Raw genomic sequence first — 144,179 nt, 5'->3', positions numbered from 1 at the left:
ACACAATTTCACATTCCGTTAACAGAACATCGTGTCTTGTCACAAACAATTTAAAATTTTGTCTTGTTAAAGATGACATCATGAATATCCTATCATTGTTTTCTCACATAAGGGTACGTTTGTCTTTCAACCCCGCCTTAGTGTAGCCACCTTATTTCTCTCATTTTGCCCGATTAATCATCATCTGCAGCCATAACCATAATACTTGTTCTTGAACATCATCTCCTACCACTCACACTTTTACGCTTTATCTTATTGAACATGGCATCATATAAACATGAGCATCATTTTTCATTTTGGGGTAGTTTTGTATTTTTACCCTATCGGTGTGTAGACTTGCTATTTATCACTTTTTGCATACTAGCCATCAATAAAAGTACTCGTAAAAAATGATTGCATCAAAAATAAAGTATAGTGAATACCCACATGGGTTATATTGCTAAAGTTTCAAGTAATAGGTAACTGAACATCGTACCTTGTCAATGACACTTCTATATTTCATCTTGTTTTACATGGGATTATGAATGCCTTTCCTATTGTTTTGTCATACAGGGATAGGTTTGTCTTTTTACCCTACCACCGAGTACTTTTCCAATTTCTCTCATTCCATCTGATCAATTTATTACAATATTCATCACCAATGTACGTGTTGCTCAACATCATATCGTGTCATCCACATTTGAAAACTTGTTCTTGTTGATCACAATGCCTTGTATACATCGAAATAGATATCTACTTGAGGGGGAGCTTTGTCTTTTTACCCTCACTATTGTGAAGTCCTTGTTGGAGACGATAGACCCGCTTAGTTCGCTAATGATACTTAAAATTTGGTGAAAACCTACAAACAATGTTTGGTTAGAGTTAGAAGGATAATAAGTAATTGAACATCGTATCTTGTCACACATTTTCATATTCCATCTGGTTGAAGATGGAACTATGAATGACTTGTTCTTTTTTCAAGTGATGATAGGTTTGTCTTTTACGCCACCACGATAAGGGTAGGATTGTCTTTCTACACCACCAATGTTCTTGTTGGTTAATATTAAATTGTGTCATCGACATTTTCAAACTTGATCTTGTCATCACGAAAATACTTGTTCTCGAACATCATCTCCTATCATTCACACTTTTACGCTTTATCTTGTTAAACATGGCGTCATGTAAACATCAACATCGTTTTTCAGTTCGGGGGTAGTTTTGTATTTTTACCCCACCGGTGTATAGACTTGCTCTTTATCACTTTTGCATATTTTTTTCGCATACTAGTCATCAATAAGAGTACTCGTTAGAAACGATCGCATCAAAATTAAGGTATGGTGAATACCCACATGCGTTATATTGTAAAAGTTTCAGGTTATAAGTAACTTAACATGGTATCTTGTCAATGACACTTCCATATTTCATCTTGTGGTACATGGCATTATAAATGCCTTATTCTTTTGTCATACAAGGATAGGCTTGTGTTTTTACCCTGCCACCGTGTACCTTTCTAATTTCCCTCAATTCATTTGGTCAATCTCTAACAATATCCATCACAAACGTAAGTGTTGGTTAACATCATATCGTGCAATCCACATTTTCAAACTTGTTCTCGTTGACCACAACGCCAAGTATAACTCGACATAGATATCTACTTCAAGGGTAGTTTTCTCGTTTTACCCCCACCATCGTGAAGTCCTTGTTGGAGACAATAGACTTGCTTAGTTCGCTAATGATAATCAAAGTTTGGTGAAAACCCACAAACATCGTATAGCAAGAGTTACAACAATAATAAGTAACTGAATATCGTATTTTGTCACTCACACTTTCATATTCCACCTGGTTGAAGATGGCACTATGAATGGCTTTATGTTGATTTCTCATATAAGGATAGATTCATCCTTTTACACTACCACCATATGGTTGGGTTTGTCAATGTCTTGTTGCTTAAAATTATATTGTGTAATCAACATTTTCACAATTGTTTTGTTGACGACAATTTCGGTCCTGGAGAAATTGACATCATGAATACCTTATCATTGTTTTCTCACACAGGGGTACGTTTGCCTTTCTACCCCGCCTCCGTGTAGCCAACTTATTTCTCTTATTTCACCTAGTCAATCACTAATTAGAGCAATCACCAAAAGATTTGTTCTCGAACATCATCCCCTATCATGTAGGTTTCCGATTTCTTGTACTGAACATTGTCACTCACAGTTTCATATTTCATCTTGTTGAAGATGGCATTATGAATGTCTTGTTGTTTTCTCACATAAGGGTAGGTTTGTCATTCTACCCTTCCATCGTTTAGCTCACCTTTTTTTTTCATAAGGTCAAGCTCTTATTGTAGCCATGACCAGAGTACTAGCCGTTGAACATCTTATCTTGTCATTCACACTTCCATTGAACATTTTATCTTGTGATTCACACTTCTACACGATCTTGCTGAACACGAAAACATGTACGCATCAACAGGTATATCTATTTCAGGGGTAGTTTTGTCTTCGTATACCTCCACTCTGTAGTCGTGGTATTTATATCCTTTCGCAGACCCTTTTCTCTTGCAACTTATTAAAAAAGTACTTGTTGGAGTCGAAAGTCACACTCAATTCGCATTACCAAATTAAAGTATGCTCAAAACCCACATGGTTTATGTTATTAGAGTTTCATTGATTAAAACTAACAGAACATTGTGTCTTGTCACAAAATTTCAGATTTCGTCAACAGAATATCGTGTCTTGTCACACAAATTCACATTCCCTCTTGTTGAAGATGACATCATGAATACCCTATTATTGTTTTCTCACACAGGGGTACCTTTGTTTTTCTATCACGCCTTCGAGTAGCCACCTTATTTCTCTTGTTTCACATGATCAATCACTAACAGCAGCCATCACCATAATAATTGTTTTCGAGCAGCATCTCCTATCATTCACACTTTTACGCTTTATCTTGTTGAAAATGACGACACCCAATATCTGTTGCCTTGTTATTGTGTTGTCACATCGGGATATGTTTGTCTTCTTACCGAGCCAACATGTAGCTTTCCAATTTCTCTAATTTCATCGGGTCAATCTCTAACAATATCCAACAACCACGTAATTGTTGTTTAACATTATATCATGTCATCAACATTTTCAAACTGGTTCTTACTGACCACAACACCATGTATACATCGAAATAGAAATCTACTTTTGGGGTAGTTTTAACTTTTTACGCAGATCATCGTGTAGCCCTTGTTGGAGACGAGAGACCCTAGAGGTTCGCAAATGATAATTAAAATTCGGTGAAAACCCACAAACATTATATAGTTAATGTGTTTAGCATAATAATTAATTGAACATCCTATCTTGACACTCACAACTTCATATTCCATCATGTTGAAGATAGAATTATGAAAGTTAGATTGTTGTTTTCTCACGTAAGGGTAGGTTTGTCTTTATACCCCGCCATCGTGTCGATCTTTTATTTTTCTTATTTTATATGGTCATCCTCTTATTGTAGTCATCACCAGAGTACTAGACGTTGAACATCATACCTTGTGATTCATACTTCGATATGATCTTGTTGAATACGACACCATGTATACATCGGCATAGATATCTATTTTAAAGGTAGTTTTGTCTTCCTACCCCTCCACTTTGTAGTCGTGGTATTTATATCTTTCTGCAGACCCTTTTCCCATGCAACGTATTACAAAAGTATTTGTTGAAGTCGAAAGTCCCACTCAATTCACACTACCAGATTAAAGTATGCTCAAAACCATTATGGGTTATGTTGATAGAGTTTTATTGATTATAACAAAGAGAACATTGTTTCTTGTTACACACAATTTCACATTCCGTTAACAGAACATCGTGTCTTGTCACAAACAATTTAAAATTTTGTCTTGTTAAAGATGACATCATGAATATCCTATCATTGTTTTCTCACATAAGGGTACGTTTGTCTTTCAACCCCGCCTTAGTGTAGCCACCTTATTTCTCTCATTTTGCCCGATTAATCATCATCTGCAGCCATAACCATAATACTTGTTCTTGAACATCATCTCCTACCACTCACACTTTTACGCTTTATCTTATTGAACATGGCATCATATAAACATGAGCATCATTTTTCATTTTGGGGTAGTTTTGTATTTTTACCCTATCGGTGTGTAGACTTGCTATTTATCACTTTTTGCATACTAGCCATCAATAAAAGTACTCGTAAAAAATGATTGCATCAAAAATAAAGTATAGTGAATACCCACATGGGTTATATTGCTAAAGTTTCAAGTAATAGGTAACTGAACATCGTACCTTGTCAATGACACTTCTATATTTCATCTTGTTTTACATGGGATTATGAATGCCTTTCCTATTGTTTTGTCATACAGGGATAGGTTTGTCTTTTTACCCTACCACCGAGTACTTTTCCAATTTCTCTCATTCCATCTGATCAATTTATTACAATATTCATCACCAATGTACGTGTTGCTCAACATCATATCGTGTCATCCACATTTGAAAACTTGTTCTTGTTGATCACAATGCCTTGTATACATCGAAATAGATATCTACTTGAGGGGGAGCTTTGTCTTTTTACCCTCACTATTGTGAAGTCCTTGTTGGAGACGATAGACCCGCTTAGTTCGCTAATGATACTTAAAATTTGGTGAAAACCTACAAACAATGTTTGGTTAGAGTTAGAAGGATAATAAGTAATTGAACATCGTATCTTGTCACACATTTTCATATTCCATCTGGTTGAAGATGGAACTATGAATGACTTGTTCTTTTTTCAAGTGATGATAGGTTTGTCTTTTACGCCACCACGATAAGGGTAGGATTGTCTTTCTACACCACCAATGTTCTTGTTGGTTAATATTAAATTGTGTCATCGACATTTTCAAACTTGATCTTGTCATCACGAAAATACTTGTTCTCGAACATCATCTCCTATCATTCACACTTTTACGCTTTATCTTGTTAAACATGGCGTCATGTAAACATCAACATCGTTTTTCAGTTCGGGGGTAGTTTTGTATTTTTACCCCACCGGTGTATAGACTTGCTCTTTATCACTTTTGCATATTTTTTTCGCATACTAGTCATCAATAAGAGTACTCGTTAGAAACGATCGCATCAAAATTAAGGTATGGTGAATACCCACATGCGTTATATTGTAAAAGTTTCAGGTTATAAGTAACTTAACATGGTATCTTGTCAATGACACTTCCATATTTCATCTTGTGGTACATGGCATTATAAATGCCTTATTCTTTTGTCATACAAGGATAGGCTTGTGTTTTTACCCTGCCACCGTGTACCTTTCTAATTTCCCTCAATTCATTTGGTCAATCTCTAACAATATCCATCACAAACGTAAGTGTTGGTTAACATCATATCGTGCAATCCACATTTTCAAACTTGTTCTCGTTGACCACAACGCCAAGTATAACTCGACATAGATATCTACTTCAAGGGTAGTTTTCTCGTTTTACCCCCACCATCGTGAAGTCCTTGTTGGAGACAATAGACTTGCTTAGTTCGCTAATGATAATCAAAGTTTGGTGAAAACCCACAAACATCGTATAGCAAGAGTTACAACAATAATAAGTAACTGAATATCGTATTTTGTCACTCACACTTTCATATTCCACCTGGTTGAAGATGGCACTATGAATGGCTTTATGTTGATTTCTCATATAAGGATAGATTCATCCTTTTACACTACCACCATATGGTTGGGTTTGTCAATGTCTTGTTGCTTAAAATTATATTGTGTAATCAACATTTTCACAATTGTTTTGTTGACGACAATTTCGGTCCTGGAGAAATTGACATCATGAATACCTTATCATTGTTTTCTCACACAGGGGTACGTTTGCCTTTCTACCCCGCCTCCGTGTAGCCAACTTATTTCTCTTATTTCACCTAGTCAATCACTAATTAGAGCAATCACCAAAAGATTTGTTCTCGAACATCATCCCCTATCATGTAGGTTTCCGATTTCTTGTACTGAACATTGTCACTCACAGTTTCATATTTCATCTTGTTGAAGATGGCATTATGAATGTCTTGTTGTTTTCTCACATAAGGGTAGGTTTGTCATTCTACCCTTCCATCGTTTAGCTCACCTTTTTTTTTCATAAGGTCAAGCTCTTATTGTAGCCATGACCAGAGTACTAGCCGTTGAACATCTTATCTTGTCATTCACACTTCCATTGAACATTTTATCTTGTGATTCACACTTCTACACGATCTTGCTGAACACGAAAACATGTACGCATCAACAGGTATATCTATTTCAGGGGTAGTTTTGTCTTCGTATACCTCCACTCTGTAGTCGTGGTATTTATATCCTTTCGCAGACCCTTTTCTCTTGCAACTTATTAAAAAAGTACTTGTTGGAGTCGAAAGTCACACTCAATTCGCATTACCAAATTAAAGTATGCTCAAAACCCACATGGTTTATGTTATTAGAGTTTCATTGATTAAAACTAACAGAACATTGTGTCTTGTCACAAAATTTCAGATTTCGTCAACAGAATATCGTGTCTTGTCACACAAATTCACATTCCCTCTTGTTGAAGATGACATCATGAATACCCTATTATTGTTTTCTCACACAGGGGTACCTTTGTTTTTCTATCACGCCTTCGAGTAGCCACCTTATTTCTCTTGTTTCACATGATCAATCACTAACAGCAGCCATCACCATAATAATTGTTTTCGAGCAGCATCTCCTATCATTCACACTTTTACGCTTTATCTTGTTGAAAATGACGACACCCAATATCTGTTGCCTTGTTATTGTGTTGTCACATCGGGATATGTTTGTCTTCTTACCGAGCCAACATGTAGCTTTCCAATTTCTCTAATTTCATCGGGTCAATCTCTAACAATATCCAACAACCACGTAATTGTTGTTTAACATTATATCATGTCATCAACATTTTCAAACTGGTTCTTACTGACCACAACACCATGTATACATCGAAATAGAAATCTACTTTTGGGGTAGTTTTAACTTTTTACGCAGATCATCGTGTAGCCCTTGTTGGAGACGAGAGACCCTAGAGGTTCGCTAATGATAATTAAAATTCGGTGAAAACCCACAAACATTATATAGTTAATGTGTTTAGCATAATAATTAATTGAACATCCTATCTTGACACTCACAACTTCATATTCCATCATGTTGAAGATAGAATTATGAAAGTTAGATTGTTGTTTTCTCACGTAAGGGTAGGTTTGTCTTTATACCCCGCCATCGTGTCGATCTTTTATTTTTCTTATTTTATATGGTCATCCTCTTATTGTAGTCATCACCTGAGTACTAGACGTTGAACATCATACCTTGTGATTCATACTTCGATATGATCTTGTTGAATACGACACCATGTATACATCAGCATAGATATCTATTTTAAAGGTAGTTTTGTCTTCCTACCCCTCCACTTTGTAGTCGTGGTATTTATATCTTTCTGCAGACCCTTTTCCCATGCAACGTATTACAAAAGTATTTGTTGAAGTCGAAAGTCCTACTCAATTCACACTACCAGATTAAAGTATGCTCAAAACCCATATGGGTTATGTTGATAGAGTTTTATTGATTATAACAAAGGGAACATTGTTTCTTGTTACACACAATTTCACATTCCGTTAACAGAACATCGTGTCTTGTCACAAACAATTTAAAATTTTGTCTTGTTAAAGATGACATCATGAATATCCTATCATTGTTTTCTCACATAAGGGTACGTTTGTCTTTCAACCCCGCCTTCGTGTAGCCACCTTATTTCTCTCATTTCGCCCGATTAATCACCATCTGCAGCCATCACCATAATACTTGTTCTTGAACATCATCTCCTACCACTCACACTTTTACGCTTTATCTTATTGAACATGGCATCATATAAACATGAGCATCATTTTTCATTTTGGGGTAGTTTTGTATTTTTACCCTATCGGTGTGTAGACTTGCTATTTATCACTTTTTGCATACTAGCCATCAATAAAAGTACTCGTAAAAAATGATTGCATCAAAAATAAAGTATAGTGAATACCCACATGGGTTATATTGCTAAAGTTTCAAGTAATAGGTAACTGAACATCGTACCTTGTCAATGACACTTCTATATTTCATCTTGTTTTACATGGGATTATGAATGCCTTTCCTATTGTTTTGTCATACAGGGATAGGTTTGTCTTTTTACCCTACCACCGGGTACTTTTCCAATTTCTCTCATTCCATCTGATCAATTTATTACAATATTCATCACCAATGTACGTGTTGCTCAACATCATATCGTGTCATCCACATTTTAAAACTTGTTCTTGTTGATCACAATGCCTTGTATACATCGAAATAGATATCTACTTGAGGGGGAGCTTTGTCTTTTTACCCTCACTATTGTGAAGTCCTTGTTGGAGACGATAGACCCGCTTAGTTCGCTAATGATAATTAAAATTTGGTGAAAACCCACAAACAATGTTTGGTTAGAGTTAGAAGGATAATAAGTAATTGAACATCGTATCTTGTCACACATTTTCATATTCCATCTGGTTGAAGATGGAACTATGAATGACTTGTTCTTTTTTCAAGTGATGATAGGTTTGTCTTTTACGCCACCACGATAAGGGTAGGATTGTCTTTCTACACCACCAATGTTCTTGTTGGTTAATATTAAATTGTGTCATCGACATTTTCAAACTTGATCTTGTCATCACGAAAATACTTGTTCTCGAACATCATCTCCTATCATTCACACTTTTACGCTTTAACTTGTTAAACATGGCGTCATGTAAACATCAACATCGTTTTTCAGTTCGGGGGTAGTTTTGTATTTTTACCCCACCGGTTTATACACTTGCTCTTTATCACTTTTTGCATATTTTTTTCGCATACTAGTCATCAATAAGAGTACTCGTTAGAAACGATCGCATCAAAATTAAGGTATGGTGAATACCCACATGCGTTATATTGTAAAAGTTTCAGGTTATAAGTAACTTAACATGGTATCTTGTCAATGACACTTCCATATTTCATCTTGTGGTACATGGCATTATAAATGCCTTATTGTTTTGTCATACAAGGATAGGCTTGTGTTTTTACCCTGCCACCGTGTACCTTTCTAATTTCCCTCAATTCATTTGGTCAATCTCTAACAATATCCATCACAAACGTAAGTGTTGGTTAACATCATATCGTGCAATCCACATTTTCAAACTTGTTCTCGTTGACCACAACGCCAAGTATAACTCGACATAGATATCTACTTCAAGGGTAGTTTTCTCGTTTTACCCCCACCATCGTGAAGTCCTTGTTGGAGACAATAGACCTGCTTAGTTCGCTAATGATAATCAAAGTTTGGTGAAAACCCACAAACATCGTATAGCAAGAGTTACAACAATAATAAGTAACTGAATATCGTATTTTGTCACTCACACTTTCATATTCCACCTGGTTGAAGATGGCACTATGAATGGCTTTATGTTGATTTCTCATATAAGGATAGATTCATCCTTTTACACTACCACCATATGGTTGGGTTTGTCAATGTCTTGTTGCTTAAAATTATATTGTGTAATCAACATTTTCACAATTGTTTTGTTGACGACAATTTCGGTCCTCGTGAAATTGACATCATGAATACCTTATCATTGTTTTCTCACACAGGGGTACGTTTGCCTTTCTACCCCGCCTCCGTGTAGCCAACTTATTTCTCTTATTTCTCTTATTTCACCTAGTCAATCACTAATTAGAGCAATCACCAAAAGATTTGTTCTCGAACATCATCCCCTATCATGTAGGTTTCCGATTTCTTGTACTGAACATTGTCACTCACAGTTTCATATTTCATCTTGTTGAAGATGGCATTATGAATGTCTTGTTGTTTTCTCACATAAGGGTAGGTTTGTCATTCTACCCTTCCATCGTTTAGCTCACCTTTTTTTTTCATAAGGTCAAGCTCTTATTGTAGCCATGACCAGAGTACTAGCCGTTGAACATCTTATCTTGTCATTCACACTTCCATTGAACATTTTATCTTGTGATTCACACTTCTACACGATCTTGCTGAACACGAAAACATGTACGCATCAACAGGTATATCTATTTCAGGGGTAGTTTTGTCTTCGTATACCTCCACTCTGTAGTCGTGGTATTTATATCCTTTCGCAGACCCTTTTCTCTTGCAACTTATTAAAAAAGTACTTGTTGGAGTCGAAAGTCACACTCAAGTCGCATTACCAAATTAAAGTATGCTCAAAACCCACATGGTTTATGTTATTAGAGTTTCATTGATTAAAACTAACAGAACATTGTGTCTTGTCACAAAATTTCAGATTTCGTCAACAGAATATCGTGTCTTGTCACACAAATTCACATTCCCTCTTGTTGAATATGACATCATGAATACCCTATTATTGTTTTCTCACACAGGGGTACCTTTGTTTTTCTATCACGCCTTCGAGTAGCCACCTTATTTCTCTTGTTTCACATGATCAATCACTAACAGCAGCCATCACCATAATAATTGTTTTCGAGCAGAATCTCCTATCATTCACACTTTTACGCTTTATCTTTTTGAAAATGACGACACCCAATATCTGTTGCCTTGTTATTGTGTTGTCACATCGGGATATGTTTGTCTTCTTACCGAGCCAACATGTAGCTTTCCAATTTCTCTAATTTCATCGGGTCAATCTCTAACAATATCCAACAACCACGTAATTGTTGTTTAACATTATATCATGTCATCAACATTTTCAAACTGGTTCTTACTGACCACAACACCATGTATACATCGAAATAGAAATCTACTTTTGGGGTAGTTTTAACTTTTTACGCAGATCATCGTGTAGCCCTTGTTGGAGACGAGAGACCCTAGAGGTTCGCTAATGATAATTAAAATTCGGTGAAAACCCACAAACATTATATAGTTAATGTGTTTAGCATAATAATTAATTGAACATCCTATCTTGACACTCACAACTTCATATTCCATCATGTTGAAGATAGAATTATGAAAGTTTGATTGTTGTTTTCTCACGTAAGGGTAGGTTTGTCTTTAAACCCCGCCATCGTGTCGATCTTTTATTTTTCTTATTTTATATGGTCATCCTCTTATTGTAGTCATCACCTGAGTACTAGACGTTGAACATCATACCTTGTGATTCATACTTCGATATGATCTTGTTGAATACGACACCATGTATACATCAGCATAGATATCTATTTTAAAGGTAGTTTTGTCTTCCTACCCCTCCACTTTGTAGTCGTGGTATTTATATCTTTCTGCAGACCCTTTTCCCATGCAACGTATTACAAAAGTATTTGTTGAAGTCGAAAGTCCTACTCAATTCACACTACCAGATTAAAGTATGCTCAAAACCCATATGGGTTATGTTGATAGAGTTTTATTGATTATAACAAAGAGAACATTGTTTCTTGTTACACACAATTTCACATTCCGTTAACAGAACATCGTGTCTTGTCACAAACAATTTAAAATTTTGTCTTGTTAAAGATGACATCATGAATATCCTATCATTGTTTTCTCACATAAGGGTACGTTTGTCTTTCAACCCCGCCTTCGTGTAGCCACCTTATTTCTCTCATTTCGCCCGATTAATCACCATCTGCAGCCATCACCATAATACTTGTTCTTGAACATCATCTCCTACCACTCACACTTTTACGCTTTATCTTATTGAACATGGCATCATATAAACATGAGCATCATTTTTCATTTTGGGGTAGTTTTGTATTTTTACCCTATCGGTGTGTAGACTTGCTATTTATCACTTTTTGCATACTAGCCATCAATAAAAGTACTCGTAAAAAATGATTGCATCAAAAATAAAGTATAGTGAATACCCACATGGGTTATATTGCTAAAGTTTCAAGTAATAGGTAACTGAACATCGTACCTTGTCAATGACACTTCTATATTTCATCTTGTTTTACATGGGATTATGAATGCCTTTCCTATTGTTTTGTCATACAGGGATAGGTTTGTCTTTTTACCCTACCACCGGGTACTTTTCCAATTTCTCTCATTCCATCTGATCAATTTATTACAATATTCATCACCAATGTACGTGTTGCTCAACATCATATCGTGTCATCCACATTTTAAAACTTGTTCTTGTTGATCACAATGCCTTGTATACATCGAAATAGATATCTACTTGAGGGGGAGCTTTGTCTTTTTACCCTCACTATTGTGAAGTCCTTGTTGGAGACGATAGACCCGCTTAGTTCGCTAATGATAATTAAAATTTGGTGAAAACCCACAAACAATGTTTGGTTAGAGTTAGAAGGATAATAAGTAATTGAACATCGTATCTTGTCACACATTTTCATATTCCATCTGGTTGAAGATGGAACTATGAATGACTTGTTCTTTTTTCAAGTGATGATAGGTTTGTCTTTTACGCCACCACGATAAGGGTAGGATTGTCTTTCTACACCACCAATGTTCTTGTTGGTTAATATTAAATTGTGTCATCGACATTTTCAAACTTGATCTTGTTGACCACAACATCATGTATACATCGACATAGAAATCAAATTCAGGAGTAGTGTTGTCTTTTTACCCAGACCATCGTATAGTCCTTGTCGGAGACGAGAGATCGACTAGGTTCGCTAATGATAATTAAAGTTTAGTTAAAACTTATTTACATTATATAATTAAAGTTTCAAGGACAATAACTAAATCAACATCGTATCTTATCACTCACAGTTTCATAATCCATCTTGTTGAAGATGGCATTATGAATGTCTTGTTGTTTTCTCACGTAAGGGTTAAGCTTGTCTTTCTTTCTACCCCGCCATCGTGTAGCCACCGTATTTCTCTCATTTCGCCCGATCAATCACCATCAACAGCCATCACCAAAATACTTATTCTCGAACATCATCTCCTACCATTCACACTTTTAAGATTTACCTTGTTGAACATGGCGTCATGTAAACCAGCATCAATTTTCAGTTTTGGAGTAGTTTTTTGTTTTAATCACACTGATGTGTAGACTTGCTATTTATTACTTTTCGCAGGTTTTTCACATGCTAGACATTAATAAAAGTACTCTTTGGAAACGATCGCATCAAAATCAAAGTATGGTGAATACCCACATGGGTTATGTTGTTAGCATTTCATTGATTATAACAAAAAGAATATTGTGTCTTGTCACACACATATTCACATTCAGTCAACAGAACATCGTGTCTTGTCACAGACTCACATATTCCGTCTTGCTGAAGATGACATCAAGAATACCCTATAATTGTTTTCTCACATAGGGGTACGTTTGTCATTACAACTGGTCAATCACCAACAACAACAATCACCAAAATACTTGTTCTCGAACATCATCTCCTATCATTCACACTTTTACGCTTTATATTGTTGAACATGGTGTCATGTAAACATCAATATCCCTTATAAGTTCGGGGGTGGTTTTGTATTTTTACCTCACCAATGTGTAGACTTGTTATTTATTACTTTTTGCATGTTTTTTCGCATACTAGCCATCAATAAAAGCGCTCGTTAGAAACGATTGTATCAAAATTAAAGTATGGTGAATACCCTCATGCATTATATTGTTAGAGTTTCAAGTTATAGGTAACTGAACATCGTACCTTGTCAATGACACTTCCACATTTCACCTTGTTGTACATGGAATTATGAATAACTTTCTTATTGTTATGTTATGCAGGGAGAGGTTTGTCTTTTTACCCTACCACCGTATACTTTTCCAATTTCTCTCATTTCATCTGATCAATCTTTAACAATATTCATCACCAACATACGTCTTGCTTAACATCACATTGTGTCATCCACATTTTCAAACTTGTTCTTGTTGACCATAATGCGTTGTATACATCGAAATAGATATCTACTTGAGGGGTACTTTTGTCTTTTTACCTTCACTATCGTGAAGTCCTTGTTGGAGACAATAGACCCGCTTAGTTCGCTAATGATAATCGAAATTTGGTGAAAACCCACAAACACCGTTCTGTTGGAGTCACAAGGATAATAAGTAATTGAACATCGTATCTTGCCACACATTTTCATATTTCATCACGTTAAAGATGGCACTAAGAAGGACTTGTTATTTTTTCATGTAACGATGGGTTAGTCTTTTTACACCACGACCATAAGGGTATGTTTGTCTTTCTACACCACCAATGTTCTTGTCGGTTAATATCATATTGTGTCATCCATATTTTCAAACTTGTTCTTGTTGACCACAACACCATGTATACATCGACATAGAAATCAAATTTAGGGATAGTGTTGTCTTTTTACCCCGACCATCGTATAGTCCTTGTTGGAGATGAGAGACCCACTAGGTTCACTAATAATAATTAAAGTTTAGTGAAAATCCACAAATATTATATAGTTAAAGTTTTTAGGACAATAACTAAATGAACATCGTAGCTAGTCACTCATTTTCATATTTTATCTTGTTGAAGATGGCATTATGAATGTCTTGTTGATTTCTCACGAAAGGGTATGTTTGTCTTTCTACCCAGCCATCGTGTAGTTATCTTATTTTTTCATTTCATGTGTACAAGCTCTTATTGTAGCTATCACGAGAGTACTAGTTGTTGAACATCTTATCTTGTGATTCACACTTCCACACCATCTCGTTGAATACGACACCATCTATACATCAAAATACATATTTATTTCACTGGTAGTTTTGTCTTCCTACCCCCAAAACTATGTAGTCATTGTATTTATATTTTTTCGCAGACCCTTTTCTCATGCAACTTATAATAAAAGTACTTGTTGGAGTCTAAAATCCCAACTCAATTTGCATTAACAAATTAAAATATGCTCAAAACCCACGTATTATGTTGTTAGAGTTTCATTGATTATAACTACTAGAACATTGTGTTGTCATACACAATTTCACATTCCGTCAACAGAACATTGTGTCTTGTCACACAATTTCACATTTTGTCTTGTTGAAGATGACATCATGAATACCCTATCATTGTTTTCTGACACAGGGCAACGTTTGTCTTACTACCCTGCCTTCATGTAGATACCTTATTTCTCTCGTTTCGCCCAATCAATCACGAACAACAGCCATCACCAAAATATTTGTTCTCGAACATCAATTCCGATCATTCACACTTTTGCACTTTATCTTATTGAACATAGCGTCACCCAATAATTGTTGCCTTGTTAAAAGTACTAGTCATACCGAGATAGGTTTGTCTTCTTACCCTACCAACGTGTAGCTTTTCAATTTCTCTCATTTCATCATGTCGATCTCTAACAATATTCATCAACCACGGAATTGTAGCTTAACATTATATCATGTCATCCACATTTCAAACTTGTTCTTATTGACCACAACACCATGTATACATCAACATATAAATCAAATTCAGGAGGAGTTTTGTCTTTTTACTGCAACCATCGTATAGTCCTTGTTGGAGAGAAGAGACCCGCTAAGTTGCTAATGATAATTAAAGTTCAGTGAAAACCCACAAACATTATATAGATAAAGTGTTAAGGACAATAACTAATTGAGCATCAAATAAACATCAGCATCATTTTTCAGTTCGGGGGTAGTTTTGTGTTTTTACCCCACTAATGTGTAGACTTGCTATTTATTACTTTTGGCATGTTTTTTCGCATACTAGCCATCAATAAAAGTACTCGTTGAAAACGATCGCATCAAAATCAAGGTATGGTTAATACCCACATGGGTTATTTTTCTCATTTTGTACGATAAATCTTTAAAAATGGCTATCACCAACATAGTTGTTGTTGAACATCATATTGTGTTGTTCACACTTTCGCGCATGTTCTAATTGAACACAACACAGTGTACACACCGACATAGTTTTGAATCTCATGGGTAGTTTTCTTTTTTAACCCCATAATTGTATAGTTGTACTACTTATAAAAGTACTTGTTGGATGAGGGGCAAAGAAAACACAATTAGTATTCTTAGAAATACTAAACATCAGCCAAAATCAAATTGCAGCCCTGTTAGATTCAGTGTAATAAAGTGTATTGCTAACATTTCCAATAATCTTCTTTAGAAAACTAAGAATTGCAGTTTAACCATCCGCCTTGCCTCCATCACTTGAGTTCTGACCCATAACAATCATTAACCGTAATGATATGATATTTTTATACTCCAAATTGTCTTTATATCGGGCTAGAAAATATTTGATCAATAGATACCTATCGTTAAAAACAACTACATAATATTCTTCTACTCCAAGTAGTCCTTATATGGGGCTTGAAAATATCCAATCTACACAAATCCCTGCCTCTGACAAACAAAAACTTCCAACATCATGCACAGGCTTTACTATAATTGTGATTGGGGTACTGTGCAGATAGTCAAGGGCAACTAAAGATGACCTGCATGACCCTGGAGCATGAGAGCATGAGTTGTAGCTGGCGTACGTGCATGGTATGTGGTGTTATGTATGTTTTGCTCTGTGCATAAGATCAACTTGCATTATATTTGAAATTTGATACTTTGGCAGCAACCAATCCTTGATAAAATGCACAACATATAAATCAGGCTTGCCAAATGGACATGCACCAGACACTATTATAACAGATAATACCATGAGAATGGTAAAGACTAACATGATTTATTTGTGATGTTGGGTGCAAATCACAAGTGTACCACTTTTTTAATGGAACATTTGATAAAGGCACTCATAATAGTGTAATAAAATGAAGTTAGACAATGATGTGTTAAACCCTAGGTAGAGAATTTGATCTCCAATGACCAAAATTTTCAGAAAAAAACCTGATAAGCTTTCCTGTTTAAGAAAATCAAGCTTAAGAGGCAAGGGTAAACTATAAACAACCCAATAAAATCATGTTAAACATAGATTGAATCAAATGCTTCCAATAGCATGCATGTGAATAAGCAATTCTGCAGAACCCAGAAAATTCTAATTCAAAAAGGAAACTAATTTGGAGTTTCACTGACATACCAACTAGTGCTAAGAAGGAATAGTGTGAAACTTACGACCATTTCGGCATGCATTTCACAACCTAGTTGTCATATTGTATGACTGCATAAAGATCGCTTGTTCCTGGAAATTTTGTATCAGTAAGTGGCATTATTTTCAAAATGGAACATTACTGGAACTGCCAATGAGTGTAAAAAATGCATTTGTTAGAAACTATTTTCACATGATAGCATTTTCTTGAGAAAAATATTATATAGCCCAGAGCCACCCAGAACTTCCATATAAATTGGTCAAAAAGACTGTGACCAAAAAGCCTCACCCAAACAGTGTTAATGGCTTATTTTTCTCTAATGATCAAGAGATGAACCAGAATTTACAAACCCATATTTCTATCTCAGATGGCTAAAATGCCTAGGGTTAGCTAACCACACCAAACAAGGATTCAGACAAAAAATACAAAAAAGATAATAAAGATAATGGCACATACATACATACGTGGATACATACATGCATACATACACATATATACATATATATACAAACTCGACATGAGGCCATGATAAAAAGAAACGAGCATCTCATCTTCATGACCATGCAAAGGTGTCTGAGTGCCTTACTGAAGTTACCCTAGATGGCAAAGATTCCTTTTTATCTTCTATCACTCCATCCAAAGTGATTTTCTATGTCCAAAGACCGAGTAGGTGTTAATGTGCATTGTGGTAGATAATTCTATTTGTTTAGGATATCAAAATGCAGATGTTGAGCCAGGTTAACTAGAAGGGCTCACTGTCTAGTTTGTCAGGATCATCGGGTTTCACAACAGTTTTAACACTTCTCATCCAATATTCACTCAAATTACTAACGCAATCATATTGGTCAACTCAAAATCAGTTTCAACATAAAAGAAAGATGGAAAACGATTTAGACCAGTCTACATTCTCCAAATCCATTAGGCAGCAAACTCAGATTCAACAAAATGAATCAATAAAGATAAAGGAGAAATGGAACCGACCTAAGGATCCATGGCAGGCAAATCCACACCCTTCTTCAAATTGATAAATAGCTGCCCATCATAAACCTCACGAAGGAACTGCCTGGTCAGATAAATATTTTGAAGGGTTAGAATCGACAAACAAGAAAGCATCCAAGACTATCTTAACAACCAAATGAATTTACAAAAGCGTGTCAACTTCACAGACAACACATACATCACTTAACCCAGAACTTCTTTGAAGAGAACATGCAAAATCTAAAACACAAAGAATCCTACAATTCACCAAAGGAAACAACCTCGCTTGAGTACAAATCATTCCAAAAGAAGATCGACACAATAGATCATGAATTTCCTACACGAGTTTGACTACAATCAAGAAAGGCGTTTGGCGGTGCGTATGCTAAAAACAAATGGATCGGGAAAAAAGAAAATAGCAAACGATCAAACCGTCTTACTCGGAGAGATACACCGTCTGGCACTAAGCTACGGCACACCGCTGCACCAAACTCACGCGTCCCCGCGTTCTCCTGCCTCAACTTGGCACCAATCTCATGCGTCCCCGTGTCCTCCTGCCTCAACGAGCAAGAAACCACGCTGAGATCAAAACCATCGCACACTAGATCCACAAAAACCAAAACCGGAGCAAGAAAAAATGAAAATCGAAAGAAAAAGGCAGGCAAACGCAGCTAAACTCATAAGCGGGCTCGTGTACGCTCAGAAGGCGAACCCAGAGAGAACGACGAAGATGTTGAGATCAAACGGGACGCGATCGTCCTCCCTCTCTGCACATTCCCAGGAATCCTCCGTCCGGTCGGGTTCCTTTCGCAAGAAGAAACACACCACGCAGCTCCGCAGCCTAGAACTCGCGTACAACGAAGGAGATCTCGAGACGAATCGCCTCGATTCGACGATCATCTCCGAGCTCTGAGCGTGGAGAGGGGATCGGAAGGGAAGCAGAAGCCTCGCAGGAGCGGCGACGAGAGTCGGCAGACGACGAAGGACGCTGACGGCGAGATTAGGGCTTCGAATGGACCGAGAATATCAGATCGTCTCTGGTTCTCGAGGGGAAAGGGGGAGGACGACGATGCGCTTAGCGGGAGCTTCCAGAGACGTCGATGTTCTGGTTCTTGTTCTTGGATTAGAGAGTGAAAGAGGTAACGTAACGAGTTTTAAATCTGGCTTGCGGATGGCGGTTGGCGGTTGGCACTTGGCGGGAGTACTTGCTTAATAAAGGTTTTTAATTGGGCGGAATTTATAATTTTGTCATTATCAAGAAAACCCGTAGGCGGTGCGTAATTGCGTATCGAGTACGCTTTAGGTGTAAACTCTGGTGCGGGTATGGATCGAATGAAATCGGTACTAATGTCGGTTGAAGAAAGCCTTTTTTAGGCCTGTCTCAGACGGATCCAATCAGATTTGGATCAGGATAAGAAATAATGGTGCTGAGCATAGTGACTAAACGCTTTTTTGGGTAAATATCGACAGCCACTTTCTCGTGATAAAAAATCAACTTTTCTTCCTGACATTTTTTGAAAAAAATGGTAATTTTTTTACTTGAAAATTAAAAGCGAGCTTTTTTTTATTGCAAAGAATACCATATATGACAATTTTAGTTTATGGAGTTTTGATCATAAAATATTAGTCAGCCTCACAATTTTTTTATTGCATAATTAGCAATTTAGTTTTTTCATGTCATTTTGTATTGTACAATTCTTTGGTTGTGCGATCATTTATCTGCGGCATTGTCGAGAAGAACTAAAAAAATCCGAAATGACACATGTTAAAGCTATTAAAATAATATTAAAAAATAAATTTAAGTATTCTTTTTATATTTATTAAAAATAGCCAATTCAGGCGTCAAGCATACCCATTTTATGCCGATAAGAGTACGCACTAGTACTGAACTCTTAACCCGTCCTGACCAATTGCTATTGAGCAACTATAATAAAATATTTTAGCGTTGGAATAACAAAAAAAACATCATGCTGAGTTCACTGGAGACTACACCCACATGTGTTACATTAGCCATCAATAAAAGTACTCGTTGAAAATCATCGCATCAAAATTAAAGTACGGTGAATACCCACATGTGTTATATTGTTAAAGTTACAAGTTGTAGGTATACCTTGTCAATGAAACTTTCACATTTCATCTTGTTGTACATGAGATTATGAATACCTTTCTTATTCCTTCGTCGTACACGGATAGGTTTATCTTTTTACTCTGCCACTGTGTACTTTTCAACTTCTCTCATTTCATCTAATCAATCTCAAACAATATTCATCACCAACGTATGTATTACTTAACATCATATTGTATCATCCACATTTTCAAACTTGTTCTTGTTCACCACAATGCCTTGTATACATCAAAATACATATCTATGTGAGGGGTAGTTTTGCCTTTTTACACTGACTTTCGTGAAGTCTTTGTTGGAGATGATAGACCCGCTTAGTTTGCTAATGATAATTCAAATTTGGTGAAAACCCACAAACATCATTTATTTAGAATTACAAGGATAATAAGTAATTGGACATCGTATCTTGTCACACATTTTCATATTCCATCTGGTTGAAGATGGCACTCTGAATGACTTGTTATTTCTGTAAGTAATGATAGGTTTGTCTTTTACACCACCACCATAGGGGTAGGATTATCTTTTTACACCACCAATGTTCTTGTTGGTTAATATTATATTGTGTCATCCACATTTTCAAACTTGTTCTTGTTGACCACAACACCATTTATACATCGACTTAGAAATCATATTCAAGGATCGTCTGGTCTTTTTACCCCGACCATCGTATAGTTCTTGTTGGAGATGAGAGACCCGCTAAGTTTGCTAATGATAATTAAAGCTTAGTTAAAACCCACAAACATTATATAGTTAACATTTTAAGGACAATAACTAAATGAACATTGTATCTTGTCACTCACAGTTTCATATTCCATCTTGTTGAAGATGACATTATGAATGTCTTGTGGTTTTTTTACGTAAGGGTAGGTTTGTCTTTCTACGCCAACATCGTGCAACCTTCAATTTTTCTTCTTTTATATAGACAAACTGTTATTGTAGCCATCGCGAGAGTACTAGCTGTTGAACATCTTATCTTTTCATTCACACTTCCACACCATCTTGTTGAACACGACACCATCTATGCATCAACATACATATTTATTTCACGGGTAGTTTTGTCTTCCTACCCTAAAAATCTGTAGTCGTGCTATTTATATCTTTTTACATAACCATTTATCATGCAACTTATAATAAAAATACTTGTTAGAGTCGAACGTCACACTCAATTAGCATTACCAAATTAAATGTGCTCAAATCCCACATGGGTTATGTTGTTAGAGTTTCATTAATTATAACTAACAGAACATTGTGTCTTGTCACACACAATTTCACATTCCGTCAACAGAACATCATATCGTGTCACACACAATTTCAAATTTCGTCTTGTTCAAGATCACATCATGAATACCTTATCATTGTTTTCTCACATAGGGTTATGTTAGTCTTTCTATCCCGCCTTCGTGTAGCCACCTCATTTCTCTCATTTCGCCCGGTCAATCGCCAACCGCAACCATCATCAAAATACATGTTCTCAAACATCATCTCCGATCATTCACACTTTCACGCTTTATCTTTTTGAACATAGCATCACGTAACATCAACATCCTTTTTCAGTTCGGGGCTGGTTTTGTGTTTTTACCTCAGTGATGTGTACACTTGTTATTTATCACTTTTTGCATGTATTTTCACATACTTGCCATCAATAAAAGTACTCATTGTAAACGATCGAATCAAAAATAAAGTATGGTGAATACACACATGCATTATATTGTGGGAGTTTTAAGTTATATGTAGCTGAACATCATACCTTGTTAATGACACTTCCACAATTCATCTTGTTGTACATGGGATTATGAATGTCTTTCCTAATGTTTTGTTATACAAGGATATGTTTGCCTTTTTACACTGCCATCGTATACTTTTCCAATTTCTCTCATTTAATCTAAGCAATCTCTAACAATATTCATCACCAATGTATGTGTTGCTTAACATCACATCGTGTCATCCATATTTTCAAACTTGTTCTTGTTGACCATAATACCTTATATACATTGAAATAGATATCTACTTGAGTGGTAGTTTTGTCTTTTTACCCTCACCATCGTAAAGTCCATGTTGGAGACGATAGACCCGCTTAGTTTGCTAATGACAATTAAAATTTGGTGAAAACCCACAAACATTGTTTTGGTTAGAGTTACAAGGATAATAAGTAATTGAACACTATAAGAAAAACTCCAAATAACGACGGATTTTGGCGACGGATTTTTTCCGTCGCCCATTAGCGACGGCTTAGCGAGAGCAAAATATTCGTCGCTACCATTCGTATTATTTATGGAATTAGCGACGGAAATTAGTCAGCGCTAATCCGTCGCTACCCAACGATGGATTAGCGACGTACCAATTCTGTCGCTACTCCATCTTACAGTTGCGACGGAATAGGCGACGACATTTTGTCGTCGCTAATCTGTCGCTAAATTTCCCGTAAATCCCTAATTCGAGCCACTTTTCCCTTTATTTTCTCTGCTGCCGGCCGTCGAGCTCTCGTTGCCTGCCCTCCCATCGACCTACCATCGGCTGCCCACCGCCCTACGACCTCCCATCGGTCGCTTGCCGCCCCACGACCTCCCGTCGACCACCCGCTGCCCCACGTCCTCCTGTCGCCCACCCGCCGGTCGTCGTCCTCTCGTCTGACAATGGGAGGTGACCCCGCACCCCTCATCTTCACCTTCCTCTTGGTCCTGCCCCTCTCACTCTCTTTCGGGTTACCGGAGGGCCGGCAACCCAAAATAGTGCCCTCCCCTCTATTGGTTTCGTTGCCAGGAGGTCGGTGGCCCCCTGCCGCGTCTCTCGCCCCCCTCACTCTTTTTCGGGTTGCCGGAGGGCCGACAACCCCTGTCGTACCCTCCCCTTTCTCTGTTTCGGGTTGTCGGAGGGCCGATTATCCGAAACAGTTCCCTCCCCTCTCTCTGTTTCATTACTGAGAGGTCGGCAAGAGGTCGGTAGCCCCATACCGCGTCTCTCACCCCCTCACTCTCTTTCGGGTTGCCAGAGGGCCGGCAACCCCTGTCGTGCCCTCCCCTCTCTCTGTTTCGTTGCTGGGAGGCCGGCAGAAGGCCGATGCCCCCCTGCTGCGTCTCTTGCCCCCCCTCACTCTCTTTCGGGTTGCCGAAAAGCCGGCAACCCCTGTCGTGCCTTCCCCTCTCTCTATTTTGTTGTCGGGGGGCCGGCAGGAGGTCGGTGGCTTCCTGCCGTGTCTCTCGCCCCCTCACTTTGTTCCGGGTTGTCGGAGGGCCGTCAACCCCTGTCGTGCCCTCCCCTTTCTCTATTTCGTTATCGGGAGGCCGACAGGAGGTTGGTGGCCCCCTACCGCGTCTCTCGCGCCCCTCACTCTCTTTTGGGTTGTCGGAGGGCTGGTAACCCCTGTTGTGCCCTCACCTCTCTCTGTTTCGGGTTGCCGGAGGGCCGACAATCCGAAACAATTCTCTCCCCTCTCTTTGTTTCATTGTCGGGAGGTCGACAGGAGGTCGGTGACCCCCTGCCGTGACTCTCGCCCCCCTCTCTCTCTTTCGGGTTCTGGGTGGCCGATAGGAGGCAGGAGGCCACTCGGCCCCCTCTTTTTTTTTTGCAAGGGAGGAGTTGAGCCCCCTCCCTGTTAAATTTTTTTTTTGCCAGGGAGGGGTCAAACCTCCTCCCTGTATTGTTTTGTATATATGTTCTTTGCAGGTATGTTGCTGAGCAAATTGCGCGATGCTTATTGCCAAGCATCACATGCTGTAAAAAATGCAATGCAAAAAGAAATAAGAAAAATATTGAAAGGCAAAAGCAATTCAAATCGGGTAAATACTCATGGTGAGTAAGTGATGTAAGCGCATCACATGTTATTTAATTTTTTGGATGCAACACTTTTCTGTTCACACACTCACTTAGTTGTTAATATATAGGATTCTTTTGATGGAGCTTGGAGATCAAGCTGAGCATGATTTTAATGTATGTGAATAGAAGTGTTTTTATTTTTGTAGTACGAATTCCATGCTAGGCATGATAATATTTAGCGGGATATTGGAGTGTGTTTGCTGTAGGTACTTGTTTGACTTTTTTTTATATGAATGATTTGGATGTATTGCAATGTTTGATGTTATTGTATCCATGCTTTCATGTAGTTACTTTTAATCTGATTATAACTTTCATATGAAATTGTATAATGAAAGCATGTTTCAAATGAATATATCGTGTTATGAATAGTTTACAAATGAAAATATTAAGTTATCAATGCATGCATCATAGTTCTTGTGATTGTATGACATTATATATATTTATATTATATATATATGTGTGTGTGAGAGAGAGATATACATCAAATATATAACATGCATTATATATTGCATGATAAATTTGATATTTTCTTCATCATAGCATTTTGATGCTTCTTTTTTAATTGGTTAGGATACTATTCGTAACATCATATGATAAAATGACTGCAAACCGTGAATGGATGTACCGTAGGATAGTTGACAATGAGGTATCGCATGAATATATGGATGGTGTTGAAATTTTTATTAAATTTGCAATGGCAAGTGTTAGTACAGTGAATCCCACAGGTCGGATTCGGTGTCCCTGCAATATTTGTAAGAACAATCGATTTGTAGAACCTCATGACATTAGACATCACCTATACATGAAGGGTTTTGTGAGTGATTATCAGAATTGGACCTTTCATGGTGAAGAATTTCAGAACGATTTTGATGCACGGGTGGATATGGTGCATGATAATCCATATATGGATTTGATATTTGATGCTGCAGGAACAGAACTGGGTTCTGCTATGGGTCCTAGTGATGTAATAATTAGGATAGAGGAAGAAGCACTGAACGATGCAGCTAATAGATTTTATGATTTACTTAGAGATGCTGATGAGCCACTTTGGAACGGTTGCGAGAGTCACACTATCTTGTATGCAGTTCTTCAACTAATGAATTTGAAGTCCGAGTATAATTTGAGTCAATCATGTTTTGATCGTGTGTGCATGATAGTGAAGAGTATGTTGCCCAAAGATGATAAATTGCCACAAAATTTTTATCGTGCGAAGGTTATGGTTAATGCTTTAAGTATGGGGTATCAAAAGATAAATGCTTGTCCAAATCACTGTATGTTGTATTTCAAGGATCTGGAAAACAGCATATCATGCCCGTCATGTGGGCATCGTCGGTTCAAGCTAAAGACAAGAGACAATGGTAGCACGAGATCAAAAGAAGTTCCATACAAGTCGCTCTGCTACTTTCATATCACCCCTAGATTGCAACGATTGTATATGTCTTTAAGGACAGCTAAACACATGAGATGACATGCAAATAAAGTTCGACATGATGAAGACAAGATTACGCATCTTGTTGACGCGGAAGCTTGGAAGCACTTTGATCGTACTCATCAGAACTTCGCAATGGAAGTGAGAAAGGTTAGACACGGTTTATGTACAGATGGATTTAATCCATTTGGGGGTAGATCAACTTCATACTCATGTTTGCCAGTATTTGTAACTCCATACAACCTTTCACCAAGCTTGTGTATGAAGCGTCAGAATCTTTTATTGTCTCTATTGATCATTAGTCCGACCTCACCTGGCCAAAATCTTGATGTATATTTAAGGCCATTGATTGATAAACTAAAAGTACTGTGGGATGACGGTGTTATCACGTACGATGCCCACAAAAAATAAATTTTCAATATGAAGGTCATTGTCCTATGGACAATAAGTGACTTCCCTACATATGATAAGTTATCTGTTTGGAGGACACATGGGAGGTTGGCATGTCCGTTCTGCATGGAGGAAACAAAATCATTCAGATTGACGCATGAAAGGAAGTTGTGTTGGTTTGAGTGTCATCGTTGATTTCTATCCAGCGACCATCCATTCCGAAGATAAAAGAATGTGTTTCGAGCAGGCACAACTGAAATGGAAGGTCCACCGACAAGATTTTCTGGCATAGAGATTTTATGAAGATTGCGATACTTTCTAGATGTATTAACAGATGCCCGTAGTCTGACGCTCTTCCTTGGATTTGGGAAGGATCACAATTGGACAAAGAAATCTATTTTTTGGGAACTATCATATTGGCCGACCCTATTGATACGACATAATTTGGTTGTGATGCAAGTGGAGAAAAATGTGTTTGATAATGTGTTCAATACAGTAATGAATGTTAAAAGAAAAACGAAGGATAACCCGAAGGCCCATATGGATTTAAAAGTAATATGTAAAAGACCAGAATTAAACTCAAAGAGTATAATGGCAAAGTACTGAAACCAAAGCCAAGATACGTGCTTCGACCTGATCAAATAAAGCAGGCATGTCAATGGTTGAGATAATTGAGATTTGCAGATGGATACGTCTCTAACATTGCTCGGGCTGTGAAGATCGACGATGGATAGTTATATGGGTTGAAGAACCATGATTGTCATATCTTTATGCAACGATTGATACTCCTAGCATTCCATGATATATTAGACAAACCCATGTGGAGGGTATTATCTGAGTTGAGTAGATTTTTTAGAACATTGTGCGCATCGAAAGTTGTAGTATCTGAGGTAAAGAATCTTGAGGATTCTGTCATCACTACTATTTGTCAGCTAGAGAAAATATTTCCGCCAGCATTTTTCGATATTATGGAACATTTGATCATACATTTGCCATATGAACTAAGGGTTGGTGGTCCTGTGTAATATCGATGGATGTACCTATTTAAAAGGTATATTTTTTCTTATATTTTTCTCTTCAATGACAGATATTTCAAATTTGAGATATATATTTTTGACAGATACATGTTTGACCTAAAAAAAAAGGTTCGGAATAAAGCAAGAGTAGAAGACTCTATTTGTGAGGCGTACACTTTAGAAGAGATTTCAAATTTCTCATCTATGTACACATTACACATGCCGACCGACCCATACATTTCAATCACTGTAGCTGACAAACTGTCGATATTTCAATCACTTGGGCATGCATTTGGTAGTTGCTGATCGAGACCCTTGGCAGATCGAGAGCAAGACGCAGTATAAATCAATATTCTTTTTAATTGCTCAGCGATCGACCCATACATCGAGTAAGTACATGTAGACGCAACACAAATCTAAATCCTTTTATGTTCTATATGTGTGTACATGGTTCGGTAATATAAGTATTTGTTAAGTGCAAACGATTTGATCTGGAGTTGCGAAGAAAAGTTTCACATCTCACTGATGCAAAAGTGCAAAAAGAACGTGAAACTAAGTTTACAGAGTGGTTGAAAGATTTAGTAAGGATGATGACATAAATTGTCTACGTGTAAACAACACTAAGTTACTTAATTGGTTGTGATCATTAATTGTCTTCTTCATTATTTATGTTTGTAGGTTCGTCGTGGTGATGTTAAAGATCAAGGAATATATGATTTACAAAATGGCCCGACCAAAGTTGTGCAATATTACAACGGGTACATCGTAAATGGTTATTGATTCCATATAAAAGACTACGGTATAAACAAATCAATGATGAATAGTGACGTGCGTGTCAAGGGTAGCAGTTACGGTGAAAATGAACATGATTACTATGGTGTTATAGAGGAAATAATGGAGTTGACTTACATAGGCATAAATTATAGGGTAATTTTATTCAAGTGTCATTGGTTTGATCCAACTGCAACAAGAGTTGACAAAGCCTCAGGCATTGTGGAGGTGAATCATAAATCAAGGTTTGGAACATATGAACCATTCATATTAGCCTCGCAAGCTCAATAAGTTTATTATACTTCATATCTGAGTACAAAGAAGTCAGATAGAAATGAATGGTGAGCAGTTTGCAAGGTGAAGTCCAAACTATACCCTGAGTATGATCAGTTACAGGAAGACAAGTTAACTGAGGAGAGTGATTACTATCAATTAGATGATATCTATGACTTCTCTTATGGTCACGATGTCGCGCATGATATGTATGTCATAACTCCATTGGTCGATACTTCATTCATGGAAGAATGTGATCCAAATGATATACCAAGTGGATGAGCAAACAATGAAGAAGAAGAAGAAGATGAAGAAGAAGAGGAAGAAGAAGAATATGAAAGTCAAACAAGTGATGAGGAAGAATTCTTGAGCTAGTGAGCAAAATCTTGTAATACAAACCTCTATTGAATGTATTGTAACGTATTTGAATGATTTGAATGTATTGCAATACTTGATGTGAATGATTTGAATGATTTGAATTATTTGAATGTATTGAAATATATTACAATGATGTGAATGATTTGAAGGTATTCCAATGTTTGAATGTTATACAAAATTATTTTTTATTCTTTGATTATGTATCTTCGATTCGTATCGAGTTATGATTTGAATGTATTGTAACGTGTTTGAATGATTTTAATGTATTGTAATACTTGATGTGAATGATTTCAAATTATTTGAATGTATTACACAACATTTTTGATTTGTTAAAATATGGTTCGTGGAAGTTACAGTGGTCGTTCATCCAGTGTTAGTCAGTCTCAACCTTCATCTTTACGGGCTGCTTTGATAGGTATATCATTTAACTAATTATATACTTGATTAGTTTAAATGAGTATTCTGAGAATTCCTAACACATTTTTCTATAGATGATGTTTCGCCTATACATAACCCACCTACACCAGTTGTTTATTCAAGTCATGAGTCAATGCAGGATGCAGGGTCTTCTCAGTCTGACACAAGAAGACTCGTTCAAATAGTGTATATCGATAATCGACTGTAAGTATTTCATTTTCACTTATTACTTATCTTATAAATATTGTATATTGATAGTTAATGTGTACTAATTCATATGCAGCGCGAGGTTTGAGCCATAAGAAGTAATACGAGATATTAGAAATTCACTACTTCAACATCTACTAGGACTAGTCGCTCAATGGAAAGAGTACCCAAATGAGGTGTTGGATAGATTGTGGTCCTCATTCACGGTATACAATTATTTCTTATAGTTAATGTGTTTAATATTTAATTTTTTATTATAGTCATGTCTACTAACTTTCAAAAAATATTTGTAGGCTTCGAATCGCTTCGCGACTACGATGGAGAAACAAGATGCAAGAAAGGTGTGGCAGAAGGTGGTTGCTAATCGATTTGCAGACATGCTGCACAATATGAAGACTGCAACAAGAAAAACATCTGGCGGGATAAATGATCAACTGCAATGAAAGGGCCATGGACCTCCTACTATAAGGTCAGATGTTTGGGATGCAATGTGCGACAAGTGGGCGGAGCATGAATTTCGAAACCGCTCAGCGAAGGCTGCACAAAACTGAGCGAAAATGCCTGATGCCCATCTACACACAGGTGGATCTAAGACTTTTGGGAGCAACCTGAAGAAAATGGTAACTCATCAATATATATATATATATATATTGTCAATTTTATAAGTATTGTTGCAAACCTGTTAAATAATTCTTTTATCATTTAACTTTGCAGGAAGCTGAAAAAGGAGGCATTGTGCCATACAAGGATGTGTTTGTTGAAACACATAAACGTAAGACCACGGGAGAGTTCGTATCAGAGAAGGCGAGAACGACAACGGTATGTATTTATTGTATTAATAATCATTGTAATATACAAGTTATCATAAATATTGTATGTAAAACCCGCAAAATTTCGACAATTATCAAAATTAATAAAGGTTATAATTCTTGGAAATGGATACGAAAAAAGGATGAAGAGTCGATCCAATTGGATCAAACAGATCCAGTAATTGGATTCAAATACAAAATATGGATTCGGATCTTGGATGGAGGCAAAACCCACTTAAAATCAAATTTCAAATTTTCAATTATAGCTAAATTCGCAAAGCACATCTCTAAAGTTTCATCTCTTGCGAATATCGCCCTCGTTAATACCATATCCTACTGATATACGCTTTCTAGAAATTCACATGAAATAACGAGGTTTTTTCCTTGTTTGGGTCCCAAACTCGAGGATTTTTTAGTCATATGTATTTTGACTTTGATTTATGATTCTCAGGACTTGATTCCTCATAAACAGTGCTCACGCCACTTTGTACGTCTTACTTACGCGATTTTGAACATCGCTCATCATTGAAGTAGTTTTAGTCGCAAAGAAGTGCAACCAAGTAAGAGTTGGCACACTGGTATGGTTGGTTGCCATAGCAGGAAGAGAACGTGAGTCGAATCCCCGTGTACGCCAGAGATTTTGTTAAAAGTCGTTATTTTGTAAATTGCATCAAAAGAGGATAAAAGGATTATGATTGCAAGAGTTTGCAACGAAACAAACAGTGGCGCACTGGTGGGGCTCGTTACCCCTTAGAGAAGAGAACCCATGTTCAAATCCCCCTGTGCGCCGTTATCTTTTTATTAAAGACAGTTTTTGTAAAAAAGATTTAAATTGTGTAATAACTCCTCCATTAAGAAGACCTTAATGAGGGAGATATCAAAACAAAGAAAATAATGAGCCACCCAAATTTTGAAATTTGGGTGGGGAGTTTCAATACCTCAATTAAGGAGGTCGGTTACTAAGAGAAAAAGAAATAAATACCTAAGATGTCATTTTTGGAAAAAAACCACCAGACGTCTATAAGTGGTTAAATAAAATTTCTTTGCAAAGATATGCAACGAAATTTTGTATGGCACACTGGTGGGGCTCGTAACCCCTTACAGAAGAGGTCCTTAGTTCAAATCCCCCTATGTTTTTTTTAGGATGTTTAACTTACTATAATAAATAATTTTTTTGAAGTGGGGAGGGGAAAGACGTTTCAACTTCCCCAATAAAGACGGGTTGGGGGAGGCGTACATGGAAGGTAGGCTGGACGTTTTCCCAAATGGGAAGCCCAACCAAAGCCCATTAATGAAAGGAAAATGGCAAAATGAAGTTGGAGGTGGGGGTTACAAGAAAAAAAAAACTGAAAACAGAGAGAGGTTTACAAAAATCGAGCTTCATGAAGACTCTTTCCCTTTCTCTCTCATTGTTCCCCTCTCAACCGTGTGATCTTCTTCCTTCCTCCCTCTTTCACGTCTTCCCCATTCCAGCCATTGCCATCACCATCTTTCTATTTCCGCTTCTTAGCGACGCTAAACCAAACGACGAAAGGAGACGTGTGGAGCAAGAGGAAGCCCTCTCGCAAAACTCCGGATTCGATCTTCAACGAAGTAAGGGCAAAATCTCTGTGTGTTTGTGCATTTTGTTATGAAGCACATGTATGTGCTGGAATATATATTGGTTCATGTGAGTAGGTTTGAGACCATGATTATGAGTTGTGATCCTCCATGTGAGCATCAAAGAATTTCTACATAGTTTGTGTTGCACGGCTACAGCAATAACAACTCAAGTTGCTGATTTGATCAATATGGCACGCTGCAGTAATGTCTGGGTAGTATAAACCAACGTTGTGGTCATTGGTAACACAGAAAAGTATAGTCTCTTAGCTCAAAGTCTGTCAATATCTCCCTTGTTCTGGTTGCGTATATTCCCTCCTACTTTGAAGTTGATTCCCTGTGCATGTGGGACGATAATGAACTGTCATGAATGTGAAAGCCCACTATTGATGCAATTTGTTGTTTATCAATTGTTCGATAGGTTAAATCTGAAATTTTCAATTAGCTTTATTTGGAGGATTATCTAGATGTAATTGTTGATTAGAACATGTGATTTACGAGTTTTTTTCATGTGATGTAACACCACCCAAAGTGCAGTTTCTAGCAAGCTGAGGGACGCCTACCAAGTGTCTGGTGGAACATCCCAACGGCCTCGTGAATCACACTTGGTTCCAAACTTTTGGTCCTTTGATATCTCTTTCTTCTATTGCTATTGTTGATAACCATGTCAATTGCTTAAGCTTATATGTGCTAGAGATCTGATTATTTATCGCCCATTGGATATGGATTTCACGTGTTAAAATGTCACATATTTTTGTATTATGTGCAAAGACGTTTTGTATTTCTTAAACTAGGTCTAAATCTGGTTTGACGCCAAATAAAATCTGTCTACATACTGATTTTTGTGCTTGATCAAAACTGTTGAATTTGAGTAGAACATAATCTAGTTCTTGTGATACTGTGTTCTATCTGAAGCTATGAAAATTCTGTTTGGACAACAAGTTATTTGGGCATCAAATGGGTTCCATTTCATTTGATTTTAACATGAATTCTGAAATATATATGAATCTAAATAATTCTCGAGTTAAACAGTCAGATATATATTGCTGTTTGGGAAAGAATGTTGTTTCACAAATTTGCGTGTTGTGCCCAGACAACCCACATAATGTTCGTGCGTTGTTTGGGGAGCGCTCACCAACTGTTCGGTTAAATGCTCTAATGATATCAATATATCGTTTGTAACTTGATTTGATAGGGTATTTGATTTCTGATTTGTTGTTTTCAAATATTGATTTGAACGGAGTTAAATAGCCCTTGATTACCTCTTGGGTAGCACCTCAATTGCGTAATGTGCGGTTAGCGTAAACCCTGGACTCAACATATATGGGTCGTGTTCGTACTTGAATGCATTGCTAGGTCATTTTCTAACATCTTCGTAATATAGGCACCATTATTTGTTTACAGTACTACAATAATCTACTGCTTACAACAACTTAAAGGTGGTGCTACGCTTGCCATATACAACTCAGTTACTCTTGAAATTTTGTAAATTTCATTCGTAAATGTCATACTCCAACATATAGAAATCTATTGGAGGCATAACGCAGTCATCGCATTAACAGGTGCCATACATCAACAAATCCAAACCTGTTATGAATATAGATTGTCACTCCACTTGTGATTGTGCTACACCCGTGTATCTAAATCTCCTACGGTAGTTATATCTGAAAAAGAAAGAAGGAAGGAAATTCACTTTGTACATACATTTGTATTGCATAATTCACTATAGTATACATGCCACGAGTTGGTCAAAACTCCTCATGGTCCACCTACATTAGTCATGGCAAAATCACCATAGTGTTCATGATTAAATAGTATGATTAATTGCCTTATTATCTGTTTATGAATAAAATGGTATGTATTGGTAAATGAGCCAAATGAATGGGAGGTTAATGACATAGTCTTGTTGCATATTGTTTTGGGGTGTGGTTGACATAGGAATGTTGGAACCCAGGTTAAATGTAGGATTCACCTATGGTTAAATATATGATTTTGTTATAAAATAAATATATATAGGGGCATGATGGTCCAAGGTTGAAACTAAGCACGCACAACTCTTGTGGTGTCGTATGGGCATTCATGATGCTAATCAATTTGCATATAAATTGATTTATGATTTTGTACGTAAGTGTTACGACATGTTTTGTGTGAGGTGATCTATGTTTGTTTTAAAAAAAATTGCAAAGTAAAGGACATCTTCATGCCATGATCATGTGAAAGCTTAAAATCGAGCTTGCAGCTTCGCAGAAAGCTGATAGTCCATACGTGCACTTATGATTTGGTAAAGATGGGTTATGCCATGTTGCGGCATAACCAGTAGGGTACGATATGTATACCCTAGCACCAAAATCAAAAGTTAAATTAATACATGATGACATAAATGAAAATTCTAGATTCTGGGTATACCTGAAAGACGGTATATGTTACCAGTTTCTATTAGATTCTGGGTATACCTGAAAGAGGGTATATGTTACTAGATTTTTCTCAGGGTTCTAGGTACACTTGAAAGACAGTGTATGTTACTGGACCCCAAACTAACAAGATGAAAATATACACACCTAAAATAACTAAGGGGGATTATGGGTATACCTGAAAGACGATATATGTTACTGGTTTCCCGGGATACTAGGTATACCTGACAACGGTATATGTTACTGGTTTCCCAGGGCTCTGGGTACACCTGAAAGACGGTGTATGTTACCGGACTCATGGTCTACTTTGGAGAGGGTAGGTGGTACAAGCTTCGTGGACATTCTTGTTTTCGTGAGAGCTAGGTGTCTCACCCGGTCTCCAGTCCACGGAGTTAGGGGCCAGGACTACCAATGCGTCCTAGGTGGTAGATCCAAGTCTTCTGCAGAAATACAAGGTGCATCCTAATTCTAGTTCTAGCCATTGGAGAGTACTCTCTCAGTCGTGAACCGTCCCCTTTGGATATCCGTACGGCTAGTCATATGGGTTATAAAATAATAAACCCCCATGTGGTCTCGGTCCGCTACGATGTCGAATGCCTGTGCCTACCCCCAGGGTAATTAACAAGATGAAACATAAACAAAAATCTTCAAGTAGTTGCATATGGCTTGATGTTGCAATTATTGAGTAAGCTGTGATTGCTACGGTGCATGCCTCAGATCGATTTTCATTTTCAAGAAAGATGTGACAACTGAAAAATGATGTGTTGCACATTGGTTTGTGCTTTATGCGAACTTTACGTGGAATGCTTTACTTAAGTCAGGTGTACATCCACATAAGTTCCAAAGTTGTTATTACTTATATAAATATGGTTTATGGATCGTGCTTTGATGTTGATGGAATATATCATGAAATACTTGACTTTAGTGACCTGTACATGTATCAATTGTAAAATGGTTATTAGTTCTATCTAAACATGTTGCACATATACTTGTACACATGACACAATGCACATTCATATGGATATTATGCTTCTTATTCAGACGTGGTAGTCTGACTCCTTCTGAATTAATATTTTTCAGTAAACTGAATAACGAGCAATTGTGGTCGTCGCTGCGGACAGAGCCATGTGACCATATCTTCTTCGGTTGTCCTGAGGATTTCTGACTTGTAATAAATCTTCAAGTTGTAAATGATAACTTATAGTATTTCAATGCAAGAATTTATTTTACTTAAATGCCTTGAGTCTGTGCTATTACTTGTAACCCGCCCAAATAATTTGACTAAGGATTTAATAAAGCTTTTCCGCTGTTGTTTAGAAAAAAAAAATTATTCCAAAATTTTAAAGCTAAAAAAATTTGGGGCGTTACATTATAATTCTTAATTATTAGTTCATACTGTAATCATTACTTTGTAAGAGTCATATGAGAAACATATGATAGTGCGATATGGCGATGACTCCACTCAACATCCACCTTTTGATCCTGTAGCATGGATGACTGCAATAGGTGAACCCAAAAAGGGTCATGTGTTCAGGTTTGGGAGTAATATGAACACCTCACCAGTCGTTGCTTCTTCCAGTCACGGCTCACAGAGTTCTCCCGTCAGCATCAGCTCCAAGCATTCGACTGACCCGGCTAATTCTTGGGATGGTGTACGCCAGCTCGTTAAAGACACAATGCGTGACTACTTACATGAAGCAATTTCCGACGTTGTCCATAATGAGTTGAACAATTTTTTTCAGAACAGGAGAACTTCGTCTGCAGGTGAATCTCAGGTATGGAAGTTTCATGTTATGTATTCTATGTCGTTAGATTTCATGTTTCTTTGATTGCCTTAACTTAGGTGTATTGCATATAATTTATTTCAGTATATTTTGTTTATCAATACTAACCTTTCTTTTGTCTTATAGGTTGTTGGCGCTAATCAACGTAGTTGAGCTGAAGGCGTAGATCGAGACAATGAAGAAGATGACGCATAGAATCTTGGCGATGATTAGATTCATGTGTTGTATTTGTTGCACCTTCTTTTTGTTTAAAAAATGTAAATGTTCAATTATAAATAATTAGAACTTACGAATTTTATAGTGGATTGATTAATTGTTTTAGTTTTCTTTTATATGTGTTTTGATATGTATTTTGAATTTTATTCACAGGAAATATAAATTGTATTACGAGAAATTTTTTCTCGATATTTATGTTTTAAACATTTTTTTATTTTTTCCCTTTTTTTGCGATGGATTAGCTATGGAAATATCCGTCGCTATTTGGTACTGCCATGAGAGTTAGCGATGGATTAGGGACAAATTTAATTCGTTGCTATTTACTAGCTGGTCAATGTTTTTACGATGGATCTTAGTTCGTCGCTGAGTTCATCGCTATATTAGCGACGGTATTAGCGACGGATATTAATCTGTCGCAAAACAAAAAACTTTGTATAGTAACGACAGCTTTGCAACGAAACTTGTTGTTCGCTAAGTCATCGCAAATTAGCGACAGAACGGGCGACAGATAGTTTCCGTCGCTACTTAGCGACTATAATTTTGCGATGAAAGCTATCTGTCGTTAATCTGACGCTAATCCATCGCTAAACACTTTAGCGACGGAGTAGGGTCGTCACTAATTCACAGTTTTCTTGTAGTGGAACATCGTATCTTGTTCTACATTTTCAAATTTCATATGGTTGATGAAAGTGCTGTAGGATCGAGGCAACGAGTACTAGAGGGGGGGGGGTAAATAGTGCTTTAAATAACGTCTTTGGAATTTTGAAGGATTTTGAGATTCGCAAAGCAATCACACAAAGAACACAAGAATTTATCCTGGTTCGGTCTTCTAGACCTACATCAAGTCTCCAAGCAAAACCCACTTGAGATTTCCACTATCAGCCTTGTGTAATCATAAGAACATACAAACCAAATCCGGTCTCACTTTTAGTAACAACCCTACTGAAAGCAAACAACTCCTTTAAACCAAGGAGTCCTTTTTTTTTATAGAAAAATATAAGTAAACTTACAATCAACCTACGAGCCTTTCTTAAAAATGCAGATAAAATGCAATTGGCTTCTGAGGTTGTTGAAATACTCAACTCACGAATTCACTATCTCTCAAAAGAATTTGAGTGAAAAAATGGAGTGAAAATATCAAATGAGTGAGAAAACGAATACTTGAATGAATAGTAGTGAAAAGCAAAGAATTTGATCTTTGTAATTCAATGTAATTCAATATGATTCGATATTTTTTAGAGTAGAATACACTCATATTTATAGTTGAAAGATTCCATACATTGAGGGTATGAAGAGGTGTCAAAACAGTCACTTTTGAACAGTCAATTCGTTTGAAAAATGAAAAGACACGCCTTTTAAAAGTTTCAGAAAAAATGGCAAAATTAGTCGACTGGAACAATAGTTAGTCGACTGAAATAAAAAATTAATAGACTGACAGTTATCGTCAGTCGACTAATGTGTTTAACAGAGCCATTTGAAAATTTGAAGTTTGAAACTTAGTCGACTAAAGAAAAAGTTAGTCGACTGATAATATCATCAGTAGACTGAAAAACCTTTCAGTCGGCTGTTGCTAAATTTTTTTTCTGAAAACAAACATTCTATCTGGTCGACTGATAAAACCTTCAGTCGACTGCTGCTAAATTTTCTAGAAAACAGACATTCTGTCCTGCCGACTAAGAGTCGATTAGTCGACTAATTCAGAAAGTTGACATTTTAGCTTAGAAAAATTTGGCGTAAAAAAGTTGGTCGACTGGTGAGTCTGTTGGTCGACTAATAAACATAAAAAATTAAGTAAAGAGTTTTCTAAAACGATTTTCATGAAGGGTTCTTTTAGAAAAGTTTTTCTAAAGACTTTTTATGTGAAATGCAATCCAAATATGCACTCTAAGTAAGTCTCTTACAAGATTCTAAGACATTTAATGAATTTTATATTTGCACACTAGTCTTCAAAGATTCTTCATTGAATTCTTCAATTCTTGTCATCTTTCTTCATTGCCTTAGCTGAAATAGAGTTGATTCACTTGTTTGTTATCAAAACCTTGTACTTGAAGTATAGTCCTTGACACTGGAGTCCAACTACAGCAGATCTGAAATTCACACTGGAGTCATGGCCATACATTCTCGTGGCTGATCCAACAAATACTACTGCACACTATGTTGTAAGCCCTCTCTTCCTCATGCTTTAATATTCCAATAAATGAATTCCCAACAACCCCAAGTAGATCTTAGACATGTTGGGATCAAAATCATAACCATCACACATATGACTGCCGAGATAGCGTGTTTACCAGTCATTACAAAAAGTGATTTTGCATGAGTTCTTCGGCTAAAAGAATAAAACAAGATGAATACTTAGTTTCATTCCTACCAATAAGGATGCACTACCGTGGGAAGGGCATCTCATCAGTGATGGCATGAAACATTAGGGGTTTGGGAGGAATACGGACTCGAAAGATGATTCAGAGATAGTTTAAGTCAACACAGAGTTGATATTGCATTTTTGTTGGAGGTGAAGCTCTGCAGAGTATGGTTTCGATCTTGAAAAGAGTATTCCCAATGGGGAACTCTGAAGCTGCAAAAAGGAGTTGAATTGTATGTATGTGAAATTCAAAGGAGGTGAATGTAGAAGTGGTGTTGGCCACAGAGCAACTCATGACAATTCTGGCAAATGTTGAGGAAGTTGTTATGATAATATGGGCATATGCTTAGAATTTTGCTCACCAACGGAAAACCTTATGGCAAACTCTGGTTCAACATCGCCCGAAGAGGAGTTGGCATAGTGGGGTGAGGCCTTGTATGCTAGACGGGCAATCAAGGTTTGATTTTCATGGGTGTTGCTCCTCCGTGCAAGCCACCACGTTGTGGATGCTGCAAGTTCTTATCTAGCAAACTACTTCTGAGAACTGTGTCTGATCACAACGGACTATTGGTAGATTGCTCCCCAGATTTGAAGGTCATGAACCCTTTCAAAATTTCTATATTATGTTTCTTAAAAAAATGATGGAAAGAGGTGGTAAAGTTCAGCTGAGAGATCACAGTTCAAGGGTGTTCAATGTTTAAGCTCAAGTTGGTGTTAGTCAAAAAGAACCTCACTATATATGGTCACAATCAACCATAGGGGACATCCCAGCGCCCATTCGAACTGCCACAGAAGAACTAGAATGCCAAAAAAGAGCAGACGAAGGGAATGAAGAGGATCTAGCAAAAACAATCCAAATTAGAGGTGTACTACTTGAATGCTAGAAGAGGCCAAAGCCTGACCCGTGGCCCCTCAATTGACAAGCCCAGCCAACAGCCCGGTTCGAACCCATCTGTTGGAAAAACCTTGGCCCATGACCTGTTTGTTAGGCACGTGGAACATATATTTATGTATGAGAGATGCTACGACCTACTCCCACGTGCAAGAAATCATGGTTGCAGGTTGTATCTTCTCAATTAAACTTTAAATAGATGTACTCATCATAGTTTATTTGATAGGAATCATGCTTTTTAACATAAAAGTAAGATTTTTTTAAATCATAAAATTTTGAGCCATTGATTTTTAAAGGTCTTAAAAAACACACATATATGTTATAATCACATGATCTAAAACTTGTTTTCTACTAAATAATGCTTATAGATCATATTTATAGGGTCTGATAAGAAATTTAACAATATAAAAGCTTTAATTAGGTGGGAGTAGAAAATTGGGCAGCATCATTACTATTTATATATAGTATACATAGGTCAGGTTGGGCAGGACAGATGCCCACCCCTACTTGCAGCTAGGTTTGCAAACGAATGGGATCTCAAAATACATTGGTAAGCGAGATCGGTTCGGATCTAGGATAACCAAAATTTGGCTTCATGAATCCTACTCGTGGAATATTGGGGCAGCTAGGTTTTGAACCTCTGACATCTGGTGGCATTCGCTCCTACAAGATAAGCATAACTTTTGTAGGCAAAGTTGCTGAAACTTAATGGCTCGATGTTGAGTGTAACACCCCAAAATCTTAGACTTGTAATTTTTAGGAAAAATTTGAAAAGCCTTATAATCCTTTCTTTTTAAGAGTTTTAAAATAGCAGTTCGGTGGAAAATGATATTTGAAATAACAAGCTGATAGACCTTGGGCCCATTACGATGAACCTTCCTTTACACAACAGACTTGCATCTTCATACAAACATTGAAACTATATGGATTAAAAAAATGAGGTTTTTGATCATTTAGTGTTCATACAAAAGCAAAATTTTTTGAGAAAACCCTTATACAAAATTTACAAAATGGACATGTTTTAGGAACAAAATGCCAGAAAAATAGTGAGATCTTGATGTCATCTTATCATCGCGTCATCGCCTGTCGTTCTAACCTAATCATCACCTGTACCCATGAAATAGGTCAGATTGATGAAAATCTAGTAGGTGTATAGATATAATAATTTAGAACAAAACTAACACATGTGTTGTTTTATTCGTGATATGCAATTTAACAAAAGTAAAATGAACATGATAACTTTGTTTCAATACTGTCCTGAGAGTACGTACAGGAGAAATATAGAAACAACTGAGACGGACCGGGGGTTTGTTATTCTCTGTATTTTGATACCCCGGATAGCTAGCTCAGTTCGTTCCAAAAGGGATGACTAGTGACCGAGAGAGAATTTTTCAAAAGCATTCATGACAAGGGATGCATCCAACTTCTGTAGAAGTCTATGAAAACTACCACCTAGAATAATTTTTGGTAGCCTCATCCCCTAACTCCGATGATCGGGGACACCGAGTCATTTGCTACTCGAGGAGTGTATTTGTTAACAACCTGTCTATCAAAGTTTTTGTATCATCTCATCCTCTCTCTTGATGAAACCAAAGACACAAATGAGTATGCTAGATTTTATTTTAACTGACGACCCATTCTACATGCTTGTTATCCATGCAAAATTTTCTCTTGATTGGGATCCTTTCGCATTTCAAACATTTTTGAGTAAAAAATCCTTTTAGAAAATAACTCGCCTTCATTTTTGAAAAAAATGAGAAATAGGGACTCGCTCGTCGGTACGAGGTTCGATCGTTCCTGGCGCCTTTACCAGGGGTAATCGAACCAAGAATCAAATCAATGCCTTATGCTTTGCCTAAATTTGACTAAGAAATTATTTTAAATTCCTAAATGCACATTGAATCATGCTTGTAATATGAACTTTGAAAATGAAGGTTCAAAATATGATGCATGCTTTAAAATCATTTTGATTTGAAAATATTTAGAAAATATTTCAAAATTATGATTTCAAATGAATTTCAAAATTGAATTGAAAATACATTTTGAAAAATGTTTATAAATGTTTTGAAGTGACTTTGGAAAACTATTTGAAGTAAAATTCAAAATGGAAATTGAAATTTGAAATTTGAAATGAAAAATCAAAATAAAAATTGAATTAAAAATTGAGTTTGAATTTAAAGAATTGATATTGAAATTGAGATTTGAAATTGAATTTAAAACTTCAAAATTGAAATTTAAGTTTAAATTTTGAAATTAAAATTTAACTTTGAAATTAGAAACGAATTTGGAAATTGAAATTTGGAATTTAAATAAGAATTTAAAAATGAATTTAGAAATTGAAATTTTGGAATTTAAAAGTAAACTTTGAAATTGGATTTCGAAATTGAAATTAGAATTTGAAATTAAACTTAGAATTTGAAATTGAAATTTGAAATTGAAATTTAGGATTCTGAAATTGAAAATAAATTTCGAAATTGAAAATAATTGAAATCAACTTGGAAAATATTTTGAATTTAAGAATACTTTGAATTTTGAATTTGAAATTTGGCTTTGAAAATACTTTGAAATGGGAATTGTTTTTTGAAAATAAATTAAAATTTATTTTGAAAACGAATTTCGAAAATCACTTGGAATATTTTGACATTTAAAATAATTTAAAAATAAAAATGATGAAATGATGTAATTTTATGATGAATGCATTTAATAAAAGAAATTCAAAGGATTTTATTTTAAAAGGTGATTTTTGTATGTTTACATAATTTAAAGCAAAATTAATTTTTAATACATTCATGACTATGGCCACAAATGCATCTCAAATTAATTTATTTTAAATTCTGATAAAAGAAAAAGAAAACTAATTTTTTTAAAAATATTGATGTTTTTCAGAAAGGACCCAAAGTGTAGGTCAAATTTTATTCCATAAAAGATAAAAATCCTAAGTATTGTTCGTATTCTAACTATGACCATAAATGTGAATCGTCTACTTAGGGTTATTTACCTCTTATTAGAATGGTGTGCGTGCTATTCATGTTACACCACAGTGCCCTTTGAAAAATAAAATAAAAATGAAATGCCACAATCAATTACGAGAATTTAAAATGCAACTACATGCTCATACATTCTAATCTAAATAGAAAAATAGAAATTTTCATTAAATAAATTATTATAATCCTAAATTGAAATTGAATATTGAAATTTCCTAATCTAGAAGAGAAACTAGGGTCTGTCATAATACAAAGCATTAAAAATACGAAATATGAAAAACAACAAATAATACAGATCATATGCAATCACATTGTTCACAATTAGTTTGAAGTTTGGACTTTCAAAGGCGTTGGTGTTACTGTACAGCAGAGTGAGAGAGAGAGAGACTGTCATAATACATGTCGAGACAAGGCAGTGATAACACAAATTTACAACGTGATGAGTTTGACTTGTAAGTTGGAAAATTTACAACAGGGCAGTGATAACACAAATTTTTTTTAATTTTCAATTATTAAAAAATTTTTTTTTTTTACATTCTTATTGTAAAAATGTATCGGCATTAAAATAATGAGATCAGTTTTTATCCAGCGCCGCTGCATGTTTGGCATGCAGCCTTCATCGCTGATGGCTGTGCATAACATTTCTCGAGATGGACACCACGGCCATCTTGAGAAATGCGTGGATGTCAAGCAGGTCGCTGCATGCCCACCATGCAGCAATGTGGCATATAATGCCCACCACTAAAATAGTATCTTTATGTGACAGACTAACGTGACTGCTCATGTCACCAAGGACACACCCAAAATGGAGAGAGAGAGAGAGAGAGAGAGGTAAGGTTTCACCCAACACATAATTCGGCTTTCAATGAATGTATTCCAATTTGAATCCAGATCCAACTCAGAACACATAGTAGAAGTCTGGATCTGGATATTATCTAACATCTTTAGATAGTAGACCCCACAGGAAATAGGTCAATTATGTTGGTTTTCATATAAAATAGATGAAACAGGTAAGTCAGTTCCAGTTCCAAACCTACTTATTTTTTCACTTCCAAACTAGACCTGATTAAACCTGACATTTTTTTATCTGAATCTGACCCGAGATCGGATATGAATTAACTGGCCTCTGCTACTATAAGTTAGATCCAATTCAAAACTGTGTCAAAGCTCCAACCCGTTTGCACCTGTAAACACAAGACCTAAGCATATGTGGGCTCTTAGCAGCCTCACACTACAGGACCTTATCATATGTGCAGTTCGCTAAGATTTGGCTAACTCAGCTGGTTCGGTTTTTTTTGTTACGAGGGCAGAAAAATCACCTCCTTTATCGATTGGTCATACTGGTCTTAGCCTGCAATGCATTTTTTTTTTAAAGGCAAGCTGGGGTTAGGCAGACCCCCACCAACGAATTATTGGGGTTTTGAACCTGCAACGTCCCACTACAGGGAGACGTGCACTAACAGTTTCTACCAACCACGTCGAGCCACCCATTGGTCTTAGCCTCTGTTTCAATGACATAAAACCGTGGTGTACTCCTCTTGACTCTTATAATGAGCCACCATGTTTCGGCTTTGGGAAAGGAAGGGCTTCTCTATCCCTAAGCTTGAGGCCAAGTGGGCCAGCTCCTTGGGATCTACTCGGTTGGTTCACCTTGATTCAATGCTTTATTTGGGACCAAAACTCCTCCAAGCAAAGTCTCCTGCAGCCAATTTGGCTACTCAAGCAAGACAATTGGATCATGCCTACAAGGGCTCCATTCATTTGGTAGGGGTGCTACTTGTGAATGTCATCAAGTTGACAGGACGTCACAAGTTTGAAACCTATGAGTGTCATCCCTTGAAGCAAGGTAGAAGCTGGATGTACTCCTCCATGATCAGGGGGAACCTCAAGGGTTTTACCAACCGCAAGCTAGCCAATGTGCCGTCTATGATTAGGGTTTTTTTTCCCCTTAATTATCAAAAAAGAAAAGAAAAAGAGGAATACGTGCTTTGAGTGTCTGGAAGACTGGAAGGGATATTTTCCAAAGCATAGTCCACAAGATATCGGCCATACAATTTCATGAAATATTCAAAAATAATAAAATATCAATGAAATTGAGATAGACACACAATGGATACCCAATAAAAGGCTAACTGGAGTGTATCCCCTAGGATCAGGAAGGACCTTGAGGGCTTTACCTATGTTCCCAGGAGGGTTCACGATCAGGCTTTTTCTTGGCTAAGCCCAATAAAAAAAAGTTGTGATGTCCCAACCACAGCAACTAGGCCGGGGTAATGTTTGCAATTCTCGTAGATAAGAACTCCTAGTGAAAAACTATAATTAATTTTTTTATTTTTATTTTTACATTTGACGCCTAATGTGAACTGCATGTTTAGTTTAATAGAAATCGACCCTTCGATCATGTTTAACAACGTACATATCAGATTTTATGGGTTTGAAACTTTTCAAAGGCAAGCTGGGGTTAGGCAGACCCCTATCAGTTATACAACTGTATCATTGGGTTTTGAACCTGCACACAAGGTGACGTGCACTAACTGCTCATACCAGACAAGCTGAGCCCCCATTGGTGGATTGAAAATTTACTGGCCTACAGTATACCAAAATTTCAACTCTCAAAACATATTTTCACACTGAAAAAATATGATCCAAGAGTCAAATCCTACTATTTTGATCAGGCTGAAAGAATCGTAAAATCAGATTTTGGTTAAAACAATCTCAACTTATGAGTTCCAACTTCCAACTAGGGTTCCTTACCGGAGGCTAAGGAATACCATCTCTCTCTCTCTCTCTCTCTCTCTCTCTCTCTCTCTCTCTCTCTCTCTCTCTCTCTCTCTCTCTCTCCTAATTCAAATGACACAAAAGGAACTCATTTGCCTTAGACAATTTTTCATAATGTATTTTTAATCTTCAATGCATAGAATTTTTTATGGCCATTTATTTCATTTATCATCTAAATACAAATTTTATTGCCAATCCTATTCATCAACCAATTGTTTTACTACGGCCTAGTCATATTGATAGGCGGATGTACAGATAGCTCCTGCTTAAAGCGGATGACTTTTCAGAATTGGAGATCACTAAAACAATCCTCCATTCAATAATGAACAAAACCTGATAGGAGCAATAATTATTATATGATACAGCTCCAGAATTTTCCATGATAGCCATTCTTCATGTTACCTCCCACTTATCATCTGCTAGTCATTTGATGCATGGCCTGCTCTCTTTTCCATCCACTTTGGTCATCACTGATGCCATCCTTCACAACAATCTCCACAAGATCATTCACCAATAATCTCCACAAGATCATTCACCAATAATCTCCACATGAGCATGACCCTTTACTGAAATGGTGGAACCTATTGCGATCCCTGATGATGATTTCTCGCTCGAACATCTCCGAGACATGCTTCATTACAGAGTGGCAGTCGCCGCAGATGCGAAGGTTCTTCACAACTCTTATGGTCGTGCCTTCGTGCATCGCGAGCAATCCAAAGGCCACAGCCAGTTTCTCGCTGTGATATACAAGAATTTGCTCCTTTTCTTCCTCTTCAATATCAAACAGAACATTTGATGTGTTTGGCGAATACCCTAATGCTTTCAGGCGTTCGCTAATCAATGAAAGCATTTCACTGATCTCCTCATACTGAGGATGGCTTTCATCTCCAGCGATGAATTCATGGACAAAGGATCCAATCTCAATCAGGCTGCAGCCAGGCTCCTTCCCGATTCCCCTCTGCTTCATCAAACTGCGCAAGCCGGCCTTCTCACTCCATCGCCCCATTCCACCATATATATTTGATAGCAGTACATAGTCACCGTCATGGTGTGGATCTAGCCGCCGAATTCTGTGGCTCACAACTTCTCCAAGTGAAACGTTCCCATGGTTTGCACATGCTCCAAGCAAAGTCCTCCATATGATTGTGTTGGGCTCAATCGGCAATTGCTCGATAAATCTATATGCTTCATGAACACGCCCTGCCCGACCGAGAAGATCAACCATACAACCATAATGCTCAACTGTTGGTTCCGTGATGCTATTCAATAACTCCCATCCTTGCTGAACAAGGCCTCCATGACTGCATGCAGACAGCACTCCAACATAAGTTACCTCATCCGGCTGGACACCGGCTTCCTTCATTCTTGAAAAAGCATCTAGAGCTTCACGGCTATGACCATGAATAGCCAACCCCATAATCAAAGCCGTCCAGGTGAGAACATTTCTCTGGGACATTTCATCGAACACTTGGACGGACCCTTCAACAAACCCACATCTCGAGTACATATCCATCAAAGCCGTTCCCAACGACACATTCACCTCGAACCCATTTCTCACCAGCATACAATGAACCCACTTGCCCAACTCCAACGCCCCCAAGCTCGCGCATGCAGCGATCACGCTCAGCATTGTCACCTCATCGGGCATCACGCCCTGCATCTGCATGCTCTGAAACAACCCAAGCGCTTCATCCGCGAGATCATTGTTCACGAAACACCCGATCACAGCCGACCACGAAACCCAATCTCTGTGAGGCATTTCGTCGAACACTTTGCGTGCACATTCCACGCTGCCACAACACCCATACAAATGAACGAGGGTGTTCTGCACAAAGACATCCGAACCAAACCCAAGCTTCAAACTCAACCCGTGAACCTCCTGACCCTTCTGGAGAAGGAGAAGGCGAGCGCACGCCTTGAGAATGAAGGGGAAGGTGTAGTGGTCTAAAGAAACACACTGCCGCATGGAGGCGAATAGAGAGAGGGCATCAGATGGGGAGTCGCTACTCGCATAGCCACGAATCATGGTGTTCCAGGCGAACACATCGGGGCTGCGGATTTGATCGAAGACGGATTGCGCGTAGCTCAGGCTTCCGAGGCAGGAGAAGAGAAGGATCCCTCTCACTGCGAGTGGATCGTGCTGCATCCCCCGTTTGATGACTTGGGCGTGCGTCTGATGGACGTGACTCATGGAGGTGCATTTTTGGAAGACGTTGGATCTGCTGAAGATGCCTAAGATTTGATGCTGTGAGGTACTGGATGGTGGGGATGCACTGGCTACTAAGCTTGTTGATGCAGCAGCAGCAGCTGTGTTTGAATCTGCAGACAGAGAATGGCATCCAAATGCGGGAAGGAATATTGGGACTCTTAACACTCTTGGCCTTTGGTGATAGCAAGCGCTCATAGAAAAGGTCTTGTGGCGTGTTGGTGTGGTTTTCTCAACCCCTGAGCATACATGAAAAGATTGGCGTGCTCACATTTTTCCTTCTTTTTTTTTTTAAACAATGATGGAGATAACTCCAGCTTTTATTGGAAATATCATTGCTAAAAAGTAAGTTAAGCTAAGTTTCCAATTTTTAAGCAACAACTGACATGATGCTTCATTTTTCAAGGCGACAACTGACATGGTGCTTGTTTTTACAGACAACAATTACATACCAAGGCGTGATGAAAGGGTAAAATTGTCAACAAATAATTAAGTAACCATGTTCGATGTATTTTGAGTAGTAAATTAGACATGTTTGTCAAAAGGATACTAGAAGTGATGCGTGAAGAATGACTATAGTTCGGATTTAGTTAAACTGAATCTGTTGATTGAGTTTCAGATCTAGATCCACTCTTATTCTAAGGCGGATCATTTAAGTTTTCAACTATAAACATGACGGGATCCTGGATATGGTACGATCAATCCAAACCTTGTTCGTAATAGGTTTGGTAAGGGTATAGGATGAAAATGACTTGGGTTTTAACTAAACCCAACTGAATTCAATTTGTTTTGGATCTACTATATGTATACGAGATTCGATTTGAGTTTGGATTCAAACTCATATCTGACTCGTATTGAAAAAATTGAGGTCTTCACCATCTCGATTATTGCCCTGCTTCATATACATGTTCATATCTGCTTATATATATATATACATGAATGCTTTATTATTTTTATATATTTTTATTTTTTTTCTAAAATATGGTTGACCCGGTCTAGACCGAGTTGGTCTCTCAAACGCAACTCGGTTTGGATCGAGTCGATCTATCCAAAAGTTGGCCCGACTTGGTTTGGACTGAGCTAGTCCACCGAAAACATATTTGACTCTATCTGTCCAGACCTAATCGGTCTGCCAAAAAAACAGATCTGGTATCGGTCTGTCCAGACCCAGTGGGTTTGCCGAACAATGGACTCGGCTCGGTCTATCATTTTTTTTTTCTTGACTCAATCTGGACCATTGCCAAACTGAGTCAACTGGTCTATCTATTCTGACTCGGTCTAGGCACACCCAGACCGAGTCAGTCTAGTTTGTTGCTGGCCTGACTCAGTCTGCCACTCGGTGCAAACCGAGTCTGCTCCGTCCACTCGGGGTCAAGACAGAGAGTCGGAACTCTTTGTCCCCCCTCTTCTCTACTATAATTGCCTCTGGCAACCTCACTGTTGTTGGCGGCTGATGCAAGGCCCTGCCTTCCATTATGACCGCGGCAACTGTCCGCCTCGACGTCCCCTTTTTTTTCGCAATCACACGTCATCGACAACATAGCTGCCGACAGTGAGGGCAGAGGGAACGATCCCCTCTACATCTCCCTCACTGAAAGTGGCAGGCAGCAAGGTTCAACCCTCGCTCCTGCCAATTTTTTTTCCTGAACCATGTGAGCAACCCTTGCGGTTTCCGGTTTTTTTTTTTTTTTGCCAATAGTAACTTGCGGGTTGCCGACTGTGAGAACAAAGGGAACCCCTCTATGCCTCGTCAATTTTGGCGGCAGGGACAGGGTCACCTACCTATCCCTATACCTCTGCAGTCACCAGCAACCACACGATTGCTGATTTTTTTTTTAAGAGGACAGGGAAAGTCGACTTACTTGGTCGGAGTGAGCCTCATCGTCCCCTTCCTCTTCTCCTCTCCTCCTCCTCCTCTCTCTCTCTCTCTCTCTCTCTCTCACACACACACACACACACCTCTCTTGGTCAAAATTGATAGGAAGAGAGAGGGAACCCATGGCTTTTATAGCCATGGCCCCTCACCCCCCTCTCTTGCCTCTTTAATAGGCGTTTCTCCTCTCTCTCCCCACTTTCCATACATGAGAGAGAGGGGGGTAACTGTCTGCATTTGGATGAGGCAGGGCCCTTTCTTCTCTCCCATTACCCATTTAATGAGAGAAAGAGAGGGGGTCATACCCTCTCCTCGTCATAATCGAACAAGGTGGGGGGTTACAACCCCCCACCTGGTAAGCGTTACATTAAGGTATCGCTACATATGATCTATGGAGGGCAGATTAGGTGCAGTGGCACACTCAAAGTGTACAATGTGATTGCACCTACTATGCCGTCAAACCCAATCCTTTTGCACCCCTAGTTACTGTCATATTGTATATGACATTATATTCCATCACCACCTTACATCTCAATTGGTGGAGGTTTATGTGTGTTCCCAAGTGAGATATGTCTTGGGGAATGAACATAAAATACAAGGGAATGGGAGAATAAACGTGATCCTGTTGTTAGAAACAAATTCAAAAAATATGGATATGAGTTTCTAATATACATTGGTACGGTTTCTAAAAGAATTGGTACGAGTTTCTCAGAAGTTGATTTGAAGTATATATTTTGTAAAAGCTACTTATAAATAAAAATAGTTAAACATAATATGTAAATCAATGGTTATTGTATAATAATTTTTTATAAATTATAATATTTAAAACTCTTAGCAAAAAATGTCTTTATAAAATCAAATTGTTGTTTGTATGTAAAAATGTCAATAGAAATTAACTTGATACTAATTTATAATATAATAAAAATGTGTTTCTATATAAGATGGCACAAGTTTATCAATTAATTGAGATGAGTTTTTTAAACATTTGATACTTCTGTTTATGGAGAGTCAAATTTTATACCAGTTTCTGGTACCGGTACATGATATGCTAAGATGTATCGAGTACCAATGCAACTATGATCCATTCACACTTTCCCCTAGGAACCATAGCATGCTACATATGATCTATGGAGGGCAGATTAGGTGCAGTGGCACACTCAAAGTGTACAATGTGATTGCACCTACTATGCCGTCAAACCCAATCCTTTTGCACCCCTAGTTACTGTCATATTGTATATGACATTATATTCCATCACCACCTTACATCTCAATTGGTGGAGGTTTATGTGTGTTCCCAAGTGAGATATGTCTTGGGGAATGAACATAAAATACAAGGGAATGGGAGAATAAACGTGATCCTGTTGTTAGAAACAAATTCAAAAAATATGGATATGAGTTTCTAATATACATTGGTACGGTTTCTAAAAGAATTGGTACGAGTTTCTCAGAAGTTGATTTGAAGTATATATTTTGTAAAAGCTACTTATAAATAAAAATAGTTAAACATAATATGTAAATCAATGGTTATTGTATAATAATTTTTTATAAATTATAATATTTAAAACTCTTAGCAAAAAATGTCTTTATAAAATCAAATTGTTGTTTGTATGTAAAAATGTCAATAGAAATTAACTTGATACTAATTTATAATATAATAAAAATGTGTTTCTATATAAGATGGCACAAGTTTATCAATTAATTGAGATGAGTTTTTTAAACATTTGATACTTCTGTTTATGGAGAGTCAAATTTTATACCAGTTTCTGGTACCGGTACATGATATGCTAAGATGTATCGAGTACCAATGCAACTATGATCCATTCACACTTTCCCCTAGGAACCATAGCATGAGTTTTCAGGAACTCATGCACTTTTAAGGTAAAGACTATTACCTTCCATGGGAGTGAAACAAACAGGTTCTAAGAGGCATAATGCATGAAGATGTCATGAAAGATCATCGTCATCATCAAGCCTTTTAACTACATGGTCAGCTTTACGAGTCATGTTTCTACATTTTTGTTTATCTAAAGCTAAAACTTTAGTAACTTTACAATCTTTCATGTCACCTCTAACTGCCTTCGTCCAAGTTTTCATGTCACCATATCAACCTTTCTCACAAGCATAGTAAGAGGTCGTTGTATATTTATGTCATGCAAGATCATCTTGTATATTTATGCCTGCATGCCGGAAGAAAATGAATAGGACATGGTGCAATAGCAAATCAAATGAATTCCAATCACATCTTAAATGAACAAACACATAAAGAAGAAAAACTTTCCAATTCATAGATGTCTTTTTTTTAAGAGAAGATATTCCATTAAGAGCAGATAACAGCAAAAGAACCGGGTGACGAGGAGAGGTCACCATTGTTCAATTACAGAAAATAGAAAAGTAAAAAAAAAAAAAACTAGCCAGCAAATGAGAAAAGAGAAACCATAAAAACAGGAATACACAATAGAGTGCAGATCAACTGGAGTTTTGAGAAGGTCGGCCAGGTCGTCCAATGCGATTTTCCTCAATCCAAAGATAGTATGAATCGGGCCACTTGACTTGCACACGCTCCAGCAGCATAAGCACCAACAAGTCAGGAAAGGAAACATGCTTGCTCCTAAAAAATTTGTTGTTTCTCTCCAACCACACACACACCTCCACATGATAAAAATGCAACATCTACCCACAAACATCCATTTTGACCCCAACCCCTAATTTCCTGTGCGGCATATTAGATTCCAAATGTATGTCCTTGTCACCCCATGCATTTCTAACAAGCCATTGAACCAAGGGATAACCCAAAAATAAATGAAAAGTGTCTTCCTCATGCACCAAACAGATCGTGAACAGCGACTTGAAAGTTAAAAGCCCATCTTCAAATTTGCATCCATTAGAATGTTATCAAGAATCTACGTGAATGATGCTCTGATTGGAAAGGTCACCATCCCATAAAGCATGATTCAGGAGTCATTGCACCATTGGGTCTGAAATAAAATCATATGCAGGTGCCAAAGAAAGATATTTGAGGGTCGGAGACGTTTTCCACCTAAGCTTATCGGGCTCCCCATTGAGCATCATGGGAGCTAGCGAGGAGCTCCATGAGCTGAATTCACTCTTGGGCCACTTGTGGAGAGGAGTTAGCCCGAAGAGTAACATCCCATCCAACATTGGGTGACCAACCGAGCAACCTTTATGTCAAGCTGCCCAGTAAAGAAAAGCATAAACTTTCAAAAGTGGTGAACCCAAAAGCCTCGAAAGAGTGTGTTTATCCCATTTCCAATTTTAACTATTGACCCTTTTATAATGAACTCAATTCTCTTGCTCTATGCCTTCGAAATTTAGGAGCCCCAAGTTTCATTTGTAGTTGGGGAGCCAATGCCAAGGCCAGCCCATTAGCCCGTGTTTTGCCCTCATTACAATGGCCCATTTCTTATTCTCTATACAAAGACCAAAATCATTTAACCTAAAAAGTCCAAGCCACCATGATTAATAGGTTTGGCCATGATCAGACAAGATGGGGAGCTCTTTTGCCACCCACTTCCCCAAATAAAATTCTAAATTACCCTTTTTTATTTTCTTTACTACGTTGAGCGGCATTTTAAGATCGTCACCAAAACTAACGTCCCCAGCGTCGCCAATGTCCAAACAAAAAATCCCTATGGTTAAGTTAGTTGGCATCTTTTTTGGGTGTGCCATGAATTTGACATGTTAAACTGTTTATTCCTATATAATGGCTGCTTGGCCGGAGTTCCTCACATCCCATATTGTGATCTTGTTGCCAAATTAGTGTGACCTTATTCCCCTTTCTTTCTGCTGTCCTTGTTGGTCATCTTGAGCTGCCGTGCCTGGCCTCGTGACTCGAGTCTGTGCGGACAAATGCTATGTGCAATAACGACATGGATACGTGCTTCAGTGCTTGTGAGAAGGCACTGTGCGAAGGAAACGGAGCATAAAATAATGTTTTTTTATTTAGGAGTAGTAGGCTAAAGGAATACTGATAGTATGCCACCATGATTTCTGCCACCATTATTTATGTAACTTATTTACAATAATAAGAGTGAAACTGCCCTAAACAGTGGATACCGTTCATCCATTTGATGAAGGACAGCCAGAACACCATAGCTGTTCTTTTTTGGGCCGCTCAAAAAATTGTGGGACCCATTTATGAAACAACCCATCAATCCATGGTCTTCTGGCTGCCATCCATCAAATAGATGAACGGCATCCAAGGCAGTTCTGATAGTGTACCTTCAGAGTTGCCTCTGAACTGATGTGACCTCAAACGACCATTATGCTTCAAAAGCATATTGTATGGACAACTTGCAGAACAGTAACTGTTACGGGTGCACATCATCTTCGGGAAAAAAAGAAAGAAAAAAAAAAAAAACTCAGCGGGTGCACACACACAGCTCAAATCGCAACTGGATCATGGCCAATTGAAATCCAAATCCAAATTCTAAGCAATAGTTCAAACTGGGAATGGGATCGAAATATGACCCAATCACATCAACCTGAAGACGGATACAATCCAATTAAACATTTATATCGTATTAAAAGGTCCATATATGTAAATAAAGAGTTGGGTTGTGATCAAGGGTCCGACCACACCCAATCCTTTTGCACCTCCAGTTACTGTCATATTGTATATGACATTATATTCCATCACCACCTTATTGTGTCGGGCCGACCAGCATATGTAACGGTTCCCAAGTGAGATATGTGCTGGGGAATGAATACAATGAATATGATATAGATCATTGACACTTTTGAGATGGATGGCACTCTTGCAAGTTACAATTGTAGGTGTGTGGGTGGTGCATGGGGGAATAGACATGGTCATATTTTATGAACCAAGTTATTGTTTATACTCCATCATCATCGCACATCTGTGGGCGTGGGCCCCAATCTGACATATCCCAAGTGAGATGCACGGCTCTCAAGTTAGACGTGCAGTAGAGATCGAATATGACTGACGAGCGGTTATATAAAATATGACCTAATTAGCTGCTCTCAGGCAATTAAACTTTTGCACTATGGAATAGTATACCTACTTTTTCTAAATTATATCCTCTCTTTTATATATATATATATATATATATATATATATATATATATATATATATATATATATATATATATATATATATATATATATGTGTGTGTGTGTGTGAAAACTGGAATATGTTTATCAACCAAATATGTTAGATAGTATGAATCAAGATTTTCATAAGTTTTTTTTTTTTGCAAATCTAACCCTGCATATGCATTCAGTGTGGTCCATTTGCTAGGAATAGATTGTTGAATCATCATAATCGGATCAAGAAATGTGATTTTTTATGGTTGAATATTTATAAAAATTTGAAGCCATTGATTTTCAATCCTTAAAAGATCATTCTTGTACATCTTAACTGTTTCTATAAAACCAAGTGTCTAGATCACATCTGTAAGGTGAAATTTTTGAAAAAAAGTAAAAAAAAAACTATGAAAATCTTGGTTTATACCAGAAAACATATTTGGTTGGTTAACATATTTCAGTTACCCTATATATATATATATATATATATATATATATATATATATATATATATATATATATGTGTGTGTGTGTGTGTGTGAAGAATTGGTTTGACAGTCTTGATGTTCAATGTATTTTTTTTCTCTCGACAGAGAAAGCTGATGTTAGGCAGATCCCAACAAGGTGACCTGCACTATTTTCAATGTTCTAAGTTTTACAAATCAAACTTCGAACAAGTTTAACATATTTTATTTGCTAGGAATCAAATATTGGAACATGATTTTTTATAAAAGGATATGATTTCATGAGTTTTAAAATGTTTATAAAATTGGAATCATTGATTTTTGAAACCTTATAAAAACCTGCTCATATCATATTGGAATATTGGAATGACCAAAGGCCAATTCATACTGTACAAACTATCTAGATCACATCCGTAAGGTCAAATTAGTAAAAAAAAAAAAATCAAAACAAAACAATTGAGAAATCAAAACCGTCCATTCTCTCCTACCCGGGTAGGAGAAACCTATCGCTCATCCGAATAATCAATTGTTACGTGCAGTGGATGACAGCCTTAATCATCTCATACATTTACCATGAGCCAAGCATAGGCTGGTCTATATAAATTCTCGCTATACCTTCACCACTTAGCATCACCATCAAGATCAACCTTGTCGTCATCAACACAACCACCACCACCATCATCATAATCATCCTCATGGAGAGACATGCAATTGGAAGGTGGCCAGTCTCCTGCTTGGTGGTGGCGGAGCTGCTGCTGCTGCTGCTGCCCTCTAGCGCACCCATGACAGAGGCTGCCAGATTGGGGTTCGAGTACGCCGACTGCCTCAGCCTGTGCGGCCAAAACCTGATCACATGCCTGGTACCCTGCCCTTGGCAAGGAATTAAGGTCCTTTCTTGCTGGAACAGCTGCGGAAATGGGAAGCTCAAGTGCCTCACTGCCTGCGCCAACGGGCCCTAGCTTCCCTCCTCCCCAACATGGCAAAGCCTCACAAATGCCTCTGTTCCCAAAATAAGCTTGTAGTTAGCTCAGACTTTGCTGTGTTTCAGGGGAAAAAAGAAGAAGAAAAATCACAGTAATAAAGCTGGTCACTTTCACTAAGGTTTTATAATTGTCATATGAATGTGTGATTACAGATTTTTCTCAGTTCCAAAGACATTAGAATTTTGTGGGTCGGGGAATGTCGCACGGGTAGTGTATACCAATCACTCTCGGCGAAAGACGGATTAAATGAATAACCAAGTACATATGAGTGGGATTATGGGAAATGACACGAAAAAAGAGGCTGGATACGCTCTTGATTTACAGCGATCCAATATCCAAAATGCAAACCTAACCTTTGGATAATGAGTAGCATGGTTTATTTATTATTTTGCATATTTTTTTTTTTCATATCATATATACTTTATACTTTTGTATAACCAATATATTTTTATGTGACTTTCCAGAAAAAAATAGATTTTTTCAAAATATTAAAGGATTTTGCCTCACCAACATTTTCCAGAGAGGGAGATGCATGAGTATGGTTTAAGGCAGGTCTAATCGAAGCTCGGGCTGCGGAAACATTCCTGTCAAAACTGGAAATCAAGCGGAAGGGGATGTACAGTGACACCGTTGTGCAAGGAGTAAGCCCACGGAGTTTAACGTTGTTGACTAGGTCTTTGATCTTGGGGGCGGTTTCTCCATGTAAATATCAAAAAAAAAAAATGGAAGGAATGTAAATGGTTCTGTTTAGGATCATATATGGCAAGCTCGATACTTCTCATTTCTGAAAACTTGACGAGAACACTTATGCTTCATCTATTCTTCTTACATGTTCTCTTACTCAATTTTTCATGTGTTTTCTTTCACTCTTCTCACTAACTTCCATGTGCTTTCTCTAAATTGGTAGTCAGCATTTTTAGATTTTGTTAAAAATTTAATTCTTACTTTAAAAAATCATGAAATTTAATATTAATCACTTTTGTTTTAGTTTTTATTTGTATTTCATTTTGATTCTCATTCAATTGTTATATTTTTTTATTCCTCGCTTTCCACTTCTTATACATTTTTAAATGCATCACTTCTCACATTTGCTTCTCTAATCGTTTTCAGCTTCCGCTTCCTAGTTGGGCAACCTTTGGGTAATACTGAATCCAATGAAATACAAATTGTAATTGGATTCAGTTAAGATATCCTTAACCAAAGCTGAATCTGATTCACGGAATTGTCACTAATCGGAGTCAAGTTCAGGCCAGATGTTGGATAACAACCAATCCATTAACCAAGGGGTTGCCCATCAGTTGGAACATACTAGCAGGTGTGATTTGGAGCACCTGCTTAAAGAACCAGTATGACCTATTTGATGTTCCCAACATTCATAATCAGGGTTGCTAATGGGTCGGATATCCATCCATTATTAAGCTGTTCCCGACATTCTAAATCAGGGTTGCTAATCGGTCGGGTATCCATGCATTTTGGCTCAAAGATGCATATGAAATATCCGGGAAGGGTTGGATCACAGTGAATATCTGACAAGCAGGAGAGTTTGTGGTCAGATACATCCCTTCTATCATTTGGGTCAGTACTGACCCATATGTTATTCTGGTTGAGCCAAACCTGACCCAAATGATAGAAGGGTTGGATCACAATGGATCTATGGCGAGTATCTGAATATGAATTTCTTGGATATGGACATAATAGTACTGACCCATATGGTATTCTGGTTGAGCCAAACCTGACCCAAATGATAGAAGGGTTGGATCATTTGGGTCAGGTTTGGCTCAACCAGAATAACATATGGGTCAGTACTATTATGTCCATATCCAAGAAATTCATATTCAGATCGTGTTGGATACTCGCCATAGATCCAATGCACTGAACAACTTAATCATAATTCAAACAGCAGTTAATATACCATTTAACATATGCAAATGAATTCATCAAGACAACAATTTTATGGCCTATACACAAGGATGTATCCGTATACCTGGAGCTGACCACAAAATAAAAGTTCCACTATTATTTCAGGATATGGATCTGTATTGGAAATGCACCGGAATCTAAAGAATCCAACTTATATATATGCCACTAAGGGGGTGTTTGATTCAGGGGACAAGTCTCGCTTGGGGACAAAGAGGTCTAGCATGATGTTTGATAGGCTGGGACCGCTTCGTCTTCGTCCAGTTTTTTCAAAAGGGCACGTGGAACGTGCTAGTTGAACCCCTAGGGGTGTGACTGGAGCGTTAGGGACAAATGCCGTGTGTTCTGTCCGTGCGGTTTGTCCCATGAATCAAATGCGTCCTAAGAGTATGATAACGCTGTGAATTCTAAGAGTGCGGATCAGGTCAGGGTACCCCTGATGGAGTCTTAGTTTAACTTAAGTCCTGGATCCCAATACCACTTGACTGCCTGTGGTGGAAAGGGATGCTGACTACAGCCTGTGTTGGAAAGGGATGACTAAAGCCTGTGGAGATTTTCTCAGCAAGGGAAGATCTCTCAATAAATTAAAGATTTATTTCAAAGATATAGGGCATCCCTTGCCACAAGGTCAATAAATTAAAGATTTTATTTCAAGGGTTTTACCAAGGCTAGCCAATGTGAAGCCGGTCTCCCTTGGATTATTAAAAGAAAAAGAAAGTCTAAAATATTAAAAAAAATGGTGAAGGTATTGCATTAGTCAAATTTGATGAAACATTAAACTTACCACTTTTCATGGTATCTTATCAGCTTCTTAAAATAGTGCAACATTTTGAAAATGTGGCTGATGTTTGTGACCATCACTAAGACTACTACATGTCTTTATAAGAAAATATTTTGGATCAGCTCCTAGCTCGTAAAACCCGATCTTTTTGGATGAATTGGTTTGGGCCTGGGTCCCAATTCTTCTAATTGGACCCTGGCTGGCCTCAAGCAACATAAGGCCCAGTCTAGGTTCTGGCAAATAGTGATGTAAACAAGTCGAGCGGGCTGCATACAATTTGGTGCAATATAATTGAATTCGGAGACGGATTCAGGCCCTCTCTACCAAATCTGATTTGATCAGGGTATATACCCTAGTTGGATCTACATTCACGTATAATTGTGTCGGAACTTGATGCACCTCGCACCGGACTTGGATTCTGGTTCAGACTTAGATGTGAGAATGCTAATCTAAATCCAAGTCTGATTAGCATTAGGGTAGGTTTTTCCTTACCAAATCTGACCAAACGAACTCGGATGTGGTTGGATATCCAACCGAAACATCCTTACAGGCAATAGAAACAATAACCAGAGCATTTCCCAGGCATGATGGTTCCCATGGGTGTAATATAGACAGGTCCAACCTGAACCTGTCCCAACACCATGATATGCCCACACCCTACTTATGCATAACCACATCCATACTTGGCACCTCCTAAAAATTTTCAACCCTTGCATACTTTTAGCATGAGCCATGAGCTGCAAAAACCATCATATATACCAACATTCATGTAAACCAAATTCTCACATCATTTCATCAATGTCACTTAAAAACCATAGCAACATTATTATTTTTTTATGATGAGGAATCCTTGCCGAGAACCGGGTCATTTAATGTGTCTGCCTCGTGTGAGGTAAACCCATATATCTAGCAGTTCCCAATAACAACTATCATCATCGTTACCACCACCACCGTCATCATCATTACCACCACCATTGTCGCCGTCATCATCATTAGCATGGCTATGACTGGATATGGAAGATTGGTGGTGTGGGTCATCAGGGTGCTTGAACTCAGGCTTAGGCAGACCCGGAGACTGCTACACACGTGGTTTAGGGATGGCTGTGTGCGTGATGCCGTGCATAACCAAAGGCATGGGCGCCACCCCTAATTGCCTCCTCGAGTGCGTGCGTGTCTGATATGTCCCTAAGCAAGGTGCACAGAATAGAACAGATTCGACTGTGAAGGGGCTTTGAGCAGCCATGACGGTTCAAAACAGCTGGACTTGAACATTAGTTCAAGGAGAAACCATGGTCATGGTTCGAACTTCGGACAACCTGGATACGAGTCAAGAGGTGCCACATTGACTATCGCGGTGTAAAACTCCTGGGGTAACCCCTCCCTGTCCAACAGGAAAGTCAAACAGCCACAGTATCCTTCAGCAACGCCTTAAACCGTCTCACCTAGCAGATCATGTAATAGTTGCATAGGACTGATATTTGTGCATAACGATGGGAAACAAGCTGGCGCTGCTCATGGCACACAGCTCATGTTCAGTTCGTAAAGAGCTCGTTTGAACTTGTAAAATAGGCGTGCATGCCGAACATGCAAAATAGGCATTCGGCTTATCGTAGCTCATATACGCTTGTTAAGCAATATGAATATCGTTAGTACAACAAATGATTGAATTATTTGGTTTTGCAAGCTATAGGCTTAGATATAAAAATTTACAGATTCCAGCTCTGAAACAGTAATTTTTTATAATCCCATTACTTTCAGCTCCCAAGCAGATTTTCTTTTTCTTTTCTTTTCTTTTCTTTGTAAAAAAAAACATCTCAAGCTCAGCTTGTTTAGCTCAATATCATTATGTGCTCAAACTCGGCTCAGTTTGCCACAGGAATGAGCCAAGCTTGACCACTTCAAGCTTGCTCCTTTACCAGCCCTATTTGTGGCGAGGCATACAATTTGTAGCTAATCACACATGCATGCATGGGAGCATGTGTGTCTGTATGTGACCTCCCAATAAAACAAAGGTAGCCAAGGTAGACTTAAGAGGGCTGCATGCCAAACACAGAGGCACCAAAAGACCTAAAATGATGAAATGACCAAAGTGGATTAAGTTTTAGAAGTTTTTTGAACCAGTAACCTAAGAATACAGGGCAGACATTCGGTTCAGCAAAACAATTTTCTGGATCAAAATATCACCACCACCAATGAGATAGCATAGAGACCAAGGTGCCCAAGAAGAACCAAAACGAGATAGCATGGAGATCAAGGTGCCTAGGGAGAACCAAATGGAGCCCGGGCAAAGTGGAACAGAACCGATGAACAGCAGATCAACAATCAGCTAGAGCAGTAGAACTCAGCTTATCAATAGAAAGGAATTTTTTTATGATGTTCAATAGCCGACTAGCACTAGAATTTCAAAATTTCCAATCAGTTTTAAATTGTTTGCTCCATTTTACAATGAGATATCATGGCTTTTGAGAAGGCTGCTTTTGGACTTCCACAAATCTAATAGCCATGGAATTGGATTAAAAAGTAGTTGATGGCTCAATCAACAGAGCAGTTGTAAATGAACTCGGTTATTACATTACAGCATCATCACCTAAGGATCTTCAACTAAAATCATGTACTTGTTAATTGCGGAAAGGAAAATAAAATCTATTTAAATGAGTTAATAAAGGTGACATTTTATCATCTATTAGCATGAAGCCACATACTGAGTCAATACTGAACATAAGCTTTGTTCTTAACCACAAAGCCTGAATGCTATTATTAAAGCATGAAAATTGATTCCTGTTCAAAACCCATTCTTCCACCACATTAGACTAGAAAAAAGGAGTCACACAAGGCCTTGAGCAAGACAAATCAATGCCGGCAGCAAGTGATATTGCTCAACTTGACTGCTGACTCTTCTCAGTACCTGGCTCAATACTTGGATCACTCTTTTTCTCAATAGTTGGGGTGACAGTATTGATAGAAGCTGCTGCTTCTAGTGCCTTGTAAAACTCTTCTGGAAGTGGAACAGGACGATGATGTGGTACATGGCTGGGAATAGGTCTATCATCCTCAACAATTTTGCACTCATAATCTTCAGGGACACCCCAGGGATCCCATTCTGCAACCAAACCATGAAGAAGTGGTGAGCACCGAATCCTCAAGAAGTCCACAAAGCTCTCAGATCAAAAAAAATTCTCCTAGATCATGAATTTGAATTGCTTCCAAGCTTGCCTATCCAATAATAAAGAGTGTGTGTGTGTGTGTGTGTGTGTGAGAGAGAGAGAGAGAGAGAGAGAGAGAGAGAGAGAGACAATCATGTAAGCAGAACAATTCAGATTAAGAACTCTATTTTTTGCAGACATGAACATATGCATAGCATCCAAACAAGGTAAGAGGACTCAAATACAGAATTCCAATCAATTTATTCCTTGGAACATAATTCATCTCCAGCATGGTGTGATCGAAGCAAGCGATTGATCTTTCAAATGATTTTGAATGAGATAAAGAGGAAAGCAAAGGGAAAATTAGCTTGTTTGCAGGAAATGAATATCTCCTAAACTAATGAAACATGGACCGAAAACTGGTTAAATACAAAGGAGGGAGTGGAGAGTCTTGAGGACTGGGCGTCAATTAAAAATTAAAGTTATGCCCAACCAAGTACGAAAGCTTATGGAGTCACTCGTGCATAAGTTCCCAACCAGCTAAGGACGTTCAGATGTTCCACAACATTTGGACCTGTCAAAGCCATAATCCCCTCACTGCATACAAATGGCATTCCAAACTGGTGGATGAATCTTGTCACGTAGCCATTTATCTCATAATGAACCGGCATACCAGAACGCAAACCCCCCACCCTCCATGTCTGATATGTCCAACGAGAGTAGAGCCACAATCATTCATGAGTTTTTGGATGTCATTCAATATAGTTTACAACAATGATGACAATAACGGCACTCACCAATATTCAGGTTTTTCATGGAGAAGCACAATGCTCAAAGTATGCTGCTTTCTTAAGAGAATGATTTGTGATTAACTTTGCCTGATCTCATGATTGACACCCAAAGACAAAACTGTATTGTCCATTCAACATCTGAGAATTTCCAAATTTTCACAAGTACTTGGCCGTTTTTTTTTTCCGTGGCTTCAATTTACCCTGCTATTTTTATTTTTACAACAATTCTTGCAAATGTTTCTATATATTTCTCACAAATTATTTCTTTGAGGATGTTTCAGAGAACCAGGGGGGACGTGCTTCCTATAGAATTTCATGTTGAACTTAGAAATAATATGATAAAAAAAAAGAAAAATATGAATCACAAAGTACATCTAAGTAAATGACATGTAGCAAAAGCCTCAGAAAATGCATAGCCAACAACAATATTGATGTCAGAGGAAGAAAATAGGCTGCTATAGGACAGAAAAGAGTAAATCATTAGATCATGACCAACAAACTATGCTTGTTGAAGATCACATATTGCCTTTTGTTACTTTTCATTTATTTATTTTATACATCCAATTAGAATAAACTACATCTAGTGAATGAGATTAAGATACTCCTGCCCAAAATACAAAAATTAGAAATTTCAAAAGGAGATTAAACCACAAAAAGTACATCTGGTAAAAAAAAAGATATAAGACACTGACGGCCTCCTTTCCACCCATGACCAATAGCGTACGTTAAGGGAACTAGAATTAAATGAAGGGAAGACCAATGCACATTGCATAAAAGGGAATAATAACCCCATAAGGAACTACACCTAGACGGACAATCTATGTATATAAATCATTATGCATCATATAGGCACTATTACTGATAATCCAAGAGGCATTTTTGTTCTCGTAGCTAGGGGTGGGCAACAAGCCCGGCAGCCCGACGGACCAAGCCGACCCGGCCCGCCAAGGGGCTGGGTTTGGGCCATGATTTTAGGCCTGAGCCCGTTAGGTACCAGGCCGAAACCCGGCCCGTTATATACGTGAGCCGGACTCGGGCCGGTCCGCAGGCTACCAGGCTCGGCCCAATGGGCCTGAGTTATTTATTAATTTTTAATAATATAAATTTTTTAAAAGTTAACTATTACATAGTAACTTGGATAACTATTATTATTTACCTAATTAGTTGCATGGAACTTGCTATTTGTTAATTATTACTATTTACTTAATTAATTGCACTAATTAGGAATTAGTTGCATGGGAACTTGCTATTCTCTCATTAACCCATAATTTCAGTCAAGCATTTATGCATTTTAAGATTGGGCCAGGCTGGGCCGGGCCTGACCCGGCCCGCTTCACATTGGCCCATTGGGCCAATGGGCCAGGCCATGGGCTTCTCTTCAAATCCAAGCCAGTTAAGAACCGGGCCAAAACCCTGGCTGTTAGTAAACGGGCCGGGCCGTTGAACCGGGCCAGTCCATTAGTGGGTCGGGCCGATGTGAAATGAAATGGGGATCTTCGAAACACGAGCTTTGATTAACAAGAGCAAGTGTCAAGAATGACACTAAAGCATAACCCTTAAAAAGGGTATAACTGGAAACAAAATAAAAATAAAAATGTATTCTTTATTGATATGAAAAACCAATTGCTTAAGAAGTATTGGAGTGAAATACAAGAGGGGCTGCACCCCTTTATATACACAGCTGAAAGAGGACTCAATAGAGCTGTTGGGCACAGTCCAACAGCTCTATTTAGAGCTGTTGGAATGTGTCAGTCCAACAGCTCTATTAAGAGCTGTTGGACTGTGTCAGTCCAACAGCTCTATTGCTAGTCAAGTCTGGACAGGACTTGACTAGCAACAGTCATTCTAGTTCAAACTGAACTAGATGACATAAAGACAAAAAATAAAAATAAAGGAAAAAAAATACAGAAAAGAAAGAAATTAAAAATGTATTTATATATATAATAATATAATATTATTATATATACATATATGTACAGTTTTACATTTTAACACTCCCCCTCAAACTTACGGTACAATGAGCGAAAGTTTGTCTAAGAGAAAGTGAAATCGGGGAGCAGCGAGAGGCTTTGTAAAGAGGTCTGCTAACTGATATTCTGAAGTGACATATGGCAGATCAATTATCCCGTGTAGATATTCCTCTCTGACGTAGTGACAATCCATTTCGATGTGTTTGGTGCGTTCGTGGAATGTTCTGTTACTGGCAATGTAGATCGCACTTTTGTTGTCACAACACATTTGTGAAGCCTTTGTTGCTTCAACTCCCATGTCAGCAAGCAGTCGTCGGAGCCAAACTACTTTCATGGTCGTGGTTGCCATGGCTCTGTATTCAGCTTCGGTGGATGAGAGAGATACCTTCTGCTGCTTTTTACACCTCCACGAGATTAATGATTCCCCTAAAAAGACACAAAAGCCAGTGGTTGAGTGTTTGTTATTGGGATCACCTCCCCAATCAGCATCAGTATATGCAATTAAATCAAGAGAAGAGGAGGAAGATAAGAAAAGTCCTCGTGAAAGAGAGGACTTGATGTATCTGATAATACGCATGACTGCTCCCATATGAACAGAAGTAGGAGCATGTTGAAATTGACTTGCTGTATGAACAGCATGTGCTATATCTGGTCTGGTAATGGATAGATAGGAAAGTGCCCCGACAAGCTGTCTGTAAGGAGTAGGGTCTGCAAGAAGTTCTCCATCATCAATCTTCATTTTAACATTAACAACTTCTGGAGTGTCAACTTTCTTATCATCAGTAATACCAGACCTGAAAACAATATCAAAAGCAAATTTAGTCTGAGATAATAAATATCCTCTAGGAGAATAAGCAACTTCAATGCCTAAAAAATATCTCAACAAGCCCAAATCAGTCATTTCAAAATAAGATTTAAGAAGTGTTTTGATTGTTTCAACTCCCTGTTTATCGCTTCCGGTGATGATCATATCATCCACATAGAGAAGAAGCACAATGATCCCTGCATCAGAATTCTTAATAAACAAAGCAGTGTCAGTTAAACAGAATTGAAAACCAATATCAATCATAACACGACTAAACCTATCATACCAAGCTTTTGGTGCTTGTTTAAGTCCATAAAGAGCTTTTTCTAAGCGAAGGACTTTACCCTTAGGAATACTTAGACCAGGAGGGGGTTCCATATATACTTCTTCAACTAGCTTTCCATTTAAAAAAGCATTTTTGACATCCATTTGAAAAATAGACCATTTTTTGATAGAAGCTAAGGCAATTAAGGTTCGGACAGTAGTCATACGAGCCACCGGAGCAAAGGTTTCTTCATAATCAATCCCATATTCTTGGGCATAACCTTTGGCTACTAAACGGGCTTTATATCTTTCAAGAGTACCATCACTCTTGGTTTTAATTTTATAAACCCATCGACATCCTATAGTTTTCTTCCCTGGAGGAAGATCTTGAATATTCCATGTAGAAGCCTTTTCAAGTGCATCTAATTCAACTTTCATGACTTCTATCCATTTGATATCATTTTTTGCTTGAAAATATGTGGATGGTTCTTCATATGAGTGAATTAATGCAATAACTGCCCTATATGTGGGTGAGAAAGACTCGTATGATACAAACTTTTCTGGAGGCCTCGAGATTCGGGATGATTGTCTAGTTGGAATGTTAGAATATTTCTCAAGTGCACATGGAGTATTAGACTCTTGTCGCCTGGAATATTGAATACTAGTATCTCTATGAACTTCTTCATTTTCAACATTAAGATCAATAATTCTTGGATCATCATCAAAGTTACAATCAAGGTCATATTCATCAGATGTTGATGTTAGATCTAGCAAAAAGGAGTACTCAGTGACGTCTTTTAATTTTCTAAAATCAAAGAAGCTCTCCTTTTCAAGAAAGGAAACATTTCTAGACACATATAGTTTATTATTTTTGAAGTCAAAACATCTATAACCTTTCTGGTTTTCAGCATATCCTAAAAAGGCACAGGGAATCGCACGAGGGGAAAGTTTATCATTTTTGTCAGTAAATATGAAACATTTGCACCCAAATATTCTTAATCTAGAGTAGTCTGGAGAAATGTTTATAAGTTTTTCAATGGGAGTGATATTTTGTAACGAAGAAGATGGCATCCTATTAATGAGATAGGTGGCAGTTAAGGCAGCTTCTGCCCAAAAGTCTTTAGGGACTTGATTTGCTATTAATAAAGTTCTAGTGGTTTCTATAATATGGCGATGTTTTCGTTCTGCCAGTCCATTTTGTTGAGGTGTATAAGGACAAGATCTTTGATGTGTGATGCCATGCAATTTAAGATAATTTTGAAAATCTGTGGATAAAAACTCTCCCCCTGAATCTGTGCGAAAAATAGTAATATCATTTTGAAATTTGTTTTTAACCATATTATGAAAAGTTTGAAAGTATGAAAATACTTCAGACTTATGTTTGAGAAAGTACATCCACGTATGTCGGGAGAAATCATCGACAAAAATAACATAGTAAACAAATCCTCCTTTAGAAATTACTGGTGCAGGACCCCAAACATCCGAGTGTATTAATTCAAGTGGTCTTGAAGAGAAAAAGGTTCTGTTCTGAAATGGTAATCTTTTCATTTTGCCGAGAATACAATCTTTACAATCAAATGATTCAGAGTTACAAAATTTCCCTAGATTTGGAAAATGTTGGATTTTGGCTATATGTGGGTGACCAAGTCTCTTATGCCACAGTTCCAACTCTATTTTTTGAATATTATAACAAAAAGCTTTCTTCGGCATTTCCAAAAAATCCATGTAATAGAGTCCTCCTTCTCTATGGCCTTCCCCAATCAGCTTGCCTGACTGGCGATCCTGTACACAACAACCATGAGAAGAAAAAGAAATATTACACCCATAATCAGAAATTTGAGATACAGATAAAAGATTTAAATTTAATTTTGGAACATGTCTAATTTCTGGAATAAAAAAATTTTTTGTTTTATAAATTTTTTCAAAATCTCATATTCCTTCTATTTCAAGAGAAGTCCCATCAGCAGTAAAGACCTTTGACACACTTGTTTTATTTTTAACACATTTGGATAGACTTTGATTATTTGGGGTCATATGAAAAGATGCACCAGAGTCAAGAAGCCAAGAAATTTTACCTAAATCAGAAAAAGATGAGGCTGCTGCGCCGGTGGAAGCTTCAGATGAGGAAGAGGCACCTTTGATGAGAGGCTGAAGGATTTCCATTAGTTGGGCCAGGGAAACTGGTGCATCCTGATCTTTAGGCTCCGATCCAGCAATTGCAGCTCTTTTTTCTCTCAACTCCTTAAGTTTGGGACATTGTGGCCTGTAGTGTCCCGGTTCATGACAGTGATGACAAATAACTTTCTTCTTATCATAGTCACCATTTTGTCGGTTAAAGTGAGGAGGCCTATATGATCGAACATGATTCCCTGGTCTAGACACGGCTAAAACGGAATCATCTTCAATTTTTAAAGAACCTTTCCGGAGACGATTTTCTTCCATTGTTAACTCTTCAATAGTTTCAACAATAGAAGGAATTTTTCCCCGGTGAAGTAGGGCCGATTTAGTGGCTTCAAATTCCGGCCTTAATCCAGTGATAAACTGGTAAAAATGTTCAACATCGAGTTGTTTCTGACGAAGCTCGATGTCTTCGGCACAATGCCACTTTGGTTCTAAAAGGGAAAGTTCTTCCCAAAGTTCGGACAACCCATTGTAATATTCACGAATAGTTTTGTCTCCTTGTGTCATCATTCGAACTTTTTCTTGGAGGTTGCACACGTGTGCAATATCTTTAAGGGAATACATATTCTTAAGGTATTCCCATGCCTTATCGGCATGATCAAATTTGGCAAGACTTGAGCATTTTTTAATGTCAACGCTATTGATAAGCCATGACATTATCTTCGCATGAGATATTCTTCATTCTTTCCATTTCTTCTCGTATGAGGCAATAGCCTTGATTTTCTCTTCTTCCGATAGAGGGACGTCTTTATCTCCCTCCTTTTTAGTAAGAGATAGCTTAGGTTCCGAATCGGAACCATCCACAATCCCCCATAAGCCTTTTCCCCATATATGGTGCTTCATGATTGAAGCCCATGTTACATAGTTCGTATCGCTTAGTTTCATAGGCATGATGGTGACTTTATCATTGTCATCCATCGATTACAAGGAGAGAAAGAATAGGGATAGAAGAGAAACAAGAAGGAAAATGAGAAAGAAAGAAAAAAAAAACAATACAACAAGATGTGAAATCTTCTCCAATGAAGTGATAAAACACTTCTCTTCAAGTGGCGAACACTTTTGCAAACGGGCACGGAAACCGAGGCAGCTTTTCCTCAAGATTTAGTACTTCCGCGGCTCTGATACCATGAAATGAAATGGGGATCTTCGAAACACGAGCTTTGATTAACAAGAGCAAGTGTCAAGAATGACACTAAAGCATAACCCTTAAAAAGGGTATAACTGGAAACAAAATAAAAATAAAAATGTATTCTTTATTGATATGAAAAACCAATTGCTTAAGAAGCATTGGAGTGAAATACAAGAGGGGCTGCACCCCTTTATATACACAGCTGAAAGAGGACTCAATAGAGCTGTTGGGCACAGTCCAACAGCTCTATTTAGAGCTGTTGGAATGTGTCAGTCCAACAGCTCTATTAAGAGCTGTTGGACTGTGTCAGTCCAACAGCTCTATTGCTAGTCAAGTCTGGACAGGACTTGACTAGCAACAGTCATTCTAGTTCAAACTGAACTAGATGACATAAAGACAAAAAATAAAAATAAAGGAAAAAAAATACAGAAAAGAAAGAAATTAAAAATGTATTTATATATATATATAATAATATAATATTATTATATATACATATATGTACAGTTTTACATTTTAACACGATGCTCATCCCTACTCGTAGCAAAAGCAAAGCACAAACAGGAAGTACACCATCCCCAATAAAAAAGGAAAATCAAACATTGGAAGACCATTGCAATTCATAAGCAACCCCTCTTATATTTTATTCTAATACCGGAAAAAATACTTAATATAATAAGTGACACATGACCAATGTGAACCACCAATACCAGGATGACTCTCAACCACCTCATCTATCAAATGACAATCAGCAAGGCCAAAAAAACAACAGAATGAGAATACAAGACATAATCATACAACATACTAAACACAGTGAAGAAAAAATGTCACTGTCTCGAGATTGGTTCGACTGTTGCGCTGCAAAGCAAAGTAGATATGCTTTTGCAAAAGCTAGATCAACTTCTCGCGGGCCCACCCCCCATTCATCAAGTGTGTGCTCTCTATGTCAGTCTGGCAACTTCTATTACTGAGTGCCCTTCGGCAGCTCAGTACCCTGAATTTGTTCACAAACAAGTTCAAGCTACTCAAGGGTTCGCCAATCCCTCGAATGACCCATTTTCATACAATCCGGGTTGACGAAACCACCCTAATTTTTTATGGACTGAGATATCTTCATGCCAATGTAAGGCTCCGTTTGGAAACTGGCAGTCCGAGGCAGTTTATGCATTTGAAAAGGTGGCAGCTGCCAAATCCACTCATTAGTACAATACAAAGAGAGGACCTCACTTCCCATCTCAAATGCAACTCGCATCCCATCTACCAGTTTCCAAACATCGACCACAAAGGCAGTTTGACCAAGTTTTTACCAAATACATTAACTCCCATCCCAGCTACCAGTTTCCAAACAAAGCCTAAAATTCCTGAATAAATCCAATTTGGTCATCACTAAGAAAGCCAGTGCACCAAATCTGCTCGTTGACAGGCTAAGCATCAAAAACATACAACTAGTAAAAACAATTTTGCCATCAATGAAATAGGAGGAACGATTAAACCCATAGAAAACCCAGATGAAGCCTTTCATATTGAGGCAATCACGTGAATGTTGCTTAAATGTGCAAACACAGAATAGGAATCTCCAATGATTGTCGGATCATCAACGACAATAAAAACCATGGTAGAATATGAGTTAACAGAAGGCAATAGAAGCATAAAATGTTGGTATTATGAAGAGAAAAGAATCACTTTTGTAGAACCAGATCACTAAAACTTCAGGCCAACAACACAATGTTCTATTGTATTTACCTCATGTACAGAAAGAACAATGTTGGGAGGGACTGAGTATCCTACAAGATGTTCCATTAGAGCCTTTTCATCAGGATCAACTATAAGAGAGACAAAGTTCACATCCATCTGTTATGGCGGAAAACACTGGTTTGTTGCCATACACAGCCAAGCATGTGTAGTAGTCATTTTTGAGCAACTAATAGTATAATACTAAAGTCACATATAGTTAGCCAAGTAACTTTATGGCAGATCCCTTAGAATGCCAGTTCCTTCTATGTCCTATAGATCCACTAAATTTGGTTGATATTTTATTGACTCAACACAAAATATTTTATTTCCTCAAAAAAGAGGGATTTTCACATATTTCCTTCAATCTAAAATCATGTTATCACTGCTGAGTTTTATAGAGGATGGACAGATTAATGAACTGACAGGAAGCTCATGTCAGAGTTGGTGTTATAGCTTAAATCCAGGGTACTTTTCCACAGTAAAGAATATACCCAAGTCAGTACTAATAGAGAAGCTTCTTTGATTAAGTTAAATACTGTCACACAGACACTCCTTGCCCTCTGTACCCGTGTCGACACGCGCCGACATCTGGACATGCCATTTTACCCTCCGTACATACAAGTTTGTATTCAATTTATAATTTATAATTATATTTTCAGTTTATAACTTTATATGTTCAGTATATAATATATATTTTAGATATAGCATATATACTTAGATTATATTCAGTTTACTTTGAATCTATTTTGTATTTATGTGATTATATATATATATAACCGTGTCCCCGTACCCACATTTTTAGACATTTCTGTGTCGTAACCGTACCCATGTGACATAGGTTAAATATGTGATATCTAACCCTTGTTTATCTGGACTTGAAGTATGCATCAACTCAGAACTAGTGTCACTGAGATCACCGATATTTTGAAATTATCGTGATATTATTGGAAATTTCAGGTCAGCCAATAATATAGGCAAAATATCACAATGTTTTCAAAATATCACAATATTTTTTGAAAAAAAAATTATTATTTTTATATATTTTATGCCCAAATTTTTTATTTTTTTGTATTTAAAGACTTTACAAACTTATTTCCTTATATTTTCCAAGAAAAATGATACAAACACATTATTTTCTTATTTTTACAGTTCACTTTTTTTAAAAACCAAGAGATTTTTTCAAGATTCATTGGAGAAAAAACACTTATTGAAAATCTCTTCAAGAAAACCCTCGGCAAGAAATCACCTTCAACGATACAGATGACTATGCTCAGGAGTACAAACATATACTCACAAAATAAACACGCTTGATATGACATGGCAGTTTTGCAAAACTGGGACACAAGGATATAGTCTAAAGGCTACATAAGTCATTCCATTTAATAAGAATTATCTCTTCTTAGTCTCTTTTGAGAATTGGCCCTAGAGATAGGGATTTGCAAGCAATGTTGTACGTATCGTACGATGAGTATCGTTACTATTTAGAATATCAATACGATATGCACTCGTATCGCGATAGAGTGTGTATCGTACAATGCATGCCTGTATCGTACGATACACAGGGTCAGCACCCGCTTGAAAATGACCAAATCGTAATTTTTCAGTTTTGGGTTTTAAAAACCTCTTGATGGACAACTTCATTTGTGTAGAAGCCATCAGACAAATATTCATGTACCTAGGGCTTGTAAGAGCGACTTGGGGGCCGATCCATGCACAAGAAAGAGGGATTTTGTGGTTTGCTAAAGTAAAAAGTGCATTTTCACCATTTTTCACTCAAGGAAGTGGTTTAAGGTAAAAAATCTTTATTATAAGTAAAATTACAAAAGCTACCCCAAAAAAATTTGGCTCGGAGGGCATTGCCGCCCTACACCTCCCCCCTTCCCCACCAATTTACCACAAAGTTGGATCTGCAAAAATTAGAGATTTATATCAAGGTAGAAATCAAGCTCCACACTCCTCCAACAAAGATGGCATTAAATGATCCGGCATAACAATGAAGCACTTAAGTAATGAGTGAAAAACGATTGAAAATTGAGTGCAACTATTGTCATAATATTTTTGTTTATGTAATATGAAGGTATGAGTCATGTGGCATATTCTTAATTGCAAGCTATTTAATATTTTGCATTGTTCTTGTGAGATATGCATGCAATATTATCTATAATTCTATATTAGTTGATGTTTGATGATGTTTTATGCAGCTCATAGAGACATAAATGCTTCATATGTAATTTTATTGTTGTATTTTGTGCAATTCATCATTTTTTATGAGATATGATTTTTTTATAATTTTTGCTAATTTTTTCTGATTTTTCTTGATTTTTTAGAATTTTTTTATTAAAATTTTATGATATTTTACGATAGGATACGATACAGCCTTAATTTGGGCCCAACCGATACGAGTAATGATATGATACTTACAACCTTGTTTGCAAGCCCTTTTCCTCCTTGAATTGGGAGAAGATCGGTACGTGTGCGGAGTGGCACCCAAACTCATATCAAGTGCAAAGCCTAGGCATAAAAAAAAATTCCATTTTTATGTTGTAAGATCTTCCATCTAAACTAGTAGCATCTTCCTCCAACCTTCTCCCTAAACTTACACTCCATATATCCTATTTTTATTCTACAAAATTCTTAAATCTTTTTTTCCTAAATATTCCTCCAAAGTTCTAGTTTCTTCTATACATATTTTCTATCTTGGCTAACAAGTATTGCATCATGGACATCATCTTGAATAAAAAATGCTATTGCATTTAGTGACTAATGCAAATAAATATGGATTTAAAGCTAATCCTTGATGTATCCCATCCTTTCTTGCAGACATACTTGTCTCTCCATATGTAGCCTTTGCAACTGTTTTAGGCACACTACACTTATTTGAATTTGTTGAAGAAGTGTAATATGATTGTATAGCATGCATTACTATCTTTGGTGCTACCCTATCTCAAGTGTATATAAGATTATTTATAAAGGGCACTTTTGTATTTTTTCAGTAGGTTAGAGGTAAACTAATTTTGTCCTCTAGTGTAACAAAGGGGATCATCCCCTATATGATGTATCTCTTTTGCCTTTCCATTCTAATGAAAGTTTTTTCATCTCTCTTGAGACTCCACCCTTTGTGCCTTCTCCTTGGTTGAATATGGTATCAGAATCATATTCAAGCTCTTAGAGGATTGTGAGAATGGAGATTGGAGGTAGAAGACTTCATTCTGGTCATCGATAGCCTGCCTCGAAGAGTGTGCTGTTGACATCAGCTTTGGTTGCACGAGAGGCAGATTCATCCCCATCTGAGGTAATATTTAAATTGATCTTGATTTTAGGAGTTGAACCAATCAGGAATCGTGTTATTTGACTGAGAATTGAAATTTCTATGATTTTTTCAAGATTTTCTGAGATCACAAGTAATATGGTTCAGATTTGGAGATTTTGCTCATTTTGATCAAATCGATGGTTTTGAATCTCTCCAAAAGGGTGTAATCAAGTCGTTTTTTGTGCTAGTAAGCTTTCAAAAGTGGTTTTTTGGTCTGATGTGGTGATTTGGAGGAAATTTATCGTGTTTTTGGCATCCCTATTATGGCGGTAACAGTGTTTTTACTGTTACATCTTGGTTTGTCTATCATAGTTGGGCTATTATTGTAGCAGATTGGTGTTAGAGGTGTTTGGTTGCCATATCGTGCAGTCTTAGTTGGGTTTTGGACTGATTGAAGTGCTTTTGGTATGTTTTTGGTACTAATGCTTGCCTAGAGATATTGTGCAAGGCTCTTGTGAATATAACTAATTGTGTGTTGAAATTTGTGTCTGTACTGCTGTACACACTATTTTGGATATTGGTTTGCTGTTATGGTTTTCTTATGCAGCAACATATTTTGTAGTGGGGGGTTGGTGTTAATAAGAAGGATTTGATAAAGATTGTTTCTATCAAGTTTGACGGAACAATTTTTGCCTATTGGGCTAAGTTTATGCAAATCGTTGTTAGAGGCTTTGGTTACATTGGGTACCTTGATGGTACTGAACTCAAACCTAAAAAGGCTGATGCTAATTATGCCATGGTGATTTGGGAATGGAGAGAGAGAGAGAGAGAGAGTGTCAAAGTGAAGTCGTGGTTATTGGGCTCAGTTGAGCTGAACATTATGAAATTTGAGGCAGCTAAAGATGCATGGACATATCTTAAGCAAGTGTATCAGCAATCCAACTGGGCAAGATATCAACCTGAACAGAAATTGAAGAGCTTAAGACAAGACAATAAGTCAGTTCAGGCTTTCTATGCTCGGTTTTGAGGAGCTATCAGATGCCCTTGCAAAGGGTTACTTTGTCCACAACTGAGGCAAAATATCGTGCTATGTCCCAAGTCACAGCAGAGATCACATGGTTGAGATGGCTATTGCAAAACATGGGTGTTGCTATTGAGGGTGCTATTTGTTAGTTTTGGATCATGGATCCGACCCGCACCACATTCCAAGGATCCATCTCGAGATGCGTGTGCACCTCAAGAGGGCGGTGGCATATTGTAATTTATTTTTATTACTTGTGTAATGTTATACTTTGTACAATACATATAAATAGTAAGACAAAAGGGAAAACCCTATTGCCGCCGACTCCTCTCTTCTCTCTTTACCTCATTTTTGTCTCTTGCAGGTTGAACTTTCAGACATGGTATCAGAGCACAGGCGCGGAAATCAATCATCTAGAAGACCTATAAGGCCCAACACGTGCTTCTAAAGGACGTAGGATTTATTTTTGTCTCTTTTCCTTAATCAGATTTATTTCTTTCTCTTTTCCTTTATCCCTTTTCACGTCATTCTAGTTTCCCTTTCGGTTCTTTTCATTTTCAATAATTTTCTGGTTCGCACGTCTTAATATTTTGTTCCAGTCTGCCGAATCTTTGATTTTCTCCCCAAAATATTTCTATTCAATATTTTTCTGGTTCGCACGTCACAATTTCTTTCTCACGACACTACTCCTCTGTGTGACGAAGGCACTGATATTATTTTCAGCACACAGCATTGCTGTTTTTCTCTCAATACACTGTCAGTATAGTCGGCACTCTATTTTGGTATCATCACATTCCTATTTCCTACCTGTTATTTCATCTCATTCTTCGTATAAACCATGGATTCCAAGTTGAACCCTAGTTTTCTTACTCACCCCATGACCCACAAGTTATCCCATGATAATTACTTACTTTAGAAGCGTCAGATTGTGCCTTTTATTCGCAGTCATGGTCTTTATGGGCATCTAGATGGGCGATCACCCGCCCCACCTACACATATCGTGCAAGAGATAACAGGTGAAGATGGGAAGGTGAGTCAACTTCGAACCACCAATCTTGCTTATGATATATGGGTACAACGGGATCAGACATTAGTTGCTTACATCACTTCCACACTTTCTGATCGTGTTTTACAAACTATTTCTGATGATCAATCTGCTGCCGAGTTGTGGAATGGACTAGCTCATTCTTTTTCTCAGGTTTCCGAATCTCGGGCTTTGCAACTCAAGTGGCAATTCCAATCTATGCGAAAAGGAAACAAATCTATTACAGAGTTCATGGGGGATGTCAGGGTGATTACAGATCAGTTAGCTGCCATTGGAAGTTCTGTATCAGATAAGGATATGGTACAACAGGTATTAGGTAGCCTTGGACCTGAATATCGCATGTTTTGCACGGCACTCCAGGTTGTCTCAGTTCTTCCATGTTTTGATGATCTTCAATCTAAGCTTTTGCAATATGAGGTCAATTTAAATCAGGAACACGCGTCAGATGATGCTCATCCTGTGATGATGGCACATACGCCTATTCAAACAGGAGTCTTATTTACTCCTCCTCGTCCCAATGGAACACCTATAAACAAAGGAGGATTACTACCTACACCAGGTGGAGGAGGTAGTGGCTCAGTCAGTGTACCACGAGGGGGACGTGTTCCTACTTGTTTTCTATGCAATAAGCGGGGACATGTTAAAGCAAATTGCTGGTACAATCCTCAGAACCGGAACAAAACAGGAAGGCCAGATAGTAGACCAGGGCAGAAGGCAATTCAGACATTTGCACGCACTCCTCAGGGACAGGTTCTTCCACAGGACGTACAAAATATCCTTATGACTACTTTCAATCAGATGAACTTGCGCCAAAATGATGAAGGTATATGGTATATTGATTCAGGGGCAGCAGCACATGTTACTTCTGATGCAGGTAAATTTTCTCACTTGACTCCTTACACTGGAAATGGCACTATAGTCATAGGAGATGGATCTCACCACCCCATCTCTCACACTGAAAATGTCTCCCTTTCTTTGCCTGAATCTCAATTACCCTTGTCAAATGTCTTACTCACACCTGCTATTCAAAAGAATATTCTATCTATGTCAAAGTTAGTTGATGAAAATAATTCTTCCGTTGAATTTACTCCTTCTGTTTATCTTAAGGACCTTCAAACCAAGAAGACGCTCGCTAAAGGTGAACGACGCGGAAACATGTACGTCTTTGAAGAATCTCATGTGCCTTTGAAGACGTCGTCTTCCGTAGCCGTGGCTTCTTCAGCATCTTCCTTTCCAACATTTTTGAGTCGATCTACAGATCATAGTTCTTCTTCTAGAGTTTTGAAACTTAATAAGCCAGACTTATGGCATCTTCGTTTGGGTCATTGTAGTCAAGTTTTTCTTGACAAGTTGTCTACTAAAGGTTTAATACCCGCAGTCAGTTTAGAGTCAAAATGTCCAAGTTGTCACTTATGCAAAAGTCATGTACTTCCTTTTCATAGTATCAATAAAAGAGCAACAAGGCCTTTTGAGATTATATGCTCAGATGTTTGGGGTCCTGCGCCCACTCCCTCTTTTTCTGGATCTCGATACTATGTACTCTTTCTTGACTCTTACACTAGATTTAGTTGGATTTACTTCATGAAAAACAAACATGAAGTTTTCAAGTTGTTCAAACAGTTTCATGCACTAGTTCAAAATCAATTCAATACCAATGTTGTATATTTCCAGTGTGATGGGGGGGAGAATACATATCACATGATTTTAGTGAATATTTGAAGGAGCATGGCATTACACGCAACAAAATGAAGTAGTTGAGAGAAAACACAGGCATATTGTTGAGACAGCCTTAAGCATGATGCACACTGTGGGTATTCCTTTCTCTCTTTGGACAGAGGCTTTCCATATAGCTGTTTACGTTATCAACAGGTTGCCCATGACCATCCTTGAAGATAATTCTCCGTATTTTGTTCTTTATAATTGTCATCCATCATATGAAGAACTACATCCTTTTGGTTGCGTATGTTATGTTCATATTGATCATTCATTGAGAAATAAGTTTCAAGACAGAGTTGTGCAGTGCAAGTTCCTTGGGTATGCAGATGACTATAAGGGATAGAGGTGTTATGATCCTCATACAGGCAAAATTCGGGTAGCTAGAAATGTTGTTTTTTATGATGAAAATTTTGACACTCTGGGTTCATCTTCCACAGATACACAGGACAGTTATGATCCTTGGCTCAGTGACTCACTTTTATATGATTTGTTGCCTTATGAGGATTCATCTTTATTGACAGACAATGAACCTTATACTTTCGATGTGGAACCGCATATGGAAGACATTCCTCCTACAACAACATCCTCACGTTTTTCTGGTCTTGTTTATTCTCGTAGAGCTCATCCAGTCAATGATGAGACTCTTCTACGACGTTCCACTCGGATTAGACATCCTATAGATCGCTGGGTAAGTTATAACAATTTCTCTTTGGATTTTCAAACATTTCTAACTAGAGTGTCCAAAGAAACAAAACCTTCCTCCTTTCATGAGGTTGTACATTCCCATGCTTGGGTAGAGGCGATGAATGAGGAAATGGAAGCATTGCATGAATGCAATACATGGGAGATTGTACCAAGGCCAGATAACAAGAATGTTGTAGGATCCAAATGGGTATACAAGATCAAGCACAAACCGGATGGCAGTGTTGAGCGCTATAAGGCTCATCTGGTTGCACGAGGCTTCACACAACAGTATGGGCAGGACTACGATGAAACGTTCAGCCTAGTAGTAAAATTGGGCACCGTCAGGATTATCATTGCATTGGCGTTACAACATGTATGGTCACTCAGTCAACTTGATGTTAAAAATGCATTTCTGCATGGTGAACTAAAGGAAGAAGTTTACATGGAGCAGCCACCTGGTTATAGCATGCATGATTCATCCAATTGGGTATGTAAACTTCGACGCTCTCTTTATGGCTTGAAACAAGCTTCTAGATCTTGGTTTGAAAGTGATTCAGCTATTGTTTGGGTGCTTATATATGTTGATGACATCATTATCACCGGGAGTGATGAGGTTCACATATCTTGGGTTAAGTCTATGTTGATGGCTAAATTCAAGATAAAAGACTTGGGTCCCTTGCGATATTTTTTGGGTGTGGAAGTTGATAGTCGACATGAGACTATTACATTGAGCCAACATAAGTACACTATTGATATTTTACTTGCTACAGGGATGGAGAATTGTAAACCAATTAGCACACCTTGCCTTCTAAATCATAAGCTAAGTGCTAAAGAAGGCACTACTTATCATGATCCTAGTTTGTATCGTCGAGTTGTCGGGGTATTGCATTCTTATCAGCAATAACATTGTAACATGGAGTAGTAAGAAGCAAAAGGCAGTGGCGCGATCTAGTACTGAACAGAGTATCGTGCAATGGCAGCAGGAACAGCCGATGTTACATGGGTGAGACATCTACTGCAAGAATTACAAGAACCGATCTCGTCCTCTATGCTTCTTTGCGATAATCAGAGTGCTATTAATATTGCCTTCAATCTCATCCTTCATTGTCGCACGAAGCATATCGAGATCGATCAACACTTTGTTAGACAAAAGGTGGAAGAAAAAGAAATTGAACCTGCATATGTTTGGTCAGATATGCAAGTTGCTGACATCTTTACCAAGGGATTATCCACTCATCAGTTTTGGGCACTCAAAGACAAGTTGAGCATGATCAAAGACCATACTCAACTTGAGGGAGGCTGTTAGTTTTTTATCATGGATCTGACCCGCACCACATTCCAAGGATCCATCTCGAGATGCATGTGCGCCTCAAGAGGGCGGTGGCATATTGTAATTTATTTTTATTACTTGTGTAATGTTATACTTTGTACAATACATATAAATAGTAAGACAAAAGGGAAAACCCTATTGCCGCCGACTCCTCTCTTCTCTCTTTACCTCATTTTTGTCTCTTGCAGGTTGAACTTTCTGACACTATTGTCTTGCATTGTGACAATCAGAGAGGACTAAGCACACGTAGATAGATTGTCACTTCACCCGGCGAGCCTGCTTAGATGGAATCATTTCATTGGCATATGTTGAACTGAAAATCAAATAGCGGATTGTTTCACTAAGAGCTTTCCTTAGAAAACATTCTAACCATTCCTCTTCAAACTTGGAATTATCATGTTTTCATCATCTCAAGTTTGAGGGGGAGTGTTGAGGAATGTAATTTACATATCACCATAGTCGTGGGTTACCCTCTTGCTTGGATATATGTCTATCTTGGAGGGGTAATATTGTAACATAGCATTAGTATATAGTCAATACTTTTTTGTCGTTTTTTGTATCCTATATGTATTATTCATTCATTCTTTAAAGGTTTAACGAAGCTTTTTTGTTGCCTCCTCTTTTGTGCATCGTATTCTTCTTCTTCTTCTTGACTTCTTTCATGGCTACCTGATACTCAATATTGGCAACACCACTACTCCCAAACAACAGAAGTGTTGGGGAAACCACAATGCACTGCTCCCGAATGGCAGAGGGTGTTGGGGGAACAGCAAATCACCTCCAATTCAAGACTCCCAACGGAGCCTAAACCACCAAAAGAACTACTACACTCACATTCCAGCAACCAACGGTATCTCATTCTAAACCCACCCCTCAAAAAGAACGGACGAAAAGTACTAAATTAGCAAATTGAAAGATCATCAAAAACATAAACCACCAATTCCTAAACGTTAATCCCATCAAGCTTAGATTATCTAAATCATCAATTAAAGAAAAACCTCAAATGCACTCACGATTTACAGTTCTCATTCAAAGCCAACACATCTCAACGAATCAACCAAAAGGACCAAATCAACAAACAGGGCATCAGGAGATCACATGACCACCACCAATTGCCAAACGTTAAATCAGGCAAAAATCGAGTCAAAATCACGCAAAACATCAATCCAAAAACCTCAAACTAACAATTTCACGATAATGATAATCCACAAACATTCAAATTTGGCGAATTAGGCCCCCCAAATCGAGCCCGTTAGAACGAAAACAACAAAAGAGAAGATAGATAGGAGCCAAAACGAAAGAGGAACGAGAGAAAGAGGAAGAGGGGTGGAACCGATCATCTTGGAGATGAGGGTGAGCTCGTCCTTGGCCTCCTCGATGAGCTCCTCGACCTGGCCGCAGCCGATGCGGCGCTCGATGGCCTCCCAGTCCTCCTCCTCCTGGCACACCTTGAGGCGGTGGGAAGTGAAGCTCTCGACAGCCTTCCTGTAGCCCTCGTTCTCGGGGACGGCCTGGATCTCTTTGAGGGTCTTGTTGTAGAGGGAGACGAGCACCTCCCTCGCGTTCGGCACCACGTCCAGCCCCACGATCCCCGTCGTCTCCTTCACCTTCACCATCAATGGCCGCGCGAACCTCCGCAGGAACATGACTTCTTCCCTCTCTCTCTCTCTCTCTCTCTCTCTCTCTCTGCAAAGAGTGCTGGAGAAGAGGCGTTTGCACTTTTGCCGTTTATGCTATGCACATCTCAGTAAGGCCCTATGTCTGAGGGACACGCCATTTTGGCTGCGTATCGGATGATACGATACGAATCTCCATGTCCTTACTAACCTACTGACACGAATGAATATTGTTTTAATAATACATTTATAAAAAATATTGGCTGCACTAGACTATCTCTAACCGAATCTAATGAGCTTTATTTCGCTAATTTGACCGGCCAAACGCGTTGGACATGGTCCATTTATAAAGAAGAGTAACGATAGGGTGCTCCCGGAACACCTACTCCTACCTAATAGAAGATTTAAATTTTTAGAATTTTTGGGTTGATCAGATCTTATAGATAAAATTTCAATCAGGTGGGTTTTACTTAAAAATATGATTTTTTAAATAAAAATTTTTTATGTGTTCTACATCATTGAATTTTATAGCCCTTCGAAAGTCAGTTTATATGACACAATCAAACGATGTAGAACATATTTTTCACTGAACAAACCATCTCGCTCATATCCGTGGAACGGATTGGGCGGTTTCTACTACAGAGTATGGTATCCAATAGTTTTCATTTATTTAATGCCTTGCAATAATAATTCAATAAAAATATATTGTAAACATAAAAATATCAAAAAGGAATTTCATTGATTAAAATTTAAAAAAAAAACATGTTCTCCTCTCTTATTTTGCAAAAAAAAGAAAATGAACTCCAGTTGTATTCTTATCTTGGTGACAATTAAATAACAAAAAAAATTCTGCAAAAGTTACGATCTTTAGATGGAAGATGAATTAAGAAACAACGATAATGTAAACATAAATGCCGATGAATATGCTGAATTTTTATTATCTACAACAAATTATTGGTTCACTCAATTCTTCAACCGTGTCCCTTATGTTATACTCTCAAGGCTATGTCATTCCATAAAAGATGCAATATTTTAACTCAAGAATATATATGCTCATAATGCCTAAAAAAACAGTCCAATGTTACACGATATAAAAATATACGATATTCCTTTTCCTCCAACTTTTGCTAATGTATAATTTTATCAATGTGTATTTATTGGATGATAATATTTACATGCTGAACAATATTTACTTCATGTAAAACATGCTAGGTCTATATTAGGAAATCATACGTGTTTTGTCATTGTGGTTGTCTTTTTTATTTTTCTGAGCGAGGGAGAGCAAAAAGAAAAATTGTATTCAAGAAAAAAATAAGGTATGATAGTACAGGAAGATGACGAGGAATCATCTTAGTCCATCAAGTGCACCTTAAGAAACATACAAACTAAAATGTAGAAGGTAAGACCCAGCCCAGAGAGGGCCTTATTGGATTCTGGGTTAGAGAATCATATTTCTTGATTCCTACATTTGTTCATGTTAAATCATTAAAAAGATCAGAAATAAACAAATAAAACATAAAGCGGAAGCGTACCCAAATTCATCATAGCACTGATAGATCTTAATGGATTAAATCTTTCAAAACCTCTATAAGTGGCATTTCCTTCTTCTGTAAATCTAATGAGAGATCGACAATTTTCTTTTTTGATGGAGAGGCAAAAGTGAACAACTACTATATATGGTTTTGAGGATCATAAAATAGAAAATTGACAAATGAGGGTGCACATGAGGTCTCTACACATAATATAACCATACTCTATGAGATATCATATAGCTCAACCGTAAAAGATCACTTTATATGGGCATTAACCTTAAACAGTTTATAATGTGTGATAAATTACATATATAGGCCCACACGAAATTTTTAACAATCTCCCACTTAGGCTACATATGTTACCATACAATCATGCATTATACAATATCCTTATGATATCAAAAAAATTTGTCTTACTAGATGACATCTCCAACAATCTAGTTCATTGATCATGTCAACATAGAACCAAAGCGATCTTCATTATAATCATCGTAATTAGACCCATCAATGATCACATATATTGACATAACCAACGATATAGATCAAGTGCGGATGTGAAGCATGAAAATTACATGTAATATGATTTAAACATGCCTATTTTCAATTGGTCTTGCCTTATTCTTTAGTGAGATCATCATAAATGAGTACAGAATGAAACTGAAACCTGGACTTTATACTGAAGTAGTAAAATGAAACTTTGTTATATCATAAAACGTCTAAATATAAACTCTCACTAAACCAGCATATCATTAAATGATATAACACCCTTTCGAGTAGTATGCTTATGAAAGACCTTGGGTGGTAAACCTTTGGTAAGCAGATTTGCAATCATGGAATTTGTGCCAATATGTTTTATAGATATCTAACCATTCTGCACTCTTTCTTTAACAAAAAAGAACTTGATGTCAATATATTGTGACTTCGATAAGCTCATGTTGTTGTTAGAATATAGCATTGTTGAATTATTGTCACAAAACAACTTTAGCGGTCCTTCAACATTATCCAAAATTCGTAGCCCAATGACAAATTTGTGTAACCATATTTTATGATTGGATGCCTCATAACAGGCTACAAACTATGCCGCCATGGTGGAAGATGCAATGAGTACCTGCTTAGCACTCCTACAAGAGATAGCTCCCCCGACCAACAGATAAACATAACATGACGTGGATCTGTGACTGTCTTGGCATCCAGCAAAGTCAGAATCAGAATACCTAATGATCTCTAACTTATTCGACTTCCTATATATGAGCATGTAATCATTTGTTCTTTGCAAGTACTGCATAACCCGTTTGGTTGCTTTCCAATGATCCATACATGGGTTACTGAGATATCGGCCTATCATCCTAACAATGTATGCTATATTTGGATATGTACACACTTAAGCATACATAAGACTCCCTACAACAGAAGGATAGAGAATTTTTTCCATGTCCTTAACTTCAAACTGGTGTTTGAGACACTGAGTGAGACTAAACTTGTCTCCCTTAGCAACAGAGTTGTCACCTGGTTTACAATCCTTCATGTCAAATCTGTCAAGAATCTTTTCGATATAGCTCTTTTATGATAATCTAAGAATACTCTGAGAACGATCTTGATGTATCTGAATCCCTAATACAAAAGAGGCATCACCAAGATCTTTCATTTCAAATTTCTTTGTCATAAATCTCTTGGTTTCGTATAATATGCCTATATCATTACTGGCAAGTAATATGTCATTAACATATAAAACCAGAAAAATATATATACCCTCACTGAGCTTATGGTATATACATTCATCAACCACATTCATCTCAAAACCAAATAAGATGACAACTTGATAAAATTTATGATACCATTGACGAGAAGCTTGCTTAAGTCCATAGATAGATTTCTTTAATTTGCAAACCATTTTTTTTCATCGCCTGAGACAAAATATTTTGGTTGCACCATATATATTGTCTCATCAATATCACTATTAAGGAATGCAGTCTTTACATTCATCTAATGTAGCTCCAAATTATAATAAGCCACAAGTGCCATCATAATTCTAAAAGAGTCTTTCATTGAAACTAGAGAGAAAGTCTTTGTATAGTCAATGCCTACCCTTTCAGTAAATCCTTTTGCAACAAGACGAGTCTTATATCTTTTCACATTACCCATTGAATCTCTTTTAGTTTTAAATATCCATTTGCAACCAATGGGCTTCACACCTTCAGGTAATGGGATAAAATCACATACATCATTGTCTTTCATGGATTTAATCTCCTTATGCATGGCATCTATCCACTTTTGAGAGTTAGAACTCTGTATAGTTTGATAGAAGTTGATTGGATCATCTTCTCTTAAGCCGGTATCACCCTCATGTTCTTGGATAAAAATAATATAATCATCTGGAATTGTCATTCTCCTCTCTTTAGTGGATTTTCTTAATGACACTTGTTCTTGAGTTACTTGAGGTATTACTTAAGGTGTTTCTTGAGGTTGTTAAGTTTATACTTCAGGAGTAAAATTTTGATTATATATAGAAAAATCTTGAATATTGCCTTGTTCTAAACTTGTTTGAACATTATAAGAAATTGAAATCTGATCATTGTCAACAACAACTATATAAAGAGAAATAGATTCTTCTTTAAAAGCAATGTCTTTTACCTTATTACTCCTCCCAAACTCAGCTTCCTCAAATAAACAAACGTTTTTTGTCTCAAAAAGAACTTATTCAATGGGTCATAAAATTTATAACCCTTAGATCTTTCAAAATACTCAATAAAATAGCAGCTTACCATTCTTGAATCTAGTTTCTTTTCATGTGACTTATATGGTCTAGCCTCAACTGGACATCCTTAAATGTGAAAATGCTTCATACTAAGCTTTTTGCATGTACACATTTCATATAGGTTCTTGGTTACTGCTTTAGTTGGTACCCTGCTCAGTACATAAGTTGCAGTCTTTAGTGTTTCTCCCCAGAGAAACTCTAGTAAGGTAGAATGAGAAATCATACTCCTTACCATATCCTTTAAAGTCTTGTTTTATCTTTCATCCACACCATTCATGCTAAAAGTACCTGGCATGGTATGCTGAAGGACAATACCACATTCCTCTAGGTAATTAGCAAATGGCCTTGAACATTGTTCACCTGATCCATCATATCTACCATAATATTTACTACAACAGTCAGATCTGATGGTTTTAATCCTTTTGCCAAGTTGGGTTTCAACTTCAACCTTAAATGATTTGAATATATCCAGTGACTCAGATTTTTCATAAATCAAATACAGGTACCCATAACGAAAATAATCATCTATGAATGTAATAAAATATTATTAACCATTCTAAGAAGTCATAGGGAATGACATACAAATATTTGTATGAATAAGTTTTAAGACGTCTATTCTTCTGTTGGCATATATTTCCCGTATGTTTGTTTCTCTTTTATGCACTCAACACAAACCTGAAAGTCGGTGAAATCAAGAATTTCACTTGTCACAAGCCTTTCAATTCTTTGTTTAGAAATGTGACATAAGCGCTTATGTCATAATAAAGCAGAATTTTTATTGACTAATTTTTGTTTAGTACCACGTGAACTTGAATGCAAGGTTTCATGATATGATGCAACAATATTAAGTAAATATAGGTTATCGATCACAGATAAAGAACCAGTCTCAATAAGATTTGAATTAAGAAACTATTTAAACTAACTATTTTCAAATAAACAAAAATAACCAAATTTGCCTAATGCGAAAATAGAAACCAAATTCCGTCTAAAAGATGGTACAATGTATGTTTCTTTCAAATTCAAATAACAATCAGTCTTTAATAATAACCTAAAGGTCTTTATTGCATCAACTTAAACTGATTTCTCATCACCCACATAGATGAATCTTTCAGTATAAATTGACATTCGGCAACTTAGGCAACCCTGCATAGACACACTTATATAAGTGGTAGCATCAGAATTCATCCACCAAGTGTGCTTGGGTACAAAAGTTAAATTAACCTCAGAACAAATCAAAGTAAGGCGGGTATCTTTCTTTTCACACCAAACATGATATTTGATACAATCATTCTTGATATGACCCTCGCCTTTGCAAAAGAAATAACTGGACTTTATATCCTGATGTCTCTTCTGTCTCTTCTGCGATTGAGAGTTAATTGCAGCTTCCTTATTCTTTTCTTAAATTTGTCTTTAAAGGTAATTTTCAAGTGAGCATTTTCTGTCTTTTCTTGTTTTATCATTTTCTCTTCTTGCACACAATGTGAAATTAGTTCATTTAGAGTCTATTTTTTCTTTTGGCAGTTATAATTGACCTTAAATTGAATATATTATGTAGGAAGAGATATCAGAACTAAATGCTCGAGTAAGTCCTCAGACAACTCTAACCTTAGTAGCTTTAGTTTCAAAGCAAGATGAAATATTTTCATAATGTACTCTCTTATGTTCTCTTTACCTTTATACCTCATCGAAATAAGATTCAAAAAGAGAGTGCTTGTCTAAGCCTTTTTCATTTTTAACAAAATATTTTTTAATTTCCTTAAGAAACTTCTTGGCATACATAACACCCCTAAAGGTTTCTGGAATTGCACATTTCATGATCATAAGACTCATGCGATTGAATTGATCTCACTTCTCATAGTTTCTTTTATTCTCAATGAAACTTCTATCTGTGAGAGCAGTGGGTTGATCCTCTCGAAGTGCAAGGTCCAAATCCATACACTCAAGAATAATCATAACATTTTCTTTCTAATTTTTTAAATTTGAGTCATTCAAAACATGAATTGAATTGATATTTACGGATATTATAGAAGCAGAAGAATTAACTAAATAAAGAACAAAACAAATCACAACATGCTCACAATTAATATACATATTCACATGCATTAACATTAGTTAACATATTCAAACTGTAGTGAACCCCACAACTTTGACATTTAGTCTTTGGAAAGAAATGTCAACCAGTAAGTGGTACTCTTATTACAGTAATCAAACATGGATAATTAATATTGTCAAACAACAAGCCTTTCTTTAGACTGACTCATTGTTCACATGGAAAACTTGATAATCATCTCATATTTATTACTGAAAGTATCTTTGGGCTTGGTCAAATAGTAATCTTTTTTTGGGTCGATCACTATTTGCATGAACCTCAAATATATAAAGTTCTTAATATTCTAAACAAGTCAATCTTTACATAAGAGGTAACATGTTTCAATCAACTCATTTTAGAATATAAGACCTTTATTCTGAAAAGAATACCACAATTTAAATTTACTATGTAATTACATGCATATGAACAAAAAGAAAACGAATCCATAATCCAAATAGAGTCGAAAGTTTATCCGAAGTCAACCCTCTAAAGGGGCCTCAAATGCATACTTAATGGCCTGGACCCCCCCCCCCCCAAAAAAAAAAAAAAATATATATATATATATATATATATATATATATATATATATATATATATATATATATATATATATTCTCAAAAATTTTGTCACCCTTTTTTTTTATATGTCCATAGCCAATAACGTGGTCTGGCCCATCAATTCAAGTCGGGTCGGGCAAGACCCGACCCATGGGTCAGACCACAGCCGAACTAGGTTGGCCCCCGCAAACCGGATGGAGACCGAACCTTGGCTGATCGGGCGCCACATCCCGATCACCCGATAGTGGCTGGGGCAAACCGAAAGCCCCAACCACCATCGTCGGGTGCCAGACGACGTCCGACGAGGGTGACCAATCGGGAGGCCTGTTGGCACCCCCGCCCCGGTTGCCAGAAAAATGGAAGGGTCGATCGAACCTTCCTTTATCCGAAACCAAAAAAATGGAGGGGCCCCTCCTTCATCCGAATCATTAGTGGGAGGGCGGGATCGACCCTCCCTCTATCTGGGGGCAGCCGAACGACACGAGGAGGGTCGTTCGGCCTTCCTCCGCCCTAACGCCAAACCAAAAACGGGAAGGGGGTCTAGCCCTCACAGGACAGACAAAAGACCGAGGAGGATCGCCTGGTCCTCCACTCCTCGTTAGTAGTGCAGGCACTTGACGATGTCTGCGCCAAGGGCCGAACAGTGTCTGACAAGTTGTCGGATGTCATTTGGTGACCTGTGGCCACCAAAGAAGGGGCAAGCCACCCCGCGGCTGGTCGCCAGTCCTAGCAAACCCCAACTTACACCGCTGACTGCGACAAAAAAAATTAATAACGGCCCTTAATGCTGGCAGTCAAAAGGAGAAAACTGAATCTGATGGGATTTCGATGACCCAACAAAGAAACAATAGCAAAATCATATATTTCTACGATTTAACAAAAACAAGAGGCTCTGATACCAATTGTTGGATTCCGGATTAGGAAAATCATATTTGTTGATCCCTAAATTTGTTCATGTTAAATCATTGAAAAGATCATAAATAAATAAATAAAATTTTTACGTACCCGAATCCATCGTAGCACCGGTTGATCTTGATAGGTTAGATATTTCAAAATCTCTATATGTAGCATTTCCTTCTTCTCTAAACCTAATGAGAGAGAGACAATTTTCTTTCTTAATGGGAAGGCAAAAGAGTGTAACCACCTTATAGTCTATTTTTAATTTAGCTTATCATAGAATCAGAAATTGACAAATGAAAGCACATGAGGTCTCTACACATACTATAATCATACTCTATGAGATGTCATATGACCCAACCATATAAGATCACTTTATATGGGCCTTAACCTTAGACAGTTTATAATGTCTGATCAATTACATATGTAGTAGGCCCACATAAAATTTATATCAGGCCTATCCAAAAAATGTTTGAATCTAGCTAATAAATATTTTCTTAATATAAGATATCTGATTGAAGCCCGTAAGGGCTCCACTCATCCAATAGGGGCAACTTGTGAATGTCACAAGTTGATGGGGCATCACAAGTTCAAAACCTGTGAGTTGCATCCCTTGCCACAAGGTCGAAGGTGGGTGTACTCTCTGGTGAGTGGGGAGACTGCAAGGGTTTTACCAACCGTAAGTCAACCAATGTATGGTCGGTGATGAGTTTTTTTAGTGGTGCATTAAAAGCACCACTAAATGCCCCTAGCCTTTACTAGCGATTTTGAGTGCCACCAAAGTTCTTTCTTCCTACAATGGGTGGAATACATTATAAGCATGCGTGTTTGACAGTTGTTTGATGGTTGAAGCATTCGATGATACACCTCTCTCTCTCTCTCTCTTTCTTTGTGTGTGTGTATATATATATATATATATATATATATATATATATATATTCTCAACACCAACAGCCATTTGGGGAACAACACATTGTGGTTGAATTTTTCTCAATACCCTTTGTTGTTTAAGAGCAACTGTGTTGCCAAGACACTGCTTAGAGATGGGGTTGGCAACTCGAATACTAGCCCCAAGGGGTTTGGTGTAGTGGGAAGGGGCCTTGGCCACTAGACGAGTGATCAAGGTTTCATGCCCATGGGCATCAACCTTTTGCATATAAGAAGAGGCAAGAGCAAGTTATATCCCTTGCTCGTGCCAAAGCAAGGCGACTTCCTCGGGGCAAGGGATGTACCATGGGTTGACACCATCCGAAAAACGATTCTAAGTATGGTAGGCATAGCTAGCAAGACTAGTTTCTTTGATTCTGAGGGTGGTTTTCTTGTTCCTCATGAAAAAAAAACTCCAATACTATATTAGGGACTCACTTGTGCTTGTTGATAGAGTTTTTCCCTTATTTCAAGTTCAAGTCCTCGTATGGACATCCAATCTCTAATGCGATGTGTGATTTTTTTCATGTAATAAACAAAAAAAAAGACAAAAAACTCCAATACTACATTTCAACATTGTTCACAAGATAAGTTTCATTGTTACTTTCAGCACCCAAGGGACTCATCTGCTCAACGATGGTCAAGGGAGCATCATCACTTGTGTAAGGCGTGTTCATTTCATCCTGCATCTCTCTAGGTTTGTCCATAAGAAAATTTGGAACACTAATAACCTGCACTTTATCATTACTTTCACCTTTGTGTGGCAAAATTGCTGACTTTTCTTGAAGCTGAAGAAAAGGAAACCTGCTTTCATCAAATTTTACATGTCTAGATATAAAAACTTTGTGATCTTTCATTGTTAAGCATAAATACCCTTGACGATTTTGAGCATAGCCGATGAATGTGCATAGATCACTTTTGAAATCTAATTTACTTTTCCTATAGGGCTCTAGACATGGAAAATAAGCACTTCCATACACCTTGAGAAATTTATAATCTGGTTTTCGATTGAATAGCACTTTCATTGGAGATTTGTATTTCAAAATCTTGATTGAAAGACGGTTAATGAGATAGACTGATGAATGAAAAACTTGAGCCCAAAATTTTTTTGGTAGACCGACATGAGCCATCATACTCAAACCGGTTTCAACTGTGTCTTTGACGTCATTCAGATAACCCATTTTGTTAAAGGGTATGAGGACATGATATTCTTTGTCTGATACCATATTTTTTTAACATTTATGACAATGCTTGAAATTCTCCACCCCAATCAGAATGAAAATACTTTATTTTTTTGTCAATAACATTTTCTACATGAGCCTTGAATGAAGTAAAAATATTTAACGCATCAGACTTATGCTTCATGCAATATAACCGGATGTACTTAGAAAAACCATCAATAAAAATGACAGTATCTGAAACCACTACTAGGTACCTGGGTAGGTCCCAAAACATCAGAAAAAATCACCTCTAAGGGTTCAGTATAAGAATCGATTTTATTCTGGAAAGGGAGTTTATGTGACTTGCCCTTTTGACACGCTTCACACACAAATTGATCATAACAGTTATCATACAACACATTTATAGAATTTAAAACTGACTCCACGACCTTAAAAGCTGGATGTCCAAACCTCTGATGCCACTTGAGGGTCGACCCATAAATGGCACTGTTAGCTTCTTTATTTTGTTGGGGCAGATTGATTTGATAAAGGTCTCCTTTACTTTCATCGTGTTGAATGATCCTCCATGTGCCCTGAGTCATCGCCAATCTTAACTTCATCTTTTTCATGATAAGAAAAATAGAGAGACAAGTTATTTATATCATTCAAGATATGATGGTTCGCTCTAGAATCAGGGTACCATATTTCCTCATCCTCTCCAACAGAATTACAAGACTAAGCAGCCGTATAGGCGTGAGGACCTACATTTTTATTCTCTTTGGACAATAAGTTGGTGTATCAGTAACACGTTTTTGTTGAATGCCCAACTTTTTCACAAATATGACATATCTGTTTGGCTCCATTGTTTTGAGTTGTGCCCTTCTTCCAATTCTTTTTATTTTTGGACTTGTAGTTTTGATCTGATCGATCATTTTTTTAATGATATTGTCCATAATTTCTTGAGCTATTAGATTTGGTAATAGCATTAGCATTGACTATCATAGAGTCACCTTGATCATCACTTTCACTAAAGTGGGCTTCTTGAATCAATAGCATACTATGAAGTTCACTGAGAGAACATAGATCTGGACGAGTTTCAATGGAGGTTCTAAAAGCCATATACTCGGATGGAAGGCCCTTTAGGATTTGCATAATGATGTCATCATCAGTCACCAATTTTGAGGCAATAGCTAATTGGTGAGACAAAGTTTTGGCAAGTTGGATGTACTCATCAATAGACCTATTTCCCTTTCACAAGTCCTGAAATTGGGACCTGAGTTGCATAACTCGAGAATGGGAGTGGGCTGCATATGACTGTTTTAGAGACTGCCATATTTCATATGACGTTTTTAGGCCAACGATTTGGCTATGCACGTTCTTAGTAAGAGAAGACAAAATCCAGCTAAGTAAAAGTTGATCACGTAGGAGCCACTCTCTGTATTCAGGATTAATCTCAGTTGAATTTAGTTTAAACTTAGTAGGGGATGGGTTGCTCCCGTCTACCATCCTCATTAAATCATAAGTGATGAGGATGGGAGTGAACTGTGACTCCCATAGCAGGTAGTTTTTCCCATTCAGTTTAATCGATAAGAAATGTTGAAGGTTTTTTTATGACTGCAACAGGGTTTGAGAAATATGCGTACCAGATTGGGACGACGTAGATGATGACGTGCTTTGTGATGCCATTATAGCTGAGCTTTGATACCATGTAAGAAAGTTAAAGTCTCCAATGAAAAAAAAATTGGCACACAAATTTTATGAGGTTCGGCAACTAAAGGTGCCTACGTCCTCGGAAGAGCTTGCTCACCCTTTCTCTATTTTCTTTCTAAAATCTTTACAAGATCCATGGAGGTCATATTTATTAATTTCCCCACTACCTTGATTACAATTCCATAAATTTTGCCTTTCTATTTTGATATATCTAAAATCTTGGTTCACGCTAGAATCGTGGTCTTCTTCAAAAGTTTCCTTATTTTTCTCAACCACTGATTGGGATAATCTTGCATTCGTAATAGCTCCTTGCCTTATCATTTGACCATGATTTGAGCTTTCACACGCAAGACCAGCTGGACTCTTTCCTTCAACATTTTATATTTTAACAAAATTACCAAAATACCTTTCGTGAGTTGACTCGTCGGTCCTCAATTTTTTTGCCCCTAATTTGACCAGAACCAGAGGACAAAGAGATTTTCTTATACGATACGAGTCTAACACACTAAACCTCACTCAATTCTGAGTTTGGAGCGCAAAGTTCTATCTATTTTAATTAATCAGATATTGGGTATACATAGGGATAATTTGGTCATTTCAACTCTTACGATTTGACCTGACTTATCCTAGGTCAAAACATGTTCGGTCTGAGTTTAAAAATACTAGGTTTATTGAACCTAGTCTCGATCTATCTGACTTTGGTATAAAAACACAATTGGATTCTCAAGATTCATAACTAATCACAAATTGGATCCAGATCCAATTTTGATCTTGATCCAAAACTGTCAGACTGAATCCAGAATCGATTCATCCAACTATGAGTTGGATTCGGATCTAGCTCTGATTTTGATCTAAAACTGTTAGACTGAATCTAGACCTAGTTTTGATCTAGATCGAGAACTGATCTATATAGTTGAATCCAGATCTAGTTCTGATCTGTATCCAGTACTGATCTGAACTAGATCCAGTATTGATCTGGATCCAATCTTATTCCAAAACATATCTAATTCTGATCTGGATCCAACTCCAATCCGAACTAAATTCAGTTCTGATCTGGATCTAGATTTGTCAGACAAGATCTAGACCTTGTCTAGATCCAATTCAATTTGGATTAGTCTAAACTGATGGGATCGAATTAGACCTAGATTCGGTCTGGTCCAGATCAGACCAAATCCAAACTGAGAATCGAGACCCAGTCAGACACGACTCGATTTGGTTCATACTTAGACTGTTTTGATATGACTAAGTTGGTCTGATGATCGAGTTGGACCAGTTTGGTTCAGACCGGTTTGTTTCAGACCAATTCAGTTTAAACTAGTTAGATTCAGACCAATTTGAATGGAACAGAATGAATTTATTTTTCTGATTTGGTCTGGGTGCAACCCAGACTGACCCAAGACGGTCATCAGGGTAAAAAGGGGTGGAAGGGGCATTTTGGTTCTCTCTCTCTCTACAACAAAATCGACAGCCATTGTCTATTTTTTTTTTTTTCAACTCACATGGTTGTTGGTCGTCTGGACGACTGAAAAAGAAAGGGAAAATGAAAAATACTTGTTGGTAGAAGGTAAGTCCCTTCTCTCTCTCTATATATATATATGTATATATATATGAAGGCTTACCGTGAAGGCTTTTTATAAGGCCCTCACAATGGATAATGGATGTGGATAGACCTCACTCCACCGATCGATTGTAAAGGTTGAGGTTTATCCTTGTCCGCTCCCGCTATTATGGGAAAGGCGGTTTCCTCTACATGGTGATTTTATTTTTTTTAACTTCTTCCACCCGACGCTGGGTGGTTTTACATCAGCCTTCGTATTTGCATCACTAAATACGTAAAGACATGAGAGAGTATTTTTCAGCCCTTGTAATGGCATGTCACTGAATACATTTGCCATAAGTAAGAGAGAGAGTGTGAGGGAGAGAGAGACGTCAACATAGCTGGCTTGTAACGATACTACCCCACAACTTTGAATACAGATACTCCCATAATCCTACAAGCCAGCTAGGTTGACGTCCTTCTCTCGCAATATTTACTTTCCAGTTTTTCGTTTTTTTTTGTTTTTACCGTTGCCCAAGATGCCCAGGACAGGACAGGGATGAACCTCTCCAACTCTCCAGAGTTGCAGAACAAGACAATGCTTTATAAATTGTTTTCCAGCTATAATCCCCCCCCCCATTTCTTCTCTCTCTCTCTCTCTCTGTTCGTTTTTACCTTTTCTTTCGAAACTAGAGGATAGAGTTTCATGGTAGGCGGTATTTAAATTAGACTACTTTTTTAACCCTTGGGAGTGGGGACGGGAATTCGAAACCCCGATATCTGCGTTGCTGTTGGGGGGGGGGGGGGGGGGGGGGGGGGCTATCGCCATCATCGATTTTACAATCGATGGGCATTGGTGGTTTAGTAATCTCGAGACCCTGAAGGAAGGATGCAAGTGGAGTGTGAGCTTGGTTGAGTTGTGATCGACAGAACAGAGTTCCCCAATCAAGAATATTGGTGCTTGAACCTATCGGCTGCATCGGATTTGCATTTCTCGTTTGGACCAAGCAGTTGCAAGGGTATGAAATTATGCTTGTTTTGAGTTATCTTTTCATTAACAGTTTGGTGGGTCGTGGTACATTATTCGTTAAGGCAATCTTTCGTCTTCAATCACGGACTGACTTTCCGTGTTAGTTGACAGATTAATTGAATGGTTCGGAACTGTATGTAGTCTGCGATACTTGAATGTTTTGGCAGAAAAGTTTAGCATTCTTTTCCGTTCTCTTTGGGGGAAAATGGCACTTTTAACTGATAATAGAATTTTTACAGTGCAATCTTGATGGGCAGTGTTTTTCTAATTCCAATTCATTCTTTGTATTGATGGATAGGATATGACCCATTTGTGCAATGAATAAAAATTTGTTGATTTGCACTGAAGGGTCTGTCTAAATCCAATAATATTGCACATTTCCTATTTGTTTCGTGCAATTTCAAGAGTTACTCAATTGAACTTTCATAGGAAAAAAAAAGAATGAAAATACCTGTTGGGAACTCTTTGAAAGAGGAGGAATTTTGAGGATACTGTCTTGAAGACGAGGATTCTCTGTACTATTTTATGGTGCCATTTGCTTAGAGCTTTTTGATAGTATATTTGAAGAACATATTTGACTCTATCTTGATAGTCGAATACTAAAGGTGAATAAACATCTTGAGATGGATGTTTGTGGTATTCTTTGTTGTCCTTAACTGTTATGACTTTCTTTCTTATCATGTTTCCGTTTCTTGTCTGTGGCATTTCAGGTTCAATATGTAGGATTACAAAGTCCAAGCATCCTGTTCTTCTGCACTGAAGTAAAGCCCATACCAAATGTCAAGGTCACTTGCAGCAATAATTGGAGGTGCTGCAGGGGCCGTGACATTGGTTGGGATAATTATCATAGTTATTTGGTTCTGCCTATTTCGCAACAGGAACATTTCAAGAGCTTCTGAAAGTGGTTCATCAGAGCCATCCGTTCAAGATAGTAGGCATTAGCTGGTTCTGCTTTTCTATTAGAATTTCTTACAATTGGAGACGTTCTGTGGCGTGATATGCAAAATTTTGTTCCTTTTAATTTAATTTTCAATTATTGGAATTGTTTCTTTGTAGTTGGAAGAAGCACAAGTGAGTTATCCTTGATAGGTGGCCCTCTACCATCTGCATTGCGAGAAGCAAGGCGCTTTTCCTTGCAAGAACTGGAGTTAGCTACAAAGAATATCAATGAGATAAACCCTATAGGACAAGGAAGTTTTGGGCCTGTGTATAAAGGCTTACTTCAAGATGGGATGGTTGTGGCAATCAAAAGACTTCCTGGTCCTCCCAGGCAGGAATTTGTTGAAGAGGTATGTAAAATCTGTAATTCATAATTGTGGGAATATGTAAAGTACCTGAGTGCCTTCTTTGTGAAACTCTTTACAATTAATAGTGAAGTTGTACACAATAAACCTCATTGGCTTGCAAATGTATGCCTCCATCGAAATTTTGGGCTTTTTCTATCTGAGTGGGATCCTTCCAGGTGGAATATATGTCAGTCTCTATGTCTGCATGATAGTTTTCCATGTTCAGTTTACCTGCATGCTTGCATCTAAAATGCATTTTGTTTTATTTTTTGTCTAGGATTGTTTCCAAACACTGTTTCCTGCTTTTTCTTGGCATTTTTCTTTCATTCCTTTCCCTTCTTTTCTTAATTGTTCTTTGTTGTTGGGGGGACCTCTAATGGTTCAGAGTTTCTTTTGTGTTCTGCATGGCTAACCTGAGCTGACTTGAATTGGGGTTGTACCCCCAGGATGTGAACACAAAGTTGGAGACAAGCCTCATGCTCTTTTTGCAGTTGGCATGGGCAGTTTGTTTGTTGAAGCGGGATGCTGCAAATTGTAGAATTTGTTATTACGGAGTTCTGTAAAATTACATTAGAAACTAATATAGTAGGTTTACTTTCAAAATCCATATGCTTCAAAAATGAGAAACAGGTCGATCTAAATGTTTTGCATTAACTTTCTTATTCTTGATGTTAAGGCCTGATTTTTTACTTCGCTGAGACATGAAACTGATTGCTCTCCATGAAAGATTGATGTAAGACATGCTACCATCAGAATATGTACATGGGTGAACCTACATCTGGTAGTATAAAGAAAAATATTTGTCAACAACATAGTTCTTTGCTATTTTGGAAACCACATTGTTTTCCCATGTGTATATAAGCTTTCATCCAATCTGAAGTATGTTGTACTTCTTACAGTTTATGTTATTGGATATTTCCAATATAAAGTTAAATAAAACTAGCTGTGCTAGGCATTGACCATTTGTGAATGTAATATTGTTCTTGATGTTAGTGGTTTATATAAATTTTTGAAGATGATGTCAGTGCAAATAATTTTTAGGGGATGTTTCTGGTGCATATCTTTATTTAAATCATGGGGTTTCATTTGTATTTAAAGTTCCTTTTTTAGCAATTTTATGACGTCAACCTCTGTATGTATGCACTTTTCTTGTTTATTCAGGTCCAGTTCTTATCAGGTATCCAGCATCGGAACCTTGTGATTCTTCTGGGATACTGCCAGGAAAAAGACCAGCTAATGCTTATTTATGAGCATATTCCAAATGGCAGTGTCTCCAACCATATATATGGTATTGTTGGCTTCTCAGTCAACTACAATTGGTTTATAATTTTCCAAACCTAAGCTAATGTTTATGAAGGTTTTCTGTTTTCAATGTCAATAAAGCAGGTCAATATTCAACTAAGCTAGAGTTCAGGAATAGGCTTCTAATAGCCATCGGAGCAGCCAAAGGTGAACATTTATGGCATCAGTAAGCATTGAAAGCTTTCATTCTATTGGTTTTCCATAGTTATACTTGCAGAGATTTGGAGTTATACTTGCAGAGATTTTGGGTTCCATAGTTAAGCTTGCAGAGCTTTTGAGTATCCCTTTATGATTTCTACAGGTTTCTTAAAGTTTTCCCTATTAAATTTAACTGATTTGCCTTTAATTTTGTGTGGGAAAACTGCCAAGGACGCTATCTGATGATGCAGAATTCTGATATTTCTGATTTTGTAGGCTTAACTCATTTGCATTCTCTGATTCCTTCTGTGTTGCATAAGGACTTCAAAACTGCAAATGTCCTTGTGGACGAAAACTTTATACCTAAGGTTGCCGATGCAGGTCTCAGAAATTTGCTTGAGAGAATCAGTGATACTGGTCCATCTTCTCAAATAATGGGTGCTGCTGTTTTCCTGGATCCAGAGTACTGTTCGTCCTCTTTTAAGATAGACGTTTTTTTATTAATAGAGAAAAAGTAAATTTTCATACTGGGAAATTAAACATTTAAACCCTGTGATCCTAAATGTGTTGTTTTCTGTTATCATTTTTGTATCGTTTTCTGCTTTTAGCTTCATCTCCTACTTATGTCTCTGTTATAACTTATATGTGTTTCTGCAGGGCCAGGGATTTGGGTAGGTTCTCAGAAAAGAGTGATGTATACAGTTTTGGAGTGTTTCTACTGGAATTGGTGAGTGGGCACCCAGCTGAGTCTGATCAAGACCTGATCGAATGGGTATGCACTTTCAATAGTTTAATGTTGCTTATAGGATGATATGAGACATTCTTTACCACGGCTATTTTGCCTCATAGATGCAGTTAATTAGTTAAACTTTGTTGCTACAAAACAAAACTACTAGTTTGAATGTAAAACGAGCCTGTCCACTAGTTCTATTACTAGAAATCCTGCTCTAGAATTCTCATCATCTCCATTCTTCCTCCAACCCTTGCCTGTTGTGGGGAAGTCCCTTCTCCATAAGAGGTCGGGGTAGGCCTAGGAAGACTTGGATGGAGATGATAGGAAAGGATATGAATGCTTTGAACCTCACCGAGGACATGGCATTGGATAAAAATGATTGGAGGAAAAGGATTCATGTGGAAGACCCAAAATGAATTTCTTTTTTTGGTTCATATCGCTGACCCCAATTGTTTTGGGATGAAGGCGTAGTTGTTGTTGTTGTTGTAGAATTGAAGTTGCAAATGTTTATATTGTCATTCTTCCCATTCGTCTGTATTCATAGTTACATGCTATATAGATAATGAAACCAAAAAATTGTATTTGTCTGTATGCATGTCACTTGGTTTTTCCAACATTTCTCATAAAGTTAGCTGATGGGGGACATGAGTGTAATGAAGCACAATTACAATGCCAACTAAGGGCCACACAAGTATACAAATATGGTCTCTAATGGACCGATGACAATCTCATAAAAGAGATACAAAAGTATGAAATCTACAATAGCACAAAGGCACAAAGCTCACAAGAGCATAAAAGGAAAAAGAGAATTGTATTAACTTCACAAATGCTTTAAAAAAGCATGTGGAAACATAGAGAGGTGAGCCTCTATTTATAGAGCCTCATAAGCCCTTAAGGGCGGCAGTCCAACGACTAGTTGGACTGACACCCCAACAGCCATAATGATATTACATTTTAAAAAACAAAAAATAAATAAACAAAAAAAGGTATTTCAGTCCCTAATGGACTGTACTAAAAATACATACTATGAAATGACCAAAATACCCTGATATATGTATATTGTATAAATATACGTATATAAGTCAGGTATAACTATATATACACAGTATTTTAACAATGAGATCCCTCTATATAGGTATTCTACCTTTTTCAACAACTTTGATAAAACCATTTGCAGATAGCTGGTTGTTTATCTTCATCTAAGTTGTATTAAACTCCATGTTTTTCGTTATTAGCATTAGAGATCACAGCTACCTTTTGCTACACAGGATATCGACTCCTTTCAAGTTTCTTACTGAATTTTGACTGAATGCTCTTAAGAGAAAATATCACAACTCTTGAGCAATCCAGTAACTCAAAAAATGTCATTAGCAGATGGGAAACCAAGTCCTGCAAGCTGTTGCTCAGTTGTAAAGAATCCACCTCTGTGCAAGCCCCAGCAAATCTTTTCTAGGTTTCATACTGTTGGGGAGGCAAAGCCGCCTGAAGCTTTATTCACACCTTCCTATGAAATAAATAATTATATCAGTTGATGAATGGGGATTAGGAGTATTCTTGTGAATTTAGTGTTCTCTTTTTCTTAAGAACAGTGCTGAAAACCTATGTGGCATTTCCAAGGAACAAATAAGATATTTTTATTTTATATGGTATTTGTTATTCGTGACAAGTTCATTTACAAAAAGTTCAAGATACTTGAAATGCACTGCCATGGATACTGAATAACTTTTATAATTACTTCCATGAAGGCCCAAAGTCACCAAGATTTGGGTGTCTTTGCTGGTATCGTAGACGAGAAATTAGGTGGCACTTTCATCATTGAGGGCATGAAAGAGTTCATGGGGCTGGTAGCTCGCTGTGTTCATTCATCTGGACAGAAGCGACCAATGATGAAGGTGGTTGTGTCAGAATTGGAACGGATTTATGAGAAGGAAATCAGCTTGACTACCATTGTAGTCGAAGGCACCCCCACAGTCACCCTTGCAAGCCAGTTATTTACAGCATAAGGGTGAGTACATAAATTAGGTGACACTGCACCATTGTGGGGCATAAAGAGTCCCTTCTTCTGGTGGTTCAGTGTGTTCATGCACCTGTACAGAGACGGTAAATGATGAACGAGTGGTGTCGGAATTGGAATGGATTCATGAGAATGAAATCAGCTTGACTACAAGGATAGGTGAAGGCACTCGCACAGTTTCAATCAAGTTGTGTCTATGGATGCAATTGTACTAGATCTGATATTGGAAGGCTAATATACACTCGCACTTGCGTTCAGGTGAACCGTCTAGTATTTGGAACGGTTAGAATGTGGTTATAGATGAACTTGTTGGCATATCACTTTCGAGAACCATATGAATTATTTATATAAATAAAAAGTTTTAAATTTTTCTCAAAATTTAGAGTTTGAAAAAGTTTTAAAAGGTTAAATTTTTTAAGAGCGTTACAAATTTGATCGAGACTAGACTTACTATTGTGTTCCACTGAGTTGCTGAAGCAGTAGGTACTATTGAGACAGACAAATTGGATGCGTTGGACGCCATTAAAATGCTCGTTCGAGTGGGTAGTTCTGATACCATAAAAACTTAATAAACAATAATAGAAACCTAAACACTCAGTAACAAAGAATAGGAAATACACAGTCTCACTCACATTCGTGAGATGTGTGTTGTTTCATATTAATAAACTATTAACTAAACTTATCTCAGATGTGCACGGTTTTGTTTACAAGATATGCGGTAACTAATCTTATCTGAGCTGTACACGGTAACATTACAAGATATGTGGTAACTAATCTTATCTCAACCGTACATGGTAACGTCACAAGATAGGCGATAACAGATTACATTTGGTAAAAACAGAATCCTTGATGCCTTTGCTCAGCTGTACACAGTAACTAATCTTATCACAGTTGTACATGGTAACGTCACAAGATATGTGGTAACAGATTACATCTGCCGAGTATTTAGAAATCCGTTAGCTGCCTTTGCTTTGCCCAGTATTAAGGAATCCACAGAATCGATGGATAACGATTTCTCGTTATCCTCGGGTCCTCTATTATCCTTAACAGATATGTCCAATCCAGGCTGAAGGTCTGACCAAACTCAATCTGTTTGCAGACCTACCTATCACTAGGGCTGGTAAACAAGCTGAACGAGACATTCATGTGATGAGCCAAGACGAGTTCGAACTCATAATCAAACTGACTTAAATGAGCCGAATTCAAGCTGGCTCTTTTATAAGAAAAATACATTGTTTAAAAGATTGAATAGAAGATTACAAAAAGATATATGTAAAATATATATAATATATTTATTGCTACTTAATGAGCTTATATGAGTCAAGCCAAGACGGGTATCTATTATTCATATTTAGCTAGCTGAGTTTATTTTAGGAGTTTGACTGAGCGCTTTACGAGCGGAACATGAACCGAGCTGAGCCAAGCCACAAGCTGCTGAGCTTGTTTCCCAGCCCTACCTATTACTATTAGTATATGAATATATAGCATGGTTGTGTTCACCATATGGTATTAAAAAACTAATTTTTCTAGCATCAACTTGGTTATCCATGTTCGCTACTACTGTCAATGCGTCAGATGAGGGCCAAACCCATCTAGTGTGGACTCTGGACCTGCTTCCTACTATGATGTGCCAATGCTTACCAAGTCTCATTGCTTATCTTTGATACTCGCGACTGTACCTTACTCTTTAACTCTTGAGTAGAAAGGCATGGTTTCAGGCAATGTCATCAAAATCGATCTGAACCGGTTCCTTGGATATTAATGAAATAGATGTTGATTCCACCGTTTCCAAACATCAGCAATTTTTGCCCTGAATCGATTCTTTACATGTTTTCTAAAAATATATATCTACGATAAATAAAATTAAAAAATAAATAAATCTTTGAAATGGCCCGATTAAGAAGTGATCCGTTTCAATTCTACGGAGAAGATGATTCATTTGGTGAACAGATTTTATAACATCGCTTGCATGTATTGTTTACTCAACCAGGCGGTGCAGATGCGGACATCATGGTTTGTTTAATAAATTATTTGACCCTACTCAAATTTTGGACTGTGTTTAGATATGTTTTATAAACACCCAAACCAAATCGAGGTCCAATTAGGAATCAAACTGTACCAATTTGATCTATTAGTCAATGGAACATGCTTTGATGGATCCGGACCTTATCATTATCTGCTCTGGACTGCAGTAGTAGGTCTTACCAATAACCTGCCACTACAAAGTAGGGCTGCAAACAGATTGGATATGGTCGGATATCTGATGTGAGACCGGCGTGTTTTTTCTGATATTGATATTTTAAGTAAAATCTGAATGCAGATTCAGATCGGATCTGTTCAATAGGGTCATTTTCCAATTCGGGTCAGATTGGGATGAGCATTTTAAGCTGGATCCAATCCGGCCTGAATAATTTTTTTTATATGTAAATAGCTTGTTTTGTTCTATCTGGTATTACCACATCTGAAATGAGAGATCATAGTTGTCCCGTGCTGTGCTAAGAAAATCACATTGTTGTATGTGCTAAATTCATATTCAATAATTGGCGGCAATAATTGGAACTTTTCAATAATTAAATACCCAAGAGTGGGCTAAGGTTCCAAGAGATCACCTTCAAAATACAACCCCCTCAACCCAGACATTCCTTCCCCACCACAAGAACTTTAGTCAAAAGGGCTGTGAAATAGAAGCAGCAGAAACTGACATGAGACTAGAGATATCAAGTATGATTAAGATCAATCAGCTAAGCGGTACCAGGGAGGTAAATGCGGTGTATATTATTGGTTGATAGCCTTCGCCGGCAGGTTGGGCACTTCTTCTGTAGATTGATGGCACTGATAATGCAGGAATGGCAGAAGATGTGCCCGCATACGGTCGATGTCTCCTCTTTCATGGTATCCATGCATATAGAACATGTCAAATTCACCTTCTCCATTGAACGACTGCTCGATGCACTTGCATATTTTTTCTGTCATCAGCATGATAATAAGGCTCCCATGTAATTTATAAACCCCAGACACGTAACACACACAGCATGGATTTTATTGGGTTTCAATTATTCAAGCAAGCTGCCAAGCTTGTCTCGGCAAGGTGAACGATTCAATATTCTGATAGGAGAGTGATAGGTGGCAACATTAACCAAAACTGATAAGCATGGCTGCCCTCAATAAAACAGAACAAATAACTTATCTGCCAGAGTTCAAGCATAAAAGACCATAAACAAACGCAAACTCATTATGCAACCAGTGTTACACTACAAACCATTCTCCAATATGAACTAAAAACTGAACGCTGATCAAGTAAAATGCAAATTCTATACCGTTATTGTCAAACGCCAACACAGGACGTGATACACCGAACCTGTCCTGTTTGGCATCCAAAGAAGCAAGTGGGTCTCACTACACAGGAAAGTGTCACTTATACAGTGGTTTTACACAAACCTGAACCACTCTCACTAAGAACCTGGTGAAATTGAGAAAGATTACAGATGCAAATCTACCTACCTTGTAACTCCATACCCTTCCAACCCGTCGCCTTCCCTTCACTGCATAACTTAAACAGGTCAACACTACACCAGACCATACACTAAATATCACCTTCCCAGAAACGTTACCCTGCATTGTACCAACTCTGGTATCAATCAACTGAACAACGTCATCTTTTTCCTTATCCATAGACAAACAAACAAAGTGAATCTCTTATCCCCTCCAATTTTTTAATTGGTGGCAGTAGCTCAGGGTCTATATTAATTAGAGGTGAGCTTTTGATCTTGTTGCTAGACTAGCACAATTGAGTTTTAATAGCTCTACAAGATTAACTAACTATATTTTATAAGGAACAAGGCCCAGTATTAGTGCATAGAGAAGAAGGCAGGCCATGAGATGCTCTGGAAAAAAAAATTGAAGGTGAAAGTAAATTCCCAAATGTGTAATCTGTTGATGATTTATGGAAAACGTCATCCTTCTCAGTTCTCACCACTCTGTATATCCCTCCGTTACCAATTTGGGGCTGCACTTACGTTATGATACTTCCAATGCCTTTTCTTGTTGGGGGTCCAATTATTTCATGGGTTTAAGATAAACTGGTCTCAAGAAAAAGTAAAGTCCTTCGAGAAGAAGGCACGGCCGCATAAATTAGGTCTTTTCCAAACTTGGAGAAGGCATAACTGAAGAAAGTAGATCCTTTCTAGCTATGTGCACGTACAATTTTGTAACTTGAATAACATATAAGCTCTACTGTAAGCTAAGAGGGAGATTACTCTGGATGGAAGCGGTAGTCATCAATCAACTGGAATTAGTTGAAACCTGCATCTTAACCAAAGTGGACATCATGTAATTTTGTACATACATACACATTTTTTCAAGCCAATGGCATGTGGGTGTCTACTGTTGACTGGAATCACACATACATGAGTGGAAAAAAAACACAATCTAAGGTTATCACATGCTTCCACAAGCACATGGCTGTAAGGTTTGAACTTGCTTCTGTCTATATAAATGGTCTATAAAACATACACCTCACATACCTATGCCCTGCTGTTCCTGTGTTTGCTGGAGAAGAACAAGCTTTGTGTTCCATCCGATGTACAGAAGGGATTAGATGTAGCACGTAAGCCTCTAAATACAAATCTTTATCTCCTCTACTTGCTCCAGAGTCCAGAGAGAAATGGAGACTCGAAAAATAAAAAATTCTAGAGTTAATTCATGTTATGAGTGTGTAGACCAGTTGTCTGCACTGCAACTTCTAGGGCAGAAGTTGCTTACCATAGAATGAATGCAAGCAACAGTAATCAGATCACCCAAATTAACATGTCTGAATCCAATGACGAATTTTATGCATTATCTGCAAAATGTATAATTAAGAACACATTTTCCATATCACATGGAGAGAAAGATGCAGCAGTAAAATGCTTCTTTATCACCAACTTCAGCATTAAGGGCCTGTTTGGTTGCAAATTTAGAAATTCAAAACTCTAGTTTTTTACTTTCTATATTTTCAGAATTTCAGGTTTCTTAAATCTAGAAAAGTGCAGTGCTTGGATGCACATGAAATTCTGGAAAAAAATATCCAGATTAAAAGTTTTCACCTGTTTGGTTATTTATTGAAAATTTCTAGATTTCTCTCATATATTATGGCACTCAGTCTAAATGGGGTAGGAGTTGTTGTGGCCAAGCAGTTTGTGCAATGTGATTGCACCTACTCCACCCTTGTTAAAAAGTGCCTAAAATTTTCAAAATATACATGGAATTTTTGTCTTGAAAATACATACTCATTGCTCACCAGAATTCCTGGATACAGAATCCGATCTTCACAGCCAACCAATGTAAATTATCCAACACAAACATCAAAAAAAACTCAAAATGAAGTCATTCTCCAATCGACATCACCTGTCTCTTAAACAATGACAAAGACATAGATCATTCTCCAAAATGACAACAACAACAATGATCCAAACATTAGAGCACTCACCAAAATGACCACACCAACAATAACCCATGCATAGGACACTGCACAAAATGATCATAATAAGAATGACTCAAACAGAATATAGTACGAGAGATCATCAATATGAACATTGATTCTTTGATACCAATTTCATTAGAATAAGGATGAAAATAACCAAGAAGATGCCAACCAAGAATCCACAAACGCAAGTCAACAAACAGTTTGTGGATCACATATAACACACAAGAAAACTACTCATGCAACCCATTTTGAAGCCACCTACATTATAAAAGCCACTCCACTTGCTTCAACTCATTATCAAAACCCATGAAATGGTGGTTTTAGGTTTGCCATCAAATTTTCCTTCACCTCACCAATAAGGCAGAAACAAAGCACACTAAAACAGTCTATACACAATACACCACCCATCAAACAGAAAACTCTTTGACACTTCATCTCACCACATAGAATTGATTCTGAAACCCCCCGAGAGAGAGAGAGAGTCTACCTTCATGCAAGAGAGAGAGAGAGAATGAGCAAGAGGCCACACCATCAGAAAGCGGGCTGGAGTTTACTCAGAGAGAGAGAAGGGTGGTGGGTTGAGGGTTTGGATCAGGTGAAGGGGGGAGTTGGAATTCTGAACAATCTGAATGACTACCTTAGTGATGATGAGATCTGAATGGGATTGGAGGCGCGCTACGCTGTGCTTTCTTAAAAGTGACAGTTGCCCTTCTAAGTAAAAACCGGGTGCAGAAGGGTCAACCGCAACGTCGCTTCTGGGAAACAACCAAACCCGCACCTACTTGTATTATACCGACCACCTTTCGCACTAAGGCAATCATCCACTATGACAAGGATATCTTAAACAGTGCCTAAGAGACGAGAGTGTCACGAAATGCTAAGGAAAAGAGATAATGTCACAAAGTGACTAACAAATGCAAATGCATACAAGCAAATAGCCACTAATGGGCAAGATTACAACAAGCCACAAAAGTGGCAATGAACATAAAAGAGAGGGGAACTAAAAAATATATAGATTCTTCACTTAAGAATAGCTTCAAAGAAGCTTGAGATTACAAAGGGGACAGCCCCTTATTTATATACAAGAGAGAACCAAGGAGGGGCTCTCATATGAACGTTGAAGTGGTCCACCGTTCATATGTGGGCCCACTTCAATAAAAAAAGGAAAAAGTGAAAAAAGAAAAGGAAAAGAAATAGAAGAAATAAAAAGAAGAAAAAGCATATTCTAAGTGAATATGCGTGAAAGTGTAAAAAGACTGTTTTACACTTAGTGGGTATTACAAAGTGAGTGTGTGTGTATATATATATATATATATAGAGAGAGAGATACATATATAATATATATGTATAAATGTCTCTATATATATGTAAATAGATATATATATATATATATTCAATATAATTTAACACCCCCCCTCAAACACACGGTGAGATTACCAAGAGTTTACTTAGGAGAAAATAGAAGCGAGGCGAGGGCAAAGCTTTGGTGAAGAAGCCCGCTGGCTGATACTCGGAAGCAACATAGGGTAGTTGAATGGTACCCCGTAAAAATTCATCCCGAACATAGTGGCAATCCATCTCTATGTGATTTGTTCGTTCATGGAAGGTGTGATTGCTAGCAATGTAAATAACACTCTTGTTGTCGCAACACAACTTCGAAGGAGTGGAGAAGAGGACGCCCATATCCTTGAGCAAACTTCTTAACCAGACAAGTTCAGTAGTAGTGGTGGTCATCGCCCGATACTCAACCTCCGTGGAAGAAAGAGAAACTTTTTGTTGCTTATTACATCTCCAAAAAAATTAGTGACTCGCCAAGAAACACACAATATCCTGTTGTTATTAAGGTTGTCCTCCCAATCAGAGTCAGTATAAGCAAGTAAATTAAGAGATGAAGAGGAGGATAAAAATAGTCCTTTTGTTATTATGCCCTTCAAATATCTGATAATTCTCATAGCTGCCGCCATGTGAATTGAAGTAGGAGCGGTCTGAAATTGACTGGAACTATGAACAACATGAGTAATATCTGGCCTGGTGATAGATAAATAAATTAGTGAACCAATCAACAAATGATAAAGAGTGGGATCTTCTAAAGGAGTTCCATCATTGGCTTTCATCTTGTCATTGATTACTTCTAAAGTCTCCACTTTCTTGTCGTCAGTTAACCCAGACCGAGCAATAATGTCTGATGCAAGCTTCATCCGAGATAGAACATATCCTTGAGGAGAGTATGCAACTTCAATTCCTAAAATATATTTTAGAAAACCAAGGTCAGACGTATCAAAATTTTCTTTTAGAATATTTTTAATAAGCTCAATGCCCTGTTTATCATTACCAATAATGATCATATCATCCACATATAACAGTAGGATTGTTATATAATCTCTTATAGTCTTAACAAACAAAGCAGTATCATAATAGCAAGAAGAAAAACCATTAGCAAGAACCACTTTGCCAAATAAATCATACCAAGCTTTTGGAACTTGTTTGAGACCATAAAGAGCTTTGTTGAGTTTTAGAACATTCCCTTTTTCCAATCTCAAGACCCGGAGGAAGATCCATAAAAACTTCTTCACAAAGATTTTCATGTAAAAAATATTTTTAACATCAAGTTGATAAATAGGTCATTGTTTAATAGATGCTAAAGCGATCAAAGTTCGCACACTAGTCATCCTAGCTACCGGGGCAAAGGTTTCTTCATAATTAATCTCATATTCTTGGACGTATCTTTTAGCAACTAACCTAGCTTTGTATCTTTCTAGAGTTTCATCACTCTTAGTTTTGACCTTATATACCCATCTACATCCAATAACCTTTTTACCTAAGGGTTGACTTACAATGTTCCAAGTGTTTGCTTTGTTAAGTGCTTTTAACTCAAGTTTCATAGCATCAATTCAATGCGGGTGTTCCTTAGCTTCTTTAAACGTGGAAGGCTCATAACAGGAATGTATCAGCATTAGACAAGTTCTATATGTTAGAGAAAAGGAGTCGTATGGCACAAATTTTTGTGGAGGTCTATTGTTTCAAGAGGATCTCCCAAGTTGGTTTTCTTCAACTTGTTCTTCTAAGGAAAAATCTTAAGAGTGTCTTTCAAAAGCACTTTGATGTTCGTTTCCCTCACATCGGGTATATATGTTATTATCATTAAGACTCTCATTGTGAGAATCATTAATAATATGTGACACATCATCATTGTGATGTGAATTATCATTACAAGTATTGTCACAAATTAAATCATTTTGAGACTTAGTTCTAGGTACTAAAGTCAAATAGAAATGAGTAATCAATGTCTTCTTTAGATGTTTGAATTTCAAAACCATTTTATTCTTCAAGAAATGTTACATTTCTTGAGACATAAAGCTTATTATTTCGTACATTATAACACCTATAACCTTTTTTATTTTCACCATAGCCAATGAAAGGATATTCAAGAGCTTTTGGTGATAATTTATCTTGTCCTTGAAAGAGAACAAAGCATTTACATCAAAAAATTCTTAGTCTTTTATAATACGGAGATATTTTAAATAATTTTATAAAAGGAAAAACATCTTTTAATGAAGAAGAAGGCATACGATTTATAAGATAAGTTGTGGTAAGAATAGATTTGGCCTAAAAAAATTTAGAAACAAGAAGAGTTCTTGTTGTTTCAATTAGATGACGATGTTTCCTTTCGACTAGACCAATTAATAAAAAATACCCATGTGTATCTAGTAAAGTTATCAATGAAAATAACATAGTATGAATAACCTCCGGTGCCGGTCCCCATACATCAGAATGCACAAGTTCAAATGGTCTTTTTGAAACAAAGTTACTATATGAATACGGAAGCGAATATATTTTGCCAAGTATACAATCATTGCAAGTAAATGTGTTTTCATTACAAAAATTTTCCAAAAAAGAAAAAAGATACAACTTGAAAATAGTAGGATGACCAAGCCTCTTGTGTCAAGTCTCAATATCTTTGGATTGAACATGATTACAAAAAGATTTGGATGGCAAAGACAAAAAATTCATATAGTACAAGTCTCCTCTTCTATGGCATTGCCTAATCGACGCAACACGACGTGGGTGTGGGTGCAGCATCCGGTGTAGTAAAACCGATATTGGGTGTGGTCAACGCACTCAGGGTCTTAAGTATCCAATTTTGGACTTTAAAAAAAACTGATGAAATGGGCTTGGGGGATTAGGGCAAAAAAATTGGTACAGTCATGTCAGTTTTGAGGGTTTTGAGTGGGGGATTCACTAGCTTATGTTTTTAGAAGATTTTTTAACCAACTTTCAAGTGATTTGGAGAAGTATTGGATTTTTGGTGATTTTTCCAAATATTGCTGCATTGTATAAATGTCCTTGACCAGATTCAAGAAATTTGCTGAATCTGATCAATTTTCAATGTTTTTGGTTTGGAGAATAGCATCATTCAGGTCATTTTTGATATAGAAGTGTGAGAAATTTGTTTGCGTAAAAAAATTTGACACTTTGGGTGAGGTTTAATGTGTTTTTGAGAGGGTTCTTGCAGGCGGTAGCCTAGTTTCAGGCTATATTTGGCATGACCCTCTTTGTGTTGAGTTTGGGCAGTGTGCTTATTGATTCAGCACTGGTATTGTATTTCTTCATGTTTTAATGCTATCCTTTGGGCTAAGTCAATGGTTTTTAGTTGGTTTACCATCCATTTTTTAGTGTTGACTGCGTATGTGTGATGCTATTCTCTATTTCAGTTATACTTTGTTGGGGCTTTTACCTAAAACAGCATATTGTTGCTTGTTTTTGTTGTAGTTGTTGAGTTGTGCAGTACTTTGTTCGGGCTTTTACCTGATTTAATTGTGGTGTTAGTTTTTATGATGAAGAATAGAATTGTAGATTGTTAATTTGATTTATTGCATACATGATGAATTGATTTGATGATATTATGATAATTGTTTTTTATTTCATTAGTGTTCCTGTTAACTGTTAAAATTTATATATATATATATATATATATATATATATATATATATATATATATATATTACCCTCCCGCACCCCTGTACCCAAGTTTTTTTAAAGTGCCGCATCGCCGCATCCGCACCTACACCTATGTGAGATAGCTTTTATCTTGTTTCCAATGCCAAATTGGGAGAGATCCCTAGTAGGATCTGAGCAGAAGACTCCTTGATCAAGATAGCAACAAGGCATTTTGCTTTAAAAAGCAAAAACAGAATTATGGCATGGACCATGTGATTCAATAATTCAAATTGCAGGCTCCACATAGCCTAAGTTGAAATCTACATAAAGAGACAAGCCACTCAATTCCACCTTGACTTGAGAGTCTAGAAATCAAACCCAGTTTTTCTAGGGAAAAGACCATGTCATTCACCTACGCAGAAAATGATAATAAGGTGAACAAGCACATAGCTACACATATCAACCTATTGACTGGCATAAGATTCCCAAAGTGCTTATGACATATTTCTATGATGCAAAAAAAATAAATATACAACACCATTAGAAAAAACATGTAGATAGAGAAGCACCCAAGTTTGGCAATAAGATCACATCATAGGATGATTCAAGAAGGCCCATACATGCTAACCAGATTCAAAAAGTTAAATGTACAACACTGACAATTGAGTAGCTTTCATGAGTTTTGTCAGTAGAATAACCAAGGTTAGAACAAGGTATGAAGTTATGAGAAACATGATATCAAGCATTAATGACTGATTTAACAGTGACAACCGGTAATGTGGTGATGTGTAGTTGTGTACCTTATCAAACTGCCTGAGACTAGCATCAGCATCCTCTCCATCATCAAATATATTTATCATATTCTTCGGATGCTCTGCATAGTTGGCCATACTTTTCAGAATACTCGTCAAAGCCAGATTGAAAAAAAGAAAGAAAAAAAAAGGATGAAAGAAACAGAAAAAAAGAAACCTCTGTGGAAAATTGTAAGTCTTATTTCATATGTTTGAAACTACGTATGTATGCACACCCTCACACACATGCACACACACACACAGAAGAAGAAGAAGAAGAAGAAGAAAGATGACAGTACAAACTCCAAACTCAGTTAAACCTTTAAGAGAAAGGAAGAATTCGAGAATGGTATCAAGATAAAAGACATATCATAGAACAAACAAACAAAACAATATGCACATGATCATAACCATGCATTACATAAAAAATTCTTATGATATAATAACCACAGCCACTCAAAAAACCATGTAGAAAGTTTAATACTCCTCGAAACAATAGAAAAAGACATTTAATTTTCTAACAAATACAAACAAAATCACCTCTAAGTCCAAGTCGAAGTTCCAAATCTTCTTCAGTAATAATATGTGCCCAGGATCTTCCATGAGAAAGTGTCCCTCTTCCCTGAAAATGACAGTAAAAATAAACAATTGAGCATCCAAAAAAAATAAGGGATATCAAAATGTAAGAGAGTGTGAGTGATGCATATAGCACATTCAATAAGCAAGAGGATACCGACCAGAGCTTCAAAAAAACAATAAAATACAGTGCATTAAAGACTATCATGTTCATTTGCATCACTACTAAACGCAACATTTTTTGTACCCAAAAAAAAACATGTCAGCGAAATAATCCTGGTCATTGCACTTACCTCTACAAAAGGTCTTGGGGAAAAGAGCTGAACGTCATCATCATCATCAATGGTAATTGGCTCAGGAAACCTCACTGCAAGATTCGCAGCCGTTGTGGCACCTTTTGGAAACAAAGAATGGCCTAGCCTTAACTCGAGATCCACTGTTGGAAACACTGAAATCACCTTAGATCTCAACCGATGCACGGCAGCCCAATCAATCTCTTCCATGCACCTAGTCAAAAGAATGTGCGGAACACCAACTTCTTGATACAAGATCTCCCAGATCCAACTCTCTCAAACAACACAAACAAAGGAATTTTCTGTTACATGACAAAATTGAGATCACCAACTAGAGTGGGATTTGGAAACAAAATGAAAGGGGTTAACAACTGAGCCTAACAAGCAAGAACCATCTCACACAACACACAAATAAGGAAGTTCACTCACATCTGTTCAATATGAATTTGTAATTACTGAATGAGACAAAAACCAAGTTGGTGCCCTCATCCAAGCGACTCTTGTAAACGAATATCACGATGTACAAGTTGCAACAAAAGAGTTTCATATTGTTAAATTCCTTGACAATCCAAAACTTTGATTAAATGATATTGTTACTTTAATTCTGTCCATGATGGAAAGACATATATAAACACATCCAATGAGAGAAGGCATAGAATGCATGGCGTGAATGCAAGATTATCATGAACGGAAAGCTTATAAGTTACTCTTGGATGGTACATCATCTAAAGAACTCTAAATCCCAAAACCCTCGAGGTTGTGTCTGCGCTTCAAATAGGATGTGGGGGAGAGAATTCTCTAACGACCAAAAGAAACATGATGAGCCCAGAAAAGATCACCATAACTAGCCCTACCAACCTGCCGATAAGGGGACGCACTTTAAGAAATAAACCCCAATTGCTCGAATTTCTCAGCACCAAAGGTCCAAAACCCTAGGCAAAAATTGCTGCAACAAAAAACATCCAGTAAGGAGCCACAAAGAGGAATAAATCCCAATGCTTCAACGCTCTGGCGATCCCCAAACCCGATCAAACCCTACGAGTCAGACAGAACTAACAAAAGGCCTCGTTGAGGGAAGTAAATCCCTAATTCCTCAACTTTTCCGCCAACCAAAGCCGTATTTTTCCCAATCAAAACCCAATCTACCACGCGCATGTCTGAAGTTCTGTAACCAGAAACACCCGTTCGATCGACTGTAAAAGAACAGTTGGAGAAACCGAGATCAAATACGCATGAAACCCTAATCCAAGCGAGAAATTAAACAAGAAAATCCGGGCCACGAACATCAGAAGAATCGGCAAGAAAACACCCGAAATGCAATCGAGAAAGCAAAGAGAAAATAGTCCAATAAATGGGAGAAAATAACCAAGAATAGAGGAAAAATCGAACCTTCGCCTTCCGTCAGGCAATCGATGCTCTTTCGAATCCCAAACAGGGTTTTTTCCCCTCGATAATCGCAGAATCGATCAGAGAGAGAGAGAGGGACCGCGAAGCGGGAATAAAATAATGTTATCACTTTTAAAAAATTCTTCATTTTGGAAAATATTACACACGTACTTAGTTTCTTGTTGCCGACATTGTTTGTTTGGTGAGGGCTCTTCATGTCAATCCATCGTCTTTTCATTAAATAAGCGCCACGTTTTAATTACTTCCTTTTTACTTAGAGATATCATAGAGGAAAAAAATCTTCTTAAATGGGGTTTAGTTGTGGGGTGATAATGGGTCGGGTTCTACCGGATCCGGACTTATGAAAACCGGTCCGGGCACGAGCCAATAAGCCTGAGAAGCTTGTCTCTAGGGTCTGGTAATTTGATGGATCTGGACATGGACGTGTCACGTGGTCACATTTTGGATTTCAGAAACATGATTTGAGTGGATTTGGTTCATAGCTGACTGAACCGACACTCGCACCTAGAACCACCTAGGTAGACTGGAGAGGACCCCCAGCTGGACTAGGTATAGTGACTAAAGGTCAGACCCGGACCAAGGCAGACACGCTAGGGATGGCAAAAGAGCTTAATGAACCAAGCTTGAAGTGAGTTTGAACTCATAATGAGCTTGATCTAAACTAGCCAAACTCGATTTGGTTTGTTTATATTACCAAAAAAAAAACAATAAAAGGTAAACCCACCTCTTGCAAACCAAAAACTTCAATCATAAGTTTTACGCTAGCTAATGATGATATACAAGCTGAGCCAAGCCAAACACCTGTTTTCATATTCTTCTTACTGAACCTTTTTTGTGAATTGGAACAAACTCTTTCTTTTTTTTTTTCTTCAAGGACCAAGACAATAGCATCAAAAAATGTTTTACCATCCAATTGGAACAACAACATTCCTGAGAAACAACCCAAAATTCTCCATAATGTTCTCATCTCATCCATCCAACATCCATCCAAGACGAGAAGCTCATACTCGATCCCAATGAAACCCCATAGAAAAACAAAATAACAAAATTCCAACGAAACCATATATAGAGAGAGATGCTACGGAGCTGCGGGAGTACCTAATCCCAGTTACTAGAAAATCATTGTTGCAAGTTGTATCTTCTCAACTAAACCTTATAGATGTACTCAACATAGTTTATTTGATAGGAATCATGCTTTAGATCATGTTTTCTTGACATAAAATTAGGATTTTTTAAGTCATAAAATTTTGATACATTGGTTGATTTTTAAATATCTTAAAAAACATATATATATATATATATATATATATATGCTATAATCATATCATCCAAAACTTGTTTTCTACTAAAAAATGCTTATAAGTCATATCTATAGAGTCTGATCAGCTAAAAAAGTTTAAGAAAATTGACAATCTAAAGCTTCTATTAGGTGGGAGTAGGTACTCTTGGCGCATTGTATAATTACTAATATATAGAGAGAAAGAAAAAAAATGGCTACCACCTCTCTCTCTCTCTCTCTCTTTTGTGGGAGGCACTGCATTTCGCCATAAGCCACTAGCATAGTCAAACAATATCTGACCTTATTAAGAGCAAGGCAACTAAATCTAGACGAACCCTTGTTCGACTATCCCTAGCTTATACTTGTCTCACCACCAGACTTATGTTGAGCATCAACTTGCACAAGAGAGTGACTCTTTAGGAATCGAACTGTAACGCCCCGGATTTTCAAAACAAAACTAAGTTAAAAAATTTCATGATTTTTTTTTCTTTGTAGCGGAACTTTCAAAAGTTTTTAGCAGCGGAATCAGACGATAATGAGTCATCAGTTTTAGAATACTCTTAGCACATTACAGGTATGTGGTCAAGCAACTCATTAACCACCAAAGTGTTCAATTTTATCGAAAACCACATGTTTATTACAACATCACTGCTTGGAAAAGCAATATAGGTTCAATAAAAGGAAGCAGTACAACTCTTTATATAGAAACCCTGAAACTCGATGCCGCCTTGCTCCGCATATCGTAACGCAGGTCCAACATCTGAAATCTCCATTAAACGGGGTCAGAACCACTGATGGTTTGGTAAGCAAGCAATCGCATATCCATTCAACTCAAGTAATTGCGTTGACCACTCAGGGTCGCAGTTCGTAATAACGACGCTCAAGCCTCCAAGACTTAGCATAAATCGCAAGAGCCTCCACAGGGCTATGAGTTGAACATCCGCTCAAGTCTTCATGACTTAGCGCAAGCCTCTTGAGGGTTGTGATTTGAATAACCGCTTAAGTCTCCATAACTTAGCTCTGACCTCTTTCGGGTCTCAAAGAGATGTCTAACTCAAGTCTTCATACTTGGCACATCTGTATCCCACGTATCTAAGAACAACTCCTCAAGCTTTACTTAGTCGTGCGAATACAACACGGGTTTTTGCCCAGTCGGTTCAGTCGTATATCGATCATGACACCTTCACAATGGTTATGTAGGACTGACTCAACAACGTCCATTCACTCATACATTCAAGCATCGCTGAACCTAAAGATAATGCATTGTTTCGATAATTAACCTCTTTCACTCTTGATACGCAGGCGAAGCAATTGTCCGGGCATCAACTCGATGTTTTGGGGGTTGATTATTCTATGTATTTTAGATACCTCAGAGGCATGTTGACCCTATCCATAGTAGGGCAATGTGTTTCAACTGGGAGAACCCTACTAGGCCTATATTCGGATGCATCCTCTACTTGCAGTAGTTGGGTTCAATCCTTAGATCTTAAGGATAACCACGACCCCAAAACCCATGAGTGACTGAAGACATTGTGGACTCTATCAGGTCCAAAGTAAAATACGTGTCACTCAAGGTTGTACCATCACTGTCATTCCACAGTGAGCATAATTCCTGAAGGGGTCTGTCAGTCTTACAATTACTTGGACAGATATTTTCATGCCATTTAGGCAGCCCGTGCTTCAACACTACGGGAGTATGTACCCGACCCCATTCAGTTTGCCGCAACACAGTCATTAACTGAGGGGATACCCCTAACACGGTTTTCAACCGCGGGGGTTTATGCGACCTTAAGTCTTATTCATATGTATGCAGAACACCGCTCTTGGCACTGCGGTCATCACGAGCATCACACTTCTTTTGGGTGGGAACAACACAGCCTGGTTCTTCGGTCCTTACGAGTCTGGTTATGTAACTGTTCTCAATGAGCATGCATATGACTCGATCTAAATAAATTGGTTGTTCGGCGTATTTTTACGTAACGAGTCCAAACCTAGTTAAGGCGCAACCTCTACTCTGGCTCAGCGACCCTTACGAGTAAGGTGCCCTCGCAGGCACAGGGATACAAGTCATTCTGGTATCGTTCCATCAACGGACATCATTATATTGTTCAACTGATTTCGAGAGCTCTTCTGTCAATCATTTTGTCAACACCTTCTCTGCTCTATCGGCAGTGGTGTGACGAACCTTTCTACATTGTAGAAAGCATTTCATAAACTGGGTAGCACTCCGCTATATGACAGAGTATACTGTTATATTTTTTTTGAGCTATTCTTAGCTTCTTTTAGAAATTTCAGCAACACCTTCTCTCTTTAACGGAGAAAACGTGCATTTCTTTTATCTATTTCAGCGGCATCTCCCCTCTTTGGCAAGAAATCGCTACGCTTAACTCGGGAAATGGATGTGCACCGTTATGTGTACCTTGCATCCATCAAGGTTATTTGGAACCTTTAGGCTATAGACAGACCATACGTAATTGACTTAGTTTTTACGAAAAGCGCATTTTGCCAAAAAGCAAAGTCTTTCCCATAGGGGCTTCATTCGTCAAGCAAAATCTTAAACGAGAAGCGGTAAGAGAATCGCATTGGCGATTTGGAGTTGATCTCAATTTGAACGCTCATTTTATGCACCATATATGTAGTATAAGCAGAAGTATGTGCTTTATACAGCGGCGGCGTAAATGAATGCATATACTATTGTTCAGAGTGTTTAATCGAATGAAATATTTTACATATATATTTGCAGAAAGCAGGAGCCTTGGTGTCTTTCAACACGACGACGTAAATAAATGCATAATCGGAAATTGCAGAAAGCAAGAGTCTTGGCATCATACGACGCAACGACGAATGGTAAATTACAAAGCCTGTGCGATATAAGACGCGTTGGCAGTATCCAGTCTATATACACCTAAGTTTGTATCAAACGAGAGTTACGAGGTGAGTGAGTGAACACTGAAGTGTCTTAAAGGGCTCAACCAAGAACTAGGGTAAGATATCATTTTAAAAAAATGCATATACTGCGTATTCAACATATATATCCGACGATAGTTACGAGGCGAGCTGTTGAACATCTGAGTGTCCCAAATGACTCAACCAAGAACTAGGATCAGATACTACTTCAGAAAGTATACACTATATATAAACAAACAAATACTTGAGAGAGATGGATCAACGAAGCGAACTTACTTCAAATCGTGGAAGAAACGGCTTCGGGTTGCTCCTTTAGTTTCGAGCCTTCCTTCGAGAGGTCAGACTAAGTCAGATGAAGTCGACTTAGTTGAGAAAGAGGTAGAGTAGGTCAAGCTACTCAACCTAAGTGGTTTGAACCAAGTTGGGTTCGGTCCAAGTCAATTGGGTTTAGCAGGTTCGAACTCAGCCCAAGTAGGCCAAGACTGGGTTCAGAAATCCAAACCGAAATCTGGACAAAAAAGGACTTTGACTTTGACTTCAAACCCAACTAGGTTCAAGTCAAGTCAACTGGGTTTGGACTAGGTCAAGTGGGTTCAGACCTAAGTCAGGTGGGCTAGGACCAGGTCAGGCAGACTCAAACCAGGTCAGGTGGGCTCAGGTGGGCTAGGCTAGGTAGGGGAGGTTTAGGAGAGAGAGAGGAGAGAGAGGGGATGGCAATTTTTCAAGGAGGGGGGATCCTCTATTTATAGGCCAAGGAAGGCAAGCCTTCCTTGCCTTTCTAAAGGATAAGCCTTGTCCTCTTAAAGGATAAGACTTAGCATATTTACTAAACTACCCATTGCTTTAAATTAAAGACAAGAGGTTTCTTTGATGTGGAGCCCACATGGAAATTCCATGGGATATTTTTGTGGGTCCCACCAGATATTTTTTGAGAAATATTTTTGTGGGTCCCACCATCATTTTCGTGGGTCCCGTAAAAATTTCGTTTTTTCGGCAATTTTTTCGAAAAAATCTGAGTACGCCATTCTCTTCGTATTGACGTGACTAAGAAAGTTGGCTCGAGAAAATCTCTTGATTTTGTCAAGGTAGGAAGCTATGGCTTCCAGAGTATTTGAGCATATATTCGCAAAGCGACAAATATCTTAAGTATAACTAGTTCGCAGGAATTGATTCGTTTCGCATTCTGAGAAAAAATACTATTTTTATTGGTAAATGCCTCATGAATTTTATTCAGAATTTATCTGAAAAATTACGGGTCTTACACGAACCTTGACTACTTGTCCTATAGCCAAGGCCCAACCCCACCATCTTAACTCATTTGTGGCTAGGTGGAACTTAGTTTAAGATACAAAAAATGATCGTACTGTACGGTAAAAATAATGAGTTTTCCCAAAAACTCTATAATTTGCTAAAATTTGTTTAATGACCAAAATCACAAATAGCCAATTTCATTAAGACATTTTTACCCTTTACATGTGTGAAACCAATGAAGTTCATGCGATATATGACTCTGCTCATCGAGTATCGCAATCTCCCGCTTAATAGGAGGTTTGCACATTTTTACGGACCTCAAGAAGCATGCAAAAAATTATGTTATTTATATGGTATTTTGTGTTAATCATAAAATCACAAATACTTAAGTAAAATCACATATTTTATACCAAAGTTGCAAGAAACCATGTAAACCTCCTTTCTCATTTATTTAACTCACTTAAATGTTTGTTCACACGTGTTTTTTTGTAATCTTCATGAAGCGTATAAAAACAAGTTTTGAGAACCTCTTTATGATCATAACATTGCAAATACTAAAGTAAAATCACATATATTCGGTACCTATGTTGTAGGAAATTGTACAAACTGACATAGAATAAATGTGACTCTTCAAGGGTATAAAAAGCAATTGTCTGCATCCCAAATCTATCTTCATATATTCTGGGGTTTCTTTATGGTCCCCAATTTATGGTCCCCTTCTTGATCTTTCGCAAAAAAAAATTGTTGACTTTTTCAGCAACTATTTTCGGCCATTTTTTTCTCTGTGATTTATCGATTACACTTCATCATTGAGTTTTTCAGATTCATCGACGATGAGCTTTTTGGTAAACACATTCTTAAAGAAGAGTTTTTTCTAGTAAGCACAGTATTTTTGATGAGTTTTTTGCTAACCATTTTCATTAAGTTGTTGCTTCTTCTCTCTTGCGCCTCTCTTTATCTTTCATGCAGAAAATATGCCTACAAATAGTACATTAAAAAATGTAAGAAACTATAACAACATAAGTTTGTATTGTTCTAATTTTTTGGACTCTAGTATGACCATGTGCATTTCGGATTCTGATTCAACTTTATCTCCTTAGATCTTAATTAGACTTGGATCTGGATAGTGTGAGATGAGGAAAAGCACGAACCATGTCAGGTAAATATTAGACTTCATTCTTTTGCAATATTTTCATAGTATGTAGCTAGAGTTTCATTACCATTGGCCCCAACCCTCCTCTTTTATTCAGGCTTGAGACTAGCAATTTGACACTAGTAGGGTGGACTCCCCCTCCGCCCTCTAATAGGTACAATTAGGGAGTTGGGATAAAGCTTGATGATGATGACATTTGCAAGGTAATCATCCCATGAAGGGATATGCTATCTTTATTTTCTTGAAGTAGTCAAGAAGCCATCACGAGCATTCTTTCGAAAAGTTAGGTACCAAGCAATTATAGATGAAAATAGAAAGTTTAATTAAAATTCATGGACCGCAGTTTGCTCAGGTTCTTCAATAAGTAGTGTTTAAAAAAAATCAGGTTTCAAAACAATTTTTAATTCATAGATTGTAATGAATCTATACATCAAATTTTTAATTATGGTTTTTCAATGTGTAAACTAAGACATATAATTTTTTTTGACATAACCATGAAACATATTAAGATAAATAAATATCAAAAGATCATGAAGCTGTATACATAATTTATGTGAGGACAAAAATTCTATTCCGACTTTCAACAATCGTATTTTTGCATCTGAAACCCGAACAAAGCCAAATTTTCTTATGTGACTTCATCTATGAGTTTGAAACATCTCTATAAAATTTGAAAATTTTTACGCAACCATTTTGACGTTCGATAAGGTTCTTGAAAAGTATTTAGGCCCATAAAAACAAGACAATATACATTTTCAGACAAAACCATATCTATTGCATGTTTTTCACAAAATAATCCATATAAACATGATTTTGCATGATTTGATTTAATATAAAACAATCAATGTCAGACTAGGTATGAAACAATTCGATTTCATGTGGTACCAATATTTAATTTGATGCACAAAGTCATCCTAAAACACATAACCCATATTCTCTAAAACAAGCATTTGTATACCAAAACCTGTATTGTAAAAATAAAATTTATTTTAGAATAACCTACAAATAATGGACATGTATATTTGTTCTACTAAGAATAGATTAAACCTAGGTTGAACATAAATTAAAGCAAGCACAAACCATATATGAAACCATATAAACTGAATTTCCAAAAAAAGACTCCCATAAACCCTAATCAGTATGACCTACATGAATTTATTTATGATATTTAAATTCAGTCATATGTAAAATCATGCATCTAACATGGATAAGGTTCAAATCATAAAATATATGAATCTCAACACGAAACATAAACACATAAATTTTTAAAATCTATTTTTTCTAAGAAAAAAAAAACTAAAACCCTCAAAATTGATTTTCACTATTTAGGGGTTTTTTAATATTTTTTAAATAAACATCATAAATATCAATTTCAAAAGGGTTTTTACATACGAATCATGCTAAATACACATCCATCATATATTTAAAATTTCAAACACGAAATCCATTTCATAAAATAGACATAAATCCTTCCAAAACCGATTTTTCCAAAATCACTTTTGAAGAAATTGTTCTACCAAGAACCTGATAATATCAGCCCCATCAATATTATTGGCTGATATACTTGTGTGGACCATCCACAACATGCACATGCATCCCAATATCATATACATATGCTAGAGGAAGTGTACCTAACACAGAAAGGCAAAAAATACGATACTAAATATTGTAACATGATTCTGACAATATAGCGGGTCTCTCTCCTTTGTTTCACACCCTATTCCAATGTGTGCACCCTAAAAATTAATCCTAACCAGCCCCTGACCATGCCTCCTAGGGGGAATGGGTTAAGGAGAAAGAAGAATGAAAAGAGGGAGAGAGGGAAAGAAAGGGAAAAAAGAGAATATGTAGAGGGTTTCTATAGAGAGAGGGAGAGAAAGTGACCTGAAATAAGGGGGTTGAGTAAAGGATTTTGTAATGCCCTCAATTTAATACTTGATTTTTCAAAGATTTTTTTTATAAAACTCAGTCGAACCATTCAATTTGGGATTGTCACTATTGTTGTACCAAACCATCCACTAATTAAACTATAGTAAAAAAAAATACCTCATCGTTAATTTAATTGAATTAAATTAAATCATCCATAATGGTTCAAGTCATCTATAACAAAACCAATATAAAATCACCACTAAACATCATGTCAGAAGCTAAATCCAAACATCTATGAAGTGAGGAAAGAAAAATGACTACCTTGATAGGTAGCAAGCAAAGTCCAACATCATAGCTATATAAAAGAAAATCACTCAGTCTCCTTAGAAGCTAAAAATCATGAAATTAATGGAGTCAAACAACCTGAGCCTTAGTACAAAATAAATATGCTTGCATCTATGAACAATATCATCATACATTAAGACATAACCTCACTCATAATACATATAATATACTATAGTAAATCATGCATATGTCTTAGCAGTCAATAATCACGCAACATGTTATAAATTAGAAATATCATAACAACAAGATATATTCATGCACACTCATTTTATTCTATGGTTTGCAACATTGCATCAAAATCATACTTATGCATGAATATTTATATAATGCATTAACTTATCATTTTGGTTATACGAATCATTCATGCATAAATAAATTTTTGTTTTCAGTTAATATTTTATTTCTTAAATGATGCATGCAATGTTCTAACTATATACGTTATGCATTCTTGTTTCATTTTACCAATCATTTGTGAGTATACAGAGAGTTACCTAGTTTTAGAGGTACGACCCAAGCTTGTTTATTCATATAATTGTGATTTATTAACCTGTGTTACACCCCGACACTAGTCATATTTTTTGAGGAGGGACAATAAATTTAAGAGAGTTTCTAATCTCCGTAACCGAATATCTCAGTATTTCCTCATGAGTTTTACCCACCACACCGTGAACAAGTCATGATAGTTTTCCCTAACTTCGTGAGTGAGGGACAAAGCAACATTTTGTGCTTGAGTAACATCATCATATAGTTACCCATTGTATTATGCTTACTATTTTTTAGTAAGCCGCATGAGAATTAATTTTATATTTTGTTTCTTTAATTAACTCTCTTGTTAAGTGTGTCAGTACAAACATGTAACTACATAATCAGTTTATATGCAATAATGTATATATGACACTAACATGAATAAGTTTGATTAGTTTTTATTATTATAATTTACGAGTAACTGCAATTAACATGCATTAACATAAACATAATAGACTAATCATCCATACTTATATATGCAACATTTCAAGCATAGCATCACATACAGTTCACTTCATGTATGCAAAATAACATCATCTTTCATGTCTTGCTATCACACAAACATATCATGCACATCTATGTACATACAATCGCTCACAGGACATATCGACCTCACGCTGTTATGTAAACATATCAATTGTATGCTTTACTTAGGCACACAATTATATGTTGTATATATGCATTCATCTATTTTAATATCATACATCATTATACATTATGCATATTCAATTAACTTGCATCAAATATCACAAATCAAGTCTTATTCATTACTCATGATTAGCAATTTAAAAAGATGCTTAGGCATTAAGATAAATAATTAGGTACAATTCAAATATTTGTTTATCTAATTTTGTAAAATCCACCAAAAATTACAGAACACATATCTAACCTTTATCGTTTTACTGAGGTTGCCCTAACATGTTAGGAACACAACCCAATAAACAGATATCCAAAATGAGTTATACAAAAATTATAAAAAATTTGCAACCGAACACTATTCTGTAAAAATTATAGACTATAAATTTTTCTTAGCAAATTTTTTGAAACTTGCTCTTAATTCTTTTTACAAATTCCTTTTTACAAAGTCTTCTACTATGTATTGGATTTCACCCAAAATTTTTACATTTTAAATTGAATTGTTTTGGATAGGTTTCCATAAGTTTCAAAGTACAGGTTGGGACCGTACTGTAACCAGAGCATAAAAACTAAGCTTGGTTACAGTGGATGTCTCTCCCTTAAAACAAACTGAATAAAACAAGATTATAAAATCAAGCTCTGAATTTGTAGATCATTTTATAATATTTATTTATTTTTTTTATTTATATTATAGGAGATACAAAAATATTTCTAAAACTGGTCGGGTTAAAAATAGGAATAGAATCAGAGGGATTTCAAAACTCATAATGCATCCATAAACCAAGACTACATATGATTAAAACATAATCAACCATAAGCATTGATGTTTTAAACCTGATTACAGTATTTTATAAGTACTTAGACTTGTCATGCTAACCAAATATTAAAATAATTACATATCTTATTCGTAAATCATAAATAACTCAAGGATATATTTAACAACCTACATCTAGGCATTAACCATATATAAATCAATCAAGCCATCAAATCCTAAATTTATAGATATAATATCATGTTTATTTATACTACTAACATGAAATAAATCAACTGACATGCTTATGTTAATCTAATTCAAACATAAAATATAAAACTCAAAACCATTTTTGCATAATTCTTTCTACAAAATGGTTTACATAATTAAGCATAAATCTAGGCATAAACAAAATTATAGAATTAAAACTCATGCTTGCATCACACCAATCCATCCTGCCTACATTAAATATGTTGGACTTTACCAAGATGTATCATAAAAATACATATCCAAATCTCCCAAACCGATTTTCATAATAAGGGTTAAAATTAGATTTTTCCCAAAACGGTTTTCTCAAAACTGAACTAGCAAAACACAAATTTTAAAATTTTAAAATATATTTTCATGTAGATCCATAGCCATAAATGTTTCTATGGTTAGGTTACATGATGATCCATACCATGGATCAATAGAAGGTATGTCAATGCATCCCAAAATCAAACACTCATACAAGTAAAGAATCCCCTACCTCAAAATCATTCTCTTTGGCAGACCTTCACTTTTTTCTTCATAAGCACCTTCTTCTGAGTTGGTTCAAACTTTCTCCAAGGTAGTTGCATGTCTCTAATGAAGGTTTGCACCACTTCTAAGGTTGTGAGGAAGAAGGGAAAGAAGAGATGAGAAGGAAAGAGGAGGGGAGAGAGAAAAAATGCCAAAACAGTGTGGCTCTCTCCCTCTTCCCTTTCTTTATAATGTGAGCCTTGGCTACATGGTAAGGCCATGGCCTTTAGAAAATGTTTCTTTTATGCTCCATTTGTTTCAAAAACAAAAAATCCAGCCGACTTTATTTCTTACTCTTAAATTTTGACCTTTTTTTCAAAACTTACCAATTTTCACTTTGAAATCCATATGGGATTTTCTTGACTTATGATCCTCTCCATATGGGACATCCCCTCTTAGTGGATTTACTTTAAATTAAATCACATCTCACAATATCATCTCCTAATTTTATATTCATAAGTTATTAATTTAATTTAACTATTAATTTAATATTACTAAATTAAAAGCTAGGCTAATTAGACTATGCGAGTTGTTCCCTAGAGTGATCTCACCTTTTGGATGAGTGACAAGTGGCATCCATCCTTTTGGGTAGCCTCCTCTTATGGGTCCCATGAGCCACCTCACTTACAAGAGGTCCCACTTAGGTTTTAGGTGAAATTCACAATTTATCTCAAATTTGCATTTTCATTTTAAAAGTGAATTTAACTTCAATGTAACTCTAAAAAGTAAAATTCAACTATAAATAAACTCTAAATGCAATTGGATCCTGGATATAAAGTCAATCATTATCACCTAAAGATCCAAATATTAAAATAACTTATAATTTTATTTTTATTCAAATGAAAATATCAACAAAAATCCTTAGATGTTACTAGTTTCCTTCTATATACATTCCACATGGGATATCCCAATCCCATGCAAACACTCTCTCTCTCAAGTCTCCAAAATCCAAATAAAGCACATCTATTGTATTTTATTTTTTTCTAATCCCTTAGGACTCTAATTAAAGTAGGTATTTTAGATAGCTAAGCTAACTTGCTAATTTCAACCATATAAGTTCATCTAGAAGGTTAGGAGGGTCCCACCCTAGAGAGAATCTTTTTAAATTAGCGACTTCTTAATTAATTATATTTTTAATTAATTACCTACATGATAATTATAACTCTTAATTATTTAAATTTATGAAAATTCTGATTAAAATAGAAGATTTACCAAGTAGGATGGGCCCACCTAAGGGGACGTCCCACCCTATTGATTTTCGATTTAATTAGCTTACTTTTTTTTTTATAAATAAACAAATTAAATAATATTTCAAATTCATTTTAGATCGAGACTGCATTTCCAAATCCGAATTTGCATCCATTCTTAAATCCATCATTTTAGATCGAGACTACATTAAATTAAATTTGAATTTATTTTAAATTGTCATTTTTTGTCGAATTAAATTTCAATTAAATTAAATTGGTAACCATTTTCACTTATGATTAACATGCACACTAAATTAAAATTTCAATCAACTCGAATCCATAATTTAGACATAAAAATTTAATTAAATTCATTTAATAATTGTTACAAATTCACTGGTATTACGTGGTCGGTCGACAGTTTGGTAGGGGAGGTGGTCGGTTGGCCTGCAACACAACAGAATAAAAGGGGCTCAGGTGGGTTTTTGCTGAGTGGAAGCCCCCCGCTGGCAGGGTGGTGGTCGGTGGCAGGAGGCAGTCGACAAGCAAAAGTCGTAAGGACGGTGGTGGCTTGCAACTCGGGAGGTGGCTGTGGGCAGAGGCCGACTATTGATCTCGAGAAAGGGGATAAGGAAAGAGGAGTAGGGAGGTATGGGCGAGAGGAATTAGAATAGAGAGAGTGAGAGGAAGGGTGATTGAAAGTGAGGAGAGAGAGGGAGAAAAAAAAAGTAAAGATAGGGGAGAGGGAGAGGGAGAGGAGAGAGATAGAGGAATGAGAGAGGAAAGAGTTAGAGAGAAAAAGTAAAGATTTGAGTGAGGAGAGAGAAAGAGAATGAAAGTAGAGAGAGAAGCAACACTACAAGAAAACCAACTTTTATTGGTGTACCCCAAGAATAGCGCCATATAAAGTTTGGACCCAGTACATGCAAATAGTATGAGTGAAAGAAGGTAGCATCCAACATGATTTCAACAACGACATACAACCATACAAGTGTTTTGAAGCCAAACTATGAGAACTAGGTCTTTATTTATCACAAGCAACAAAGCAATTAACTTTAGCCTTCTTATTCCTTTCAGGTTGGAGAATTTTTTTACTCAGCTCGTAGTGATGCTACTCCTCAACATAAAGTAAATAAAGCACACCATGTTGGTGAAGGGTCTATTGATAGTCCATTACTTTTAGAATAGGTAAACTTGATTGTCTTGCAACATTCTCTTCCACTAGAATTGCATCTCCTATGATGAGCCATGGTATTTATGATTTGTGAACACTTCTTGACAGGAAATGCTTATTGCTCTATCAAAGCAGATTAAGTTGGGATTTATCAATGGTCTTGTACCAAAAGTGAAGGCAATGACTTTCAAACGGGTTCTATTCTATGCTAAAAGGGGAAATATGTTTCTCAAGCAAGATGGGTTTGAGGAGCCTATTACTGAGCTTTTATATGGAGAAAAGGTTTACACTCTAGCTACCTATTGTGTTGTACATTGCTATATATGTCAATAAACTTCTTTAGATAAGAGATATTGCTATGTTTTTTTAGTATATCTCTATGTTACTAACTTCTTGAGTAATGTGAGCTTGGTTGGTGATTTCACTTTTAAAACCTAAATCTTAAAATAATCAGTTATTGCTAGTGATAAGAGAAAACATCATTGCCTTTATTGCTCTTATTGTAACGACTCAAGATTTTTAACCCATAAAACACATGAAACTTAAAACTTTTATTTTCTTATTAAAATCGTTAGCAAAACTTGGGTTCAAAACCTCAGGTGGGTTACATTCCATACAATAGCGATAAAATTGTATCGAAATTTAATTTTCGGCAAAAGAAAATTATTGGCTCTTGACATCGCAGCAGCATCCCACAATCGCTCTGGCTCAGTTACTTAGAAACTAAAATGTTTTTTAGTAGGGGGTCAAAACAATCTCCAACAAAAATACAAATGACAGAGTATTTATATATAGAAATAAATAGATATGAAACAATGTGTTTTTTATAATAACAAATATCAGTGCATAAACATTTTAACAATATATCTTATTTGTTTATGAGCATTTAATCAATGCATGTCTTACCAGTGCAGACAAAGTAGTCATCGTAGGCATGGGTAACTTATAATTATTTTCATTTACATTTCCTTTCTTAGATGATGCATGTCATGCTTTACTATATAGAGAATACAATTTTGTTAATCTTTTGTAACTTTTTCATGGGTACAATACAACTATACATATTGAAGGCCTGGTTTAAAGGGTGCATTCAATCAATTCTGTGTTTTATTACCCTCGTCTTGCACATCCTCTCCGATCTCTGGGTGGGGGGCAATCCAATTGAGAGTGATCCAAACACCTGCAACCTTATATATTAGAATTTATTTTTAGCTAAAGCCCAATATCACTATCACCCCGCAGCATAAGTGGTAGCTATCTCCTATCTCCATGATTGGGAAAGCAACCTTTTGTGCTTAACAAAATCCCATGGAGCCAATCGTACCACCTACTCTCTCATTGTAGGCTCAAGTGAATGAACATACATATCACTTATTATTCAATTATTTTGACATGCATGCTTAAACAATAATTCTCATTTACAATCTCAATAGCATATATAATTTTCGTTAACCAATCAAAAGGTTGTCGACCATCACTTTGGGTTACCACCACATAACAATTCACTTGACCATTCACATGGCCAGGAGCTACTCATCTGGCTCGAGCATTCAAATAAATTTCATAATTCAAAACATGTGTATACGAAACATCGAAACCTCAAGCATACATAAGCTAGTAAGTATACACAAAAGCTCATAAACATATACAAAATCTCATCAATATTTGTGAACACTCGTAACTATATGCAAAAGCTAAAAAATATTTATGAAAGCTCATAACCTCATGAAAAAGCACGTAAATATTTGTGAAAGCTTGCAACAGCATGCAAAAGCTCATAAATATTTATGAAAGCTTGTAACCGCTTGAAAAAACACGTAAATATTTATGAAATCTTGTAACTGCATGCAAAAGCTTGTAAATATTTGTAAAAAGTCGTAACCACATGAAAAAACTCATAAATATTTATGAAAGTTGATATCTGCATGGAAAATCTCATAAATATTTATAAAAGCTCATAACCGCATGCAAAAGCTCATAATCACATGCAAAAACTTATAAATATTTGTAAAAGCTCGTAACCGCATGGAAAAGCTCATAAATATTTATAAAAGCTTATAATCACATGCAAAAGCTTGTAAATATTTGTGAAGGCTCATAACCTCATGGAAAAACTCATAAATATTTGTGAAAGCTAGTAACCGCATGCAAGAGCTCACAAAAGTTCATAAATATTTACAAAAATGAAAGATAACTTCTAGCATGAATAACTCATCATTTATAAAACCTAAATCTATGCATATATGCTAAGTCAAAGTACCTACCTCATAATATGTGTCGAGAAGCAAAAATCTCAAAATATCTATAGCGATTTCCTTTGAAGCATGCAACATAGATTGTGCTTTTAGCGATGATCCGAACGCAGACGAGGGTTTGCATGTTTGCCTCGGTTTTCATGTGGCAATTATGGAGAGCATGATGTGGTCTTGTACGATGTGGGTCTGTGGAACGAAGCAATATCGACTCATGTGAAGCAAGTCAACACATAGGGATTGGGTTGGCTTAGGAGGCGAGCTGGTCAAGCCGGGTAGCGGGGGGGACCAGGCTAGCTAGGAGGCTAACAAAGATAGCTAGGGAGGGGTGAACCAGGCTAGCTATGGGGGAACCAGGTGGCTAGGAGGAAGGGAAGTGGTTGGTGGTGGCAACCATAAAAAATGGTGGTGCTGGAGGTGGGGTGAAGGGCAAGTGGAGATGAGAGGTTGAGTGAGCTCTAAGGGGAGGAGATACCCCCTTTTATAGGGAAGGAGAGGGGCCAAGGGGTAGCCAAGTGTAAGCATGGGGCTTATACTTGGCAAATCTCGTGCAACCCATGGGCCAAAAACCATGGGCTGGTTTAAGAGTGGACTATGGATTTGGGTCTTAGGTGAAATCCAGATCTGGTCCAGCTAGGGATCCAACCAAATTTGGTACTAGTTTGGTTGTGTTTTAACTATTTAGTTGGGATCTAATTGAGGGTCTAGTTTTCCCAAACTAGATTCTCATACTTGATTTTTATATTAACTTCCAAGTTTTTTTTTCAAAATTTACTAAATAACAAATAAAATAAAAAGACATAAATGTTCATATACAGTTGATTGAGCTTGGTCAACATGGGTATGGATGACCATGACCCCTAGGTCGCCATGATCCCAAAATCTATTGAAATTACCAATATAACCTAGAAATTGTCAGGCATGTTTTGAGCTCGTATGAACTCTGATTTTGATGAGATGAATACTTTTTTCTTTGAAATTTCGATATAAACACAACCGTGTATTCGAAAGTCATAAAACATCTCTCAAAAATTCTCATTATCCAGTTATTAAAAAAATCAAAAAAATATCAAAAATATTATAACATTGCTAATAAGTAGCCCACTAATAAATTGATTAATAACAACTAACTAGTTAAGCTAATTACTAGATTAATCAACAAAAGTTTTTCTTTTATCTATTTTAAAATTCTAGAAAAATTGTGAGTATTACACTTATGTTGGGGTTTAATAGAGTTTTGAAGTCTAGATGGCTCCTAAGATTAGATTCATGGCACAATTGTGGGTAGTCGCTCTCATGATGGCTCATGATTCTTAGAATACATATACATATGATGTTATGGATAAATGTGATGGAAAATTTTGGCCAAAGCGATACTTAGGCATGGAATGTTTCAGTTATGTTGTGAAGATGTAGAAGTACATGGAGGATAGAAGAGTTCAATTGCTTTTGATTTGTTTGTCATGGTAGTTTTGTATCGGCTATATATTGACAAGGAATATATAATTTAAAAATAAAAAATAAAAGTTTTTACTGGCGCAATTTTAAACTGTGTCAGTTGGTGCAACAAATGTGTTAGTAACAAAACCCTTTGACACTCTAAAGGCCTTTTATTTATGCAGTTTCTACACCAGAAAAAAGTGTTTACTGGTGCAACTCTACACCAGTAAAGCCTTTATTTTTGTGAAGGTTTGTTACTGGTGCAGTTATGCGTCAGTACTGAATTTTCCACAAGCACATAACTGTGCCAACATTATATTTTTGTTATCACAGAACTGCGCCAGTAACAAACCTTCACAAAACTAAAGGCTTTAGTGGCATAGAGTTGCGCCAATATTAATTTTTTGCTTGTGCAGAAGTACGTTAGTAATATATCTTTTCAATTTTGCTAAAGATCTTCACTAGTGCATAACTGTGCCAATATTAAATTTTTTCTTGTGCAAATTTGCGCTAGTGAAAACAATATTTCTTAGTGGCACCAGGAAAATGCATTAAAGGCAATAGCTTTCTTGGCGCTATTGCTGGCACATTCTTGGGCCAACAAAGGTTTTCATTGGCACTATTAATGCGCCATTAAAGACATTTTCTCTTGTAATAAGAGAGATACCACTTGCTTCGTAGTTGCCTCATTGGGCTTCGTGTTTCGTGGATCTTTATCCAACCCTCTACGAACACAACCTGCTTCGTTAAATGAGTTTTCTAGAGTGTAGATATGTCCAACTCTCGTTTGGACCAATTTTATGAGATCTATATTGTTCCAACCTTGTTATACCCTTACTTTCATTTGTTCTTTCATAAATGCCCCTTTGGGCTTGGGTTATTGGACATCGATTCAAACTTTGCATATGTATCCGACCCACTTTGATTAAATGAGTTTTCTGAATTTTTGATCGATTTGCTTCTCATACGGATCGATCCTATGGAGTCTATATCATTCCATCTTTGGTTTAGACTGGATATTGGGTCTGGTTCATTTTAATCTGCATTGAACCCGATCCAAACTTATGTAATCTCAAATGGGTTTGGGTTGCTCTCAGATCCAAACTTACGTAATTTTACATAAAATTTCTAAATTTAAAAAAAAAATATATATATATATATATATATATATAATTTTTTTTGGGTATTACAAAAATCCTGAAATACATACAAGTTCTATTATTTGACAAAACGTATTTTTAAACATGACAAAATCTGGATTGACTTCTATGAACTTTCATTTACAAATGATAAAAAATCGACCTTTAAGATTTTAACCTTGTGTTCTTTTATATGTAGACTAACACACCTTAAAATCTTAGCCCCAAATCCTAAGTATTCCGAGAGATGATTTTTACAAAAATCTGTTGTCTCCATAAATTGACTGTCAGGACAAGATTTATGTGTTGTCTTGCAAAGAACATATCTCTTAATCCATGACTCATTTGAGTTTGGGATTTGAACTGAAATTACTTTTATATGTATGGAACGTTGTCACAATTTTTCATGATTTATTAGATTGCGGTTTGGGAGAATTGAATTTATCTTTTTGATTGGTCAGATCAAAATACATAGAACAAAGTACAAATTTTTAAGAATCAAACAAGAATTTCATGATTTCAACAAGAACATAAAAAACACACATTCAACGATTTCTGATCTATCAATAATACATCAGATTCATGCATATAAATATTTAATCATGTTGTAACTATATAAACACAATACATAACATGAATCTAATATCCAAAAACAATCATTTTTTGAGAGAAAACAAGTTTTATCAATACTACAAATCAAGATCCTTTATACGAAAACAATCTTGGTGTTTAAAACCTCATGCACAACACAATATCAATTCCTACATGAATCTAGGCTGATATATGTGTTGATACACATTTGAGAATTATCCCACAACATGCTTTTATATCATAGATTTTTCTCTCAACTTCACACCCAATGAAACAACCACCCTAGGTGTGTTATTCTTCCATAGAGGGCGTGAGGGAGGAAGAAGAAAGATGGATAAAGCAATAGGGTTGTGAGAGGAAGAGAGAGAAAGAAATAAGAGAATAGGAAGGGGTGTGTGATAAGGAGAGGGAAGAGACTCCTCTCTTTATAGCCTCTTCACGAGGCTTCCTAATTCAATAAGAAAACATAGATTTTTTAATAATTTATAAATCGTATTTAATTTGGTTGAATAAAACAACTATTAAGCAATTTAGCTAGCTAGGAGTCTTAATAAAATAAAAGAAAAACAATTAGATTGACTAAGCTAAGAAAGTAGGAAAGTAGGCGGGGATGTACCTCCCCTCGTTGGATTGACTTATACTTGGTTAAGTCCTTCCCATTATAGACTCCAAAATCCAAGATGACCCACATAAGGGGCATCCCACTGTATGGATTCAATTTCCAAATCTAGGATTCATTTTTGAATCCATGTCCGGATCTATATGCAAGTATCCAAATTAAAAACACAAATTTTAGAATTATAATTATCCAAACCCAAATTAAAATTCAAACCAAATTTGAGATATAAAATTTGTTTTTATTTCTAAAAAATCATCAATTTTTTTTAGGTATTATAGTCTCACTACATGTAGTTCTACGCACGTATCTTTTGTTAAGGCAAATAAGCAGCTCTGCTTTGTAAAGGGATGTTATGAAGATCTTGAATCAGATTAGAGAGTCCATTTTCCTGATCACGGGTAATGTTAACCATCAAATTGCTAGCAAATGGCTCTATTCCTATAGATGGTGGCCTCTTCCCCAGGGCTATGTTAAGTTGTCCATATATAGCAAATTCTGGGGGGTTTGGCATGTAGGCATCACTCTAAGGAATAATGAGGGAGTTTTTTTCTAAAAGCTGGTTGTCTGGTTAGACGTGCGTGAATGGTGCAGGTGGAGAGGTTACGAAGGGATGTTCAAGTTCAAAATGTCATGGACATCATAATCAATATGAGATGTGATTCGTAACGTGAACTTGCCAGTCGTTGGGTGGATCATGATATCATTCAGTTCTTATCAAGGTTTCAGAACTTTAATTATATTTGAATTCTGAAGGAGTCCGTGATTTTAGAGCAGCTTAATTATATTTGAATTCTGTCGGGATAGATGTTGGAAGGAAAAAACCACATGATTGGTCTTTTTGGGTGATGTAGTTTTGGCCTGATTTGTTGTAACAGGTCGGTCCCGCCTAACCCCAGTTTTTTTTTTTTTTATATTTACACGGAGAAACTGTCTCCAAGATCAGAGACCTAGCCACACTGGCTCTGCCTATCCTACTTACAATCACTGCCCTGACAGCGCAAAACTCCGTGGACTTACCCCTTTCTCCTAGAGAGCCGCCACACTTTGGCTTGTGCAAGGGGTGATGCCCATGAGATTTGAACCTGGAACACGTGCCTAGCAGCCTAGGCTCATCCCACTGCGCTGAACCCTTTGGGGCCTGCCTAACCCCAGCTTGATAAAAAAGAAAAAGAAAAAGAAAAGCAAATGAGAATCCACTTCTCATGACCCAAATTCTGATGTTTGTCTAGCCAATGCCAGTGAGATTCATTCTCCCATCTACAGGAGAGTCCAAATCTCATGTGACTCAACCGAACATGCTCTAAAAGTTTCAAATAGGGACAATCATAAATTTATAAACTAAGAAAAATTATAATATTCAGATAAAATCCCAAATAAAACTAGAAAAATGTTCAAACAATACGTGAGATCCAAATGGATCCTCGTGGGTTGGGCACCTCGCTTCCTAATTTGCATCAAAGCAAACATTGTTTTCAATGGCAAAAAGTGGCTTGAATTATTTGATTGACTAAAGCCCAAAGGGAGCCCAGTGGTCGCTTATTAGTTGATCCAGGCTCAATGTGATTGGTCAACGATTGGACTTTAGGCCTAGTTCTAAGAACATTCTTGATTCTTGATGTGTTGTCATGATCGTACCTATCTATCCAGCCTTGCTCAACTTCACTATATTGGATATGATATGAATAAGACTCCATTTGGTACTGTCTCAAAAATAGATGTAACCTTCTGTTCAAATGGTCCTCGAACCTAGTCCCCCACGAGGTGACCCAATGACAAATTTTTTGATAGGCAAGCTGGGGTTAGGCAGACCCCTATCAAATATCTCTTAAGCCCTATTTGGCAGAGGGATTCGAACCTGGGCCTTTAGCTTGGCACAGGAACCCAGCTTACCACATGGATAAGGGTGTGAACAACAACGACTTGTGAATGTCAAGGATGTCATGAGTTTGAAAACCACAGGTGCTGTCCCTTGCCGTGAGGCCAAACTAACTTGGGGTTTTTTACACTATGAGCTTGAAAGTGGGTTGTGGTGTTCCCAAGGATGCAAATATGAAGTTTTTTGCTATTTCTGGCTGCTCTGAATTCGATCCGGATTTGACTTTCATGTATTTAGTTGTTCCAAATCCGACCCATTTGCATCTTTGGGTGTTTCCCTATTGTCCAAAACAAGGTCTATTTTTTTTTTGTTTTATTTCAGTGGTTGCTTTATTCAACCTTGGCTCATTTTGATCAGCAGGAGTTTGAGAGCAAGCACAAGCTCAAGTTGTCTCGAACTCAAGCCGAGCTTGAGCTCACTTACTATGGGCAGAGTCAGGGCGACATCTGAAATGAAATTTTGCTAATAAGAGTGATGGGGAATTTCAGATTTTCAAACTTGTTTATAAAAACCTTTTTGTTTTTAAACAGCGGGGCCAAGTACCATGTCCAAAAGACCTAGACAACTCAAACTTGGTCCAAGCCCTAGGTGGCTGGGCCCGTCCACCCACCAATCTTGGACTGGGCCACTTTGTGATGGCCCAAAGTGGGCCTTATTCATTTACCATCACTAACATTTGTTTTTTTTTGGACAACCAGAAAAAATCACCTCTCACTTGCAACTTGCAAGCTTGTTGGTGTAAAAACCCTAGGTTCCCCTTGCTTACAAAGAGTATATCCAACTTCGACCATCACAGTGAGAGATATGCATCTATTGGTTTCAAACTCTTGATGTCCATTTAACTTGGGTGACTTTACGAGCTGTCCCTACCGGATGAGTGGAGTTGGAGATGTCAATGGGTTGGATGTAACCCGACATTCAACCCAAATCCGAATCTGATTAGTCGGATTCAATAGCCAAATCTGGATTCGATTAGAGATTGGATTCGGGTTTGGTATTGAGTTTTTCATTGATACCTGATCCACATCTGTTTAAAATCTGAAAACCCGATTAAGTGTAAATATCGGGTTTTATGCTGGTCGAATATGGATTCGGTTTTAACTTTTTATATTAGACTCCGAATCTGATTAGGTCAGATCCGATTCAATTTTATCTTTTTTCCATCAGAATCCGACCAGTTGACGTTTCTAAGTGGAGCCCTCCTAAGCTATACTCATTGTTTAACTTGGGCGAAAAAATCAGCAACTTGACTGCCCGCGTAGCTGTGCAAACCGGATCAAGTTTAATGGTACATCCGATCTGAATTTGGGTTGGATCTGGATCTACTTAATGTAATCATCTTCAGATTCGGAATGGATTCATAGCATCACTTTATCACTTTATGTCAGGCTTCATATGAAGTCCGATATGTTTTCACTTTTTACACGTAAAACGCTTGATTTTGGTCTTCTATTTCTTTATCGGATCCATTATTCCCGTACATATATCGGATCTGGACCCAATGATACCTCATTTACATATGCTCGGGTTGGAATCTACCGAATGTATCTAAATTCGGATTAGGACCCTAAACGATCCTGCCTTATCCGATCCGTTTGCAACCCTAGTCAACTGGCAGGGTCTCCGAAATATAAAAAGCGTGATGGGCATTTGAAATATTTCGGCCTCTGTCTTCTCACACTCCGATGAAATTATCGGCGATTCCGTGGGGGCCAATGAAAATCTGTGGCGAAGAGAAAAATTAACGATTCTGCGAAGCCAAGCGTCTGGCGCTACTGATTTTCCTTCTCTTTTCCTCCATATTTTTCTTCTTTTGTTTATATCTCATGATTTCCGATCGGCGATGGTTCGGAGAGGACGAGGGTTTCCGAAACTCTAGTTTTTCCATCTCGTAAAGAACCCTAGCTTCCCGCGAAGGACGACGGAGATGCGGGTATGTATTCTTCTCGATTCCCCTTCTTGACCTAGTTCTTAGGCTTTCCGATTCAATCGACTCGTTTTCGCGCTCTTCCGATCGAGTCCGGATTCAAATCCGTCGCCTTTCCGATGGGTTCCTGTGGGTTGCAAGGTTTCCAGTGTGTGCGCGCGGTGGTGGGATTGATGGTTATGAGGAAGTTATTTTCTTGTTCTTTTATTTTGTTAGCATCTGTTTTGGTTTGGAAGATTTCGTTTTGAATCGTTCAGACAACGGTGTTTGTGGAATTCAAGATTTGGTATTGTGAAAATCGTTCGTTTTTTTTGGGGTTGGAATGTTTGGTTTGATTGAGTTCTTTGTCTGGTTCCTATGATTTTTATGGAATTTGTGCCGTGTTTCTTTGAGTTGGCTTGAAGAGTTTGTTTCTCTGAGATTGTCAGATCGAAGGTGGTAAATATGATCGGTTGTGTTTAATGGAGTAAATTAACTTAAAAAGGATCCATTTTATTGCGTCTTTTCACGAATTACGGCTATACTTATTGTTGATGTCATGTATTATTTGCTATTTTATACATTTATTCGTGTTCTGTTTATTCCATAATTAGTTTACATGTTATTGTAATTTTTTTTGCATGTTTGCTTCTTTCTCTTCCTCAAATAAATTTTTACTATTTTGCAAATTTTATTTTTTTTATTTTTAATTTTTATTTTGTTGGTGTTGAGGGAAGGTAATGAATTATGCCATGACCTGTTCAGTGGGCTAATTTACTTGTAGATAGTAAGATAATTTCAAGAATCTCAAGATTCTCAACTAACCTAAGACTGTTAGAACTTGGAGGCATCTACTGTGAAGGTCAATCCTGGTTTAGTGTTCACTCCCAGAAGATGGCCGTTGGTCCCAAGGTCAATCCTGGTTATACTGTTCAGTTCCATAAGATGGCCCTCGGTCTCAATTCAGTCGTTGTGTCCCCTAGAATGATTGGTTAATTTCGCTTGGAGTCTTTTTCTGCTTGGATATTGAATCACCCTTCTTTGGAAGATTGCTCTGTGCACCCTAAAACTGACGCCAGATTTTCTTGGTGAGGCAATATTCTTACTCAACAAGTATTTCAAGTTGCATGATATCGCACATGATCTCAAATGGGAGCATCCAATCCGGAGACCTCAAAATTGTTGCAGTCATCAAGGCATCTTTAAGTGTCTCAAATACCTTCCTGCACTCCTCATCAAAATCAAAGGGTTGCTCTTTGGCCAATAAAGCACACAACGGTCTAGAGATTTTGCTATGGTTAGATACATCTGATATGTGTCGGGTCATGCATGACCGAACACTGTATCCGACTTTCGGCGATTTGAGTTCTGTACAAACAAAGATTCAGGCCGGATCTGTCCAGATATGAATCTTAATTCAAAATGCAAACACTAGGCCTGAATCTGGATCTGAATCCAAATTAGATCCCATGATATAAGACCAAATCCAAATCTGAAATGCATGTGGTAATACTGAATCCAAAAAAAATAAAACAAAAACAAGCTATTTACATGTAAAAATGCAACAGGTCGGATTTTGATTCCATTCAATTCTAGATCCAATTTAAAATATTGATCTAAATCCTAAAGTAATCCAATTGAACTGATTCGAACTCAGCCTGTATGCACATCAGGATTTTACATAAATGATTGAAATCCGGAAATATCATGTTGGACTCATATCAGATGTATCTAACCATATCATTGATAGGAGCATTTAGGGAACCAAGTCTCCATCTTTCAATGGCGACAACAAACCAAACAACAACCAGTCCTGGCCTCTGCAAATAGGCTCATTTTTTCATGATAGCCAGAAAAATTGAGCTCTAGGTGGTCTCCAGGCCCCCTTGTTAATCAGGGGGTATACCCAGATTCGGCCTTGTGGAAAAAGATGTGCACTTGTGTTTTTTGGATAATCAAAGAAACATAATGCTTGGCTCACTGAGTTCATTTGTGTAAAACCCAAGACTCTCTTGTTCATTAGGGAGTATACTAGACTCACACCCTGATTTTTGCCCACGAGCTCAGAGGAGCATACAACCAAATCCGGAAGGGTCTTCTTCTCTGGTTCCTTAATTAGTACCCAGATGCACCATTACCAAGACAACCTATTCATAGTAGGGTATCAACGGGTTGGGTTGGGTTTGGTTTGGACCCAGGTGGAACCAGACTTGGACTAGATTTTTGAGTATGGTATTGGGTCCGTACTTAGATCTAATCAGGTCTACTATAAGAAAAATCATACCCGAGCCCAATAAAAACTACATGAACCAAACCCAGACCACACCCCATAAAACCATATATCATTTTTACATTGAAAATTTGCAGGTCTTCATCGGAACTCAGGTCAGGTCTGAGTCTGGTATAAAATTTCACAAACTATACTCAGTTTCATGTATTAATAGGATATTTGGGTTTGGATCGGGTCTTATCATTTATCACCATATCAGGACCCTATAAGGTCGGGTCTGGGTAAACCAAGCCCGTTGATACCCTTAGTTCATCACACCCATGCGCCAAATATACCGATATTTTCAAAAGCTGATACAACGCCGAAAAGCACATGATATATTTAAATGATTGTTTGTTCTGGAAATATCTTGTTTTTACTATTCGTGCAGTAATTCACATTTATTTAAATTTCTACAAAAGCTTTTGATATTGTCTATTCCAGATGTTTGCATTAAAGGCAATAGCTTTCTTGGCGCTATTGCTGGCACATTCTTGGGCCAACAAAGGTTTTCATTGGCACTATTAATGCGCCATTAAAGACATTTTCTCTTGTAATAAGAGAGATACCACTTGCTTCGTAGTTGCCTCATTGGGCTTCGTGTTTCGTGGATCTTTATCCAACCCTCTACGAACACAACCTGCTTCGTTAAATGAGTTTTCTAGAGTGTAGATATGTCCAACTCTCGTTTGGACCAATTTTATGAGATCTATATTGTTCCAACCTTGTTATACCCTTACTTTCATTTGTTCTTTCATAAATGCCCCTTTGGGCTTGGGTTATTGGACATCGATTCAAACTTTGCATATGTATCCGACCCACTTTGATTAAATGAGTTTTCTGAATTTTTGATCGATTTGCTTCTCATACGGATCGATCCTATGGAGTCTATATCATTCCATCTTTGGTTTAGACTGGATATTGGGTCTGGTTCATTTTAATCTGCATTGAACCCGATCCAAACTTATGTAATCTCAAATGGGTTTGGGTTGCTCTCAGATCCAAACTTACGTAATTTTACATAAAATTTCTAAATTTAAAAAAAATATATATATATATATATATATATATATAATTTTTTTTGGGTATTACAAAAATCCTGAAATACATACAAGTTCTATTATTTGACAAAACGTATTTTTAAACATGACAAAATCTGGATTGACTTCTATGAACTTTCATTTACAAATGATAAAAAATCGACCTTTAAGATTTTAACCTTGTGTTCTTTTATATGTAGACTAACACACCTTAAAATCTTAGCCCCAAATCCTAAGTATTCCGAGAGATGATTTTTACAAAAATCTGTTGTCTCCATAAATTGACTGTCAGGACAAGATTTATGTGTTGTCTTGCAAAGAACATATCTCTTAATCCATGACTCATTTGAGTTTGGGATTTGAACTGAAATTACTTTTATATGTATGGAACGTTGTCACAATTTTTCATGATTTATTAGATTGCGGTTTGGGAGAATTGAATTTATCTTTTTGATTGGTCAGATCAAAATACATAGAACAAAGTACAAATTTTTAAGAATCAAACAAGAATTTCATGATTTCAACAAGAACATAAAAAACACACATTCAACGATTTCTGATCTATCAATAATACATCAGATTCATGCATATAAATATTTAATCATGTTGTAACTATATAAACACAATACATAACATGAATCTAATATCCAAAAACAATCATTTTTTGAGAGAAAACAAGTTTTATCAATACTACAAATCAAGATCCTTTATACGAAAACAATCTTGGTGTTTAAAACCTCATGCACAACACAATATCAATTCCTACATGAATCTAGGCTGATATATGTGTTGATACACATTTGAGAATTATCCCACAACATGCTTTTATATCATAGATTTTTCTCTCAACTTCACACCCAATGAAACAACCACCCTAGGTGTGTTATTCTTCCATAGAGGGCATGAGGGAGGAAGAAGAAAGATGGATAAAGCAATAGGGTTGTGAGAGGAAGAGAGAGAAAGAAATAAGAGAATAGGAAGGGGTGTGTGATAAGGAGAGGGAAGAGACTCCTCTCTTTATAGCCTCTTCACGAGGCTTCCTAATTCAATAAGAAAACATAGATTTTTTAATAATTTATAAATCGTATTTAATTTGGTTGAATAAAACAACTATTAAGCAATTTAGCTAGCTAGGAGTCTTAATAAAATAAAAGAAAAACAATTAGATTGACTAAGCTAAGAAAGTAGGAAAGTAGGCGGGGATGTACCTCCCCTCGTTGGATTGACTTATACTTGGTTAAGTCCTTCCCATTATAGACTCCAAAATCCAAGATGACCCACATAAGGGGCATCCCACTGTATGGATTCAATTTCCAAATCTAGGATTCATTTTTGAATCCATGTCCGGATCTATATGCAAGTATCCAAATTAAAAACACAAATTTTAGAATTATAATTATCCAAACCCAAATTAAAATTCAAACCAAATTTGAGATATAAAATTTGTTTTTATTTCTAAAAAATCATCAATTTTTTTTAGGTATTATAGTCTCACTACATGTAGTTCTACGCACGTATCTTTTGTTAAGGCAAATAAGCAGCTCTGCTTTGTAAAGGGATGTTATGAAGATCTTGAATCAGATTAGAGAGTCCATTTTCCTGATCACGGGTAATGTTAACCATCAAATTGCTAGCAAATGGCTCTATTCCTATAGATGGTGGCCTCTTCCCCAGGGCTATGTTAAGTTGTCCATATATAGCAAATTCTGGGGGGTTTGGCATGTAGGCATCACTCTAAGGAATAATGAGGGAGTTTTTTTCTAAAAGCTGGTTGTCTGGTTAGACGTGCGTGAATGGTGCAGGTGGAGAGGTTACGAAGGGATGTTCAAGTTCAAAATGTCATGGACATCATAATCAATATGAGATGTGATTCGTAACGTGAACTTGCCAGTCGTTGGGTGGATCATGATATCATTCAGTTCTTATCAAGGTTTCAGAACTTTAATTATATTTGAATTCTGAAGGAGTCCGTGATTTTAGAGCAGCTTAATTATATTTGAATTCTGTCGGGATAGATGTTGGAAGGAAAAAACCACATGATTGGTCTTTTTGGGTGATGTAGTTTTGGCCTGATTTGTTGTAACAGGTCGGTCCCGCCTAACCCCAGTTTTTTTTTTTTTTATATTTACACGGAGAAACTGTCTCCAAGATCAGAGACCTAGCCACACTGGCTCTGCCTATCCTACTTACAATCACTGCCCTGACAGCGCAAAACTCCGTGGACTTACCCCTTTCTCCTAGAGAGCCGCCACACTTTGGCTTGTGCAAGGGGTGATGCCCATGAGATTTGAACCTGGAACACGTGCCTAGCAGCCTAGGCTCATCCCACTGCGCTGAACCCTTTGGGGCCTGCCTAACCCCAGCTTGATAAAAAAGAAAAAGAAAAAGAAAAGCAAATGAGAATCCACTTCTCATGACCCAAATTCTGATGTTTGTCTAGCCAATGCCAGTGAGATTCATTCTCCCATCTACAGGAGAGTCCAAATCTCATGTGACTCAACCGAACATGCTCTAAAAGTTTCAAATAGGGACAATCATAAATTTATAAACTAAGAAAAATTATAATATTCAGATAAAATCCCAAATAAAACTAGAAAAATGTTCAAACAATACGTGAGATCCAAATGGATCCTCGTGGGTTGGGCACCTCGCTTCCTAATTTGCATCAAAGCAAACATTGTTTTCAATGGCAAAAAGTGGCTTGAATTATTTGATTGACTAAAGCCCAAAGGGAGCCCAGTGGTCGCTTATTAGTTGATCCAGGCTCAATGTGATTGGTCAACGATTGGACTTTAGGCCTAGTTCTAAGAACATTCTTGATTCTTGATGTGTTGTCATGATCGTACCTATCTATCCAGCCTTGCTCAACTTCACTATATTGGATATGATATGAATAAGACTCCATTTGGTACTGTCTCAAAAATAGATGTAACCTTCTGTTCAAATGGTCCTCGAACCTAGTCCCCCACGAGGTGACCCAATGACAAATTTTTTGATAGGCAAGCTGGGGTTAGGCAGACCCCTATCAAATATCTCTTAAGCCCTATTTGGCAGAGGGATTCGAACCTGGGCCTTTAGCTTGGCACAGGAACCCAGCTTACCACATGGATAAGGGTGTGAACAACAACGACTTGTGAATGTCAAGGATGTCATGAGTTTGAAAACCACAGGTGCTGTCCCTTGCCGTGAGGCCAAACTAACTTGGGGTTTTTTACACTATGAGCTTGAAAGTGGGTTGTGGTGTTCCCAAGGATGCAAATATGAAGTTTTTTGCTATTTCTGGCTGCTCTGAATTCGATCCGGATTTGACTTTCATGTATTTAGTTGTTCCAAATCCGACCCATTTGCATCTTTGGGTGTTTCCCTATTGTCCAAAACAAGGTCTATTTTTTTTTTGTTTTATTTCAGTGGTTGCTTTATTCAACCTTGGCTCATTTTGATCAGCAGGAGTTTGAGAGCAAGCACAAGCTCAAGTTGTCTCGAACTCAAGCCGAGCTTG

General features: G+C 37.1%; 3 protein-coding genes, 1 long non-coding RNA gene and 1 pseudogene across 7 annotated transcripts; 1 reads left to right on the top strand and 4 right to left on the bottom strand.

Annotated features, from left to right (window-relative positions):
- Window positions 1–16,975: 16,975 nt before the first annotated feature.
- Window positions 16,976–18,501, bottom strand: LOC149833533 (uncharacterized). Its single transcript, XR_016433181.1, has 3 exons — window positions 18,385–18,501; window positions 17,948–18,029; window positions 16,976–17,113 (listed from the first exon to the last, which is right to left on the bottom strand). It is a non-coding gene; the product is annotated as an uncharacterized LOC149833533 (long non-coding RNA).
- Window positions 18,502–44,747: 26,246 nt separating this feature from the next.
- Window positions 44,748–46,982, bottom strand: LOC149833532 (pentatricopeptide repeat-containing protein At5g48910 pseudogene; annotated as a pseudogene). The gene has a single exon (XR_016433178.1). The product of XR_016433178.1 is annotated as a pentatricopeptide repeat-containing protein At5g48910 pseudogene (transcript).
- A 13,555-nt stretch (window positions 46,983–60,537) lies between these two features.
- On the bottom strand, window positions 60,538–80,662 carry LOC149833531 (putative NADH dehydrogenase [ubiquinone] 1 alpha subcomplex subunit 5, mitochondrial). Its single transcript, XM_090015185.1, has 2 exons — window positions 80,275–80,662; window positions 60,538–60,981 (listed from the first exon to the last, which is right to left on the bottom strand). Exons 1-2 carry the CDS (start codon window positions 80,585–80,587, stop codon window positions 60,758–60,760), a joined length of 537 nt encoding a protein of 178 aa, XP_089871311.1. The 5' UTR covers window positions 80,588–80,662; the 3' UTR covers window positions 60,538–60,757.
- A 13,920-nt stretch (window positions 80,663–94,582) lies between these two features.
- Window positions 94,583–100,401, top strand: LOC149833530 (putative serine/threonine-protein kinase PBL21). Of its 3 annotated transcripts, none has more exons than XM_090012878.1 (8): window positions 94,583–94,741; window positions 95,463–95,683; window positions 95,809–96,041; window positions 97,200–97,326; window positions 97,425–97,487; window positions 97,755–97,941; window positions 98,136–98,250; window positions 99,957–100,401. In XM_090012878.1, the coding sequence occupies exons 2-8, from the start codon at window positions 95,530–95,532 to the stop codon at window positions 100,212–100,214; spliced, it is 1,137 nt and encodes a 378-aa protein (XP_089869004.1). In that variant the 5' UTR covers window positions 94,583–94,741; window positions 95,463–95,529; the 3' UTR covers window positions 100,215–100,401. The 3 variants fall into 3 exon arrangements, with proteins under 3 accessions (XP_089869004.1, XP_089869007.1, XP_089869006.1); XM_090012881.1 differs by lacking the exon at window positions 99,957–100,401 and adding an exon at window positions 99,586–99,805; XM_090012880.1 differs by lacking the exon at window positions 99,957–100,401 and adding an exon at window positions 99,583–99,805.
- A 2,459-nt stretch (window positions 100,402–102,860) lies between these two features.
- On the bottom strand, window positions 102,861–113,714 carry LOC149833529 (uncharacterized). The gene is made up of 7 exons (XM_090012877.1): window positions 113,677–113,714; window positions 112,288–112,501; window positions 111,959–112,040; window positions 111,428–111,501; window positions 105,693–105,730; window positions 104,749–104,895; window positions 102,861–103,191 (listed from the first exon to the last, which is right to left on the bottom strand). The coding sequence occupies exons 2-7, from the start codon at window positions 112,495–112,497 to the stop codon at window positions 103,146–103,148; spliced, it is 597 nt and encodes a 198-aa protein (XP_089869003.1). The 5' UTR covers window positions 112,498–112,501; window positions 113,677–113,714; the 3' UTR covers window positions 102,861–103,145.
- Window positions 113,715–144,179: the final 30,465 nt, after the last annotated feature.

The sequence above is a fragment of the Nuphar pumila genome, chromosome 7 (assembly GCF_984573655.1).
Source record: "Nuphar pumila chromosome 7, dmNupPumi1.hap1.1, whole genome shotgun sequence".
Lineage (NCBI taxonomy): Eukaryota > Viridiplantae > Streptophyta > Magnoliopsida > Nymphaeales > Nymphaeaceae > Nuphar > Nuphar pumila.
This window is presented reverse-complemented; position numbering and strand designations above follow the sequence as displayed.

Excerpts from the sequence above, each read along its gene's own strand:
- LOC149833529 (XM_090012877.1), bottom strand. The coding sequence starts at position 112,497 with ATGGAAGAGATTGATTGGGCTGCCGTGCATCGGTTGAGATCTAAGGTG. Across the intron at positions 112,041-112,287 it reads CCCCAAGACCTTTTGTAGAG|GGAAGAGGGACACTTTCTCA; the intron begins GTAAGTGCAATG and ends TGTCATTTTCAG. Across the intron at positions 103,192-104,748 it reads ACAGGAACAGCAGGGCATAG|AAAAAATATGCAAGTGCATC; the intron begins GTATGTGAGGTG and ends TGCTGATGACAG.
- LOC149833530 (XM_090012878.1), top strand. The coding sequence starts at position 95,530 with ATGTCAAGGTCACTTGCAGCAATAATTGGAGGTGCTGCAGGGGCCGTG. Across the intron at positions 97,327-97,424 it reads TGTCTCCAACCATATATATG|GTCAATATTCAACTAAGCTA; the intron begins GTATTGTTGGCT and ends TCAATAAAGCAG. Across the intron at positions 98,251-99,956 it reads ATCAAGACCTGATCGAATGG|GCCCAAAGTCACCAAGATTT; the intron begins GTATGCACTTTC and ends ACTTCCATGAAG.
- LOC149833531 (XM_090015185.1), bottom strand. The coding sequence starts at position 80,587 with ATGTTCCTGCGGAGGTTCGCGCGGCCATTGATGGTGAAGGTGAAGGAG. Across the intron at positions 60,982-80,274 it reads CCTCATCTCCAAGATGATCG|AATGGGATCCCTGGGGTGTC; the intron begins GTTCCACCCCTC and ends GTTTGGTTGCAG.